This window comes from Oncorhynchus masou, chromosome 15 (assembly GCF_036934945.1).
Source record: "Oncorhynchus masou masou isolate Uvic2021 chromosome 15, UVic_Omas_1.1, whole genome shotgun sequence".
Classification (NCBI taxonomy): Eukaryota; Metazoa; Chordata; class Actinopteri; order Salmoniformes; family Salmonidae; genus Oncorhynchus; species Oncorhynchus masou.
The window spans coordinates 24,281,195-24,425,373 of NC_088226.1; the positions used below are offsets into that span (position 1 = coordinate 24,281,195).

Consider the following 144,179-nt stretch of genomic DNA (forward strand, 5'->3'; position numbering starts at 1 on the left):
GGAGTGGCTTTGCGACACCTCTGAATGTCCTTGAATGGCCCAGCCAGAACCCGGACTTGAACCCAATCGAACATCTCTGGAAAGACCTGAAAATAACTGTGCAGTGACGTTCCCCTTCCAACCTGACAGAGCTTGAGAGGATCTACAGAGAATGGGAGAAACTCCCCAAATAAAGGTGTGCCAAGCTTGTAGAATCATACTCAAGAAGACTCAATGCTGTCATCGCTGCCAAAGGTGCTTCAACAAAGTACTAAGTAAAGGGTCTGAATAATTATGTAAAGGTGACATTTTTATTTTATTTTATTAGCAACAAAAAAAACATTATGGGGTATTGTGTGTATATTGATGAGAGATAGATTAAAAAACATTTAATCTATTTTAGAATAAGGCTCTAACCTAACAAAATATGGAAAAAGTGAAGGGGTCTGAATCCCTTCCGACATTACATTAAAATGTGTTGAAAGTGTTTATTTTTAAGGAAATAGTATTTCACAGTTCGCTAGCTTCATGCTAACTGAATTTAGCTTCGCCAATCTCTAGCTAGCTTTAGGGTATTAAGTTTCAGCTATTGTTAGCTCACATGTTGACGGTTTAGAATGTAATGGTTCTAGCATTGTTTATCTCATGCCGTCAGTCATTTGTAGCTTCATGGGAATTGACACTGCTGAGTTCTTTTTAATGTTACCCACAACACTATTGCTAATCATTCGTTTTTATTAGTAATGACTCATTTGCTTTCGGATCATGAAATATGTTTGTGAAACTATATGGACACATTTACACACTTTGCATTCAGTATTTTCACAACACATCTTGTGTTTGGGACTTATTGTTCATATGTTTATGCCCAAAACAATCTCAGCCTTTTTCATTTACATTTCTTGATTATTATTTTTTAATACAATCTAAGAGGTGAACCTGCAAGAAGGCATTTAATTGTACACCATGTGTATCCTGTGCATATGACAAATACATGTTGATTTGATTTACATAACTTTTCTCGATATCTATCTTTACCAACATCTCTGTGTTCTTAAACATTCAATCAACTGAACGTGCCCCTAAGCTAAGTTCAGAACAACTAAATAATAGTTGAACCAATCATGGCATTACACAGGATAGGATAGAATAGTACAATTTAATATCCCATATGGAAATTGTCTTTGCAACAAAGGACAGGCATACTTGGTGTACAGATAACATACATCATATCAGGTGACATACAGTACATCACAAGACCTAATGACCAGATGGACATACTTAAATACACTGTAAATGTCTTATAGTCCTCTGAGCACTGAAATCATCACAACTCCTGAACCCTGCTTGCTGTCTGTCATTTTATCTATTTAATTTTCACCAAATCATTGTAATCATTGTAGTTGACAGAGAAAAAAAACATTGAAAACAGTGAATACTAACATACAGAAACAGAAAAGAACAACAAAACAGAAACAGACACTATGATTAGCCAATAAGATGCTTGTATTGTTACAGTTCTGCTCCGGTCACAGTCTCTGCCTGTAGGGTGAGGCATCTTGGGTAAGTGGGTGGGAGTTGGTCCACCAACCTTACATTTCATCCAATCCACTGCTGTGGATTTTGGATTGATACTTCCCTGGTCCAACCCCCCTCTCTTTAGCACCCAGTAGGAGGTGTCCTTGAAGAAATAAGCATCTCCTGAGGGGCAGAGGGAAGAGAGCGACCCCAATTGAGTCAAAAAGACATGGTTTGTGTACTTCAAAGAGAAATGTGGTCAACATGTCTGTTCAAGTAACAGACAAATCTCAACATCAATTGTTCAGAGGAGACTGTGTGGATCAGGCCTTCATGGTCGAATTGCTGCAAATAAACCACTACTAAAGGACATCAATAAGAAGAAGAGACTTGTTTGGGCCAAGAAACACGAGCAATGTTCATTACACTGGTGGAAATCTGTCCTTTGGTCTGATGAGTCCAAATTTTAGATTTATGGTCCCAAACACCATGTCTTTTTGAGATGCAGAGTAAGTGAACGGATAATCTCTGCATGTGTGGTTTCCACCTTGAAGCATGAAGGAGGAGGTGTGATGGGGTGCTTTGCTGGTGACACTGTCTGTGATTTATTTAGAATTCAAGGCACACTTAACCAGCATGGCCACCGCAGCATTCTGCGGTGGGACTATCATTTGTTTTTCAACAGGACAATGACAATGACCCAAAACACAAGGACTATTTGACCAAGAAGGGGAGGGATGGTGCTGCATCCTGGCCTCTACAATCACCAGACCTCAACCGAATTGAGATGGTTTGGTATGAATTGGAACGCAGAGTGAAGGAAAAGCAGCCAACAAGTGCTCAGCATATGTGGGAACTCCTTCAAGACTGTTGGAAAAGCATTCCTCATAAAGCTGGTTGACAAATTGCCAAGAGTGTGCAAAGCTGTCATCAAGGCAAAAATATATTTAGTTTTGTTTAACACTTTTTTGGTTACAACATGATTCCATGTGTTATTTCATAGTGTTGATATCTTCACTATTATTCTACAATGTAGAACATATTTCAAAAATAAAGAAAAACCCTTGAATGAGTAGGTGTGTCCAAAGATTTGACTGGTACTAAAAGTGCCCCAGAACTACCCTTTACTAAGCCTTAAGGACCCACAAAGCTTCTCTCGGAGTACTGTAGTGTGATCCTGTATTGGTCAGTTGGTAGAGCATGGTGCATTTTGCTATGGGGCATGAAGAAGATTTTGCAATTTCATAACTCATTTAATGCAATTCTACTCATTTTGCCAAGGGGCGGGGAAAAGAATTTGCAGTTTTACAGCTAATTTCCTGCAATTCTACACATTTTGCCATAGGTTGGTAATTCGACCATGCTTACTACAAGTTTAGATAGCTGGCCACTAGACTAATTTACCAATCTAAAAAATGTTAGCTGACATGGGCTACTGTAATTGAGTGACTGTCAGTGACTGACATAATAGAAATTATGCAACATTTTGAAATAGCACCTTTTGTATTCCATGTTCCAGCTCTCAACAGTAAGTTGCGACCCCAATTGAGTTCCTAAAAAAAATGGATCCGCAGGCCTACAAAAGTGGGGGTAGCCAGTTGCCCATTTCTGGGTAAAATGGTTGGATTGGGTAAAGGCCAATCTGATCATGGATCTGTGATTAGGTGCAAACACTAACTTAGTGTATTTCTTACCATCTCCCCAGCTGATGATGTCATCAGGGTCAGAGGGCACCCCTGTCCAGAGGGAGGCCATTTTGGGGTACCCCCTCCAGTTTCCTGTCCTGCCCCCCTTCGTCAAATCTCCAGAACTCCCCTCCGCTGAACACGTACGTTTTCCCATTGTGTGCCCACACAAACACCGCCTCCACCCTCTCCAGTGGCCGACCCGCCATGGTATGCATGCCCCATTCCTCTAGGGAGCGTGGGTACCCAGGCAAAGAGGCCCTGTCTTTGAACATCCAGTACTGTGCTCCTGCACAGAGAGTAGAGAGGACATAGGACAACCAGAGAGAGATTAATCACATTGAAATATATAATTTATCAGACATAAACAGATAGAAGATGCTCATTTGGGCATTCATATACTACTCACACAAGCACATAACAGTAAGCAATATACAATTGAAAATACTATATATTTACGGTATAACATATCATATTATGCATTATTATATATTTTTGAATATATTCTCACCAATGAAAAAGATGATGTGTCCGTCGCTCCTTTCATAGACTGTGTCGATCCGGTCCAGCCTTAGGGGGAGCCCAACCCAGAAGTTGTGGATCAATGCTGGGATGAAAGACACCAGAGAACCCCACTGCTGAGCACGCCAGAAAAAAGCACCTGAGAAAGGGAGGGAGAGAGAGAGAAAATAAAGGTTCCACAGACATGTGACTAACAGAAATGGAATAATGTGTCCCTGAACAAAGGGGGGGTCAAAATCCAAAGTAACATTCAGTATCTGGTGTAGCCACCAGCTGCATTAACTGCGGTACATCTCATCCTCATGGACTGTACCAGATTTGCCAGTTCTTGCTGTAAGATGTTACCCCACTCTCCCACCAAGGCACCTGCAAGTTCCCAGACATTTCTGGGGGGAATTGCCCTATCCTTCACCCTCTGATCCAACAGGTCCCAGACGTGCTCAATGGGATTGAGATCCGGGCTCTTCGCTGGTCATGGCAGAACACTGACATTCCTGTCTTGCAGGAAGTCACACACAGAATGAGCTGGTGGCATTGTCATGCTGGAGGGTCATGTCAGGATTAGCCTGCAGGAAGGGTACCAAATGAGGGAGGAGGAAGTCTTCCCTGTAACGCACAGCATTGAGATTGCCTGCAATGACAACAAGCTCAGTCCGATGATGCTGTGACACACCGCCCCAGACCATGATGGACCCTCTACCTCCAAATCGATCCCGCTCCAGAGTAGAGGCCTCGGTATAACGCTCATTCCTATGACGATAAACGCGAAACCGTCCATCACCCCTGGTGAGACAAAACCGCGACTCGTCAGTGAAGAGCACTTTTTGCCAGTCCTGTCTGGTCCAGCAACGGTGGGTTTGTGCCCATAGGCAATGTTTTTGCAGCTGATGTCTGGTGAGGACCTCTACTCAACAGGCCTACAAGCACTCAGTCCAGCCTCTCTCAGCCTATTGCGGACAGTCTGAGCACTGATGGAGGGATTGTGCGTTCCTGGTGTAACTCTGGCAGCTGTTGTTGCCATCCTGTACCTGTCCCACAGGTATGATGTTCGGATGTATCGATCCTGTGCAGGTGTTGTTACACGTGGTCTGTCACTGCCAATGTCAGCTGTCCGTCCCGTCTCCCTGTAGCGCTGTCTTAGGAGTCTCACAGTACGGACATTGCAATTTATTGCCCTGGCAGTCCTCATGCCCAAGGCACGTTCACGCAGATGAGCAGGGACCCTGGGCATCTTTCTTTTGGTATTTTTCAGAGTCAATAGAAAGGCCTCTTTAGTGTCCTAACTTTTCATAACTGTGACCTTAATTGCCTACCGTCTGTAAGCTGTTAGTGTCTTAACAACCGTTCCACAGGTGCATGTTCATTAATTGCTTATGGTTCATTGAACAAGCATGAGAAACAGCATTTAAACCCTTTACAATGAAGATCTGTGAAGTTATTTGGATTTTTATAAATTATCTTTGAAAGACAGGGTCCTGAAAAAGGGACGTTTCTTTTATTGCTGAGTCTACCTGGATTTACTGTTACTGCTGCTAGTAACATTAGCACTCCATTTAGTATGTGGTTAGCTATAGCTACCATCGGCAAATAACAGTTTTAGCCAGTTTGGTTATGGACGTTCAATGTCTACTATGTTGATAAAGGTTTATTTTGATTTTGTATGAGAAACGCTGATGTGCTAAACTTCTAATAAGTGATGTGTTTCAAGGCTGCTAGTGGTTAGCTTGTAGGAGTAAGCCAGCAGGGGTGTAAAAGGGGCTATGCTAAAAGCCTGCACACTGTACAAGTGCCACGATGTACTCTCTGTTTAGGGCCAAATAGCATTCTAGTTTGCTCAGTTTTTTGTTAATTCTTTCCAATGAATCAAGTAATTATCTTTTTGTTTTCTTATGATTTGGTTGGGTCTAATTGTGTTGCTGTCCTGTGTCTCTGTGGAGTCTGTTTGTGTTTGTAAACAGAGCCCCAAGACCAGCTTGCTTAGGGGACTCTTCTCCAGGGTCATTTCTCTGTCGGTGATGGCTTTTATATGGAAGGTTTGGGAATCTCTTCCCTTTAGGTGATTGTAGAATTTAACGTCTGTTTTCTGGATTTTGATCATTAGCGGATATTGGCCTAATTCTGCTCTGCATGCATTATTTGGTGTGTTACGTTGTACGTGGAGGAAATTTTTGCATAATTCTGCATGCAGAGTCTCAATTTGGTGTTTGTCCCATTTTGTGAATTCTTGGATGATGAGCGGGACCTCAGACCTCACAACCATAAAAGGCAATGGGTTCTATAGAAGGCCCTTTTTGCCTTGTCTCTCAGCTTGTTCACTGTGTTGTGAATGTTACCTGTGGCGCTGATGTTTAATCAGAGGTATGTATAGTTTTTTGTGTGCTCTACGGCAACGGTGTCTAGATGGAATTTGTATTTGTGGTCGTGGCAACTGGACCTTTTCTGGAACACCATTATTTTTGTCTTACTGAGATTAACCGACAGGGCCCAGGTCTGACAGAATCTGTGCAGAAGATCTAGGTGCTGCTGTAGGCTCTCCTTGGTTTGGGACAGAAGCACCAGATAATCAGCAAACACATATTATATTACATAATAGACATTTGATTTCAGATTCTAGTAGGGTGAGGCTGGGAACTACAGACTGTTCTAGTGCCAATTCGTTGAGATATATGTTGAAGAGGGTGGGGCTTAAGCTGCATCCCTGTCTCACCCCACGGCCCTGTGGAAAGAAATACTTTTTTTGTTAATTTTAACCGCACACTTGTTTTTTCCCCAACACAAATATAGCAGACCCTCATGAAATCAGCAAAGCATGAGAAGACTTTGCCTTTGTTTTGGTTTGTTTCTTTGTCAGTTAGGGTGCTGTCTAGTGTACAGTAATTTGGCAAAAAGCCAATTTGACATTTGCTCAGTACATTGTTTTGCCCGAGGAAATGTACGAGTCTGCTGTTAATGATAATGCATTTTTTCCCAAGGTTGCATATCCCACGGTAGTGATTGGGGTAACATTTCTCTCCACCTTTGTGGATTGGGGTGATCAGTCCTTGGTTCCAAATATTGGGGAAGATGCCAGAGCCAATGATGATGTTAAAGAAGTATAGCCAATTGGAATTTGTGGTCTGTATATTTTATCATTTCATTGAGGATACCATATTTTGTCCTGTAGTTCATTCAATGTAACTGGAGAACCCAGTGGGTTCTGGTAGTCTTTAATAGGTGATTTCTAAGATTTGTATTTGATCATGTATATGTTTTTGCTGTTTGTTCTACGACCAAAAAGAAAGGAGTTTATCAGTTTTGGATAGATAACTCTTCATATTGTTGTTTGTTTAGGGTTTTCCAATTTTCCCACACGTGGTTAGACCATGGATTTTTCAATTACATTGAGCTGCTTTCTGACATGCTGTTTCTTCTTTTTCCGTAGTGTATTTCTGTATTGTTTTAGTGATTTACCATAGTGAAAGCGTAGACTCAGGATTTCTGCATCTCTATGTTTTGGTTGGGGATAGGTTTCTCAATTTCTTTCTTAGGTTTTTGCATTCTTCATCAAACCATTTGTCATTGTTGTTCATTTTCTTCGGTTTTCTGTTTGACATTTTTAGATTTGATAGGGAAGCTGAGAGGTCAAATATACTTTACACCTTCACTCTTACAGTGGGACGTTTTGTCCAGGAAGTTGTCTAAAAGGGATTGAATTTGTTGTTGCAAATTTGTTTTTGGTAGCTTTCCACACTACTTTCCTTCCATCTATAGCATTTCTTAATATTATTTAGTTCCTTTGGCTTTGATGCCTCATGATTGAGTATTGCTCTGTTCAGGTAGACTGTGATTTTGCTGTGATCTGATAGGGTTATCAGTGAACGCAGTGACTGTGAACGCTCTGAGAGACTAGGTGTCACGAATATTACCGAAGGTGGCTCCCATTCTTGCTCGGGTGGCGCTCGGCGGTTGTCGTTGCCAGTCTACTAGCTGCCACCGATCCTTTGTTCTGTGTTTGTTTGGTTTTGTCTAATTGGTTTCATTGTTTGGCTGTTAGGGTGGGGTTATTTAAGTTTGTTTAGCCCTTCTGTTTGTGCGGGCTTGTTCTTCTGTATTTGTGAGAATGGTTAGTGTTTTGTTGGGTTTTCTCGCTGTCCTAGTTTTCACAATAGGGGACTATTTTGTTTATTAGTTACACCTGTGTTGGGTATACTATTTTGTTCCTGTGATTTTTTTGGACATTAAAGCGTGTTTTTTCAGCATCCTTTGCTCTCTGTGCCTGACTCCACACCCATTCACTCATTGTGCGTTACAGAAGCCCGCACCCCTTTATTATGGAGTCAGCAGGAGCAGTGACCACCCCTCTCCCCACGATGGAGGAGAGAGTCCTTCATCACAGGTCCATCCTCCATCGCATCGGATCAGCGATGGATCTAATGATGGAGTTGATGGACCATTGGGAGAGGAGTGGTCTCCCTACTACCCCACCTACCCTCCAACCAGCAATTCTACCATCTCCCCCAGCGGAATCCGGTACCAGCGCTTTGCACATTACACCTCCGAGGGAGTACGAAAGAGCGGCGGCGGGGTGCCAGGGATTCCTGCTTCAACTAGATCTCTACCTGGCCACCGTTCGGCCGGCTCCCTCGGACGAGGAGAGCGTGAGTGTCCTCGTCTCTTGCCTTACGGGTAGAGCCCTGGAGTGGGTCAATGCTGTCTGGAACAGGCCCGACTCAGCGAGGGGCGACTACCCGGAGTTCACCCGCCATTTCCGGGCCGTGTTCGATCACCCTCCGGAGGGCCGAGCGGCAGGTGAGAGGTTGTTCCATCTCCGGCAGGGGACAAGGAGCGCGCAGGACTTCGCGCTGGATTTCCGGACCTTGGCCGCTGGAGCAGGGTGGAACGACAGGGCCCTGATAGACCATTACAGTAGCCTGAGAGAGGACGTCCGCAGGCAGGCAGAACACTCCTCGGTTACCCCAGGTGAGTCAGCACCACACTCTCCCAGAGTTTCCTGTTGGTCACATGTTTTTATTAATTTATTTCCTTATATTTTTTCCCTCACTCCAGCATAAGGCGCTAGTCGATTCAGGTGCAGCTGGGAACTTTATAAATCGCGGACTCGCTCAAAGGTTGAGGATTCCGTTAGTTAAGGTAGACCCCCCCTTTTCCCATGCACACTTTAGATAGTTGAACATTAGGGTCAGGGCTGGTCAGGGAGGCCACAATTCCTTTGGAGATGATTACGCAGGGGAATCATAAGGAGCGGATTAGTCTGTTCCTTATCGATTCACCTGTGTTTCCGGTGGTGCTGGGGATTCCCTGGCTGGCTATTCACAATCTGACGATTTCGTGGAAACAGGGAACTCTCCAGGGGTAGTCTGATGAGTGTTCAGGCTGGTGTGTAGGAGTTTCCATCGGTGCGACAACGGTGGAGAGTACAGACCAGGTTTCCACCGTGCGCATTCCCGCTGAGTATGCCGATTTGGCTATCGTTGTCAGTAAAAAGAAAGCGACCCAATTACCACCCCATCGACAGGGGGATTGCGTGATAAACCTCCAGGTAAACGCTGCACTCCCCAGGAGTCATGTGTATCCTTTATCCCAGGAGGAGACGTTGGCTATGGAGACATATGTCACGGAAGCTCTGGGACAGGGGTACATTCGGCCCTCCATGTCACCCGTCTCCTCGAGTTTCTTTTTTGTGAAGAAAAAGGATGGTGGTTTGCGTCCGTGTATTGATTATCGAGGTCTCAATTCCATCACGGTGGGTTTTAGTTACCCACTACCTCTCATCGCTACGGCAGTGGAATCATTTCACGGAGCGCAGTTCTTCACGAAACTGGATCTCAGGAGTGTGTATAATCTGGTGTGTATTCGGGAGGGAGATGAGTGGAAAACCGTGTTTAGTACCACATCTGGCCATTATGAGTACCTCGTCATGCCGTACGGGTTAAAAAATGCTCCAGCTATCTTTCAATCCTTTGTTGACGAGATTCTCAGGGACCTGCACGGACAGGGTGTGGTGGTGTATATTGACGATATTTTGATCTACTCCGCTACACGTACCGCGCATGTGTCTCTGGTGTGCAACATTCTTGGGCGACTGCTGGAGCATGACCTGTACGTGAAGGCGGAGAAATGTGAGTTTTCCAAACGAGCCTTTTCCTTCCTGGGTTATCGCATTTCCAGCTCGGAGGTGGTAATAGTAGAGGTAGACGCATCCGAGGCGGTGGTTGGAGTGGTGCTCTCACAGTGCTCGGGTACCCCAACCGAAGCTCCGCCCCTGTGCTTTTTTTTCTCAGAAGAAGCTCGGGCCAGCGGAGCGGAATTATGATGTGGGGGACAGGGAGTTGTTGGCTATGGTTAAGGCCCTGAAGGTGTGGAGACACTGGCTTGAGGGGGCTAAGCACCCTTTCCTCATGTGGACTGACCACCGTAACCTGGAGTATATCCGATCAGCAAGGAGACTGACTCCTCGTCAGGCAAGGTAGCCCATGTATTTCACCAGATTTAGTTTTACAATCTCGTATCGACCAGGTTCCCTCAACACTGAGGCCGACGCGCTGTCCCGCCTCTATGACACTGAGGACTGGTCCATCGATCCTACTCCCATTATTCCGGCGGCTAAGCTGGTGGCACTAGTAGTATGGGAGGTGGACGCGGACATCGAGCGGGCGCTAAGGGAGGAACCTGCGCCTCCACAGTGTCCGGAGGGTCGTAGGTACGTGCCGCTTGCTGTTCGTGATCAATTGATTCCATGGGCTCATAGTCTACCCTCGTCGGGTCACCTGGGTATTTCAAGGACAGTGCGAGGTCTTAGGGGGAAGTACTGGTGGCCCACCTTGGTGAGGGATGTGCGATTCTATGTCTCCTCCTGTTTGGTGTGCGCCCAGAGTAAGGCTCCTAGGCACCTGCCACGAGGGAAGTTACAACCCCTCCCCGTTCCACAATGGCCGTGGACCCATCTATCGGTGGATTTTCTTACTGACCTTCCCCCCTCTCAGGGGAACACAACGATCCTGGTCGTTGTGGATCGGTTCTCTAAGTCCTGCCGTCTTATCCCGTTGCCCGGTCTCCCTACGGCCCTGCAGACTGCGGAGGCTCTTTTCACCCATCTCTTCCGGCACTACAGGGTGCCCGAGGATATTGTTTCTGATCGGGGTCCCCAGTTTACCTCCCGTGTGTGGAGGGCATTTATGGAACATCTGGGGGTCTCGGTCAGCCTGACCTCAGGGTATCACCTGGAGAGTAATGGGCAAGTGGAGAGAGTGAACCAGGAGGTGGGTAGGTTTCTGCGGTCGTATTGCCAGGACCGGCCAGGGGAGTGGGCAAGATACATCCCATGGGCAGAAATGGCCCAGAACTCACTAAGCCACTCCTCTACCAACATGTCACCATTTGAGTGTGTGTTGGGGTACCAGCCGGTTCTGGCACCATGGCATCAGAGCCAGACTGAGGCTCCTGCGGTGGAGGAGTGGGTGCAGCGCTCTAAGGAGACCTGGAGGGCCGTCCAGGAGTCATTACGCCATGCGAGTGGATGGCAGAAGAAGAGCGCTGACCGTCACCGCAGTGAGGCCCCCGTGTTTGCACCGGGGGACAGGGTCTGGCTCCCGACCCGAAACCTGCCCCTCCTCTTGCCCTGCCGGAAGCTGGGTCCGCAGTGTATAGGGCCATTTAAAGTCCTGAGGAGAATAAACGAGGTTTGTTATCGATTATTACTTCCTTCGTATTATCGCAATAACCCCTCGTTTCATGTGTCTCTCCTCAGGCCGGTGGTAGCTGGTCCCATGCAGGAAGGTGAGGTTCCGGAGGTCCCTCCGCCCCCTCTGGACATCGAGGAATCCCCGGCGTACACGATACGAGCTATTCTGGACTCAAGACGCCGGGTGAGGGGCCTGCAGTACCTCGTTGACTGGGAGGGGTACGGTCCGGAGGAGCTGGGTCCCGGTGGGGGATATTCTGGATCCATGGATCGGTTCTGGATCCATCTATGTTGATAGAGTTCCATCGCCTCCATCCGGATCGCCCTGCGCCTCGGCCCCCGGGTCGTCCCCGAGTCCGGAGTCGGCGCGCTGCGGGAGCTGCGTGTCAGGGGGGGGGGTACTGTCATGAATATTACCGAAGGTGGCTCCCCTTCTTGTTCGGGTGGTGCTCAGCGGTTGTCGTCGCCGGTCTACTAGCTGCCACCGATCCTTTGTTCTGTGTTCGTTTGGTTTTGTCTAATTGGTTTCACCTGTTCATTGTTTGGTTGTTAGGGTGGGGTTATTTAAGTTTGTTTAGCCCGCTTCTGTTTGTGCGGGCTTGTTCTTCTGTATTTGTGAGAGTGGTTAGTGTTTTGTTGGGTTTTCTCGCTGTCCTAGTTTTTCACTATAGGGGACTATTTTTTTTTATTAGTTACTCCTGTGTTGGGTATACTATTTTGTTCCTGTGATTTTTTTGGGACATTAAAGCGTGTTTTTTCCCGCATCCTTTGCTCTCTGCGCCTGACTTCACACCCATTCACTCATTGAGTGTTACACTAGGTTGAGGTCAGTGATAAAGTAGTCTACAGTACTACTGCCAAGAGATGAGCTATCAGTGTACCTACCATAGGAGTCCCCTCGAAGCCTACCATTGACTATGTACATACCCAGAGTGTGACAGAGCTGCAGGATTTGTGACCTGTTTTTGTTGGTTATGTTGTCGTAATTGTGCCTAGGGGGGCATATGGGGGAGAAAATGCTGTCTCCTCCAGATAGGTGTTTGTGTGTGCTGCGGGTGTTAGGTTTCTTTCCAGTTCTGGAATTTAGGACACCAGACTAGTGCATGTCCCTGGGCTTGGAAATTATTGATTTCCCCCTCCAAGATAGAGAAGCTGTCCTCATTAAAGTATGTGGATTCTAGTGGGAGGATATAGGTAGTACACAAGAGGAAATATTCCTGTGTTTTTTTCTCCCTCTGCTGTGTGTGCATCTTGCCAGCTATCATTCAAATGATTTCTCTCTCTCATTTTACTAGCTGTCACTCAAATGGCGAGGGACTGAAGGTCACCGACTGAAACTCAAAATGCTCGGGGGCTGGACCACGTGGGAGAACATTTAGAGAAGATTGCGCCACACAGACACTGACAGTCCCAAGCCCATACATTTTTCTATAGTTAACATGAAAAATGGTTGTTCTTCTTACCCTTGAAGAAGAAGACTTCTCCTCTGATGTTGGCAATGGCATCATATTTCCCCTCACAGCGATCTGGCAGAGCAGGGTCTGGGCTGTGTTTGTAAGGGGCGGTAGAGAGAGGGTACTGTATCTTTATGATATTTTCATGATATTGTCATATAGTATCTTAACCATAACAAGTTGTAGTATTTTCAGTATTTGTCCAGTTATACACTCACTGTGGAGTTAGTCTTGGGGATGGAGGACTGGGCAGGAAAGGTAGGTTGGGAGTGGTTGGGGCCAGAGTGGGATACGTGGCAGACCTTCTTCTCTTTCCTATGAAATACCATGTCAGTATTTTTGAGCATTTGTGTTCCTGTGTCTCTGCATATGGGTCTTTCTAATATTTCCCTTTGTTGAGGACCCAAACAAAGACTTCAAATGTGTGTGTGCACTGTGTGTGATTGTGTGTACCGTATATAGCCTGTATTCCCAGCCTGTCATCTGTAGGTAGTGTGTAGCTCTGGACGTCCCCCACAGTCCCCTGGTAGTATGGTCTCATGATGGAGGGATTGGAAGAGGTATGTGAGAGGCCCAGGGCGTGGCCAAACTCATGCACTGCTACCGTGAAGAGATCAGTGGTGCCAATGTCATCTGAGAGAGAGATGGAGAGGAGAGAAAAAGAGACAATAGATCTCAAATCAAATTGTATTTGTCACATGCTTCGTAAACAACAGGTGTATACTGTGAAATGTTTACTTACGTGCCCTTCCCAACAATGCAAAGAGAAAATAATAACACAAGGAATAAAAATATAAATTGCAACAATAACTTAGCTATACAAGGGGTACCAGTACCGAGATGATACATATACTGTAGGTATAGGCTATTTGGCGATAGAGGGAGAATGACAGAAATGGAGGAAGGAAAAAAGTGAGAGGTTGGGGGAGCTAAAGATGAAGAGAGAAATGGAGGGAGGGGAGAGAAAGGGAGTGAGCGTAAGAGATGTTGGGAGGAAAGGAGGTAGATAGATAGATAGTGAAAGATAAAGCAATTAAAATCTCATTATGTTGTTCACAGAAGTGCACACCGTTTATGTGTGTTTCGCCCTAAGCCTCTACCTCACCTCCATACCCATAACTCCAGCTCTCCCCATTGTCAAAGTGGGTGTCCCCCGCCATGTCCGCCGTCCCGGGGAAGAACGCGTGAGCCAGGGTGCCCCCTCTGCCATCGAAGGGGTACCCGTCCTCGTGGTAGGAGCTGGGAAAGGACACCCTGAAGTCCCCCTCTTGGTTGGGGTGGTCCCGGGAGGGGCGAAGAAGTTGGAAGTTGAGGGGGGTGGGGTTGCTCCACACACGGAGGGCATAGGTGAGGATGAGATCCACAAGTTCGGGGTGGAGGGAGGGGGACCGGGAGGGGGAGGGGTAGCTGAGCACACTGGAGTGGGGGAGGATGAGGGAGGGCATGAGAGGAGATTTGGGTTGCAAAGAGAGGGTATATTACTGGAAACTTTCTAAGTTTACCTGTAAACTACCATAATTATCTTTCAAGGAATCTATGTAATCTATCACAAGACATCTAGTGGCCCATTAGGGCACTTCAGAATATGAATGATCAACTTAGTGAATACCATTGGTGTGTAATATGAGGGATTCAAATCAAATCAAATTGTGTTAGTCACATGCGCTGAATACAACAGGTGTAGACTTTACAGTGAAATGCTCACTTTCGAGCCCCTAACCCTAACCAACAATGCACTTGAAAAAAATATGAGTAAGAACAATAAATAAAAGTAACAAGTAATTAAAGAGCAGCAGTAAAATAACAATAGCAATACTATACACAGGGGGTACCGGTATAGATTCAATGTGCGGGGGAACCAGTTAGTTGAGGTAATATGTACATGTAGGTAGAGTTATTAAAGTGACTTTGCATAGATGAAAATAACAGAGAGTAGGAGCGGTGTAAAGGGGGGTGGGGGGTTAGTGCCTTGCGGTCGGAGGCCGAGCAGTTGCTATACCAGGCAGTGATGCTACCAGTATCTTGTTGATACTGGGTCATTTTTTTCATCCAGGTAGGAAAGAGCAGTGTGGAGTGCAATAGGGATTGCATCATCTGTGGATCTGTTGGGGTGGTATGCAAATTGGAGTGGGTGTAGGGTTTCTAGGATAATGATGTGGATGTGAGCCATGACCAGCCTTTCAAAGCACTTCATGGCTACAGACGTGATTGCTACGGGTCAGTAGTCATTTAGGCAGGCTACCTTAGTGTTCTTGGGCACAGGGACTATGGTGGTCTGCTTAAAACATGTTGGTATTACAGACATCGGACAGAGAGAGGTTGAAAATGTCAGTGAAGACACTTGCCAGTTGGTCAGCGCATGGTTGCAGTACACGTCCTGGTAATCCGTCTGGCCCTGCGGCCTTGTGAATGTTGACCTTTTTAAAGGTCTTACATTGACTCTGGAGAGCGTGACCACACACTCTTCCGGAACAGCTTGTGCTCTCATGCATGTTTCAGTGTTATTTGCCTAGAAGCGAGCATAGAAGTAGTTTAGCTTGTCTGGTTGACTCGTGTGCTTCCCTTTCTAGTCTGTAATGGGTTGCAGGCCCTGTCACATCCAATGAGTGTCGGAGCCGGTGTAGTACGATTCGATCTTAGTTCTGTATTGACGCTTTGCCTGTTTGATGGGTCGTCTGAGGGCATAGTGGGATTTCTTATAAGCTTCCGGGTTAGAGTCCCGCTCCTTGACAGTGCGGATGTTTCCTGTAATCCATGGCTTCTGGTTGAGGTATGTATGTATGGTCATTGTGGGGATGATGTCATCGATGCACTTATTGATGAAGCCAGCGACTGATGTGGTGCACTCCTCAATGCCATCGGAGGAATCCCGGAACATTTTCCAGTATGTGCTTGCAAAACAGTCCTGTAGCTTAGCATCTGCTTCATCTGACCACATTTTTATTGATCGAGTCACTGGTGCTTCCTTCTTAAAATGTTTGCTTGTAAGCAGGTATCAGGAGGATAGAATTATGGTCAGATTTACCAAATGGTGTGCGAGGGAGAGCTTTGTTTATGTCTCCGTGTGTGGAGTGAAGGTGGTCCAAAGTTTTTTCCATCTATTTACACACCCTGCTACTAGGAGCACCGCCTCTGGTTGAGCATTTTTCTGTTTGCTTATGGCGGAGTACAGCTCATTCAGTGCCAGCATCAGTCTGTGGTGGTATGTATGTATGTAGACAGCTACGAAAAATACAGATGAAAACTCTAGGTAGATAGTGTGTTCTACAGCTTATCATGAGATACTCTACCTCAGGCGAGCAAAACCTTAAGACCTCCTTAGATATCGTGCACCAGCTGTTATTTACAAAAATACATAGTCCGATGCCCCTTGTCTAACCAGACGACGTTGTTCTGTCCTGCCGATATAGCGTATAACCAGCCAACTGTATGTCGATAATGTTGTCATTCAGCCATGACTCCGTGAAACATAAGATATTACAGTTTTGAATGTCCCTGTAGTTTAATCTTCCGCATAGGCCATCGATTTTATTTTCCAAAGACTGCAAGTTTGCAAGCAGAATGGAAGGAAGTAGGGGTTTATTTGATCGCCTACGAATTCTCAGAAGGCAGCCTGCCCTCTGGCCCCTTTTTCTCCGCCTTCTCTTCACGCAAATGATGGGGAACTGGGCCTGTTCCTGGTGAAGCAGTATATCATTCACGTCGGGCTCATCGGACTCGTTAAAGGAAAACAAGTAATCATAGTACTGATGTCCAGAAGATCTTTTCGGGTCATAAGAGATGGTAGCGGCAACATTATGTACAAAATAAGTTTTAAAGTAAGTTACAAACAACGCAAAGAAACAAACAAAAAAAACGATTGGTTAGGAATATGTAAAACATCAGCCTTGTTCTCCGGCAATTATCTTGATTCTGAATTAAATAATCATTTTTAAAATAATTTTTTCACACTTTTATTTATTTTACTATGTCAGTATGCATTTTGTCACTGTTTTGGCATCAAGCTGACGGCAGTTGTGAAAGACATTAACAGTTGGAAGAGTTGCAGAGTTAATTGAAAATAATGCCATTGTTGATTAGATGCTTTTTTCATTAGGATATTTGGTCTATCTACTATATATATGGAAACAGTATTGAAACAGATACAACAGAAATTATACTATATATAAATACATTTTTTTTGTTATACAAATATAAATGACCAAAGTTATGATAGATTGCCATAGACTTTCTGTTAATTACTAAAATGACTGAAGATTCCGGTAACTTTGGTAAACTACCTGTGGTATATTAACGAGGCAAGATGCAGCCATGCTGTTTAGCATCAAGTTTAATAACAGAATGAATTGACATGTGCATTCTCATAATGCACTTTGACCTTGACTATGGTACGTACGGTGATCTGCGTGTACCAATATTACTATTAACCCTATATTGTAATACCATAATTGAACCATGTAGTTGTTATAGGCTAATTAATACACTACATCATCTACTACTTTTTTTACATCATCTACTCCTTTGTTCTGCCCCTGAACAAGGCAGTTAACCCACTGTTCCTAAGCCATTGTTGAAAATAAGAATTTGTTCTTACCTGACTTGCCTAGTGAAATAAAGTTTTTTTGAAATGCTTGTACTGTAAACAACTAAAATAGTATGTATCTTTTAAACATTTCAATGAACAGTTTGACATCATGCGTTTCTTTTTCTTACAACCTTTGTCCATACATCTTTTCACATCATAACAACTCTTTCTCTTTTTTTCAGCCTCATCAGTGTGAATGCGTGTGTGTAAAAGTCTTTAAGGGCTGTAAATGCTGGGGTGGTCTGATGACCCTGTGAGAGCAACGCAGGCTTTGTGTGTCTGCGTTCAAATGTCCTTAACTGACACTGTACAGGTGAGACGAGTCAGCCAAAGAGTCAGTTACCACCAGAGATGGTGTTTCAGTAGCAACTCATGCTCTCAACTGATCCCTGTGTCATATGTGGACGGTCAGTGTCTCTGCCTATCACTTTGTAAGATACTGGACCTCTCTGTTGTGTGACAAACTCAGGTATCCATCTCGGTCCTCCTCCCGTTGTATTTCGCAGGTATCCACTCCAAATTACCTTTCCACTGTACGTTGGTCATGGTTAGAGCATTGGGCCAGTAACTGAAAGGTTGCTGGTTTGACTACTCAAGCCGACAAGGTTAAAAATCTGTTGATGTGCCCTTGAGCAAGACACGGAACCCTAATTTGCTCCAGGGGCGTCGTATTACTACGGCTGACCCTATAAAACATCACATTTCACTGCACCTATCCGATGTATGTGGCAATATTTTAATTTAGTTTTACTTTTACTTGTACTGCACAGCATTGCGAACATGTCTGCTCAAGAAGAGGTCAGCAGGCGTTTGTCCTGTTGTGCAGTCCGTTGTGGTGCGGTACTGCAGTCAGAACAAGGATATCTTGTCCTTTATGTCCAGAGTGGTACTGGCAGGCTTTATTAAAACCATTTTTGAATGTCTGAACATACCTCTCTGCCAGCCCTTTTGAAGCTGGGTGTCCATGTGTGCTGGTGGAGTGCAGGATTCCGTTCTACCTCACAAACGTCTGGAATTCGTTTGACATTAAAGTCTTCGCATTGTCGTTACGATTTTCTCAGGTAATCCGAATGATGAGAACAACTTTTCAGTCTGGTCATGGTAGCATGTGAAGTGATTTGTGACATTCTGAACACTTCTAACTGTTTAGAGTGTGCGTCAACCACTATCATAAACATGGCTTGCAAAGTCTGTGTAAACATTTAACACTCGCCATGGAACTCCCATGGATGCAACAAAACCTGTCATGGTATTTCACACTCCTTGCAGACCGGGTCCACTTCCCTATATCGTTCTGGCCACCTGACATAAAGTATTTGCGAACAAGTGGTTTCGTTTTTACAATGTCCTGGTGTCTTGTGTTTATTGCCCCATAAGAAACACCCTCGTTCCTCCGTGTGTAGAATTTCAAATTTACTTCAACCTGTTCAAGCCAACTCTCCATGATATATTTGTAGACTTTTGAGAGCTCACTCTCCATGTGTGTTGCCCTGGCTATTTGTGTAGCATTCAGCAGTGCTTCCTCAAAGTGCTCTGTAAGCAGTGTGTGAATGTGAGCTGACACAGTTCCGGCATTACTGGTCTCAGGTTGTAGTCATACGCTGACAAAATGTTGGCCTACCGCTGGATGCAATCGTAGGGAGGCTCTTGTGCTCCTCAAACAAGGTAAGTAAGGGTAAAAGGCTTCCTTTTCAACCTGTGAGTATTTCTTCTCAGCTGGGACATCTCTATTTGGCATAATGTGCTGGATGATGGCTTCAATACTGTACAATGCGTCACAAGCCGAAGAAAGAGGTACTCACGAGGCACAGATGTCAATTCAATGTCGATTCCATGTTGGCTCAATGTAATTTCATTGAAATGACGTGGAAACAACGTTGATTCAACCAGTGTGTGCCCAGTGGGTAGTTTTGAGTCACAGTGGACTAAGACCTGATCACTCGTTAACATTTATTTTCATTTGTTGAAGGTATCCTGTTCCGGTTGTTTTCAACGCAAGTCACTTGGTCTTTCAGCAACCTGTACAGTGGCGCTAGAACTGTGCTCTGCTGTGGCACAAAATGCCAATAGTAGTTAACAAGACCCAGAAAGGCCCTCAGCTCCTACACGTTTGTAGGCGCAGGTGCCCCCTGGATAGCTTTGATTTTCTCTGTGGACGGGTAGATTCCTCTGTTATCCAACACATGACCTAGATACTTGATCCGTGTTTTCTCAAATTCACATTTGGACTTTTTCACTTGGAGTCCGTTCTCCTGAGGACGTTGCAGGACCTTTTGTAGGTTCCTCGGGTGCTCCTTTTCATTCCATCCAATCAAGATCCTTCATCAGATTTTCCATAATCCTCTGAAAGATAGAAGGGGCGGAGCTTACCCCGAAAGGTAACCTATTGTGCATTCAGAAAGTATTCAGAACCCTTCACTTTTTCCACATTTTGTTACATTACAGCCTTATTCTACAATGGATAAAATAACAACTTTTCCTCATCAATCTACACACAATAGCCCATAATGACAAAGCAAAAACAGGTTTAAGAAATGTTGGCAAATTTATAAAAAGTCAACAAAAAAAATGAAATACCTTATTTACATACGTTTTCAGACCCTTTGCTATGAGACTTGAAATTGAGCTCAGATGCTGTCACGTTCTGACCTTTATTTCCTTTGTTTTGTCATTATTTAGTATGGTCAGGGCATGAGTTGGGTGGGCAGTCTATGTTTGTTTTTCTATGATTTGGGTATTTCTATGTTTCGGCCTAGTATGGTTCTCAATCAGAGGCAGGTGTCATTAGTTGTCTCTGATTGAGAATCATACTTAGGTAGCCTGGGTTTCACTGTGTGTTTGTGGGTGACTGTTCCTGTCTCTGTGTTTGTTGCACCAGATAGGCTCAGTTACTTTGGTTTTTCTTTTTTCCTTGTTTTGGAAGAGAAGAGAACGAGCGCCATTCTCCTTGCGGAGATGGTGCAAAATACATCAACACGGTCGGTCCCTGGGATTGGGCTGGCCAACACGATTCGGTTTGCTTGGAAGGAAAAGGAGTTGGAGCCTTTAGGACGGGAAACTTTTGGAAGGATAATATTGATGGGGATTCTAAAGCTGACGGTGAAGGACGTGTTTTGTTTCCAAGGCAACTCGTTGGAGGGAGCATACGACGTGGCACTAAATACAGAGGAGAAACATGATGATATCCTGAGAAGAGCAAGAGCAATGGGAGGTGAGAGGCCGATGAGCCATTACGAAATAACAAGCCTGGCGAGGAACAACTTTAGGGTTGTAACTGTCAACATGTACAACCCATACGTTAAGGACGAAGAGGTGAGGGCCTTACTGGGGAGATACATGGATAACGTCTCCTCAGCAAGGCACCTCAAAGACTCCCTTGGGTTTTGGAATGGGAGGAGAGGCTTCCAGGCCCTCCTCAGGGAGGACCCAAAGGGACATGGTGGCTACCTCCATCCATGTTCTCCCTAGGGGCTGACAGGAGGACGTTGTTTTATGCACGTCAGCCCCCATTTTGCAGGCGCTGTATGGCCTACGGCCACATCTTAGCCTCGTGCAGCACAAGAAAATGCAGATTTTGTGGATCTGGGTAGCACGAGGCGAAGGATTGTGACGAGCCTAAGACGTGCCACGGGTGTGGCTCGTCAGCACACCTGTGGCGGGGGTGCCCGACTCGTCAGAGGTCATACGTGTCTGCGGCTGGGGGGGAGCTGGAGTGGGGGATGGGGGAAGAAGAAGAGGGGAAGGAAGCATGCCTCATGACCAGAGTACAGGTCCAGGGGGGAAGGCGGCAAGGAAGGAGGAGGAGCAAGAAGCGGAGGATGGAAGAGAGAAGGAAACGGAAGGCACGGGAGTAGGAGAACCAGGAAAAGCGGCGGAAGAAGGCAACCGAGTGGAGGAGCATGAGAGAGAAGAAAGCGAGGGAGGGGTGGTGGAGAAGGAGACGGTGGAAGAGCAAGTGGACTGGGGGGAAAGTGACATGGTGGAAGAGATGAGGGGTATGGTGGAGGAGCTGGCGGGGGGGGGAGGGTGGTATCTCTCCACTGCCGCCATCACCAAAGAAGAGAATGAAGAGGAGGGTGCGATTGGCCGTGGTACAGAGGAAGCTAGCAATGTGGAAGGCTAGGTATTTTTCTTTTATGGGCAAAGTCCTGGTCCTAAAGGTGGATGTGTTGCCATCTCTTTTGTATTTGGCGTACATCTACCCATTGCCAGCTTGTCTGAGGAGGCCTCTAGTGAGGCTTGTGTTTCAGTTCATGTGGAGTGGCAGGTGCGAGTGGGTCGCCAGGGCACGCATGCTCTGTCCCATCGGTGAGGGAGGTAGGGGGGTACCACATTTCCCCCTCAAGCTGGACGCAATTTTTGTTTCTTTCTTGTTAACGGAGCTTGCTCATCCAGTGATACACCCGTCCGGTTACCTCCTGCGGGTGTTCTTCTCGTATCAGGCGAGAAGCGTAATGGTGTGGTCTAACACGGGTCCTCGGGCGGAACAGCTGCTGTGGCACTTTGGTCATGCGGCCAAGTGGCTGCGTGCGCACCCTGAGGTTGAAGTTGCCCGAGTAGGTTTAGATCACAGGCACCTGTACAAGGAGGTCAGAAAGGCAGGGAGTCCGGCGCCTGTAGTGGGCATCTCGGAGGTGGTCTGGGAGGGAGTGCAGGCGCGGGGTCTGGACAACAGGCTCAAGGACCTGAATTGGTTGAGCCTCCATAAGTGCTTGCCGGTACGTTCCATCATGTACCGGTATAGTTTGGTGCAATCCCCCACCTGTCCAAGATCCTCTTGTGGCAGGGAGGAGACTGTGCGCCATGTCTTTTGGGACTGTGTGTTGTCAGGTTTGGTAAGGGGGGATTTTGTATTGACGTGGGCCAGGTTAGAGAGAGGTGTAGGGAGAGCGAGAGGGACGGATAGGGACAGGTTTCTGCTCTGGCTTCTCATGAGTCTCTTTAAAAGGGGGCTGTGGAAAGCCAGGCAGAACATGGTGAAGACAGGGAGAGATTGTGGGGTGGAAGGGATAGTGAGGAGGGTGGAAGGAGATTTGAGGGGCAGGATGAAGAGGGAGGAGAGGAAGTGGGGGCAGCATGCTGCTCGGGAGAGGTGAAAGGGGGTTTAGGGCTGGGTGTCATTTAGATTTGTAAGGGGATAGATTAGGGACGGGGAGATAGGGAAAGGTATTTTGTAGGGTGACGGGGAGGGAAGATGCTCCCCTGAGGTTTTGTTTGGGGTTTTTGTTTTGTTAAAATTAAAATACCATTATTGGAGTATGTATGAAAAGAGTATGTATGCTCCCGATGGTCACTCTGACAGAGCTCCAGCATTCCTCTGTGGAGATGGAAGAACCTTCCAGAAGAACAACCATCTCTGCAGCACTCCACCAATCAAGCCTTTATGGTAGAGTGGCCAGACGGAAGGTAAGTATCTATGTACGAGCTCATCTGGTGCAACTAGGGCTGTTGCGGTGACCATATTACCACCACACCGGCGGTCACAAGTCATGAAGGCAGTCAAATTCCATGTGACTGTTTAGTCACGGTAATTAGGCTTCTCCAAGCTCTGATGCTGCTGATGGTGATTAGTAGCTGATCAAACTTGCTAACTGCTTGGTACTCAGCAATCTATTGTCCCTCTAATCACTCTGACATCAATGCAAATGTCTTCAAAAATCTAATCAAACACTTAATGAGAGCCCATAAGGTCATGTTGTGCAATATTTCTATAGGCTATGCAACTGCGCAAAAAAACAGAGTGATAGCCCCTACTAAAAAAAGGAGGATCCATTCAGCTTTCTAGGCATACTATATTTTTTTCTCAACTTTCCTAATATTAAGCACATTGTTTATCTTGTCATGACTGTCCTGTTCAGTTCCATATAGGTCAGATCAGGTTTGCAATGAATGACTGCAACCACATGCCCTTTCACCCGCAGAAGGGGGAGGAGGAAACTGATGGGGGTTAACTCACACCCTGTTGTAAATCAAGGTAGAAGATTCAGGTCTCACTCTCCAAATTCAAGGAATGTGCCAATGTTTCAACAGACTTTTCCCGCCGAAACTCTCATACGTTCTAAAGCGAATACTGGAACAATATTTTGAACATAGAACGTGGGGAATGGTCGGAGGTGATCTAAAGAACACTAATGTCATTTTGGTTGTTATTTTGTGATGTCATAAAAAATGCCATTTGCTATTTACGTGCATATTTTTCCCGCCGACCCTGTTGAGACAGGTGCATGATAATGGTCCATGCTAAATCAAAACCAATTTCACACATATATTATTTAGTATACAGTGCCTTGCGAAAGTATTTGGCCCCCTTGAACTTTGCGACCTTTTGCCACATTTCAGGCTTCAAACATAAAGATATAAAACTGTATTTTTTTGTGAAGAATCAACAACAAGTGGGATACAATCATGAAGTGGAACGACATTTATTGGATATTTCAAACTTTTTTAACAAATCAAAAACTGAAAAATTGGGCGTGCAAAAGTATTCAGCCCCTTTACTTTCAGTGCAGCAAACTCTCTCCAGAAGTTCAGTGAGGATCTCTGAATGATCCAATGTTGACCTAAATGACTAATGATGACAAATACAATCCACCTGTGTGTAATCAAGTCTCCGTATAAATGCACCTGCACTGTGTACCTTTTGGACTCTGACCTGGTTAATGAATTTCTGCCTGTCCTCGACCTGCCTGCCCCTTGTATTCTAATAAATATCAGAGACTCTGACCATCTGCCTCCTGTGTCTGCATCTGGGTCTCGCCCTGTGTTATATGAATTATATATTATCGCTTGAATGATGCCCAGCATAAGACTGCTTTTTTCCCCTAAACTTTTTAAATTCATATTCGCACACCTCATGTAGCCGAGCCCATGGGCCTATATGTGGCCAAATAACTTCTTAAAATTAATCACATTAATCCGCTTTACAAGGGGTTTAAAGCCTAACTGACTTACATAAGCAGGGCATGAGTTTCAAGTTAGGGAAAGATCATTTTCACCATAAAAATGCAACTTTATAATGAGAGCATTATGCGCATAATCTCATTTGTGGTCACTTTTGATAATGGTGTTTTCTCGCTAATGGAACATTCACGCTTATAGCCTACTGCCATGTGTGCATTGCTGCGCTTATAATGTGAAGAAATAGCCTCATAGTTTATCAACATTTTAAGCTAAACGTTCTGATCTATTGCGTCAGCCACAAAACAAAATGCTTGTGGCTATATTAATTTGGGATCTATTGAACCCCACAACTGTCCCAGACTATGTTTGGAATATTTATTTATCGCACAATAGGGTCAACTTTTGTACTATGGGGGACAGTAGGCTAGTGCTTTTGCTGTACGTTAGACCTACTCATCTTGTTGGCTGACGATAAGTAAATGATAGACAGTTCTTCCAGTATCTTCAATATACACCTCGGAATTGGATAAGGACGTCCCCGGTGTGTATGTCTTCACTTGTAGCCTGTGAGAAAGACCTGATCACGTGTCGGAGAGCCATTTGAGTGAGAGGCACTTCGGATTGCGCAGGACACAATGCACAATGCAAGGGCACAATGCATCACTCCAGGCCGCAAAAAACATGTATTTTTCATAGGGTGCATTACGACAACAAAGGCGATGCCGCCGTGAAATTTGAGGCATTATCAAGTGCTTGTCAAATTGTGAATGAGAGACTATTGGAGTGTTTACAGCCTGCGCAAAAAAAAACAAAGCAGAGCTCATGCCTTTCAAGTGACTTTTTTCAAGTCTTAAAAATCAAAACAAAGCCCAATGTTTGTAGAACAACTAAAGTTATATTAATAACTCTAAATTAAGCATATTAGGAGTTCCTATGTCACGTCTGCTCCCATTCTTCCCACCCCTGGTGCTTGAGGGCACCAGGTTGTCCTGCATCACGCACTCCTGCCATCCATCACGCACACCTGCCTTCCCTCGTCATGTGCATCAGCGTTATTGGACTCACCTGGACTCACTTGTCACCTGTTAATTTCCTCCCTCTGTTCCCCGCGGCTGCACTGTATTGTTTTTTTTCTTTCGTATTAGTTTGCTGACGCTCTTCCTGTCTCGTTCCATGTCCATTTTACTCCCCGTACCTGCTTCGTCTCTCCAGCGTCATCTCATGTGACAGAATGCAGTAGCCTACATACAAAGCAAGAGTACTGGCGTTCCGGTTGCTATGGTGGCATCGGTGGCATCTGGGTCACCACCGATGGAACCGGGGGTGCCTAGCCAGCTCGTCGGGCTTCCGTGTCCTAGCTGGCTCGAGAGTTCCTTGCCCTGGTTGGCTCGGATGGCGCCCATCCCACGTTGGGCCTCAGCCAGATCGTCAGTTCTTGTTCGCCCAGCCGGTCCAGGAGTTTTTTGGTGACGTCGGGGTGGATTCCGCTGCCGATGGAACCGGGGTTGCCTAAGCCAGCCTGTCGGGCTTCCACGCCCTGGGTGGCTCGAGAGGTTTCCTTGCCTCAGTTGGCTCGGCAGCTTCCCATCCCATGTCACTCTCCACCGGATCATCGGGCTCTCTCTCTCTCTGCAGCGGGATCGACAGGCATCTTGCCTCAGCCGGATCGTCAGGCTCCCATGCCTGTCACATTACATTTAAGTCATTTAGCAGACGCTCTTATCCAGAGCGACTTACAAATTGGTGAATTCACCTTCTGACATCCAGTGGGACAGCCACTTTACAATAGTGCATCTAAATCATTAAGGGGGGTGGTGAGACGGATTACTTATCCTATCCTAGGTATTCCTTGAAGAGGTGGGGTTTCAGGTGTCTCCGGAAGGTGGTGATTGACTCCGCTGTCCTGGCGTCGTGAGGGAGTTTGTTCCACCATTGGGGGGCCAGAGCAGCGAACAGTTTTGACTGGGCTGAGCGGGAACTGTACTTCCTCAATGGTAGGGAGGCGAGCAGGCCAGAGGTGGATGAACGCAGTGCCCTTGCTTGGGTGTAGGGCCTGATCAGAGCCTGGAGGTACTGCGGTGCCGTTCCCCTCACAGCTCCGTAGGCAAGCACCATGGTCTTGTAGCGGATGCGAGCTTCAACTGGAAGCCAGTGGAGAGAGCGGAGGAGCGGGGTGACGTGAGAGAACTTGGGAAGGTTGAACACCAGACGGGCTGCGGCGTTCTGGATGAGTTGTAGGGGTTTAATGGCACAGGCAGGGAGCCCAGCCAACAGCGAGTTGCAGTAATCCAGACGGGAGATGACAAGTGCCTGGATTAGGACCTGCGCCGCTTCCTGTGTGAGGCAGGGTCGTACTCTGCGGATGTTGTAGAGCATGAACCTACAGGAACGGGCCACCGCCATGATGTTGGTTGAGAACGACAGGGTGTTGTCCAGGATCACGCCAAGGTTCTTAGCGCTCTGGGAGGAGGACACAATGGAGTTGTCAACCGTGATGGCGAGATCATGGAACGGGCAGTCCTTCCCCGGGAGGAAGAGCAGCTCCGTCTTGCCGAGGTTCAGCTTGAGGTGGTGATCCGTCATCCACACTGATATGTCTGCCAGACATGCAGAGATGCGATTCGCCACCTGGTCATCAGAAGGGGAAAGGAGAAGATTAATTGTGTGTCGTCTGCATAGCAATGATAGGAGAGACCATGTGAGGTTATGACAGAGCCAAGTGACTTGGTGTATAGCGAGAATAGGAGAGGGCCTAGAACAGAGCCCTGGGGGACACCAGTGGTGAGAGCGCGTGGCGAGGAGACAGATTCTCGCCACGCCACCTGGTAGGAGCGACCTGTCAGGTAGGACGCAATCCAAGCGTGGGCCGCGCCGGAGATGCCCAACTCGGAGAGGGTGGAGAGGAGGATCTGATGGTTCACAGTATCGAAGGCAGCCGATAGGTCTAGAAGGATGAGAGCAGAGGGAGAGAGTTAGCTTTAGCAGTGCGGAGCGCCTCCGTGATGCAGAGAAGAGCAGTCTCAGTTGAATGACTAGTCTTGAAACCTGACTGATTTGGATCAAGAAGGTCATTCTGAGAGAGATAGCGGGAGAGCTGGCCAAGGACGGCACGTTCAAGAGTTTTGGAGAGAAAAGAAAGAAGGGATACTGGTCTGTAGTTGTTGACATCGGAGGGATCGAGTGTAGGTTTTTTCAGAAGGGGTGCAACTCTCGCTCTCTTGAAGACGGAAGGGACGTAGCCAGCGGTCAGGGATGAGTTGATGAGCGAGGTGAGGTAAGGGAGAAGGTCTCCGGAAATGGTCTGGAGAAGAGAGGAGGGGATAGGGTCGAGCGGGCAGGTTGTTGGGCGGCCGGCCGTCACAAGAAGCGAGATTTCATCTGGAGAGAGAGGGGAGAAAGAGGTCAGAGCACAGGGTAGGGCAGTGTGAGCAGAACCAGCGGTGTCGTTTGACTTAGCAAACGAGGATCGGATGTCGTCGACCTTCTTTTCAAAATGGTTGACGAAGTCATCTGCAGAGAGGGAGGAGGGGGGGGGGAGGGGGAGGAGGATTCAGGAGGGAGGAGAAGGTGGCAAAGAGCTTCCTAGGGTTAGAGGCAGATGCTTGGAATTTAGAGTGGTAGAAAGTGGCTTTAGCAGCAGAGACAGAGGAGGAAAATGTAGAGAGGAGGGAGTGAAAGGATGCCAGGTCCGCAGGGAGGCGAGTTTTCCTCCATTTCCGCTCGGCTGCCCGGAGCTCTGTTCTGTGAGCTCGCAATGTCACGTCTCTCACGCTCCTGCCGGTTCATCAGGCTTCCACGCCCCAACCGGCTTGCCCAGCACTCATGTCTCGGCCAGTTCGCCCAGGTGGGACGCCGGGTGGCGCCCCAAGAGGGGGAGGTACTGTCACGTCTGCTCCTGCTCTTCCCTCCCCCTGGAGCTTGAGGGCGCCAGGTTGCCCTGCATCACGCACACTTGCCTTCCCTCGTCACGTGCATCAGCGTTAATTACCTCCCCTATATTTGTCAGTTCCCCAGCTCTGTTACCTGCTACTGCATTGTATTGTTTTTGGTCTTTCTTATTAGTTTGCTGACGCTGTTCCTGTCTCGTTCCATGTCCGTCTTTATTAAATGTTTTACTCCCCGTACCTGCTTCGTCTCTCCAGCATCATCTCATGTGACAACCTAATTCTTTGTTAACCGCTCAACACAGAATAGCCGTATGTGCGCACTCTCTCAAATCCTTTGGAGGAAATATTTGTTCAATTGTTTTCTTCATACTATAAAATAATGCCACATGAATTCTAAGCAAATCTTGTTTGCTAAATTAACTAGTGTAGCCCACAGGTGTTTGGCATAACCACATCAGGACAACTCAATGTATGCTATTCTTTTCTTCTGAAATAATGGTATTTATTGTGAAGGTGTAGGCTATATTACATGGATTAATTAGACTTTTAAAATGTAGATGTTCCAAAGGTCTGCATCAGTGGCTTGCAGGCTATGTGTGACTCACATAGCCTACAGGAGGCAGTGGCCTCCTGTGAGTCAGCTGTGTCTACAATCTCTGTGTGTGTTGTGTGACACACCATCTGCATTACTGTGCAGTCTCTCTGGCCTGTGGACAATATCATTGTCAAACTGATCCAATTTCTCTAACCATCGAGCCAACTGTTCCTCAGGTTGTTTGAAGTTACTCAGCCACTTCAGTGAGCTGTGATCAGTTCTCATTATACATTTCCTCCCCAGCAAAAACTGTCTGAAATGTTTAAGAAACACTACCACAGCAAGAAGCTCCTTCTTGGTAGGTGAATACTTCCTCTCCTGTTTTGACAGTGACCGACTGGCATATGCTACTACTCTCTCTCTCTGCCCTCGTGTTTCTAGGAGAGGACTGCCCCTATGCCTGGGTCACATGCGTCAGTATCCATTATGAAATCTAGATTTGGGCCAGGGAAAGCAAGTATGGGGGATGTGTTAAACTTGGAATTTAATTTGTTAAAGGCAACTTCATACACTGCGTTACACTCAAACATTTCCCCCTTATCTGTCAAACTGTACAAAGGCTCCGCCATAGCTGCAAAATCTGGTATGAACCACCTGTAGTATGACGCCAGGCGTAAAAAGATTTTGTCTCTGTTTTCATGAGGTCAGTCGACATTCTATCAGCCGAGATGATGTATCCCAGGTAGCTCACCTGTGACCTGAACAAATGGCACTTAGATGGCTTCACCTTAAGTCCTGCATGATCCAAACCTTGTCTAAACACTTCACATGCTCTTGGAATGTACGACCAAACACTATGATGTTGTCTAAGTACACCAAACATGTTGTCCACTGTAAATCAGCCAAAAAACCAGGTCCATGAGACCCTGGAAGCTGCTTGGAGCATTTGTCAACCCAAACCCCATTATCTGGAACTCGAAAAGTCCTCTCATTGTCATAAAATCAGTTTTGCAACGATCCTCGGGGTGCATCTCGACTTGCCAGTAACCACTGGCAAAGTCTAAAGTGGAAAACCACTGAGCACCGGAAAGCAAGTCCAAGGTCTCATCGATCATGGGAAATAGATAAGCATCTTTCAGTGTTCTCATTTAACCTTCTGTGATCCGCACAGAACCTGATTGAGCCGTCCTTCTTTCTTACTAACACCACTGGTGCTGCCTATGGACTGCTGGATGGGTTAACTATTCCCCTTTCTAACATATCCTGCAAATGCTTGTAAAACTCTGCTTGCAGATGAACAAGCACCCGCCTCAATGCTCGTTTGATAGGCCTGGTGTCCCCTGTGTCAATCCTATGCTGGACTAGTTTAGTGCAGCCCAAGTCAAAATCACCAGTGTTAAACATTCCCACATACGTCCCCACCATTTCCTTTTACAGCTCTCAGCTGCATCGCAGTTAGCTGGCTGCAATCTATATAAGATAACTAACAAGACTGCCCCAGGAGAGCTCCTGATCGACATGTGTACTTGGTGCATTGAGTTGGTTGGAACATCTCCAGCGCGCTGATAATAAATAATTATTAATTTAAGTGTAGAATTTCCATGACAATACCAACAGGTTACTTGTATCAGTGACTAACGCAGGGATCAAGAAGACCCTCAGTTTTGTCATTGTTTACTGTACCCTCAACTTTACCAGTTATAAACATTCCACTTCTGGAGGGGATATTCGTGCCATTCATCAACACCACTTAACACATTCCCCCTGCCACTCCCCTGAAAATCAAGGGAATCTGCTTCCCCAAAACAACGTGTTTTCTTTTTCACGTCAAGTACAGCCCCATATTTTACCAGAAAGTCTGTCTCTATCAGTACACACTGGTCTGCGTTGCTAGCAACGACAAAATCCCAGGTCAGATTCAATGTTCATGACTGTGGACCAGGTCTCCAAGACTGAGAGAAACTATCCATTTGCTACTTTAAAAAACTTCTCTAGGATAGGGGGCATCATTTGGAATTTTGGATGAAAAGCATGCCCAATTTCAACTGCCTGCTACTTACCCACAGAAGATAAAATATGCATATTATTAGTAGATTTGGATAGAAAACACTCTAGTTTCTAAAACTGTTTGAATCATATCTGTGAGTATAACAGAATTTATGTAGCAGGCGAAACCCAGAGGACAAACCATTCAGATTTTTTGCTTTTTGAGGTCACTCTCTTTTCAATGAGTTTTCATTGGGATTCCAGATTTCTAAGGGACTTGCTTGCAGTTCCTACCGCTTCCACTGGATGTCACCCGTCTTTAGAAATTGGTTGAGGTGATTCCTTTGTGTAATGAAGAAGTACGGCCATCTTGAACAAGTGTCACATCATGTGTACTGTTTGATAGAGGCGCAAGACCAGGAAGCATGCTTGAGTTTGTTGTCTTCCTGTATTGAACACAGATCATCCCATCTTCAATTATATTGATTATTTACTTTAAAAATACCTAAAGTTGTATTACAAAAGTAGTTTGAAATGTTTTGGCAAAGTTTACAGGTAACTTTTGAGATTTGCGCAAGTTGGAACCGGTGTTTTTCTGGATCAAACGCGCCAAATAAATGGACATTGTGGATATATACGGACGGAATTAATCGAACAAAAGGACCATTTGTGATGTTTATGGGACATATTGGAGTGCCAACAGAAGAAGCTCGTCAAAGGTAAGGCATGGATTTATATTTTTATTTCTGCAGTTTGTGTCACGCCTGCAGGGTTGAAATGTTCTCTCTTTTGTTTACTATGGTACTATGCTCAGATAATAGCATCGTTTGCTTTCAGCGAAAAGCCTTTTTGAAATCTGACATCTTGTCTGGATTCACAACACGTGTAGCTTTAATTTGGTATCTTACATGTGTGATTTCATGAAAATTGTATTTTTATATGAATTTATTTGAATTTGGCGCTCTGCATTTTCTCTGGCTTATGACGTCAGCGTCCCACATATCCCAGAGAGGTTTAACCATGCTTTGGTATGGTTGCAATGTACCACTTATCTCCAGTAGCATTTCTCCATGCCTGTTCATGTTCCATGGAAACCTGGACCCTGAGTCCACCATGACCTCATACTGAGTCAGCAAATTTGCACTCCAGGTAAGCCCCACTCTCCACCACACTTGATTCTAATTCTCGCTGTGGACTGGTCAGCTGTGCATGTAGTTGAAGCCGATGCTGTGCTGACATGGAAAAGGAAAGGACAGTTTTTTCATGTGCAATGGCATTTCGAGAAGGCCCTGCTATTGGTCGACGTAGGTCATCCTCTGTCGCTCCCGGGGAAGCTAGATCTCCATCTCCCTGGTCCGGTCTGTATCCTCCCATGGCGTTTGCCGTTGCTACTGTAGAAGACCCTCTGCTGCTTTGGTATGTCCGCCTCTGATGTGGCTGCCAAATACTGCACCTTAGTCCGCAACTGTGCAACGCTCTCACACAATGACTCAAACATCTCTTTTGGAACTCTGACATTCTCTCCAACTGGAGGCAGAGTTACCTTGCTTGTCCCACACATTTTTTTATTGTGCAGTGTCTTCACTTTCCAGCATTTCTAGCTGCTTTATCTGATCAAGCTCTGTAGCAATACTAATGGCCTCTTCCAACGTTTTTGGTACTTCCTTGCGCAGGTGCATACACAGATCACTGCAGCCAATGTGTGTAATAAAACATCTTGTGCCAGCAAATTACGTGCGCTCGTGCTATAATCTGGATAAGCCTTTGAAGCTAGCCTGCTTAAATCATGCCCAAAGTCATGAATGCACTCAACGACTTTACCTTTTCTGTCCTGAAAGAAATGCATGATTCCAGTCAGCATGTGCCGGTGGCTCAAAATGCCTCTGCAAAGTCACTTTCACACTGTTCTAATCATTCTTGGTATCCTGAGGTAAAGTACTACAAAATCTCTGCTCATTTCCCCTCAGCAACAGCATGAGAAAGTTCAAACGATCTACCGCTCACCATCCATTCACTTGCGCTGCTAACTCAAATTGTTCAATCCAAACAGTCCATTCATCTTCTTTCCCCTCAAAAGATTCTGACATGAACACTGGCTGGTCAATCCGACTGTCCATGGCACCCGGCTGATCCACCACCGGCTGTCGGTCGGTCAATGGTTGTTGATTGCGGTTCCCGGGTTGTTCAACTTTTCCCTCCATTTTCCAATGCAGCTATAACCAGCTAAAATTAGCCAAGCTCATAAGTTGTTAGCTAGTTGACGTGCAGATCCCACCATTGCCACCAATTTGGAACGAGCCTGTAAAGCCAACAAAAATCACACGTAGTTTGACTAGCGTAAACAGTCCTCGGACACTGAGTTCCCATAAATAACCAAGTGGTAATTTATTTGGATGAACATAGACAGTGCACCCCAGCACTGACCCGCCGCACAATCGCCTCACCAAAGACTCTCCCTCAGCATGCTCCAGCATCCTCACATACAGCAACTCATTTGCATAACATTGTGTGATAGCCTGAGAGACTTTTGAATGTGTAAAACATTACACTATGAAAGAGCAAGTTGATAAAGATTTTGGATTCCCAGTAGATTACAACGGCATTGGACAAATAGTTGCTTCTAGCTCTGTCAAGTTGGTTGTTGATCATAGCTAGACAGCCATTTTCAAGTCTTGCTGTAGACTTTCAAGTCAATTCAAGTCAAAGCTGTAACTAGGCCACTCAGGAACAATTAATGTCGTCTTGGTAAGCAATTCCAGTGTTTTATGTTATTGTCCTACTGAAAGGTGAATGTCTCCCAGTGTCTATTGGAAAGCAGACAACCAGGTTTTCCTCTAGAATTTTGCCTGTGCTTAGTTCTATTTAATTTATTTTTATCCTATAAAAACTCCCTATTCCTTGCCGATAATAAGCATACCCATGACATGATGCAGCCACCACCATTCTTGAAAATATGAAGAGGGGTACTTAGTGATGTGTTGTGTTGGATTGGATTTGCCTCAAACATAACACTTTTTATTCAGGACATAAAGTACATTTATTTAGTGCCTTATTGCAAACAGGATGTATGTTTTGGAATATTTTTATTCTGTACAGGCTTCCTTCTTTTCACTCTGTAATTTAGGTTAGTATTGTGGAGTAACTAACTCACGGTTTCCTTCCTCTTTGGCACCTGAGTTAGGAAGGACGACTGTATCTTTGTAGTAACTGGGTGTATTGATCCACCATCCAAAGTGTAATTAATAACTTCACCATGCTCAAAGGGATATTCAATGTCTGCTTTTTATTTTATTTTTACCCACCTACCAATTGAGGCCCTTCTTTGCGAGGTATTGGAAAACCTCCCTAGTCTTTGTAGTTGAATCTGTGTTAGAAATTCACTGCTCAACTGAGGAACCTTACAGAATTTTATGCGTGGGGTACAGAAATGAGGTATTCATTCAAAAAACGTGTTAAACACTATTATTGTAAACAGAATGAGTTCATTCAACTTATTATGTGGCTTTGTAAGCACATGTTTACTCCTGAACTTCTTCAGGCTTGCCATAAGAAAGGAGTTGAATATTTATTGACTTTTAGCTTCAAATGTTGTATTAATTTGTAAAAAGTTCTAAAAACATAATTCAACTTTTACATTATGTGGTATTTTGTGTAGACCAGTGACACAATCTCAATTTAATCAATTTTAACCCACAAAATACTTTGAAGGCACTGTAAATGCATTACCTATTTATAAAAAAAAATATATTCATGGTTTTTAAACTCTATAATTTGTTTACAAGCTTGAAAGCTGTACTTTTAGTTTATGATTGACACAGCTTGTTGGCCATTAGTCAATCAAATCACATGAATGCATCCAACTGGTATTTACAAATTCACTACCGGTACATTTCCACCTCGCACATGATTAAAAACACAGCATCAGAGTGAAAGCGTTACTTTTTTTATACCTTATTTAACTAGGCAAATCAGTTAAGAACACATTCTTATTTACAATGACGGCCTACACTGGCCAAACCCGGACGACGCTGGGCCAATTGGGCGCCACCCTATGGGACTCCCAATCACAGCCGGTTGTGATACAGACTGGAATCGAACCAGGTTGTCTGTAGTGACGCCGCTAGCACTGAGATGCAGTGCCTTAGACCGCTGTGCCACTCGAGGGCCCTACATTGCCCAATATAACAATCCGGTCAGAGCAGACAATGCAAGGAACATTGTGAATGCTGAACATTGTTTTCCCGCTGTACCAAAACCGAACTGTGAACGTAAAACCACAATACCTACTGATACGTGGGTTTGGTGAACTGATACACCCCTATTAGGAACTTTAAAAAAAGAATATATGTTTCAATATGAACATCTCCACATAGCCTATATTCCCTATAGGTTTACATTCAAATTAATTGAAAATGCAAAAATACATTCTAAAAATGTATAATACGTATCGATGGATGTTCGTCTTATCTCAATCGCCCACTGGAGTTTATAGTTTACGAATTACCCACTTTGTTTTACCACTACATCGCTGATATTAATACAAAATCTTAATATTCTAATATTTAATGTGAATGTGATAATGCAATGACTGTGTGCTCCATTGATGCCTGTTTGTGCGGAGCTTGATTAGTAATGCCTAGGAATAGAAACGTCAACGCTATGTAATTTGAGAAAATAACTATGTGAAGGGTTGATGATTTTATACAATTCATCTTTACAACTGACTGAACAGTTGCTGATTCTGTGTGTCATTGTGAATAATGAATCATATTTCCACCCTTTTAGGGGTATAACATTACAATTGTATAGCTAATAGGCTATGTGTTCGTAGATTCCTCTCTTTCCGGAACTCACTGAAACTCAAACCCCGGTAAATGGCTCTGCCTGCATTTACAACAGTACAATTCATTAGACAAAATCAATGAAAATATGATACAATGTAAAACAAAATACAGCACAACACAAATATTCTAGAAAAACGTACATTCTTCAGTAAGAATGTCCCCAAGCAATATTAAATTACCGAGCTGTACCAGAACATCCAATTCTAATGTATTTTGTAGTTGGTTCCAGCAATGAGGTGTATTAAAACTAAAAGAGGATTATCCTAGTTTGGTGAGGACCTGAGGAACCTCAAGAGTTAACCAATTCTGTGAACGGGTTTGGTATCTCATGATTTTGTATTTTAACAAGTTAGGTAATTCGGAAGCTTAGTAGTAGAGCTTTGGAAACAAAAAGGAAGTAATGAAGTGATCTATGGGATTTTAATAAACATCTCTTTTGGACCAGCCAACCTTTTGATACAGGATACAGTGATGAGCATTAAATCAGTCACCTGTGATAAAATGAAGGGCACTATGGTAGATGGCTTCCAAAGGTTTATGAGTAATGGCTGCTGCATTCTGGTAAATGGTGTCACAATAGTCAAGAACTGGCAGGAAAGTTGAATGTACTGTACAATTGGCCTCTTGCTATTTAGGGACAGGCAAGACCCATTTCTAAAAAAAGAAGCCCACTTTAAATCTTAGCTTTTTAACTAGCACGTCTGTTTTTTAAATGTTAAATCGAGTGGAGATTATTATGGCCTAGTATGTGCCACGTAAACAGCTGGTAACTGAGTTGTTTCGAAATCTGGTAACTAAGTTCATTCAGAATCTGGTAACTTGTGTTCTAGACATTGTCAAAAAACATGGTGTATAATTGAGCAATAAAACCAGAGGAGGTGTAGTATATTGCCAATATATCACGGCGAGGGGCTGTTAATATGCACGGCGCAACAAAGAGTGCCTGGATGCAGCCATTAGCCTTGGTCTATTGGCCATATACCACAAACCCCCGAGATGCCTTATTGCTATTATAAACCGGTTACCAACGTAATTAGAACAGTAAACAGTAATTTATTGTCATACCTGTGGTATACGGTCTGATATACCATGGCATTCAGAGCTCAAACCAACAAGTTTATAACTAGTATTTTTCAGCGACATCATACCTCCAGGTGATATCATTCTTTTTCCAGCTCAGCCCGGTCAAAGCATATCTCTTTTTCCTCTTCCTCCTTCTCTTCCTCAGGTCTTCCGTTCCGACAATGTCAGGCAGGGAACAGCGAGGGGTCTTCATCAAAGAAAGAGTAGCATGGTCTGAGGGAGGGGGGGGGGGGGTGGCAGAGAGAGGGGGAGAGATAGAGGACATTCATATTTTTATAATTATATTCTATTCTTTCATCAGTGTGTACAATAACAGTTAGGGTTGAGAAACAAAGATGAAGTTATCCAGGCTCACTCTATATATATATATATATGCATATATTATACACACACACTACTGGTCAAAAGTTTTAGAACATCTACTCATTCAAGGGTTTTTCTTTATTTTGACTATTTTCTACATTGTAGAATAATAGTGAAGACATCAACTATGAAAGAACACATATGGAATCATGTAGTAACCAAAGAAGTGTCGAGATGAGTTTCTTCAAATAGCCACCCTTTGCCTTGATGACAGCTTTGCACACTCTAGACATTCTCTCAACCAGCTTCTCCTGGAATGCTTTTCCAACAGTCTTGAAGGAGGTCACACGTATTCTGAGCACTTGTTGGCTACTTTTCCTTCACTGTGCAGTCCGATATATACAGTGCTTTGCGAAAGTATTCGGCCCCCTTGAACTTTGCGACCTTTTGCCACATTTCAGGCTTTAAACATAAAGATATAAAACTGTATTTTTTTGTGAAGAATCAACAACAAATGGGACACAATCATGAAGTGGAACGACATTTATTGGATATTTCAAACTTTTTTAACAAATCAAAAACTGAAAAATTGGGCGTGCAAAATTATTCAGCCCCCTTAAGTTAATACTTTGTAGCGCCACCTTTTGCTGCGATTACAGCTGTAAGTCGCTTGGGGTATGTCTATCAGTTTTGCACATCGAGAGACTGAATTTTTTTCCCATTCCTCCTTGCAAAACAGCTCGAGCTCGGTGAGGTTGGATGGAGAGCATTTGTGAACAGCAGTTTTCAGTTCTTTCCACAGATTCTCGATTGGATTCAGGTCTGGACTTTGACTTGGCCATTCTAACACCTGGATATGTTTATTTTTTAACCATTCCAATGTAGATTTTGCTTTATGTTTTGGATCATTGTCTTGTTGGAAGACAAATCTCCGTCCCAGGCTCAGGTCTTTTGCAGACTCCATCAGGTTTTCTTCCAGAATGGTCCTGTATTTGGCTCCATCCATCTTCCCATCAATTTTAACCATCTTCCCTGTCCCTGCTGAAGAAAAGCAGGCCCAAACCATGATGCTGCCACCACCATGTTTGACAGTGGGTATGGTGTGTTCAGGGTGATGAGCTGTGTTGCTTTTACGCCAAACATAACGTTTTGCATTGTTGCCAAAAAGTTCAATTTTGGTTTCATCTGACCAGAGCACCTTCTTCCACATGTTTGGTGTGTCTCCCAGGTGGCTTGTGGCAAACTTTAAATGACACTTTTATGGATATCTTTAAGAAATGGCTTTCTTCTTGCCACTCTTCCATAAAGGCCAGATTTGTGCAATATACGACTGATTGTTGTCCTATGGACAGAGTCTCCCACCTCAGCTGTAGATCTCTGCAGTTCATCCAGAGTGATCATGGGCCTCTTGGCTGCATCTCTGATCAGTCTTCTCCTTGTATGAGCTGAAAGTTTAGAGGGACGGCCAGGTCATGGTAGATTGGCAGTGGTCTGATACTCCTTCCATTTCAATATTATCGCTTGCACAGTGCTCCTTGGGATGTTTAAAGCTTGGGAAATCTTTTTGTATCCAAATCCGGCTTTAAACTTCTTCACAACAGTATCTCGGACCTGCCTGGTGTGTTCCTTGTTCTTCATGATGCTCTCTGCACTTTTAACGGACCTCTGAGACTATCACAGTGCAGGTGCATTTATACGGAGACTTGATTACACACAGGTGGATTGTATTTATCATCATTAGTCATTTAGGTCAACATTGGATCATTCAGAGATCCTCACTGAACTTCTGGAGAGAGTTTGCTGCACTGAAAGTAAAGGGGCTGAATAATTTTGCACGCCCAATTTTTCAGTTTTTGAAAAATTCACAAAGTCACAAAGTTCAAGGGGGCCGAATACTTTCGCAAGGCACTGTATATTTGAATAAAACATTTTTTTTAAACTATTTTGTTTAATAACATTTAGGTATTTTGTCCATTTAGCAATAAAACACGTTTTTTTCTCTCCAATTAAACATAGACTCAGGGTTGCAAAAGTATGCTAAAGAGTTTACCCAGTGTTCCTGTCTCCTCTAGCCCAGCAAACCTCTGCATCTGGCGGAGAGCTTTCTGGATGCCCTCCCTGGTCTGGAGCCTCTCTGTGAGGGGGTCCGGAGGGGGAAGGTACCCATACCGACTCAGCCAGTCCTCCATAGAGAGAGAGACACACATACATGCACAGAGTGATTCCTAATTCCTTGATATATTACAGAATAAGTAGTGATTAAGTGTGTTTGCACATATGGAAGAAACACAAATGTTTGTGGAAAAAGACAGCTCAAGAACGATACCATACACGCACTTTGTACACACACACACACACACACACACACACACACACACACACACACACACACACACACTGTGAAACTATCTCCAGTATGCATATACACTGGCCTCAGTTCCAAGGAATATTGTAAACATGCACCACTATATGCAATTTATTGTTAAACATTAGCCTGACCACATTTGAGTCCAATGAGCTTTTCTTTTGTTTAAAACACACAACTACCATGAGCTTTTCTTTACGTTTAAAACACATAACTGAAACATAACATTTATGGGCAACACCACAGTCAAATAATTCAATGCAAATGGCAGTATGGATCTAGTGTAGATCATTAGTAGAGTCCCAATACTAGCATTGAACATAGTATGCCAATCTGGATATTCGAACAATGCCTATTGTATGAAAACGTATTTAATATCTAATGTGTACATCTCACATGTCATATGAATCTGAGGGAATGTCATAAATGCGAATAATGAAGGTTATTAAATTGGCTGTCATTACCGGACTGGAAGAAGCGTGTAGGGTTTCCTACTTACCACTCCACGAGAGTACTGGTCAGCCGTTGGGGCACACAGCCCGATGGAGATTGTTAGAAGGAGCCCTGCTCCGCTCACCAAGAGCAGACGATGATAACACATAACTAACCTGAAAATGCTTTTGCTCACCACGACCTCTCGTAAAGATGGGCTACACAGGATGTCCGTTTCATTCCACAGAGTGTGTGACCACTTGAGCAGTCAAATGCTTGACTCAACCTGAAACCTTTGCAGCTCTCTGGATAACTCTGATGAATCAAATAAATAAATAAATAGATATAAACAACCTTTTTCCTGAGTAAGCAGAGATGGGGAGAACAGTTCCTCAGAATAGTTGAAGATGCTTATTTAGCAGAGCTCTGTCTCGGTCTGTTTTTCACTTGGAACATCCCCTGAGACTAGGCTGGGCCTGCGCATGGATGGACACACTGTATAGATCAATAGGATGCACTTATAGTCAGCAGCCCCACCCCACTCTTTTTCTCTGGGTTCATTTTCTCATCCACTCCATTCTGGTAAACACACACACACATACACTTTTTTTTGTTTCCCTCTCACTCTGCAGAGCACTTGTTTAGAAGGTGGACATGTAAACAGCTTGTCCTGTATATTGCTCTATATACCCCATCCTGAAAAGGAGCTGTCCCACACTGCATCAAACCCATACTCCGACTCTGATCCGGGGATGATAAGTTCAAGAGTACAAACGTCTTCATAGAGTATGTCCAAATTGATGCCAAACGATGATGTCATCGGCGTACAGAGGCGACGGCAAACCGGCAAGAGAACTGACCCTGTGTCATACACATACCCGCATGAGTTCAGCAGAACCCACAACACAGACGGTAACAGTATTCACCACATATTTTTCATTCAAAGCAGAGAGATGTGTATCTTTTTGTGTCACCACTGTAAAGGGCCAGACGAGATGAAGGAGAGAGGAGGGATGGAATGTAAGAAATAATCAATAGAGGGTCTGAGAGAGGATATGAATGGGGGCGAAGTATGGAAAGTGGGGGGGGGGGGTTGAGGTCCTGAAACAGTGGGTTCCACTCCTTCCTGTTTGCTGGGGCTGATGTTTGACACCCCCCGGGGAGAATTCCAACCTGTTGAGTATTGTGTTTATAAAAATAGATTAGTTAGAGGATGTTTATGAGGAAGATTAAAACAGAGGAAGACAGCTGGGGATTTACGGAAAGAAAGAATGCAATACATACACTACATGACCGAAAGTATGTGGACACCTGCTTGTCAAACATCTAATTCGAAAATCATGGGTTATTATGGAATTGGCCCCCCCTTTCCTGCTATTACAGCCTCCACTCTTCTGCGAAGGCTTTCCACTAGATGTTGGAACATTGCTGCAGGGACTTGCTTCCATTCAACCACAAGTGCATTAGTGAGGTCGGGCACTGATGTTGGGTGATTAGGACTGGCTCACAGTTGGCATTCCAATTCATCCCAAAAGTGTTTGATGGGGTTGAAGTCGGGGCTCTCTGCAGGCCAGTCAAGTTCTTCCACACTGATCTCATCAAACCATTTCTGTGTAGACTTTGCCTTGTGCACGGGGGCATTGTCATTCTGAAACAGGAAATGGCATTCCCCAAACTGTTACCATAAAGCTGGAAGTACAGAATCGCCTAGAATGTCATTGTACGCTGTAGCGTTAAGATTTCCCTTCACTGGAACCCATGAAAACAGCCCAAAACCACTATTCCTCCACCAAACTTTACAGTTGCAACTATGCATTTGGGCAGGTAGCGTTCTCCTAGCATCTCATATTGCTCAAATAAACAGCAAATTTGGTTGGAAAAAAAAACAGATAAAGCAAAACCTTATGGCAAAACGCCTCTCCCCTATTTGACCTAAATAGTTTCTGTGTATGCATTGATATGTAGGCTATGTGTGCCTTTAAAAAAATATGTAGTTCTGTCCTTGAGCTGTTCTTGTCTATTAATGTTTTGTATTATGTCATTCTGTATTATGTTTTATGTGAACCCCAAGAAGAGTAGCTGCTGCTTTTGCAACAGCTAATTGGGATCCTAATAAAATACCAAACCCAGATTTGTCTGTCGGACTGCCAGATGGTGAAGCGTGATTCATCACGCCAGAGAATGTGTTTCCATTGCTCCATAGTCCAATGGCAGTGAGTTTACACCACTTCACCGAAGCTTGGCATTGCGCATGGTGATATTAGGCTTGTGTGCGGCAAATCGGCCATGGAAACCTATTTCATGAAGCTCCAGATGAACAGTTGTTGTGCTGATGTTGCTTCCAGAGGCAGTTTGGAACTCGGTAGTGAGTGTTGCACCCGAGGACAGATGATATTTACGCGCTACCCATTTCAGCACTCGGTGGTCCCATTCCGGGAGCTTGTGTGGCCTATCACTTTGTGGCTGAGCCGTTGTTGCTCCTAGACATTTCCACTTCACAATAACAGCACTTACACTTGACTGGAGCAGCTCTAGCGGGGCAGAAATTTGGCAACAGCACACCAGACAACCAAATGAAAAATCTAAGTTAATTAGGCCAGTCTGCATGTGTGTTTGTATTTAATATCTTATTCTAGAACACAAATGGAACATTTTAATTGGAACCAGAATCAACCACCTTTATGCACATAATTGAATTTCCATGTACTGTACCTTACTGAACTCTCGAGCAGGTGACCTGATGGTTTGGTGTGCTGTGTTTAGGGATAAAAAAACAACCTCCTATACGACTGACTCTAGAACACAGCAGTGTGTATGTGTGTGTATTAGGGATGCAACAGTACAGTGGGCCCACGGATCGGTATGTATCACGGTTTGTGGCCCACGGTAACGGTACGGTATCTTTATATTTAATTGAAAAAAATTAAAAAACACATCCCCCTTTAAACAATGAACTCTTTATTTTTCCTATAGACACATAAAACTTTCCATTCAGAAAATGGCAGCATGACTGGCTAGGGGAGTCAAGGGGAGAAAAACGTTCAAATTAAAAGTGCTTCTTAGCTTTGACAACCTGTAGGTGCTTTCCCTTCTCTATTTTAAATTAACAGGGTACATACTTGTATAGGCAATACAATGTTTGGCTATGAATACTCCCACTGCTTTTGTTATTTCTTTATGTTTTGTTGTTGGAAGGCAGCAGCGAGAGATTGTTGTGTTTTCGCTAACGAGTAGACTCTCCTTGCTCCAACTCCACCTGCAAGGGATACGACCGGGTGATGGCGACGTAACATAAACTCCTACATCGCCTTGGTCCGTTCAATTGCCCTTATTTTAGCGCCCCAAAAACGTAATACTTCCAGATCAACTGTAATGTCAATACCATTGTAAAGCACAATTTCTCCCCTTTCCAACAGAATCAATTACATGACCTAAACGCTGCCCATTTCTGCATAATTCAAGCAGGCAATGAGCCCCGTCGGTATTTTTAAAGATGGCGGGTGGGGAAGCGAAACTAATGCGTGATAGTGAGAAGGAGAGATGTTGTGTGGGGAAATTGCTTTTTTTCACTCGATCTGTCCAACTTATCGCCTCTACAATGTAAATAAAACACTATAAAGAGTTTATATAATGTGTCATTACATACATATTTGAAGGTTTGTGTTGAATTTTAATCAGGGTTTTAGGGCGGTGTTGAAGTGATCTTAGAAGTAAACAGCGGCTTTAAGAATGATGATCGCATGCAATGATGAAGAACAAAATGACTAGGTATCCCCCCTTACCCCCGTCAATGTCCATTTCTTGTTTTTAAATGATGAGAGAAGTGCTACATACACCTGGTGGAGAGAGATTGTAAGACAGAAAATGTTGCTTTATGCGTGCTGTACGTTATGGCATGGTCACGATGTAACGGAGGGTCCGTTTTTTCAACTTTTCTCCAATAGTATAGAGCCATTACTATCTCGATCAATGCTTGAATAGAAACCTAGTTCACACCCCCGATTCTGACGTCAACACAGTCCCATTAGTTTTCTTTGTAGCCTCGTTTGAATGTTGCGGTTGCGCACATTTGTAGGAATGGGGTGAGTTTACGTTAAACGACATCATGTTAGAAGTGTTTCCACTCAAGTAGCCGACAGTGTCAAAGCAATGCTTGCAGACTGTACTTTGTTTGTTTATGGTCTTCTTACCCTCGTCATCGTATTGAACGCTGAATCCAAAATGTTCCCACACAGCGGATTTGAAAGACGGCGGTGCCTCTTCAAATGAATAATGAAAAACTATTTCAGTAATACTTCCAAGAATTGGAAATTGTTTTCATTGTTCAAATTCCCAACTTTCCCTTCAATACCATCCTTTTATTTTACCTTTATTTTACTAGTCAGTTAAGAACAAAACATTAGTCAGTTAAGAACAAATTCTTATTTTCAATGACAGCCTAGGAACAGTGGGTTAACTGCCTGTTCAGGGGCAGAACAACAGATTTGTACCTTGGGGATTTGAACTTGCAATCTTTTGGTTACTAGTCCAACACTCTAACCACTAGGCTACCCTGCCGCCCCGTGTGCATCTATTGGATGGAAAACATAGCTTAATATACAGAAGAAAGAAGCTGAGGTACAGGGTTATAGGAAGAAGATAGGCTTATAGTGGTTCGTCCTGCTGATAAGGGTGGGTCGGTTGTGCTCATGGATAGGACAGTTTATGTACATGAGTGACAGACAGCTGCTTGACAACACCTTTTACAAGAAACTCAGAAGTTACCCTACTTCCCAATTTCAGAATACTATCTTTACTGTCCTAGATGGGTATTTAAGTTCTGATCAGATAACCAAAAAAGAACATGACTTTTTGGCTATACAACAACCCTAAAATTGCCACTTTCTACACTTTGCCGAAATTACACAAGAATGTTACAAAACCTCCAGGGCGCCCTATTGTAGCGGGCATTGATGCAGTAACGGCCCCTCTATCTACTTTTGTTGACTTTTTTTATTCGACCACTCGCAGAACAGCTCCCCTCCGTTGTAAAGGACACCAGCAATATGATCTCTATCATTGAATCTCTTGATCCTCTCCCTGAGAATACATTGTTAGTTACTTTTGATGTTGAGTCGTTATACACAAATATTCCACACGATGGCGCCAATGAAGCTATGGAACATTTTCTTCTGCAACGTGACCCTAATGAACTACCTTCCATTATAACATTGGCTGAAATAGTACTCATACATGAATATTTCATGTTTCTAAATGATTTCGTAATTCAGACGAAGAGTACTGCTATGGGATCCCCCATGGCTCCTAACTATGCTAATTTGTATGTGGGTTACATGGAGAAACAATATTTTCAATCCTCTGAAAAATGTTTTCATGCCTAACATCATTATTTGGCAACGGTATATTGATTATATTTTTGTTCTATGGAGGGGTGATGCAAAACAGCTCCAGGCATTCCATGCTTTTCTTAACTCCTGTTCTGATCATTTGAGGTTTACTTAACTCCTGTTCTGATCATTTGAGGTTTACTATGCAATCTGATACACGTCAAATCAGTTTTCTTGATCTTCTGATCTTGTGTGAAGATAATGTTCTATTCACTGATCTTTACAGAAAGCAAAACGCAGCATCATATGATGCAAAATGCATCATACTGGATCATTTCTGTATTTTGAAAGTTACAAATCTTGACAACTTGATTGCTGATAAGCAACACACAAAAATGGGACTAAGTCAACAATGGACTAATGAAACAAATACCAAAAGATTTGAGGTGGAATTTTCCTTTAATATTAATTTTTGCAGAGTTAAGCATTTCTTGCAGTAAAAGGATACACCAAATGTAGGCAACATTTTTACTCAGGAACAGGAATGGAGAAATATGATTTCATTCTTTCAGTTTTCATCTTGAGAGAATGCGAATGTGCGAGAATGTGAATGTAGATACAATCTTTAGAGATGTTATCTTTATCAGCATGATAAAAGCGGATAGTTTTTCAACCAAATAAAATATGTATCCAAGCAGTTTTCTATTTCCTTTACAACCGGTAATTTTGACATTTTGCACTGAAAAAAATATAAAATATTATTCCGTTTTTTTTGTTGTTGAGTTATTTTCTCTCTGGTAAATAAACTTATTTGCTCTGCAAAAAGAAGCATAGAAACTTTTTACCGATTTCAACTAGATTGAAGCATTCATTCGATTCATTAATGACATTCTGGTGAGAAAGGGATTATTTACTCTTCTGGCGCAACATATAACAGAAGAGAAGCTGCATGTATCTAATTATAGACAAGTTGACTAACAAATAGCCAAACAAAATCTCAGAAATTATAAGCAGAAACAAATCTAAATCAGGCAAAATAAATCCTACACGCCCTGTCCAAAAATCATTCCACCATCTTTGACTAGCCTACAGTGCATTTTCTATATTAGTGGGGGAGGGGCTGTTGCGTAACTCAGAATGTTACTTTATCACAAATAGGCTAGTCGTGTTGCGGATGGGTTATAAGCAATTGAAAAAAACCCAGCTAACTCGCGCATCACTAATGTCGTGCCTCTACAGCCACCTACTGGTATTCACAGAACATTACAGTTGCTTCCCTCATTTTGGACATCAAGAAACACTGTTCCACAGATTGGGGTGCAGTGTTTGTAAATTGCTGTAAATAATACACTCAGGGAGTTATTTTTCCAATTATTAAAAAGGGCTCCACTTTCTAAATCTCAGATTTTGAAGCAGCACAGGGTGATATTGTAAATGTTGTCTTCTGGAGAACACAGGCATTCTGACAAATGGTACAATTACATCAAAACAATGAAATCACACATCAACCAATGTGTCAAGTTAAGCTGGTGAATGTGTGTGTGAAATCAAATCGGATTTGTAAACAACAAGTGTAAGACTAACAATGCTTACTTACAGTGCGTGTGTGTATTGCAGCACAGTACAGACTTACGAAAATCACATTTCACAAGTGAAATTCCCATGTTTTGCACATGTGAAAACATGTGGTTTTGGAATAGCTGATAATATTTTCACATGTATTCACATTTTTACATGAGGCACTGCCAACAAAAAGTTGTTAGGATGTCTCCAGAACATCAGAAAATAGCCACAGTGTTCTCCACTCAAATATTTGACACAGTTTGGCACTGTGTATGTTTATTTATACAGTAAATACTATTCAACATGTTATTACCTGAGATTTGAACTCACAACCTCTTGGTTCACAGCATGCCACCCTGTCTGTGTCAATTTTTTAATATCACCTGTATTCCTGCACTAAACTTAAAAGTAAATCTCAGCTTTTGTATAATACACTCAATATATATATACTTTTTTATTTATATTTATCATAGTGATTCTGGAGTAACATTTAAACAGAAAACCCTCAAATTGCTGAGAAAATACTGATTAATTTATAACTAAAATAGCAGATGTATTATAGGTAATGAATGTGTAGGGGATATTGTGGAAATTCTACACAGGGACACTAAGTCAATCTTAAATTAATAATTTCTAACACAGGGACACAGTCAATTTTAAATGAACATTTTTTTGATCAGCACGCTGGGGAGGTTCCAACCAATTCAATGCACCAAGTACACATGCTGATCAGAAGCTCTACCCGGGGAAGTCCCGTTAGTTCTCTTCTATACAGACAAGTTATATTTGCATGATTTAGCTTATTCATCATTCATAATAAATGTTTGCTTCCTTCATGTGACTGACCAATACTGGGTCAGGCATGTGACAGACAAATACCTCGAGAGGCTTCTTCTCTCTAAGCTGAGGCCCTGTGATATCCCTTTCTCAAAGCAAGGTTCTTGGCGTAACCGCCAAATTGCAGATACTGATAGTGAGGATTTGTTCAATAAGTCACTTGCATGAACACATACATTGGTTATTATAAAAGCACAAACTTAAAAAGTTCCATCGCAGGGTCTTCTGAGAAGGCTACAGACTGTGGCTCAGCATGAAGATCAGCGTAATGCAAAACGTGAGTTCAAATTCCCGGTTCGTTTGTACTGAAAAGTCAGTACTAAGTGATCAGGTGAAATGTAATCATACTGACTAAAGATTAGTAAAACACGTTTTTACACATTTTAGGTGAACAGCACACCACTTATCTTAAAAACCCCATACCATTTAATGAATTCACTTACAAAAAGCCATATTTGAAATAGCTATTTTCACATGTTGAGCTGAAATGTTCACTTCAAAACAAATGAGACATGAGGTCAGTTGTTCACATGTTTTCACATACCTTCAGAAAGTATTCACACCCCTTGACTTTTTCCACATTTTGTTGTGTTACATTGGGATATATACATTTAATTGTCTTTTTTTGTTAATGATCTACACAAAATACTCTGTACTGTCAAAGAGAAAACAAACAAAAAAACAACACTAATATATATTGATTAGATAAGTATTTAACCAACTGAGTCAGTCAATACATGTTAGATACATGTTAGATACAGTCAATACATGTTAGAATCACTCACAGCGATTACAGCTGTGAGTCTTTTTGGGTAAGTCTCTAAGAGCTTTTCACACCTTGATTGTGCCAACATTTACCCATTATTCTTTTCAAAATTCTTCACGCTCTTTCAAATTGGTTGTTTCCAGGTCTTGCCATAGATTTTCAAGCAAATTTAAGTCAAAACTGTAACTAGGCCACTCAGGAACATTCACTGTCTTCTTGGTAAGCAACTCCAGCCTTGTGTTTTAGGTTATTGTCCGAATGAAAGGTGAATTAATCTTCCAGTATCTGGTGCAGAGCAGACTGAACCAGGTTATCCTCTAGGATTTTGCATGTCCTTAGGGAAGTGTACGTTATGTATAATAAGGGTTAACTGGAAAGAATCAGATCTCTGAAATGAAAACGGTTGGCACTCCCTTCAAGCAAAATATATTTTAACTAAACCCTCCCTGAACACTTCACATATACCCCAAATAATTAAAACATACAGCGCATTCAGGAAAGTATTCGGACCCCTTCACTTTTTGTTACGTTACAACCTTAGTCTAAACCTTAGTCTAACATTTTTATTTTTATTTAACCAGGTAGGCCAGTTGAGAACATGTTCTCATTTACAACTGCGATCTGGCCAAGATAAAGCAAAGCAGTGCGACAAAAACAACAACACAGAGTAACACATAAACAAACATACAGTCAATAACAAAAGAAAAATAGAAAAAAATAGAAAAATATATGTCGTGTGTAATTCTCAAAGGTTTTGAGAATTACACAAATATTATTTTTCAAGTTTACTGCTTCAGTGTCTTTAGATATTTTTGTCAGATGTTACTATGGAATACTGAAGTATAATTACAAGCATTTCATAAGTGTCACAGGTTTTTATTGACAATTACATGAAGTTGATACAAAGAGTCAAAATTTGCAGTGTTGACCCTTCTTTTTCATGACCTCTGCAATCCGCCCTGGCATGTTGTCAATTAACTTCTGGGCCACATCCTGACTGATGGCAGCCCATTCTTGCATAATCAATGCTTGGAGTTTGTCACAATTTGTGCTATTTGCTGCTATGAGTGCGGTGAGCTGGGGCACCTCGCGTGGTGCTGTCCTGGCCGGGAGGAGGCCATGCCATCCGCATCCACCAGCTCTGGGATGGCGAGATACGGCACCTCCTGTTGGGCGCACACCGAGACAGCCCCTCCGATGGTTCCTGTACGATTCGATGGCATCGACACCAGCGCTCTGCTGGACTCTGGCAGCATGGTGACCCTGGCCCACCCGCAGTGGCTCACACGAGAGGGGAAGGAGGAACCGGGGGACGAGGAACCGGGGGACGAGGAGGTGACAGTGTCCTGTGTACACAGGGACACAGAGGTACCCAACGGTGCCAATGAGGATAACAACCCCAAGAGGGAGTGCCAGATGCGCATGGGAGGTGTTCCTAACCTACCCGTGTTCATTCTCCTCGGTCGAGACTGCCCTCTCTTCCAGGCCCTGTGGAGGAGGGACCTGGGGAGGCGAGCACAGGAGGTAGGAAGAAAAGGAAAAAGGACGGTGGCCTGTGCAACCCAACCGAAACTGACTGGAGGAGTCACACAGTGAGTGGTTTATCCCCATAGTGCTGGTTCCAAAACCAGACGGAACTGTTCGCTTCTGTAATGACTTCCGGGGCCTGAACGAGGTCAGTCAGTTCGATGCCTTCCCCATGCCCCGGTGGACGGCGAGAGACGTCAGCACCTTGGACCTGACGAAGGGGTACTGGCGGGTGCCACTGGCAGCGGCCTCCTGGGAGAAGACTGCCTTCTCCACCCCAGGGAGGGGGGGCTATACCACTACCGGCTTCTGCCTTTCGGGCTCCACGGGGCACCAGCGACCTTTCAGTGACTCATGGACCGCGTCCTGCGGCCGCACAGTGAGTACGCCGCTGCTTATCTGGATGACATAGTTGTGCACAGTGACAGTTGGGAGTCACATGTTTGCAGGTTACAGGCCGTGGTGGATGCGCTAAGGGATGCAGGTCTGACCGCGAACCTCCACAAATGCAAGCTGGGCTACGCCGAGTACTTTTTTTATCAAGCAGGCATGATGAATAATCAGTATGTTTAAATCACTTTGCATTATGAGTAAAGTGTTAGACATCACTGTTGACCTCAATGGCAAAAAATGTCAATTACAGACTTGAATGCTGTCTGTCACTTTTCTCGCCAAACGTTCACTTGTCACTTTGAATCTGTAACATGTGAGATGAATTGAGTCAACAGGAAGTGGGGTGTAACTCATGTTTTTATTCCAAACTGCTGTCTAAGGGGACTGAGCAATGGAGGATGGAGGAGGGCCATGTCATACCACATCATCATACCACAACTTGCACCTTATAGCTCTGTTGCCACGGTAATCAAAACAGACCATTTCCTCGTGTGAGGCTTGTGGTTAGAGCAGGGTGCGATGATGAGTGGCGCCGCTGAAGAGGAAATCACAGATAAAGGGGAAGAGGCAGTGAGATGAGAAAGCTGGACAATTAGGTATGTGTACTTTTCTGTTTATTTGCATAGATATTTTATTATCCATGTTGAACAGAGTTATTGTTCTCTAATTGTATGAAATCGCTAGAAATCGCTGGACTTTTTCATCGAGAACTGACATTTTACTGGATATGAGACTGAATGGCAATGGGAAGCAATGGGAGAGTTTAGTGTGCTACAGTACTACAAGCAAAACAAAGTAATCTGATGAGCTGGATGCCTCTGTCTCTCTCTCGTTTTCGCTCTCTCTTTATTTCTCATTTTCTTTCTCTCTACTACTCTCTCTTTCCCACTATTTATATATTTCTCTGTCCCCCTCTTTCTCGCACACAGACATGATGAGAGGGGATCTGATGTCCCTTGCCCTGTGCCTTCCTCACCTCTTCACCACTCTTGTCCTCCATTCCACCATTGCGGCTTCACCATGCGCCACAGAAACCACAACAACAGTTCTAGACCTTAGTATCAGCACTCCAACATCAGACCCCCTGATGCTTCCACTCTCCACAACTGAAAACCACTCTAGTAGGACTCGTGGCACGGCTAAAACACCATTGAAGAAAAGCACTAGCTTAGCAGCTGTCAACAACTCAGGCAGAACGACACAAAGAAGAGGCATTCTCAGAACAGGAACTGCCACGTACGCCACCACAGCTGTACAGAAGAGCAACAGGCACACAACTGCAGGAGACATGAGGAAGGAAACAGAGAGCCACAATCACCATGAGACTCTTCCCTTCAGCAGACACACAGCCTCACCCACAACTGACCACCCCAGCACCACCACTCTCCCCGGGGAGAAAGGGACTGAGTATCATGACAGCAGCAACATTGAAATAGCCAGAGAACTGAACACACCAAATTCCATAGAGACTTGGGCTGCTGACACCATTAAGGACTCCAGGCTAGCGAAGGCACACTTAGACAGATCACAAGCAGCAGACCAGCACACTGCTACACAAGGACTAGAGACTGCTTCAGGAGATTACCACACAACACAGAGAGACTTCTTCACAATCACCCCAACTAGTAGAGCGACAGGTTTGAACAGAGGTAAACAAAGTAAGGCCAACAGCGTCACAACAACAACGACGGTTTCACCTACGTACACAGTCACACGTCCTAGTTTGTATGAGCACATGACCGTGACTTACAGGGCTACCGGCTACAAAACACAACCTGACGACACAAGCCAGTTTAAGGACTACACCACTGCCACAGTTTCAATCCCCCATGCTGACAATAGCACAACTCCATATATCAATGCAAACACATTTACAGATAATAACACAGACAACTACACAGACACACTTTCATACAGTAATACCACAACCTCTAATAATCGTAACACAACAGTTCATTTGAATAAGAAAACTCATACTCATTCCCTCGGACACAACCACACAATCTCAGGTTATGACAACAGGCTGAACAACACAACTGAAAACAGTGTGCATCATCGTCCTGAGTGCGGAGAGGCAGATGAAAGGTCCCCATCATTGCCTCCTGGCTCTACTAGACTGGTCTGTTTCATTGTTCTGTGGGCTCTGGGATTGACTGCTTCGGTCTTCCTTGGTCTCACCATCTTCCTATCGGTGCGTTTGTCAGTCCAGAGAGAGAGGGAAAGGAGAGTGAGGAGAGGAGGAGAGAAGGTGTCAGGGGTGGATCTGGAAAACCTGTGGGTTGACCAGATATCATCGGTGGAGGAGAGGGTGGAATTCTGGTACGCCAACGGCTCCACCATGGGACCCGGCCATAAACGGAGGGAGAGAGGGAGGGAGAGGGGGAGGAGGGAGCAGGGGAGGCAGAAAGGGGTAGAGTGTGACAACCTGTGGACTCAACCCAAAGTGACACTGGAGGACATCACTGATTTCTGGTATGCAAATGGAAGCGCGATACCAGAAGAAACTACAGACCAAACATTGTTGGAGACCTGCGTATGATTCAGTTTTTTGTACTACAGTGCTACAATTTACCTGGAATTACTTTGGAGAGAAATGTTCATGCTTAGTTCACCAATTCCATGGCAGATTTGAAAACTATAATTCTGACAGAGTTGAAACATTTCCAATATGAATTGATAATCTGTATGTTTATTGGCTGTAACAAAAGTATAAGATCTACAGAAGTCTACTGAAAGACAGTTTAAGCCTGGGTCTGATCAGAGAGAGAGGAATAGAGAGAGAGATTAGAACAACATGTCTAACTGGAAATAACACTTGATAAGAGAGTTCCCATTTTAAGACAATTCAGACCTTGTTAGTGACACATCATCGTCATGTGTCAAACAGCAACGAAGAGAAAGGTGCCATTTCTACAAACACACCGAGACAAATACTGTTGACTCCTAATACTGTACATGCACTGTTATCAGGAGCTAGTCAAATAAAAAGGATTGGTGAACTGCACTGGGCATAAACAATTTAGCTTAATTTATCTGACTGACACGTTTTCATGCGTACTGTATTCCAGATAATAGCTTAGTTAAGGTCTTATTATAGATAAGCTGTTTAAATACAATTTGATTTGATTTGAAAGGTGTTTGTCACATTCATGTGTTTAGCAGATGTTATTGTAGGTGTAGCGAAATGCTTGTGTTTCTAGTTCCAATAGTGCAGTAATATCTAACAAGTAATATCCACAATCTAAAGTAAAGGAATGGAATTAAGAATATATAAATATTTGGACGAGCAATGTCAGAGCGGCATAGACTAAGATACAGTAGAATATGATAGAATATAGTATTTACATATGAGATGAGTAATACAAAATATGTAAAAGTGGCCAGTGCGGGGGGGTGGGGGGATGCTCCCGTGCTCCCTCTGCTGTTTCCTGAAGTCTGCGATCAGCTCATTGGTTCTGCTGACGTTATGTGAGCGGATATTTTCCTGGCACCACACTCCCAGGGCCTTCACTTCCTCCCTGTAGGTTGTCTCGTAATTGTTGGTAATCAGGCCTACTACTGTTAGGTGATCTGCAAACTTGATGATTGAGTTGGAGGAGTGCAAGGTCACGCAATCATGGGTGAACAGGGAGTACAGGAGGGGGCTGAGCACGCATCCTTGTGGAAACCCAGTGTTGAGGATCAGCAAAGTGGAGGTGTAGCTTCCCACTTTCACCACCTGGGGGCAGTCCGTCAGGAAGTCCAGGACCCATTTGCACAGGGCGGAGTTCAGACCCAGGGCCTCGAGCTTAATGATGAGCTTGGAGGGTACTATGATGTTGAATGCTGAGCTATGTCAATGAACAGCATTCTTACATAGGTTTTCCTCTTGTCCAGATGGGATAGGGCAGTGTGCAGTGCGATGGTGATTGTACAGTCTGTGGACCTATTGGGGCGGTAAGCAAATTGAAGTGGGTCTAGGGTGTCAGGTAAGGGAGAGGTGATATGATCCTTGACTAGTCTCTCAAATCAACTCATGATAACAGAAGTGGGAGGGGGAGGGGGCGATAGTCATGTAGTTCAGTTACCTTTGCTTTCTTGGGTAGACGAACAATAGTGGACATCTTGAAGTATGTGGGGACAACCGCCTGGAATAGGGAGAGATTGACTATGTCCTTAAACCCTCCAGCCAGCTGGTCTGCGTATGCTCTGAGGCTAGGGATGCAGTCTGGGCTGGCAGCCTTGTGAGGGTTAACACGCTGAAATGACTTACTCACGTCGGCCACGGAGAAGGAGAGTCCACAGTCCTTGGTAGCGGGCCACGTCGGTGGCACTGTGTTATCCTCAAAGCGGGCGAAGAAGGGGTTTAGCTTGTCTGGAAGCAAGACGTCCGCGACATGGCTAGTTTCCCCTTTATAGTTCGTGATTGTCTGTAGACCCTGCCACATACGTCCCGTGTCGAAGACGTTGAATCGTGAAGCCGTTGACTCCACTTTGTCTCTATACTGAGGTTTTGCCTGTATGATTGCCTTACGGAAGGAACTGAATGCCTTCAACTGGAATATGTGTATTCCACATTTAACACAACCCCTCTGAATCAGAGATGTGCGGGGGCTGCCTTAATCGACATCCACGTCTTCGGCACCCGGTGAAGGAATAACTACACTGTTTGTATTCAGCCATATTCCCAAACACCTTGCATGGTTATATGCGATGGTTCGCGCTTTTAGTTTTGGGGTAATGCGGTTTATGGTTATGGTAGGTTTTAATAGTTAGTGTGTACAACATCTCCTATACACTTCCAGATAATCCCAGTATCAGTGTATTTATTTGTCTATGTTGTTCTCGGAGGCTATCTAGAACATATCCCAGATTCTGATTGGTCAGACCAGCGTTGAATAGTCCTTAGCACTGGTACTTCCTCTTTGAGTTTCTGCCTATAGGAAGGGAGGAGCAAAATGGAGTCATGATCAGATTTGCCAAAGGGAGAACAGGGGAGGGCCTTGTAGGCATCCCAGAAGTTGGAGTTGAGTGTTGAAGGTCGAGTACTACAGGCAATGTTTTGATAGAACTTCGGTAATGTTTTCCTCAAATTTGCTTTGCTAAAATCCCCAGCTACAATAAATGTGGCCCTAGCATATGTGGTTTCCAGTTTGCATAAAGTCCAGTGAAGTTCTTTGAGGGCTGTCGTGGTGTCGGCTTGAGGGGGAATATACAGGGCTGTGACTATAACCAAAGAGAATTCTGTTGGGAGGTAATACAGTTGGCATTTGATTGTGAGGTATTCTAAGTTGGGTAAAAAAAAAGGACTTGTGTATGTTATCACAATCACACCATGAGTAATTAATCATGAAACATACAACCCCGCCCTTCTTCTTCCCGGAGAGATATTTATTATTGTCTGCGCAATGAACTGAGAACCCAACTGACTGAACGCACTCAGAGAGTATATTCCGAGAGAGCCATGAGTATGTTACAATCCCTGATGTCTCTCTGGAAGGAAATCCTTGCCCTGAGCTCATCAACTTTATAATCCAGAGACTGAACATTAGCGAGTAATATACTCAGAATCGGTGGGTGGTGTGTGCGCCTCCCGAGTCAAACTAAAAGTCAGCTCCGAGTATCTCTTTTCCGCCGGCAGAGTTTTGGAACAGCCTCTTGGATCAGAGGAGGATCCGATTCGGGAAGGTCTTATTCCTGGTCATAATGCTGATAATGCTGGGGAGTTACCACCACTCTAATATCCAAAAGTTCTTCCCAGCTGTATGTGATAACACAAAACATTTCTTGGGCTAATAATTTAAGAAATAACACAATATAATATATATATATATATATATATATATATATATAATACTGCAAAGTTTCCTAAGAACTTAAAGCACGACAGCCCTATACGTCTATCACTGCATAAACAGAATATTCCTAAATGTACCCATGATACTATGCGGAACTGAGCCTGTACAAATCATGTAAAACAACAGTGAACGGAATAAGATGTTTACATGCCACATTATCCAGTCTACGATCAGCATATCCCAGGCAACTTAACTGGGTTTCTCATAACTGGGATACAAGTTTTTTCGGGTTGTTGTAAACAGGAATACTTGAGTATCCCAAATAATAACAGAATATTGGTGTGCATGTGAACATGGTAACTGGAATCGACTATAGGCCTACCTCAAAATTGATAATGGATCGGGCTATTTGATCAATAATGTATAGCTGTAAATACAGTAGAAAATCTACCCCTCTAGAATGTAATACCCGACCAGCTGAAGTTTGACATATAATGTCCCAAGATGTGAAAATAACATGGACTGACATAATAAAATGGCATTTTCATCATAATTCTCACGTTTTGACAACTTACGCCCTTTGACTGCCAGGCGTGCAAACACACCCTGGCTCAAACATTTCGACACACACACAGATTCTTCGTAGGACCAACTTCTCCTTTTTCCTCAAGAAAATAAGCACATGACACAGTAAACCAAATGAAGCTGCTCCTAAGTTACTTGGCATCTCCCCACCTATCTCTCTTTAGTAGTTAACAAAACTGTTTTACGGAGAATTTGATACTCTGATGGGAAGAGATAGAGAACCAACTAGAGAGCATAAGGGAGGGGTGAGAGAAAGGAGGGAGTGAACAGGAGGGAGGGACGGAGGAAGAGAGCGAGAGAAAGGTGCTTCATACAAGTACTAGTGCAGGGGACGTCATCCACACAGTACACGAGTTAAAGCCTAATGCCTTTATGGTGGATTGATCATTTCAAACCCAACCGTTCTCTCCAAGCAACGTGTAGGTAAGTAAGATTGAAAGTCTCGTGGCACACATTGATATATGTCTGATCTAAACAGACACTGATCTGGAAAATAATAGACAGAATATGACTTTGTGACTGTGTGAGGAGGCAAGAAAAAGGAGGGAAAGAGATGTTTCAAAAACGCAATCGGAGGAACTTTCATAGGCTTGTGTTGCATTTACTGACATGCTGTTGTAGTAAGAGGGTCCTCCTAATGTATCTCTTCATAATTCCTTTTAAATACATTTTTCAATTTCTTTAAATATGTTTTTTTTTTTTTAAATATAAATTGGTCTCTATGTCTTCATTTTATCATAGTAGACAGGCCTACTTGCTTTTAGTCACTAATTTATAAACAAAATTAAAATGGATGGTGACATCACGGACAAGAATAAACAACAAGAAGTGGTGTTGGTAACTTCCTTAATTTTGTACTAAGCAAGCATTTTAAATCTACAGCGGTCCAGACAGTGGATGCTGTGACGAGGTAAATGTATTATACAGTACATGTGGGAATGTACACATAACCTCTCCTTTCCTTCTTCCATTTCTTCCTTTACCCTTCAATCTGTCCTTTTCTCTATAGGTCTCGTGACTTTTTTGGTTCACCGTTGCTGCAATCTCTCACGCTGCACCTGAAATAGACAGCTGATATACAGAAAAGTAAAGTGAAGTGCAGGGGGAGGAGAAAACGGAAGAGCGAGAGAGGAAGAGAAGGGTTGTGTCTTTCCGGTCTATTTGCACACAAGTACACCCTAGTTAACCACAAGCCCAGCAACCAGGAGAGACAGCAAGAGAACAAAAGTTTGACTACGTAAATGCACTTCAAATGCTTAACACTCAGTCAAACCTTAGATTATTAACAAGAGCAAGGCCTGAAAGAAAGGGAAAATTTGAGAGCAGTGAAGATCAAAGCCTGACACAATCCTAGTCAAAACAAGATCCTCGGTAGCTGATGACGGATACTGCTTTTCTTTTCTAGAATGTGATTTTTTCTCCTCTAGACTTGTAAAACAAACCTGCAATACCTTTCAAGCCACAAGGCTGTCACTGACGCACCACAGAGAGAAGAAGACAAACGTAATCTGAGAGAGGTCAGCAAAACCCTTTAGTGACTGTTGACCTCCGTGACCCCTCTCAGTTCTTGCCCAGTATGGAGTGGGTACGACTGATGCTCGGGGCTATGCTCCTCTCCCTCTCTCTGCCCAGTCTCCCTGCCCAAGATAATGTCCCCATCACCGTACCTGAATATGGCATGGCAACACCTACTACTGAGGACGGCACGATGGCAGCCTCTTCACCTGAGGCCACCACCAAGACAACGACTGCTCCTGTGGTCGTCACTACAGCACAGTCTGTCACTGAAATCACCCTGGTAACTTCTGTTCCAGTACTTCTCATAGATAACATCACAATAGTACTAACAGACCCTGAGATCACAACCGTTCAGGAGCCCACCTCGGATGCACCAACTACTACTTCAGAGGCTGAGACGATGACACCATCCCCTGTGATCACTGAAGGGCCTGTAGATACGACCACTCCACCTGGCCCTAAATCCACCCTCTCCAAAGACACCCTGACTACCACCTCTTATCTCCTAACCACATCCCAGGACCACCTGACTTCTGTTATCCCAGTCGGGCCCTTCCGCACCACTCCTCATCTGACGAAGGACTCCTTTACTACACCTGAACCTATCCACACTGCCTCAGAGAGTACTGCCAGCCACACAGAGGGACTTACCCAAGCACCCGCCTCCCCATCGGTCAACAGCGCTCCCAGCCATTTCACAACCCCCGCTACGACCTCCACCTCCACAGATCGTGACTCTACCACCGTAGAGTCACGATCTGTGGAGGTGGAGGTCGTAGCGGGGGTTGTGAAATGGCTGGGAGCGCTGTTGACCGATGGGGAGGCGGGTGCTTGGGTAAGTCCCTCTGTGTGGCTGGCAGTACTCTCTGAGGCAGTGTGGATAGGTTCAGGTGTAGTAAAGGAGTAGGGTCAAGCGAAGTCCGCTCAACTTGTTGTTCTGGATCATCATCGCCAGTCTCCGGGGCCAGTGAAGCTAGGGGGTGGGGACAGGGAGGAGGGTGAGGGCATGGAGGTGGGAGGGAGCCCAGAGGACAACAAGAGAGAGGGGGCTGGAACAGACGTTGTGCTGAGCACATTCATAGCCAACGAGACCGAGGGAGAGAGGGGTGGGCCTGATGGGGCAGTTGGAGTGGCTGGGAGCAAGGAGGTGGAGAAATGGGAGGAGAAGGAGCCTCTGTTGTACATTGATGAGGGAGTGGAGGAGGTGCTGGAGAAAATGGCTCCTCCTTCACTTTCAAAATCTGACTCTGAGAAAAAGACAGGAGGGGGCAACAGAGAGGGGGAAAGTGAAAAGGAGATGGAGAGGGGAGAAGGGAATGGAAAGAAAGAAAATGAGAGAGAAAGAGGTGAGCAGAATGGAGGAGCGGCATTCTGTCTAACGACTGCAGTTTAAAACAACAGTTTTCCATTAAAAAAAGTTTTTCTAGATGATAATTGTAAAGGTTTCTAATATTTTTGTACTACTGAAAAGGCCTTTAACATTGTATTGATCTGTGATTGTGTGCTCTATCAACAAAACAAATGGTTGTGTGTATAGCCATACGTTTTACCAGTTGTATTTTGTATGGTGTTATTTCTTAACCGTTTTCAGTTTAATAAAGTTTTAGAATGTGAAGAGAATGTGCTAGAATGAAGTTGTTGAACTTGACAGAATATGAATACTTTTTGCTTAATCATTTGCTGTCCGCAAATGCACTTTATTTCTGGAACTGCTTGACTCAATAGCACTCAATTCATAGGGAGGAATCTTGACTTCCACTGAAGTTGAATATTCACTTAATCATGCATTTGATGTCAATGGGAGACTAAGTGAATATTTGACTTCAGTAGAAGTTAGGATTTGTCTCATCGTTAGGCTTTGATTTTATGTGTTGCCGATTATGGCCACAAGGTGGTGTCTTTCCCTATCTTTATGATCAGAGATCAGTTCAATTATGTAACCTGTAGTAAAGAGCTGGTGTGGTGGTGACGCACAGGCCTTCCGTTCTATTGGTCTGTTGCAAACATCTAGCAGAAAAACAACAAGTACCTCAAGCAGAGATCAAACACAGTTTTTCAGGCAAACAACTAAATCAAGGGAAAACCCTCTACTGTGATCACACACGAAACCTAGATATAACAACAACCACTTTTACTAAGATTGATCACTGTAAAGGCAATGTCCTTGGTAGGACATGTTACGTATGTAAGCCAAAATGTTTATTTTATCCTGGTCAAAACTCCACTACACCCCTCAACCTCCCTCAACCATTTGTTCAGGAAGGGGAGGAAGTGTGTGTGTGTGTGTGTGTGTGTGTGTTGGGGGGAGGGGGGTGCATACAACAGAATCAGAGGAAAAGGAAGAGAAAAAAAATCTGCTACTATGGCAAATGAATGCCTTAAATGTCTCTCTGCTGAATAGGATAATCTGACAGAGAATGTTTGTTTGGAGAGGGAGAATGAGTGTGAGAGAGGAAGGGAGGGCGAGAGAGAGATGTTGTGAGTAAGGGGATGGGGGTGAGGAGGAAGAGGCGATGGAGGAGGGATGGCAAAAATAATGAAGGGAGGAGGGGAGTGAGAGAGAGAAAGAAAGAGAGAGAAGAGAGAGCGGCAACAACACAGTCACATCTGGAAGTTATTGAGAAGAGAAAGAGAGAGAACTGCATTGTAATAGAAAATAGGGAGAAAGGATAATCAAACTCTAGATGTAGGGATAGACTTATTAAATGTATCAACTGAGTTACAGATTTAAGGGAGGACAGTTTATCTAAAGGTTGACAAGAATTCTACAGTGGACAGAGAGAAAGGAATTAAGGAAAAGAAAGAGCGAGCGCAAGAAACTGGAATTCTATCCTAAGAACAATCCATACCGAGAGAAACTCAAATGTAGCTTTTTAATCTGGAGGACCGTTTAAAACAGAACAAAGGGGACTGAATCCAAACATATGTTATTGAGTTGAAATAAAATCAACTCAACAAAGAAGAAGAGCCAAGAGAACAAAAGAGGATTCCCTGGCCTGGAATTCTTCTACTCATTTGTTTGTATATCAAGCCTGTGGAGCCAACCGTCAGACAGGTAGAGTAGGCTTAATTAAAACACACACGTTAAAGGTCTCCGCCATGGCAGGTATGCCTTGTGTATGCATGAAACCTAGTAATGGCATATATTGATTTATGACAATTTGGTTGTCTAAGACTGTGAATAATTTATATTTCATATAATTTACAGCAGAACTTAAGCCAAAGTAGTTTTCTTCTGTAAGTCTGCCTCCATTTATGTCCATTCTAAGTGGTGAACAAGTAAAAACACATAAAATACTTTGGCATTGTTCACACTACCAACATCAATGTCATTTTTGCTTGACCAAGAATTCTTCCCCATTTTCAAAGGCCGCCTCTTATTGTACATCTATAAACAAACGAAGCACTCCTCTATTTCATTCTGTTCTAAGTATTTTTTAAGTCTATTCTACCACACTATTCTGCACTCTAGCATCAGCATGCCTTTAAAATGAGCTTCACTTCCAGTCATGTTTATCCTGTCTGTGGCTGGTCATGGTAACCTTCCACGACCACCCTACATGAGTTCAATTAGCAAGCACGCACACAATTAGCAGTACAGGAGAAGGGAGGTTCTTTCCTGTGCTCTGACAAACTGACTTCCTGTGTGTGGAACAGGTCACTAGATTCCGCCACAGTGACTGTGTGACTTATCAGACCCACAGGCTCGGGAGCAAGTCCACCATACATATTGAACTGGTTGGCTAAGAACACTACAACACAGGCACAGACCCCCCCCCCCCCCCCCCCACACACAACTAACCACAGACACACCATATAAATACCTTAACAACAAAACTAACCACAATACACAAAACCATCTGCCGCCACAATCACACCTCGAATGTGCTGTATGCCCAAGGTATACTTGAGTAGAGTAGTTTTCTCAAGTCTTTACTTGAACTTGTTATAACCCAATTAGCTTGAACTTGATATTAGTATATAGAATACTTTGTTCTCTCTCTGTTAGGATGTCAGCCTCTCGGAGGTGCCTGTGCTGCGTGAAATACCTCATGTTCGTCTTCAACCTCATCTTCTGGGTCAGTACCTTCACATCTCTGTTCTTTGGTATGCCTCGGTTTTTAAAAGGCACAATCTGTTCGATTTTCTGCTGTCCAATAGTCATTTAAATAAATTATATACAGTACGCTATACACATTGTTTGAATCTTGAAGAATATAGATGACCAAACAAAGCGGGAGGGTCCAGGCTATTTGATGTCACAGACGGAGCTTTTAAGCTCCGGTTCCTAGTTCTGATCTGTTTCTGGTTTTTGTCTAGTCCTGTTTGTGTGGTTCTATTAGGTGTTCTTCTAGCTCTCCTTTTGTCCTGTTCTGATCTGTTTCTGGTCTTTGTCTAGTCCTGTTTGTGTGGTTCTGTTAGGTGTTCTTCTAGCTCTCCTTTTGTCCTGTTCTGATCTGTTTCTGGTCTTTGTCTAGTCCTGTTTGTGTGGTTCTATTACGGTGTTCTTCTAGCTCTCCTTTTGTCCTGTTCTGGCTCAGTTCTGATCTGTTTCTGGTCTTTGTCTAGTCCTGTTTGTGTGGTTCTATTACGGTGTTCTTCTAGCTCTCTTCTTGTCCTATTCTGGCTCAGTTCTGGCCTGTTCCATTCTACATACTTACATACCATAAGAGATTGTAAATTCTGGTCTTAAACTAGTCTGATTCCAATCTGGCCTTGTTCTAGTTTTGTTGTGGTCCTGTTTCTATTATGTTCAAGTTTGGTCTATTTATTTGTCTCCCAAATTAATATATTTGTGATCCCAGATTAATGTGAACATGACCTTAGGCTGGGGAACAAGTTCACCATGCACCATGTGTAATGTACAGTATTGGCTAGCAACATTAGGATGTGAATACAAACTCTGAACTAGATATCATAAAGTACGGGCTATGGAGTTTTTTTGTTTTTTTTTAAAGAGAAAAATTGTCATGATAAAGCCTCTGGTTGGCGGCACCAAGACATAAAATGACACTCCAATAACTCTGGACATATGTTAGTTGGTAGGAACATATGGAAACACGCTCAACAGTAAGACTCCTGACAGATCTCTACTTATGTAGGTCAAGCAGACAGCATTGATAATTTTGCCCTGTTTTAGCTATTAAAATGCACAACTTATAACACAGGGTAGCCTTGTCCCATCTGTAAGTGCTTTTACACATGTAAACACATACAGATCTGGGATCAGTCACAAAAGGCAGGGTGAGTCCCAATGCAAAAACTTGCTTCCTTTCCCATGTCCTATCTTCTAACTATGGAGGCAACTACTTCTGACAGTTCACCTAGGAATAAACTACCACTTTACGTATTGAGATTCACCTTAAGTCACCTTTTGTGTCTCCTGTCTCCTCTGTAGCTGGGAGGGTGTGGTCTGTTTGGAGTGGGAGTGTGGCTATCATTCACCCAGTCCGAGTTCTCCTCCCTCCCGCTGTCTTTTCCCTCACTCTCCGCAGCAAACCTACTTCTGGTCGCTGGAGGCGTCACCATGGTGACAGGCTTCCTGGGTTGCCTTGGTGCCCTGAAGGAGCAGCGCTGCCTGCTGATGACGGTGAGTCCCCATGACATCACAAAACATGGGTCCACCTCAACCATGTTAAATACCTTTACAAGTCAACTTACCACAACACACAAAACCACACAGGTCCAAAGGATTTAATATCTAACCCATCTCTCTCTCTCTCTCCCTCCCCACAGTTCTTTGTAATCCTTTTGCTCCTGGTCTTGACAGAGGTGACTCTAACCCTGGTCCTCCATATCTTTCACAAAGAGGTGAGTCCAGTCTACCATCCATCTACAATCCTCCTGGCCACTCATAAAGATCCAGTTTCACCCACTAATGTTTAACAACCCCAAATGAGGGTCCTTAGTAAAGTTTTACTACTATATTACCACTAAATTAACAACCAGTGTTTAAAAAAATGATATACCGATACAGAAGACAAAGAGGTGGTACAGACTACATTATAGAAGCCTTCTGTACATCTACATCATTCTCTATATCTGTCTCATATTCTGCAAGTATATCAAAGCCCACACTTCATCTTCATCTCTCTCTCTCGCTCTCTCTCTCCCTCTCTCTCTCACAGCTGGACACGAAAGCTCAGAATGAGTTAAAGGAGGGGATGAAGGGTTACTTGACAGACGAAGGACTGAAGAAGTCATGGGACAATGTGCAGAAAATGGTAGAGGGGGCTGGGGGTTAGGGGTAACCCACCAATCTCTAGTCTGTTACCTTATATGGTGCTTGTGTCTGTTCAGTGTGGATTTAGTGATAAATCACTTAAACTGACTGACGATTATAGTAAGGACTTTCTGATCATACAAAACATTAATAACACCTGCTCGTTTCATGACATAAACTAACCAGGGGAATCAAAGGGAGGAGACAGGTTAAAGGAAGCTTTTTAAGCCTTTGTATGTGTGCCATTCAGAGGATGAATGAGGCAAGAAAATATTTAAGTGCCTTTGAACGGGGTATGGTAGTAGTTGCCAGGCACACCGGTTTGTGTCAAGAACTGCAATGCTGCTGGGGTTTTCCACACTCAAATGTTTCCCATATGTATCAAGATTGGTCTTCCAGCCAATTTGACACAACTGTGGGAAGTATTGGAGTCAACATGGGCCAGCATCCCGGTGAAATGCTTTCAAGACCTGGGAGATGCAACTCAAAATTTGGAAGGTGTTCAATTGATTTGGGGATGTAGGAGGTGGAACTGCATTTACAGCTGTCAAATCCACAAGCAGCCTGTGCGGTAGGCTATTGCGTATACTGCCATGGGATGCACTGAGTCGCTTTAGACTGATATAAATCCTTATTTCGTTAAATGATTTTCAATTTGTGTCATTATTTCTCGTTTTGAACTTCTAATATGAGTGGGACGGGTGTGGCTTTGTGACAACAACACGAGCAGACGCTCACTGATTTGACAGCACTAATTCAGTTACACACCCGACATCGCCAAAACACCAGGGGTGTGTTCAGTTCACTTGAATGTTTGCTACCTTGTGGAACAGCTCGTACTGAATGTTTCCCCAAAATGTTCTTGAACAGACATTGAGGTACGTTTGCGTTGTTCGGTGGGTGTGCCGGTGTGTGGCTTGAAGCAATGGCTGACGCATTTAAAAGGCAGAAGTGCATTTTGAAGTCAGAACCCAACCCCTCCCTGTTTTTCAACTGGTCGTTCAGTACAGCACAGTTTACATTAAATTTAACATTCTATTATGTTTCATGTAGTGCATGCAGCCCAGCTATGCGGGTGTAGGCGATGCCGGCCTTAGTGATCATTAATGGGCCAATCCGCAGTTTTTGTTTTTTGGAAATCAGCTAACTTCCTGCATTTCAACACATTTTGGCATGGTGCAGAGAGAAACATTTGCAGTTTTATAATGCTATTCTACACATTTTGTCTTGAGGCTAAGATAAAATGTTGCCGTTTTAAAGCAAACTTCCTGCAATTCTACACATTTGCTGATTTATAGCTCTCCACTGGACACAAACTTCAATTCAACATCTATTCCATGTTGGTTCAACGTAATTTCATTGAAATAATGTGGAAACAAGCTTGATTCAACCAGTGCGTGCCCAGTGGGCAATCTCACGCCTTTGTTCACATTTTACCATGAGACAGAAACAATTGTGCAGTTGTACAGCTTAATTTCCTGCAAATCTACACATTTTGCCATCATATACTATCTGGGGGACCCCAACTTTCAGATGGGCCCCCCCAAAAAAACAAATAAAACTGTTTTTAGGGGGGGTGGGGGCCCGGGGCATGTGCCCTGCATGCCTGTTCTGTAATCCGGCCCTGTCCCCTCTCCCATTTCAGGAAAAAACTGAATGATGGGCAGGAGAAAGTAACCACTCAAATTCATAGAGCCATGGATGCCAGAGGGATATCCTACAAAGCAAGTTAGATCTACTCAGAGTTTTCTAAAGCTAAACAGCTTCAGTTAGCTTCACATTCCAGCTCAGGCTTCATCCATACTACAGCAGTGGATATTGCTTGGCCGGCTGAAGCTAACTCTTGCAAGCTTGTAACTGCGCGTGCATGTCGCACATGGCTAGCCGAACACCAGACTTTTCATTAAGACAATGCTGAAATGTCAATCCATGGGCGAGTCAGTGCCACATTTTCAATTGTGCCGAAACCAAAACGAAAGAAACGTTATCTTGCAAATTCAGCAGTGTGAAATAGGCTTTTAGAAATGCAGTTATTGTGTTACTTATCGTTAATGCAGTCGTTGGTGTGCTTATCAACTCAATTTCCCCCCACTCCTATCAATAGTTAAGTCATACAAAAGTGTTACATTGCGTGAAGTTGAATTCTGTCAATGCATTGCCTTCTGTCAGTACTAAATGTGCAATTTGATATTTTAACGAAAACATTTCACACACAAAAAAACTTTTGATTAATAAAGTATTTAACCAGTCGACTTCTTCAAATGAAGGGGACGATGCAATCTTTGCCATAGGGAGGGATCTGGTCCTCAACTTGCGGCTCAGTCATTTCATTCAGGGTAAATGGAGTTAGCCGGGAGTTCTGAAGAACTCGTTGCCATAGAAATGTGCCTGGCTAAAAGATGAGCCACGTTCGTATGACCGGTAATACCTAGTTGAACTCAGTTGACCTAAGCTGCCCCCTAACTACTTCAACCTGCTTCGTAGTATACCCCTCGGAACTCACCATCCATGGTTTTGCTTTGTTTATAAACATTGAAGTAAAACAAGCTTATATTGTGGGTGGTTCAAAACAGATTGTGGTAAGACAGTTGCACTAAGCTCATGAAGGCATTGATAAGTCATATTCTTCAAGAATCAATGGCTATATATATATATATATATATATATATATATATATATAATATATATATATGTAGCAATTGCAGATTAACCCTTTAAAGGACCCTTACTTAACCAGAGTCAGCATGCTATTTGTAGCTGTTTCAGTAGACTTCGAGCCATTGCGCAAACATTAGTTAGCATTGGCTCGCGAAGCTACCTTCCTTCATACTGGACAGAGACATAAAAATAGCATCCATGAGTTCATCTGACTCTGCGTAAGTAGAAAAAGGGCCAACATCTGGCATTGTCGCTTTAAATCTCCTTGATTGGCTAGAAATGTACATCCATGTACATATAGCATCAGTGAGTCTGAAGGGCTGTGCAGTTGCTGATCAAGGGACACATTTTTAGAGGCACATTTTCAGACAAACTAACTAAGGATCTGACAGAGTCAGAGACCAACAGAGATAATAACAAATATGCAATATTTGTTTCTTAGTTCAAGTGCTGCGGCGTCACCAACAAAACAGATTGGTACCTCGTGGTCAATGGAACGCTCCCCTTTTCCTGCTGCTCCGGTGGGATGGACCAATGTGTTGAAGAATGGATCGAGGTCAGACCACTTCTTAAATGTAGGGGGGCTGGGGTCAAGGTTCAACAGGTTGCGCACAAGACATTTCCCAGCTGCCTACATGTCTTGCTAACAGAGTCCAGATCTGCACGTGTGCTCACACTTACAAGACTGTAAAGAATGACATGACTGTGACAATACAATTTATTTTCCCGACTGCATTCTTTCAACACCCAATTCTCATCAACATATTGCTCTGCTTCTCTCCAACATCTGTCCTCCACTCTTCTTCCACCCCTACCCAACCCCCATCTCCCTCTCTGTCCCCCACCCTCCCCTACTGCTCCTTTGCCCTTTTCTTTTTCCCTCTCCTCCTTTCCCTTTGTCCTTCTCTCTTCCTACATTTTCCTCTTCCCTCTCTCAGCCATGTTATCAGAAGGCCAGACAGTGGCTCCTGGACAACATCCCTTCTGTCCTGGTGTTTGGAGTCTGCATTGGTATTGTCCAGGTAATTACAACATATTAATAGATCAATCAATTAATCACAATCAATAAGCCAGGGTTGTATTCCACCAAGCAGGATCATTGTTAGTCAACTAAATTTGATAAACAGCCAGATAAAACTGCACTTGCACGTTTATAAAGAAAGCTTGAATCTTGCAGTGGTGGAAAACATACTGAAGTGTCATACTTAAGTAAAAGTAAAGATACCTTAACAGAAAATAACTCAAGTAAAAGTTACCCAGTAAAATACTACTTGAGTAAAAGTATCTGGTTTTAATTCTACTTAAGTGCAGTGGGAGAAAAGGTATTAAATTGTCACACTTGAGTAAAAGTACAAAGTAAAAGCTATACATTAAATTCCTTATTAAGCAAACTAGACAGCACTATTCTCGTATTATTTTTAATTACGGACAGAGAGGCACACTCCAACATAATTTACACTGTAGTTGTGTTTTTTGTTAGTCCACCAGATTCATTCATAGATGCCATCATTCTATCCTGCATGAGCATTCTAAATGTAACAAGTATTTTTATGTCAGGGAAAATGTATGAGTAAAAAAATGTATTTAGGAATGTGGTGGAGTGAAAGTAAAAGTGGTCAAAAATGTATAGTAAAGTAGATATCCCAAAAAACAACAAAAGTATTTTTTACTTAAAAGTACTTTACACCACAGGAATCTGGGTTATTGAGAATATTGAGTGTTGTAACATATCTAAAATTGATTAACTAAGAAATGAGCTACAAATATTAAATAAAAAAATCAAATAATTTAGGAAACTTATCTGGCAAACAATTCAATTAATCCAGTTTTGTGAAATATAGGTCACCATTTGTATAACTCAAATACATTCTCTTGTCGTTTCAGATCCTGGCCCTGATTTTCTCCCTGCTGATGTACTGCCAGATCCTCCGTGCTGAGAAGTACCTGGACTGATCTGGGACTGGTCCTTCACAGACAAGAGGCTGAATGAGAGACTCCTTAGCTGGCACAGAGTGTTCATGTAAAGTTCCCTTAAGGTTTTCCTTCGGTTATTTGAAAAATAACTTCCGCACAACGATGTGGGAACTAAAAAGTGTTAGCTTGGGTCCTGAATGTGAGATAACAGCTGCTTGGAATGGTTTTTCAGAAGATTAAATCCAGATCATCCTTGTGTTCAATTCTGTTAAGTTTGAAGTAAATCTATTTTAATGAGCACACACATTTGAAGGGTTGTTTTCATCTGGATTGATTGTTCTTAGAACACTGCATTAAAAACCATGGGGCACATTCCAGGTCATCTTCATTGCAGTCATGTTGCTCAGATCTCAACGCCTGGAGAAGTGTAATGAAATTGTCTTTTGAGATCTGATCAACATGACTGCAATACAGCCATGTAGTTATCCTGTATAAGGAATGACATTATTTAACTATTGGGGACTACACGCTGTTTGTTACTTTTACTATTAGGCGATACAAATTATATTGTTTAGTTGTGGAAATGTAAAGTGCTTTCTCTGATGCCCATGGACAAGCAGTGGGATTTGCCCCAAAGAAACAGTTACAGTATTCTGTTCAACTGCAGCATCTTTTAACCAGAAGTCAAAACTATATATGTTTAAAAGTGAGCCTTATCAAAAGCAAATAAAATGTAAATCCATTGTAATTTGTATATGCTTGTGAAGTGGTATTTGTTTTGTGAACTTGCCACATTTTGTAAAATACACTTAACCAAATGGATGAATCTCTGATTATGAATGTGGTAATAGTTCAAACAACTTGTTTTCCATATTGTGCGTATGAGGTGTTGTCGGTATGAATTCACTTCTCTTATAGTTCTGAGATGAGCCTATGCTTTCAAATACTTATTTCTGTTCAATAGACAACTGAAGAGGTCAGGGTTCATCATTCTAATGAAATATATATCTCATATCCTTATAAATGGACTATCAAAGTACACTATTTAATTATGATCTCCAGTCGTAACACCAAGTAATGAAACCCAAACCAAAGACCACACTGTACACATTGGTTGTTGTAAAACACGTTTATAGAAAAACCTTGATAAAAAAAAAGAATTGTACAAGTACACATGATTCTCAGACAAATACAAGTGACATAATTCACGTGTCGTAGAGTTATAAAAAGCTAACTCCTTCTCTGTCTCTGACCACAGGAGAAACTGAGGTCAGGAAGGGCCTTGAGTTGTACCTGACCTGATAGGAAACAACTCCAGGCCTTAGTCATAGATTAGAGTTCACCGTTAAAAGGAAGTAGTGAGGATTTCCGAGCTGCCTTGATGGTGGAGGGTTGTCAGTCGCACTCCAAAATCTCTTCCAACTGGACAATACTTTCCTGCATATGGAAAATGGGAGATTAGAAATTGCGGTAAAATCAGCACCAGATGCCTACTGTGGTCAGTGATGACTTCTGCCTCCTGGTGGTTGTGTTTGGAAACAACCTTTAAACTTTAGAACAGAGGGCACCAATGTCCACATTAACATTTTTTAAAAGATGGGTTAGCTTACAATGTCACAAACGTTGCGCACTCTTCAATGGGGCAGAAGTCCATGTGTGATTGTGATTCTGGATGGCCAGAAGGCTAGCAACCATGACAAGATGCCGCCAGGTGGGGAATCTTACGTGGCTCGTTTCAGCTAGTTTTATCTTGTTCTTGATACCATGTCTTGCTTTGAGGTGTTTTAAGTGATGTCCCTTCTATGCTAAATATGTCCAGAATTTACTAGCTAGCTAACCAACAACACAAAAAGTGCTCATCTTGCAACTTTATATATATGTTTTCAATAAACATTGGAGATGAAATATAATTTATATGTTGTCAACAAACTAAGTGAACCCCGTCTGATTTGCCCCATAGATGCGCACGTGTCGGTTTTGTTGCTCAACAACCAACCAGTCTATACAACCAAACAAGTTACTCTTATCAAATACATGCATATATTCTTCATATATTTAGCTGTTTAGCAGAAATGGAAAACAAAAGCTAAGCTAAATCTGCATTAAAATTTAAGGCTAACTTGCATTTTGCAAAAATAATTTAGAGATAGAGTTCTGATAGGGACAGGGCAATTGGAGCAAACACTCACCCATCCTCCATGGCTCTTCACCCAGGGGGCAAAGTTCTCCATATAGCGTTCTGCGTAGCCCTGCATGCGCTGCATCCCTGTCGCTGTGACGACACGCCGCGACACCTCCATGGTGACGGCCACTCGTCTCAGCGTGGGGCTGCTGGCAGGAGGCGGCAGAGGTGAAGGCGTGGCCTGTTCCTGGCTGGCGAAGGTGTCCAGGAGCTTAGCGAAGGACGGGTATGAGAGACGGTTCAGCGTGGAGCGCAGGAAGGGGTCCGACTGGATCTGGGGGATGGGCACACACAATACAAGGGTAGGTAGGTAGTAAAGGTGTACGTAGATAGTAAAGGTGTACGTAGGTTGTTAGAAACTGCAGTGTCAGGTGATCTAGATCTAGTCCTACCTTGTAGTTGATGGCATCCCCTTCCATAGACAGTACCTGGACCAGCTGGCGCACCATTTCTTCTTTGTCAAGTTCTGAGGACAGGAGAAATGGATAAAAATAAAGAATAGCCATACAGCAGCATAGCGTATGTGTTTCCACTCACCAGGGGGAGGTTTGACCGGAGTGGTAGCAGGGCTGGGTCGTGGGCTGGGCCTTTGGGGTCTCTTCATACTGTGGGACCGCTGAGCAATCCTGTCCAGAGTCTCTGCCACCTCCTCATAGAACTCAGGAGGGTGTGCTACAGAGAGGGATGGGAGGAGAGAATAGTAGGAGTGTAATAGAATGGGCCTCCAACTCTGGTGCTGGAGAGCTACTGGATGTTGCAGGCTTTAATTCCAGCTTTTGTTCCAACACTCCTGTTTGAAATAATCAACATGCATGGTCTTCAGTCTGGACATTCAATTTAGAATCAGGTGTGTTGCAGTGTTAATTTCGTCAAATATAACTATGACGAAAAATAGTCGTCAACAGCCTATTGCCCCAGACAAAAACTAAATTACGATAACGAGACGTGCTACAAAAAAAAATTGTTTTATTACCAATTGCTTTTCATTTTAGTTGACGAAAATATAACAAGACGAGAATGTCTCTTAGTCTCACGTGGACTTTCACTTTGACATGAAGCTCATTTTCATCTGTTTTGTCCAATCATAAGCATGCATAGCTGTGTAGAATACATAATGCAATCCTCTCATTGATCGATAACATGTTTCTGTTGCGCGAGCTGATTGAGTTGATCTGGCTCTCCCACACACAGCTCCCAGCAGTGGTGGAAAAAGTACCCAATTGTCATACTGGAGTAAAAGTATAGATTCCTTAATAGAAAGTTACTCAAGTAAAAGTGGAAGTCACCCAGTAAAATACTACTTGAGTAAAAGTCTAAAAGTATTTGGTTCTAAATATACTTATGTATCAAAAGTATAAATAATTTCAAATTAAGCAAAGCAGACGGCACCTTTTTCTTGTTTTTAAAATGTATGGATAGCCAGAGGCATACTCCAGCACTCAGACATAATTTACAAAAGATGCATGTGTGTTTATTAAGTCCACCAGATGAGAGGCAGTAGGAATGGACAGGGATGTTCTCATGATAAGTACATGAATTGGACAATTTTCCTGTCCTGTTAAGCATTCAAAATGTAACAAGTATTTTAGCGTGTCATGGAACATGTAGGGTGTAAAAAGTGTTATTTTCTTTAGGAATGTAGTGAAGTAGCCATACAGCAGCATAGTGTGTGTGTAAAGTAAAGTACAGATACCCCCAAAAACATAGGTAGTACTTTAAAGTATTTTACACCACTGGTTCCCGGTCACTTCAATCACTCGTCTGCCTTTCTTTTGAGCTGATACACAGCCAGGAGACTTCAATTGTAACAAACTAACCATTTTGCTCAGTTCACATCCAGTTCTATTTTGCCATAAGCGTTATTTTCATCTATGGCAATAGCGATTTGAGATGGGAGAACCATCTCTGCAGCACTCCACCTATCAGGCCTTTATGGTAGAGTAGACAGACAGAAGCTACTCCTCAGTTTAAGCAGTAGCGTGCCGTGGTTCTGGGGCCTGGGCCTTCAGTGAAGTCCTACACAGTCCCACCCGAATGAATCCACCTCTTATTACCATCATTATGATGCCATGGCTCTAGACACTATACATTTAGACAGAAACGCAGTATAACCAGGCGTTGTGTCACCTTGAAATGTACATTTTTATTCAGAGAATTGCAGGGGAAGAGTACAATGCCTTTTCATTGTGCAGCTTCGTTGCCCTGCGCGCTTGTTCGTTGAGCTGTAGATCCACTCGGGAGTCCAAAAGTTTTCAAAAGCACCATTGTTTGTAAGTGCCCAGCCGTACTTTTGTGTCTCGTTGCTGCCTTGGTTAGACAACTCAGGTTTGCAAAGCCAGTGTGGCTCCAAACACCAAATCAATCACTTGCAAATAATAGGCATTCACAGCAGTACAGTTTGCAGTGCTTCTCGGAGCCTGTGAGTCATTGATAGCGCCCATAATTGAAAGTGGCGAACAAACCCCTTTCCCGCCTGTGACAGGCTTTGTAGCGTCGGCGTCTACCTCTCCTGACAATGTCCAACTTTTCTTGAAAAGTTTGTCTTGAGAATGGCGTTATAATTATATCCTCGACCAAATCGATATCTTCTCCTTCCGCCATTGTGGGTTGAAAAAAAAACAGCTTAGTAGTACGCAAATTAATTTGTTGATCAATTTCAGTTTCCTAGTTCTGAGACCTGCCCATATAGGACCTGCCTCTCAATATTGGTAATCCAATCAAAAGACGTGCACGCACTACGCCTGCTAGCTGGCTCCTGTGTAACACTGGAGCCAGCCAGCAGGCGTACAATAGCCAACTCTAAAGCTGATTGGTTGACACTAAATTTTAATTTCCATTCACTTTAAGCTACAAGCGCCCGCACTGTTGATTCTGAAGGCCCGATGGCAGATTTTAGACCCCTGGCAACACATGATGGCTGAATATGATTGGATAAAATATCTAACATAAAGACCAGCCCTGCGAAGCAGTGCAACTAAGAGGAACGCTATGCAATGAAGAGTGTAACTCTTACTCTGGGGAATAATTTAATACATATTTGTGGGAAAATATATATTTTAAAAAATTATATTTTGATAATGTTTAGGACAGCAGAGAAGGCCTTGCTGGCCCTGACGGCCCACCACCGAGTTTAAGGCACATGACAGCCCGCTTTGAGTTTGCCAAAAGACACCTGAATGCAAAGCGTCACATCTGGAGGAAACCTGGAACCATCCCTACGGTGAAACATGGTGGTGGCAGCATCATGCTGTTGGGATGTTTTTCAGTGGCAGGGACAGGAAGACCAGTCAGGATCGAGGGAAAGATGAACGGAGTAAAGTACAAAGAGATCCTTGATGAAAACTTGCTCAAGACCTCAGACTAGTTCGAAGGTTCACCTTCCAACAGGACAACGAACCTAAGCACACAGCCAAGACAACGCAGGAGTGACTTCAGGACAAGATTTCAGAATCTTGAAAGGACATTCAGATGTCCTTGAGTGTCCCAGCCAGAGCCCGGACTTGAACCCGATCAAACATCTCTGGAAAGACCTGAAAATAGCTGTGCAGTGATGCTCACCATCCAACCTGACAGAGCTTGAGAGGATCTGCAGAGGAATTGGAGAAACTCCCCAAATACAGGTTTGCCAAGCTTGTAATCGCTGCCAAAAGGTGCTTCAACAAAGTACTGAGTAAAGGGCCTGAATACTTATGTTATATTTAATACATTAAGGGGGAAAAAATTGCTTTGTTATTATAGTGTGTAGATTGATGAGGGAAAAAAATATTTAATTCATTTTAGAATAAGGCTGTAATGTAAGAAAATGTGGAAGCGCCCTGAATACTTTCCAAATGCACTGTATGGATACATATCTCATATTTTCCAAGACGAGCTGAAACAATATATCCTTTATGAGCCAATGAGCTTGCATTAATGTTTTTTGTGGCCAAACGCAACCATACTTTAAAAAAGGTTAGCTCGTCTCATATACTTTTGCATGTATGCTAATTTCATTACTGAGTCAAACAGATCAAGAGATATAGAAATGTGCCTGTTATAGCACCACCGTGTGGTTGATATGAAGGTGCTTGGATATGTTGAGCCTTGACAGAGTTTGCAAAATATGTACCAAGTTGTGTTACAATATGAATGGAATATCTGTGACTGATTTATAGACCTTTATGTGTGAGACCATGCCCACATGTTTATTGGTCAATAGGTACTAGTTGTTTTAGGTTGTAGTCTGAACTATTTTTTACGTTGAGAGACATTAGCCCATATATGCCACATGTCAAACTTCATGCAGATCGGTCATTCGGGGCCAGAGAAGTAGCGTTTTAAGTGTTAACAAAATTCAAAATGGATCATGGCGGACCTCATGTGTACCGAATTTCAGGACTCAAACAGGGTGAGGGGCATGAGCTTTCAAATGTAGCATTTTCAATTGTTTGGTATAGTGCCACTATTCGGCCAATTGGCATTGCATGAGAGGGTGTGGCCAATGGCCTTTAGCATCATGCAATTTTTCATCCTACCTAGGCCTTATTATCTTAAAGGAATGTGCATGTTGATTTTCCTTGACAGAAGATGTATAATAATAACAATAATAATGAATGCCAGCAAAAACAATAAGGTTTCACCCAGCGTTGCGGCTTGAACCCCTAATATGAATAATAATAAAAAGTATAGCTGCAAATAGCAAGGGGTTCAAGTTGTGGGCCCACTGTGACCCTTGGATGAGCTACCGCTGTACTAATTTTCAAGCTTGTCCAATATTAAAACTCACCATCGAACAGATCATGCAATGTGCTTTGATGTATTTTGGATTATTTTTAATTATGTACTTTAAAACGTCTACTTCACCAGAACCGCTAGACCGATTGGTACCAAATTTGGTATATAGCATCTATGTACTCATTTCTTCAACCAGGACTCCAGCTCAAACAATATGGCCACTATGAGCCAATGGTGTTCGCTGCTGAACCCCTAATAAATATGATATTTTGAGGCAAACATTAATTGCTGCCGACTGTTCTGTTCCAAAATACTTACTGGGAGAGATGACTGGCGCCACGGGTACTGGCCCTACGCTGATGGTCAGTGTGGATGGCCTCTGAAGACGCGTCTCATCCTTGTCTTTATCTTTTTCTGGCTTCTTTTTCATGCTGAAGAAAGAGGAGATCTGGCTCTTCAACTTCTTTGCCTTTTTCTGCTGTTTCGGATCGTTCCCTTCTTCATCTGACATGGAGGAGGGGAACCTAACATCTTCCTGAGGTAATAGTAACAATGATGGATGTCATATACTGCATAAGATCAGATAATCACAGCTTTGTACATATCATAACCACATTCCACAACTTATTACATTCCATAGTTTCAGAGCAGCAGTTTTGCTCTATGACCGATGTGGTCTTGTATAGAATTTAAAACAGCAGCTAAAATCGGTCACAGGTCTTCTGTCTGACCGAAAACCAAACAAAACTCTTAAAATGGGGGAGTGGGATACCAGCTAATTACAGTACCAGTCAAAAGTTTGGACATCTACTCATTCAAGGGTTTCTAGGGTTCTACATTGTAGAATAATAGTGAAGACATCAAAACTAAGAAATAACACATGGAAACATGCAGTAACCAAAAATAGTGTTAAACAAATCAAAATATATATTTAGACTCTTCAAAGGAGCCACCCTTTGCCTCAATGACAGCTTTGCACACTCTTGGCATTCTCTCAACCAGCTTCACCTGGAATGCTTTTCCAATAGTCTTGAAGGAGTTCCCACATACGCTGAGCACTTGTTGGCTGCTTTTCCTTCACTCTGCGGTCCAACTCATCCCAAACCATCTCAAATTGGGTTGAGGTCGGGTAATTGTGGAGGCTAGGTCATCTGATGCAGCACTCCATCATGGATGGCGTAACGCTGAAGGATGCTGTGGTAGCCATGCTGGTTAAGTGTGCCTTGAAATCTAAATAAATCACTGACAGTGTCACCCCACACCATCATACCTCCTTCTCCATGCTTCACGGTGGGAACCACACACGCAGAGATCATCTGTTTGCCTACTCTGCGTCTCACAAAGAGACAGCGGATGGAACCAAAAATCGCAAAATCAGACCTACGGACAGATTTCCACTGGTCTGATGTCCATTGGCCCAATCAATTCTCTTATTCTAAGTGTAGTCGTTTCTTTGCAGCAATTCGACCATGAATGCCTGATTCACTCAGTCTCTTCTGAACAGTTGATGTTGAGATATGTCTGTTACTTGAACTCTGAGAAGCATTAATTTTTCGATGCAATTTCTGAGGCTGGTAACTCTAATGTACTTATCAGCAGCAGAGGTAACTCTGGGTTTTCCTTTCCCGTGGCGGTCCACATGAGAGCCAGTTTCACATAGTGCTTGATGGTTTTTGCGACTGCACTTGAAGTATAATGTTTTTGAAATTTTCCTTATTGACTGACCTGTCGTTTCTCTTTGCTTATTTGAGCTGTTCTTGCCATAATATGGATTTGGTGTTTTACCAAATAAGGGCTATCTTCTGTATCACACCCCTACCTTGTCACAACACCACTGATTGGCTCAAACGTATTAAGGAAAGAAATTCCAAAAATTTACTTTTAACAAGGCACACCTGTTAATTGAAATGCATTCCAGGTGACTACCTCATGAAGCTGGTTGAGAGAATGCCAAGAGTGTGCAAAGCTGTCATCAAGGCAAAGGGTGGCTACTAGAATCTCAAATATAAAATTAAACTATAAAATTATAAACTTTTTTGGTTACTGCATGATTTCATGTGTGTTATTTCATAGTTTTGATGTCTTCACTATTATTCTACAATGTAGAACCCTGGAAACCATTGAATGAGTAGATGTCCAAACTTTTGACGGGTACTGTATGTGACATGTAATTTCTTAGTACATTTTAAATAATGCGTTGTGATTAACAACGTGGATCCATCTCACCTCGAGTTGGTCTCTGAAGAAGCCTGGCAGGCCTGGGTTGGTTCGGTTTGGTCTTCCGTCCTTCTCCAAGGAGCCACCATTTTGTGTCTGGTCTGCACCGCTGTCTTTAGCTGAGCGACGGAGGGGCAGGGTGGAGGGCCGTGGCTGCAGTCGTCTCTTAATGAGGTCCTTCAAGCCGTGTTTCTTCTCCTCCACTGAGCTGATTGCTTCATCCAGAGAGTCCCAGCCATTGTCCGGCCGCTTCCTAGACTCCTTTGCACTGGAAAGAAGAGACAGGGGAGATGGATAAAGAGGTAGGATGATTGGATTGATTGCAAAAATTAAATACAATTTAAAAATAAAAAAAGGTTAAAGAATATTGGGTGGCATTTTTAAACATACAACTGGGATGGGGGTGAATGGCAGAGATGTGAGGTGATGGGATGACAGGTAATAGCCTAGATGAGGGGGGGGGGCTACCTGAGAGAGTTGTTACCTGTACTTGTTGTGGTCTTTGTAGCTTCCCCCCACCGTCCCAAGCCGCTCGGTCGAAGGATTAGAGAGTGCGCTGCGGAGGAAAGCTTTCAGCACCAGACGAGTGTCTGCCTTGATCTCAACCAGAGAGATGGATGAGACAGAGGGGTTGGGAGAGGTAGGGTTGAGCGCATCAGTTGACATCACTGAGGGGTTGGGAGAGGTCGGGTTGAGCGCATCAGCTGACATCACTGAGGGGTTGGGAGAGGTAGGGTTGAGCGCATCAGCTGACATCACTGAGAGAGAGAGAGAAATGTTATTGGCCGACACCTGACCTTTTTTGTGTCTTAGTATGCAGTATAGAAACTCCTACAAGTGCATGTTTAAAGTCAACTCCAAAGGCAGCCCCAACCTAAAGACACCAATACTTTCATTAGTCAAGGGATTTGATTTGAACTTCCATCACTTTTATTGACTGACAGGCAGACTGACTATGTATGTAGCCTAGATGCTTCCACAGATGGGTTAGCTGTCAATGTCATAAGAATTATGTGCATGCTTCATTGGGGCCGAAGTCAGTGAGTTGTGATTCTGGATGGCCAAAAACTGCTTTGTGGGGAATCGAAAGTGACAAATTTCAGCTAGTTTCATCTTGTTCTTGATACCATGTCTTGTTTTGAATGATTTCATGACAATGCTAATATGGCAAAACATTTGCTAGCTAACTAACCAACATCTGCAACAATGTATTTGAGACAAAAAGTGCTCATAGTGCAAATGTATTTATGTTTTCAATAAACGTTGGAGAAGAAATATAGTTTACAGTCTGTTTTTCCCCATAGTTGTGCAAGTGTCGGTTGTGTTGCTAATGGAACAGTCTTTGTTTCTACCTGAATACGTCAGTGACAAAGACCATGTCTGATGCCATGGCACTCATAGGGAAGTGAAAGCAATGCCGTACACAAACACACGGCTGGAGAATCCAGTCTATCCACATTTCAATCATTCTACACACAAGAGTTCGAACACCAGTGTCGGTAACATTTACACATACATGCATACATACACGTTTTAGTAATTAAATCTATGCAACCTACTCAATCAGGGAAGTCAGAGTTCCTGAATTCCTAATCAGACCATGTAGTCATGGCAGATAATATTCACATTTTTGGTGACTTTAATATTCACATGGAAAAGTCCACAGACCAACTCCAAAAGGCTGTCGGAGCCATCGGCTCAGTGGGTTTTGTCCAACATGTCTTCCAGACTTACTCATTGCCACAGTCATACCCTGGATCTAGTTTTGTCCCATGGATAAATATTGTGGATCTAAAATGTTTTTCCTCAAAATCCTGGACTAAATCGGACCACCATTTAATTATGTTTGTAATCGCAACAAATAAACTCCTCAGTCCCCAACCAGGACCATCAAAAGACATGCTATAAATTCTCAGACAAACCAAAGATTGTTAGATGATCTTCCAGACTCCCTCTACCTACCCAAGGACGTCGGAGTAAACATTTTTTTTAAATTGGTTAACCACCTAACTGTGAATCTAAATTGAACCTTTAATATCAGAGCCCTGAAGCAAGCTTCCAGAAAATAGGAACGGAAATGGCGCTCCGTCAATCGTCCGACTAGCTTGGAAAGAGTACCATGCAATATCGAAGAGCCCTCACTGCTGCTCGATCATCCTATTTTTTCAACTTAATTGAGGAGAATCCAAAATTTATTTTTGATACGGTCACAAAGCTAACTAAAGAGCAGCATTCCCCAAGAGAAGATGGCTATCACGTCATCAGTGATGAATTCATTAACTTCAATGAAAAGATCATGATCATTAGAAAGCAAATTACAGACTACTCTTTGAATTTATATTTTTCCATAATTCAGTTGTCCTGAGTGCACAGAACTGCCAGGACCTAGAATAAAAATGGAGACACTCCAGTTTTTTAATCCTGTATGTCTTGACACATTCATGGCAATAATCATGGCCTCTGAACCTTCCAGCTGCATAGTGGACACTATTCCAACTAAACTACTGAAAGAGCTACTTCCTGTGCTTGGCCCAACTATGTTGAACATGATAAATGGCTCCCTACCCACAGGATGTGTATCACATCACTAAAAGTGCTAGTAATAAAGCATGTCTTGAAAAAGCCAAACCTTGACCCAGAAAATATTAAGTAAAATATATTTAAAAATATTTTATATTTATATATATATATATATTTATATATATATATATATATTTTTTTTAAATCTGCCTTTTTTGAAAAAGCTGTTGCCCAGCAACTCACTGCCATCCTGAAGGCAAATTATATAAATGAAAATGCTTCAGTCTGGTTTTACAGCCCATCATAGCACCGAGACTGCACTCGTGAAGGTGGTAAATTACTTTTAATGGCGCCAGACCAAGGCTCTGCATCTGTCCTCGTGCTCCTAGACCTTAGCTCTGCTTTAGACACCATCGATCACCACATTCTTTTGGAGAGATTGGAAACCCTAATTGGTCTACACGAACAAGTTCTTGCCTGGTTTAGATCTTATCTGTCAGAAAGATATCAGTTTGTCTCTGTGTATGGTTTATCTTCTGACAAATCAATTATAAGTTTCAGTGTTCCTCAAGGTTCAATTTTAGGACCACTATTGTTTACACTATATATTCTACTTCTTGGTGATGTCATTCAGAAACACAATGTCAACTTTCACTGCTATGTGGACGACACACAGTTGTACATTTCGATGAAACATGGTGAAGCCCCAACATTGCCCTCCCTGGAAGCCTGTGTTTCAGACATAAGGAAGTGGATGGAAGCACATGTTTTACTTTTAAACTTTGATAAAACAAAGATGATAGTTCTAGGTCCCAATAAATAAAGTGAATTGCTGTTGGATCTGACAATTAATACTGATGGGTGTACAGTTGTCTCAAATAAAACTGAAGGACCTCTGCGTTATTCTAGACCCTGAGTTCTCTTTTGATGAACATAAAGAATATATCAAGGACAGCTTTTTTCCATCTCGTAATATTGGAGAAAAAGGGGAGGGGGGGGGGGGTCTAAAAATTATGCAGAAAAGCTCATCCATGATTTTGTCACTTCTAGATTAGACTACTGTAATGCTATACTCTCCGGCTACATGGGAAAGGGCACTAAACAAACTTCAGTTAGTGCTAAACGCTGCTGGTCAAGTAGGTGGTTTCACCCGGCTGGATTTAGGACCACGCAGACACCACAGAGCTTGCGGACAGGCTGTGTGAAGGCAAAGCTTCTGACCAGCACGGTGCTGCTGTCTCTAGCTGCTGTCTCTGTGTGTTGCGGTTTTTCTCAGAGTTGTAAAAGCAGAGCAGAAACAGGCTACTGATGTAGTTGGCAAGGCAACTGCTGTTTGACTTAACAGAAAAAAAGGTATTTATTCTCAGTGCTGATCTAAAAGTGTAACTGACATGTAATGTTAGCTAATGTTTCATCCCCTCTCGATTGAAGGTCTGTCTGAAGAGAATGAACTAGCTAGTAGCTACCACAGCTAGTTCAGCTCTGTGGTGTCTGCGTGGTGCAGTATCTAATAGCTGTTGTGTGTATGTAAATGTTTTGATGGCTTTTTGTCCCGTTTCAACAGAAGTAAATCAACTTGAATAGTTTGCGCCAGTTGAAGTACCATTAGAGCTAGCCAAAAGTTGGCTAAAATGAATCACACTAGACCTGAAATCAGACAATGAAACCTGCGGGCAAATGATTGAAAACCGATTTACTAACATTTGACAGCGCAATATGAGCAATATTTTATTTGAGTCAGTATAGCAATGTAACATTATTGATCTGTCAGTTTCCCTAGGCAATTCCCTACTTTTCACACTGACACGGTATAAACAGCTCTCCAGACTACACTGTCATGGTGCATAGTCATTGCACAACAATGACTATGGGGTGGCAGGGTAGCCTAGTGGTTAGAGTGCTGGACTAGTAACCGGAAGGTTGCAAGTTCAAGCCCCCATGCTGACAAGGTGAACAGCCTTGAACAGGCAGTTAACCCACTGTTCCTAGGCAGTCATTGAAAATAAGAAATTGTTCTTAACTGACTTGCCAAGTTAAATAAAGGTAAAATTAAAATAAATTAAATAAATAAAAATAATGAATGGATTAGAGGTCGACTGATTATGATTTTTCGATACCGATTATTGGAGGACCATTTTTTTAGTTTTTTGTAATAATGACAATTACAACAATACTGAATGAACAATTGTTTTAACTTAATATAATACAGCAATAAAATCAATTTAGCCAAGTAAATAATGAAACATGTTCAATTTGGTTTAAGTAATGCAAAAACAAAGTGTTGGAGAAGAAATTAAAAGTGCAATATGTGCTATGTAAGAAAGCTAACGTTTCAGTTCCTTGCTCAGAACATGAGAACATATGAAAGCTGGTGGTTCCTTTTAACTTGGCTAGCTACTTCCAGGCACAAATGAGAGAACAGCTCATTGACCATTTTACTCGCCCCATCAGAGCTGGTTAGGCTGTTATGTTATCCAGAGCGTTGCTGCACAGTTGCAGTCACCATTTACTGACACCGGCCATATTCAACGGTTGTTATGCATTCATAAATCCGTCAGTTATTCTACTCTGTAAATCGGAGTAGATAAATTTACCATCTATGTCTATCAACAGTCGCAGTGGCATTCTATTGAAATGGTTACTTGCAAAGTGTAGCCTCATTAGGTTTCTGTCTTTTTCTGTGTTTGAAACAACTAGGCTCGTAATTTAACAATGTTATTTGTAATTACAGATGGCATGCAAGTATGTTATTAAAACATGTTATGGCTGCAATCCCTGTACAGGGATCAACATCAGAGGAAATTTCAGAGTGACAACTAAAAATACAACGTCGTAACATTAAACATTCTTGAAAATGCAATGTGTCTTACACCCTTCAAAAGATTAGAATCTTGGTAATCAAACTACGTTTTCCAATTTAAAATAGCTATTACAGAGAACAAATACCATGCTTTTGTTTGAGAAGAACAATCAACAAACACTTTCTGCCATGACAGTTTTTACACATTCACATCTGAAGGTAAAATTATGACTTACATTCTGATATCTTGCTCTTATTTCTCTTCCTGAGGGTCCCAGTGATCAAATGAAGTGCCGTTTTCTAAGATAAAATCCATTTTTATAGCTTAAAATGAAACATTTTGTAACCTGTTTGTGCCGTGAATTCCATCTCCATCAATTTTTTACGGAGCATTTGACGTAATTACACACGGTAAAACATTGTTTATCTAGTCATGGTTGGTTTCAGTGCATTCCTCTGGATGTTTGCAACACAGCCAAACATCTTTGTTTTTTTTGCGGGGAGTATTGACCGAAATGAACTGATTTGAAGACAACGAGCAATGACTACCTGGCGCACCAATCATTTTAGCGAAGCTTCTTTGATGGACTGTATTTCTGCCCAATGACCACTGATCTTCTTGAAATCTAGCTGGGTATATAGCCAAGCTGAGGTAAACACCAGTATGTAATGGTTTTGGGTTGGAGCACCATTCCTTGTTTGATATCGCATGCGTAACGAACTCCATTCTCGCCTTGACGATCAGAGGAGTTGCTGTGAGGCTTGTTACGCGCAGCTGTATTTCGGAAAGTTGTATTTTCAACGATTTCATTGAAGATATCATGGCGAATAAATCAGGAAAAGCGAAGTCAAAGTCTAAAGTGAAAGTGAAAAAGTAAAAGTGAGAGATTATTTGTTTGAATCATAACACTCAGATTCCTCAAACAGGAACTGAGTTTCTGCAAGGACAGGACGTACTTCTGGACGGGTAAGTGCTAATGCCGTTTTACGAAAAATATTATATATATACAGTGCCTTGCGAAAGTATTCGGCCCCCTTGAACTTTGCGACCTTTTGCCACATTTCAGGCTTCAAACAAAGATATAAAACTGTATTTTTCTGTGAAGAATCAACAACAAGTGGGACACAATCATGAAGTGGAACGACATTTATTGGATATTTCAAACTTTTTTAACAAATCAAAAACTGAAAAATAAAGGGAACACTGAAACAACACAATTGAGAACAAAGGAATGCAACCATAACAGGTTAAGGCACATGAAAGTTCACATGTTCCAGAAGGCATTTCTGCCAAAAAAAATGCAGTTTTATTTTTATTTCATTTTAAAGTTTACGTTCAAATGCCTCTCCTGTGAAGTAGTGACCCGCGACAAATGCCTAGTTTCCTGAAACAAGTCAAATGCACAAAAGTATTCAGACCATTTACTCAGTATGTTGTTGAAGCACATTGGGCAGCGATTACAGCCTTTTAGTCTTCTTGGGTATGACGCTACAAGCTTGGCACACCTGTATTTGGGGAGTTTCTCAGATTCTTCTCTGCAGATCCTCTCAAGCTGTCAGGTTGGATGGGGAGCATTGCTGCACAGCTATTTTCAGGTCTCTTCAGAGATGTTCAAATCCGGGCTCTGGCTGGGCCACTTAAGGATATTCAGAGACTTGTCCCGAAGCCACTCCTGCGTTGTCTGGGCTGTGTGCTTAAGGTCATAACATTCGCCCCATTCTGAGGTCCTGGGCCCTCTGGAGTAGGTTTCAACAAGGATCTCTGTACTTTGCTCTGTTCACCTTTCCCTCGATCCTGATTAATCTCCCAGTCCCTGTCGCTGAAAAACATCTCCACAGCATGATGCTGCCACCACCATGCTTCACTGTAGGGATGGGATGGTGCCAGGTTTCCTCCAGATGTGACACTTGGCATTCAGGCCAAAGAGTTCAATCTTGGTTTCATCAGACCAGGGAAACTTGTTTCTCATGGTCTGATAGTCCTTTAGGTGCCCTTTGGCAAACTCCAAGCAGGCTGTCATGAGCCTTTTACTGAGGAGTGGCCACTCTACCATAAAGGCCTGATGGAGTGCTGCAGAGATGGTTCTTATGGAAGATTCTCCCATCTCCACAGAGGAACTCTGCCAGAGTGACCATCAGGTTCTTGGTCACCTCCCTGACTAAGGCCATTCTCCCCCGATTCCTCAGCTTGGCCGGGCTGCGGGCTCTTGGAAGAGTCTGGGTGGTTCCAAACTTCTTCCATATTAAAATGGAGGCCACTGTGTTCTTGGGAACCTTGAATGCTGCAGAAATGTGTTGGAACCCTTCCCCAGATCTGTGCTTCGACACAATCCTGTCTCGAAGATATGGACAAGTCCTTCAACCTCATGGCTTGGTTTTTGCTCTGACATGCACTGTCAACTGTGGGACCTTAAATAGACAGGTGTGTGCCTTCCCAAATCATGTCCAATCAACAGAATTTACCACAGGTGGACTCCAATCAAGTTGTAGATCTCAAGGATGATCAATGGAAAAAGGATGTACCTGAGCTTTGAGTCTCATAGAAAAGGCTCTGAATACTTATGTAAATAAGGTATTTCTGTTTTTTTATTCTGAAAGCCTGTTTTTGCTTTGTCATTATTGCGTGTAGATTGGTAAGAAATGTTTAATTTAATCCATTTTTGAACAGGGCTGTAACGTAACAAAATGTGGAAAGGGGGAAGGGGTCTGAATTCTTTCCGAATGCACTGTATTTGCATATGTTATGATCTTGAGCTGGCTGGCTGAATTCTGGCAAAGAGTATGTTATTTTAGCTCAGCATGTCTAAAGATTCTCTATTTTTCCTGTTTTTGTTTGCTTGGAAATGTTGATACTGGAGACTTATCAGAAGAAACTGCCAGCATTTAATGCATGGCAGAAATGTCACATGTATTACTAGATTTGATTTATTACAAGATTAAGGGTATACTGTGCAACTTTCATAAGGTCTAGGTGCCTTATATGGACTAGCCTACTGTATGACAAAGGGGTCTGTATTGAAAATGAGTTTTATTTATTTATTTATTTGAGCAGTCAAATATATATTTTATTTTTTCATTGCGCACAAGACACCCGTTTTATTTGCGCCTGTCTCAGTGGATTAATCCATTGAGGAGGCTGGGGAGATGCCACGGTCCAAGAATATGAGGACTGTGGCTCAGAGGCAGGTCTCTCCAGAATGCGCTCTCTCACGCAATTTTGTGGGTATTCATTGTTTCATAGCAAACAGTGCACACAATGAAGTTATGTCAATCAATTACATGCTGTACATCACCAATAGTAACTTACATTTACAGTGAATTCCCATTATTTCTAATCTGCAATGTGCATTTGGTTATGGTTATTTCTGTTAATGCATTAAATATATTATTATTAGTAATTTACTGTTCGTTTTCATTATCGGAGTGGACATGTTTTTGTTTATTTCATTACATTTACGTGCTGTCAAATTATGAATTGTCTTTTGTTTGAAACCCTCCTGTCAATGTTGAGTAAGGAAGTGCATCTGATTATGCATATAGATGTAGGACATGGCTACATGGCTTGCATGCAAATGTAGACCTATACATGTGCGCATTTGGGGATGTCTGATAGTATTTTGGATTGTCTTAACTCACCACCACTAATTAGCTGTGGAGCTTCTCAAAGTAATATCTATTCACCTCAAACAGCAAGTAAACAAAGTATGTTTTTAGAATCAACTTAGAAAGACAATAGTTCCTCAAAGTATTTGAACAACATTTCCAGCTCTCTCCCTTTCGATAACCACTCGGCATGAAAGGGAAAAATGTAATGCTCTGATCCAGTGGCAAAGTCATAAAATACCTGATTACTTCTTATCCTTTGCACAAATAGTATACAGGCGTGTCAGTCCTGAGCACACTGGCATGGGAAACTGAGGGCCCATAATATTTTATACAATGTTTTAAAACTCATTTTCAATACAGACCCCATGTCACACGAATTTTGGGGCGACCCAGTTGATACAACGTTTCAAGATAATTGCAGACAGACCATGCGTAGCCAATGTGATTTATAGGATATTTATTTTTATCAGGATATTTTCTACCTGCAGGCTGCAATGTTTTTGTATGTTGGCTTTATGTAGGTTATTATTACATATTTGGCAATGTAGATTAACCACAGCCAATGATTTTGAGATACAAAGACTATTATAAATTAAATGAAACTGTTCCACAAATTGTGCATATGAAAATCATAATTGTCAAGCAGATTGGTATAAACGGCAAGATAAATTGGCACTTCAAATGGAAAAGGTTTCCGACCACTGATATAGCCTATTACCGGCAAATTCAGGAGCGAAGGCCGGCAGCAGCGGGTGAAGGACAGTCGGGAACATTTTTTTCCCCCCTTCTGGTTAGGCTCTCTCTGGCTCCCTCAAGTCATGTGTGGGTCTTCATTATTTAATCAGACAAGTTCAGTACGTACAGTTGATTTTGTTAAAACACCTAGGGTGTGTCTATAAATGAAAAAATACACGTTTTAAAATGAAAGACCACTACTCTTGGTGGACCAATTTTTTTGTTTTGTTTTCGGGACAGCCTTCGTAGAAACGCAGGAAATGAGCTTTAGATGCACAAACAAGACCCCATGCCCCCCACTTCTAAAAACCAAAGTTGCGCCCCTGCTAATGGCTGTAGTAAATAAGGATATTACTTCGTCCAAGAACTTCGTGCCAGCATCTTATCAGACTGTCGAAACTGACACCACGCCCTCTCCTTTCTTTAGTCATGGCATGCTAGTATCAGTTCAGGTATGTGGCATGAATGTTCACAAGGCTACACTTGACTTACTTTATCTTTTCAAAAATGGAAATGTGCTACTCTACATTGGTCATCGGCACGCCACTAACACCCACTGATGTTTGTATGGCTGAAAACCGGACCGAAAGTCGATTTTTCCCTCAAAATATGCGGCCACTTAAATATTAACACGTTACCTGTGGTGGTTCGGTCCTCACTGCTCCACGCGACGCCGAATCGGAGTCCTCATAAGCAAAACTTTCCAGTGGAGTAATATTAACTTTTCTCAAATATAACTTAAAAAAAAAAAAGATATATATATATATATAGTGCTAAGCGTTCGTCTCCTCTCCACTTCTTAAACTTCAAGCTAGCAACAGCAGGCTAACGTTACCTAGCTATCGCTGTAAGTTGTATTAATTCGATAGAAGACATTAAGACATATATAGCTAGCTAACGTTAGATGTTTTCATTCGCTTCCACTATTGTCAGTCCTCACAGACCGCTCTTCATATTTGTCTACTACTTATCGAATCTTGCAAGCTACTTTTGTGGGTAAATTTCAAGTCAACCGCTCTTGACCAAATGAAACTCGAAGTTCCAACTTTCCGCATATCCAAACTGATACAAATTACGTCAAAGACAGTACAGTATGAAGATAGGCAGAGATTGCTTCTCCAATAGAAATCCCCGAACCCCACTTGAGCCGCGTTCAACTACAAGTCGGAACTAGAAAACTCGGAAATGTCAAAAAATGCTTACGACCACAGATAGAACAATGAGACAGATATTTCACCTGACGTATAAATGTGAAGCACCCGCTTGGCGTTTCCACTCACTACCAAATATAGTAGTAATAGGAAGCCCATTGGCCGGTAGTATGAGAATATAGAACTATGTGGATTTTGGCCGAGATTCGGCAAATTTTCTCATCAATGAAACATTTGATCTCAATGCAGTTTTCTGTCACCAAAACTAGAAAACTAGAACTCTGTGCTGAACAGTTTGGACAACGTTTTGTAAACTTTTACTCAAAACAATTACAGCTGTTTAGGAGTGCCAAAGCGAATTTTGTTATTGCACACGCAAAGAGGCGTTCCCTACTAGAACGCGCCAATAGGATCTCGCACCTCCTTGCTTGTTCTGCTCACTATGACGAATTTGTTTCCGTTAGAAATAACAGGCTGTGGTCTATCTTAGTTGTAAAAATCTTTGATGAAACTGGTTGTAGTTATACATGTGCAGCGTTCAATGAATAAGCAAGTTGGAAATTAGATTCCTAGTTCCGACTAGCATTGAACGCGGCATTATAGGAAGTCGGGCTGTATCGCCGCCTGGTACGGCATCTGCTCCGCCCACAACCGTAAGGCTCTCCAGAGGGTAGTGAGGTCTGCACAACGCATCACCGGGGGCAAACTACCTGCCCTCCAGGACACCAACACCACCCGAGCCACTGCCTGTTCACCCCGCTATCATCCAGAAGGCGAGGTCAGTACAGGTGCATCAAAGCTGGGACCGAGAGACTGAAAAACAGCTTCTATCTCAAGGCCATCAGACTGTTAAACAGCAACCACTAACATTGAGTGACTGCTGCCAACACACTGACTCAACTCCAGCCACTTTAATAATGGGAATTGATGGAAATGATGTAAAATATATCACTAGCCACTTTAAACAATGCTACTTAATATAATGTTTACATACCCTACATTATTCATCTCATATGTATACATATATACTGTACTCTATCATCTACTGCATCTTTATGTAATACATGTATCACTAGCCACTTTAAGTACGCCACTTTGTTTACATACTCATCTCATATGTATATACTGTACTCGATACCATCTACTGTATCTTGCCTATGCTGCTCTGTACCATCACTCATTCATATATCTTTATGTACATATTCTTTATCCCCTTACACTTGTGTATAAGACAGTAGTTTTGGAATTGTTAGTTAGATTACTTGTTGGTTATTACTGCATTGTCGGAACTAGAAGCACAAGCATTTCGCTACACTCGCATTAACATCTGCTAACCATGTGTATGTGACAAATAACATTTGATTTGATTTGATTTCAGTCATTGTGAAGTTGGCTAGCGAATGGTGCTTTCAAGACAACTGTGAACTCGGAAAAAAAATAAATTCAGAAAGTCAGAAATCTAGAAAAGCTCAGAGTTCCCAAGTTGGGATTCCGAGTTGGATAAGTATTCAAAACGAATTTTCTCAGTCGGAGGTTGTTTTTTTCAGAGTTCAAAGTGGTCTTGGATGCACTGAAGATGGAAGTCGGAGATTTCTCAGTTCCAAGTTCCCAGTTGTTCGAGTTCCCAGTTGTTGTGAACGCGGCATAAACTCATGCATAGACCATAGGCGGAAATCCCAAGGGGGACAGGACACCCCATCATGGGAAAAATATGATTTGTCCCCCAAATATATCACTGTAAACATAACTAATTCAAATAATATTAATAGTACGCAATGAAAGCACTTGTCCTGATTATAGACACTTAAGAACGCGTTTTTGCTTCAAAAGATTGCGACCCCCTGCCCTTCACAATAGTTTGATCCACTGCCGCTCACCCCCCCCCCCAGCCCTCAGCAGTGGCACATGATGCAGGTACTGTGCATGTGTGGGAATCTGACTTTGGGTCTGTCGTTGGTGGCTAACATCCAGTAAGTAGTTCAAACAAAGTATATGTTCTTTACTTCTACCACTCAACACGAGAAAACACAATTTTTACTTCTTGGTGACAGGGGGCTGTATATTCACGTCCGAATTGCATGCCCAAATTCAACTGCCTGCTACTCATCCCCAGAAGATAAGATGTGCATATTGTAGATTTGGATAGAAAACACTCTGAAGTTTATAAAACTGTTTGAATCATGTCTGTGAGTATAACAGAACATATTTAGCAGGCGAAACCCCGAGGACAAACCATTCAGATTTTTTTTTTTTTTTAGGTCACTCTCCTTTCAATGGTTTTCATTGGGAATCTTGCAGTTCCTATCGCTTCCACTGGATGTCAACAGTCTTTAGAAATTGGTTGAGGTTATTCCTTTGTGTAATGAAGAAGTACAGCCATCTTGAACGAGGGTCACTTGAAGTGTACTGTTAGATAGCTAGCTTTCTGCGTGACCAGAAAGCTAGCTTCAGTTTGTTTTCTTCCTGTATTGAACATAGATCATCCCGTCTTCAATTTTATTGATTATTTACGTTAAGAAAAATACCTAAAGTTGTATTACAAAAACAGTTTGAAATGTTTTGGCAAAGTTTACAGGTAAACTTTTGAGATATTTTGTAGTCACATTGCTCAAGTTGGAACCGGTGTTTTTCTGGATCAAACGCGCCAAATAAATGGACATTTTGGATATATATTGACTGAATTACTCAAACAAAAAGGACCATTTGTGATGTTTATGGGACATATTGGAATGCCAACAAAAGAAATTTGTCAAAGGTAAGGCATGAATTATATTTTTATTTCTGCGTTTTGTGTCACGCCTGCAGGGTTGAAATATGCTTTCTCTCTTTTGTTTACGGAGGTGCTATCCTCAGATAATAGCATCATTTGCTTTCGCCTGAAAAGCCTTTGAAATCTGACACGTTGGCTGGATTCACAACAAGTGTAGCTTTAATTTGCTATATTGCATGTGTAATTTAATGAAAGTTAGATTTTTATAGTAATTTATTTGAATTTGGCGCTCTGCATTTCTCCTGGATTTTGGCCAGGTGGGGCGGTACCACTTATCCCAGAGAGGTTTAACAGTCACGTCCTTATTTTCGCTGCATTAAATTACAGGTCACAAGTTATGTTAGCTAGTGGGTTAGGTGACGTTTGCTAGCTAGCCAGACTGTTATACAGCCATCACTAACAGAGAGGCTGCTGCCAACATACAGACTCATCTCTGGCCACTTTAATAAGTTGACTTAATAAAGGTATCACTAGTCACCTTAAATAACGCTACGTTAATAATGTCTACATATCCTACATTACTAATCTCATTTATATACTGTTCTATACCATCTACTGCATCTTGCCTATGCCACACTGCCATCACTCATCCATATATTTATATGTACATATTCTTATTCATCCCTTACATTTGTGTGTATAAGGTAGTTGTTGTGAATTTGTTAGATATTACTGCATTGTCGGAACTAGAAGAGAAGTGTGCTCTTCACGGATGAATTCTGGTTTCAACTGTACCTTAATTGCATCTCAAATCCACGATGGCAGCATGTCAAGTCGTTTGTCTGTGACTAGTACATTTGAACCTACTAATAACCTATTTATCTATGGTTGGCCTGAGTTCCTCCTTCGTCTGCGGAGTGTCTTGTCCAAGCTGCTTCTTTTTGCTCTTCGCCTGGCTGTCAGTGGCAGCTCAACAATCAACACCCAATCTACTCACATTCAGACTCATACATACACGCTGTCTCTCTCTCCCCTTACCTTCGTTGGCCACTAATTTTTTTTTTGTCAGAGAAAATGACAGTATTCGTGGTATTGCTTTGTGCACTGACTTTACTGAACTCTGGAGAAAACGAACATTGTCGCTGGGTGAGTACATTTGACAATGTGCTCTCCCGTCCATTGGACATTTTGTCTGCAGGAACTCGCTCTTTTTCACTCGTCCAAGTGCCGATGTATTTGTGGCATGATGTGAATAGTACGAATTTGTGTCACTACCAAAGTCTAATGGTTTTAAATGACTTTTGTATTGTCTGTCAACTCACTTGTAGAATTCGCTTGCAGTATGTTTCTTAAAACAGAGAAGCCGTGCAAGGTTATTAAACAGAGGTGCCTAGTTATTCTTCTTTTGTTGATATCAGGTAATGTGCAACCTAACCCTGGCCCTGATATGCAATGTCTCCAACCCCCCTCTGATTTTAAATCTAGATCTGGTTTTGGTATTTTTCATTTAAATGTACGCAGTCTGTTGTCAAAAATTGATGGGGTTAGGATTTGGGCTAAATCAACTGATGCTGATGTAATTGTGTTTTCTGAAACCTGGCTCAACAAGTCTGTTTTTGATAAGGATATTTGTATAAGTGGTTACAATGTTTATCGCACTGATCGGGTTAAGAAAGGTGGGGGTGTGGCTATATATGTAAAATCTAAATTCCATGTAAGTGTGGCAAAGTCTGAAACTATTTGTAAACAGTTGGAATTTCTTGCTTTGAATATTGAGTTTTCAAAGGGCCTCTCTATAACTGTGATTGGCTGTTATAGACCCCCCTCTGCTCTCGGTGATGCATTTTCTTCTTTGCGCACCGCACCTTATGTCTAAACTTCTTTACAGTGAAATGATCTTGATTGTTGATCTCAACTGCTGTTGGTTAAAGCCGGTGTCTGATGATTTAAAAATGTTTTGTAATTCTATGAATCTTACCCAGTTGATTAACTTACCCACTCGCCCAAATCTTAAATGCCCAGATAAATCTACCCTGATTGATTTGATATTGACAAATGTTCCACATAAATATTCTACGGTTGGTGTTTTTTGTAATGATTTAAGTGACCATTGTGCTGTTGTTGCTGTTAGAAATACGAAGGTTCCAAAGGCAAACCCACGTTTTCTCCGTAAGAGAAATTTGAAGTGTTTTAATGAGCAGGCTTTCTTTCATGATTTGTTTTATTTTGACTGGAGGAAGATTGAGCTTATCCCTGATGTGGAAACTGCCTGAATTCTTTCATGATGGTTTTTCCCAAATAGTAAACAAACATGCCCCATTCTGCAGGTTCAGGGTTAAAGAGCGGGATAATCCATGGTTTTCTTCTGAGCTGTCTTGTATTATTCACGACCGTAATCTAGCCTGGGCTAAAGCAAGGATGTCATGTTCTGATGCTGATTGGCTTATGTTTAGGCATTTACGAAACAAGTGTTCTTTTCTTCTCAGGAAGGCCAAGTCTGAATATTTTATGTCTTAACACTGATAACCTGAATGACCCTAGAAACTTTTGGAAGGCTATTAAGTCTATTTCTGGTAACAGTAATGTTAATGAATTACCGTCATGTGTTTTTGAAGGACTCTGCTATATATGACAACTGAAATGCTGAATTGTGTCAATGAGCACTGTGTATCATCTGGTAGGCTGTTTGATTCAGTGTCCTCTGTCTCTGTACATCCCTGTGTGGATGAACCAGTGAGAGCTGGTCAAACATTTAGCTTTTTGCCATTCTCAGTGCAGGTGTTTACATAAAGCCTTGAAATCCTTAGATCAGAGAAAGCCTGCAGGTCCTGATCTTTTGGATCCCTGCTTTTTAAATCTGGCAGCTGATTTCATTGCTGAACTACTTACATCTCTGTTCAATCTAACCCTGGAATGTAATGAAATTCCAAAGATCTGGAAATCAGCATTTGTCCTACCACTTTTAAAAGGGGGAGATCCAACTCTTAAATATTATAGGCCAATCTCAAAGCTGTCACCCTTGGAAAATATTTAATAAAAAATGAATTAACTTTTTTTAAATAAAATAGTTAATTTACTAACTCTATTTTATCAATGTAGCAATCGGGCTCAGGAAGAAGCATGGCACAATTACAGCAGCCATGAAGGTTTTAAATTATATCACTGAAGCCATTGACAAAAAACAGCACTGTCTTTCACTTTTTATTGATCTCTCTAAGGCTTTTGATACAGTTGATCATGCTATACTAAGGCAGAGATTGTCGAGTGTAGGTCTTTCGGAGCATGCAGTTGCATGGTTTGCTAACTATCTGTCTGATAGAACTCAGTGCACTCAATTTGATGGGCTTATGTCTGTTAAATTGTCTGTCTTGAATGGTGTGCCCCAAATGCTCTGTACTTGGTCCTCTCTTATTCACTATTAATATAAATGATTTAGACAAAATGTCCAAAATGCACAACTTCATTTTTATGCTGATGATACTGTTATTTACTGTTGTGCCTCGTCTCTTACAAAAGCTTTCCAGAACATGCAAACTGCTTTTTATAGTGTTCAAAATACCTTGTGTCAATTGAAGCTTATTCTCAATACTGAGAGAACTAAACTAATGGTGTTTTCTAATGCAAGAAATAGACCTCTGAACCTTTCCCCTATTACTACCTGTCAGGGCAAGGAGATTGAGGTTGTAACATCTCATAAATATCTTGGAATTGTAATTGATGACGGCCTCTCTTTTAAATTGCATATTCAACAATTTACAAAAAAAATCGAAGCTGAAATTGGGATTTTATTTCAGGAATAAGGCCTGTTTTTCTTTTGAAGCCAGAAGGAGGCTAGTATCAGCTACATTTATGCCTTTACTAGACCATGGGGATATTTTTTATATATGAATGCTTCCGCTCAGTGTTTGAGATCAATTGACTCTCTTTATCATGGCACTTTGAGATTTATTTTAAACTGCAAAACCCTTATGCACCACTGCACTTTGTATACCAGGGTTGGCTGGCCTTCTCTAGTCACTCGTAGGCTCAGTCACTGGTATACTTTTATTTACAAAGCTATTTTGGGTTTATAACCGTTTTTAGTAGTGCATTTTTATTGTTCAGAAATGTGGTGGGTACTCTTCGTTCGCTGGACTTTATCCTGCTAACTGTTCCAAATGTCCGAACTGAATTTGGTATAAGGGCTTTTATGTACTCTGCGCCATCGTCTTGGAACACCTTACAAAATACTTTTTAAACTTGAAGTATCTGTCCCGATTGGTGTTTTTAAATCACTGATGAAGGATTTTGAGGCTGATTCCCTGACCTGTCAATGTTTTTAATTTGCTGTTTTATACTCTTGTGAATTCAATGGTTTTTACTGGATTACTTGTAGTTTTTCATGTTGTCTGTCTGTAATTTTTTTTGTAATGACTTGGTGCTGCCTATCTTGGCCAGGGCGCTCTTGAAAAATAGATTTCAATCTCAATGCGCCCTTCCTGGCTAAATAAAGGTTAAATAAAAAAATAAGCACAAGCATTTCGCTACACTCAAATTAACATCTGCTAACCATGTGTATGTGACTGATTTGAACATCAACCCATGTTTGCTGCTGTTTGATATGGAACGCCGTTTGGGTCTTAAAGCACGTGGTCAACGCAATCTTTTTAATGCTACGTATGTAAAGTAAACAGATGCAGGCGCTAAATTAACGTCTTCATGCGCTAAATTAGCGCCTACACGCGTCAAATAAGCACTTGCAAATGTGCTTGCAAGCGGTTCAACATGTGCTAAATAAAAGACTGCAAGCGGTCCTGCACACGTCAACGCCTACAGCTGTTAAATATACACCTACGCACGTTAACGTAACGCGTTCCTTAATATGCAAATTTTACTAGCCAATTTCCCTAGCTCCTCTTTTCAACCAGGTTTCAATAATCAGTGTACAGTCAATTTGATGCAACAATTGAAGATGGCGAGAAGAAACTTCCTTATCCGCTGCAAACAGACCCTAAATGACTGCACTCGATAATCCTTGACTTGATGTCATTGAGTCCACGTTAACAAGGTTGATTACTTTTAAATACTATTATTAATCATAAAGTTGATCCGCACACCCCGGCCTTTGCTGCAGTGAACGGTGCAGTCTTGTAACATTTTTACAGCCCTGCTAGCTACATAAAGGTGATTTATTGTCGAGGAGTACTGACGTGAAATATGTTTTTGCATTTTCAGATATTTTTAGGCTGGCTAACTATAATTGCAATGCCACCTAGCCTTAGCCATGCTAGCTTGCGATTAGCATGAACATTTTTACAAAACTCCCATAAAGCTCATTTGACATAAGACAACCCTGTAAAAACTTTGCTAATATCCACAACATACCAGCTTTACAACAGCACAGATATGACTTTTGAATACCCTTTGAAATGTCAATATGTCATCTAAGCCTATGATGCAGAAATGAACAACTTCAGAAACAGGAACGTTAACGTTAGTACTATGGCACTGTTTTAACAGGAATCGCAGTCCTATGGTCTCTATTTTCACAAAACTGTCGTCTTGCAGAATGGAAACCATGCAGAGGTGCCTTGACTGGGATAGGGGGAGGCTGATAAATGTTGCTTCAGCAGATTATCTCAGTTCATTCAGGAGATTCATTCCTCTGGCTGGCATGCACAACAAGGTAAGCAGCATTGTAGTGGGTTTGGTTGGGTTTGCTGTTGTTTTTTTCACTCTTCCTTCTCCTGCTGCCAATTGTATTTGTTCTCGGTCAACATTTTGATTTATGTCTTGGTTAAAAATCCAATATTATAAAAACATTACTTGGCCACAATTTGTGACAGTTACTATAATTTCAAAGTGTTTTTGGAATGAGGGGTCTGGCGGTGTGACAATACATTAAGTAGCCTAAACGCAGTGTTTTATTGTTACAGCCAGTTCCGGTTACCGTGCTCCTCGGACTTGGAGAGGAGCACCTTGTTTATGCCATCACTCAAGAGCAACTGAGGTTTCTGATGTCCTATGCTTTCAGTGCGTCTCTGATGGCAGATATTCTACATGTGTCCCGATCAAAACTCAAACATCGTCTAAGGTCAGTTGTTCTTGGGCGTAATGCTTAAACTACAGACTTTAGATGCATGGTTTCCAGTTTCTTACCAATCAAACAATTTTAGAATGACTACAATCAAGGCAGGACTTTAAAATTACAATGATGATATACATTACCTCATCCCTTTCCATTGTTACACTTTTTTTCCCCAATCTGTCAAATGCACCATTTTATATTCTGACATGTCAGACTTGGCTCTGGATGAAAAGATTAAGGACTTGGTGGCTGGGAACGACAAACTTGGACCGGAAGCTGTTCGAGCACAATTAAGGGCATTGGGAATCCGGGTGCAGAGACGCAGAGTGAGGGACAGCATGATTTGTGTTAACCCGAGGGTGGCTGCCCTCAGAGCCATGTCGCAGAGGCTACATAGAAGGTCATAAAGTGTTGCTGGACAAAACTCGTTATGGCACCTTGATGGAAACTTCAAACTGATAAGGTAGGTGTATCTTTGTGATCTACACAATTATCTATATCACTGGTGAGAAGTTGAACAATTTGAGATGTTACAATGTACATCAACTTGTTCATCAACAACTAACAGTTCAGTTAAGCAAGCAATGGCCCAATACAGTGCCTTGCGAAAGTATTCGGCCCCCTTGAACTTTGCGACCTTTTGCCACATTTCAGGCTTCAAACAAAGATATTTACATTTAACATTTAAGTGATTTAGCAGACGCTCTTATCCAGAGCGACTTACAAATTGGTGAATTCACCTTCTGACATCCAGTGGAACAGCCACTTTACAATAGTGCATCTAAATCATTTAAGGGGGGGTGAGAAGGATTACTTATCCTATCCTAGGTATTCCTTGAAGAGGTGGGGTTTCAGGTGTCTCCGGAAGGTGGTGATTGACTCTGCTGTCCTGGCGTCGTGAGGGAGTTTGTTCCACCATTGGGGGGCCAGAGCAGCGAACAGTTTTGACTGGGCTGAGCGGGAACTGTACTTCCTCAGTGGTAGGGAGGCGAGCAGGCCAGAGGTGGATGAACGCAGTGCCCTTGTTTGGGTGTAGGGCCTGATCAGAGCCTGGAGGTACTGCGGTGCCGTTCCCCTCACAGCTCCGTAGGCAAGCACCATGGTCTTGTAGCGGATGCGAGCTTCAACTGGAAGCCAGTGGAGAGAGCGGAGGAGCGGGGTGACGTGAGAGAACTTGGGAAGGTTGAACACCAGACGGGCTGCGGCGTTCTGGATGAGTTGTAGGGGTTTAATGGCACAGGCAGGGAGCCCAGCCAACAGCGAGTTGCAGTAATCCAGACGGGAGATGACAAGTGCCTGGATTAGGACCTGCGCCGCTTCCTGTGTGAGGCAGGGTCGTACTCTGCGGATGTTGTAGAGCATGAACCTACAGGAACGGGCCACCGCCATGATGTTGGTTGAGAACGACAGGGTGTTGTCCAGGATCACGCCAAGGTTCTTAGCGCTCTGGGAGGAGGACACAATGGAGTTGTCAACCGTGATGGCGAGATCATGGAACGGGCAGTCCTTCCCCGGGAGGAAGAGCAGCTCCGTCTTGCCGAGGTTCAGCTTGAGGTGGTGATCCGTCATCCACACTGATATGTCTGCCAGACATGCAGAGATGCGATTCGCCACCTGGTCATCAGAAGGGGGAAAGGAGAAGATTAATTGTGTGTCGTCTGCATAGCAATGATAGGAGAGACCATGTGAGGTTATGACAGAGCCAAGTGACTTGGTGTATAGCGAGAATAGGAGAGGAGAGAGGAGAGATATAAAACTATTTTTTTGTGAAGAATCAACAACAAGTGGGACACAATCATTAAGTGGAACGACATTTATTGGATATTTCAAACTTTTTTAACAAATCAAAAACTGAAAAATTGGGCGTGCAAAATTATTCAGCCCCCTTAAGTTAATACTTTGTAGCGCCACCTTTTGCTGCGATTACAACTGTAAGTCGCTTGGGGTATGTCTCTATCAGTTTTGCACATCGAGAGACTGACATTTTTTTCCCATTCCTCCTTGCAAAACAGCTCGAGCTCAGTGAGGTTGGATGGAGAGCATTTGTGAACAGCAGTTTTCAGTTCTTTCCACAGATTCTCGATTGGATTCAGGTCTGGACTTTGACTTGGCCATTCTAACACCTGGATATGTTTATTTTTTAACCATTCCATTTTAGATTTTGCTTTATGTTTTGGATCATTGTCTTGTTGGAAGACAAATCTCCGTCCCAGTCTCAGGTCTTTTGCAGACTCCATCAGGTTTTCTTCCAGAATGGTCCTGTATTTGGCTCCATCCATCTTCCCATCAATTTTAACCATCTTCCCTGTCCCTGCTGAAGAAAAGCAGGCCCAAACCATGATGCTGCCACCACCATGTTTGACAGTGGGTATGGTGTGTTCAGGGTGATGAGCTGTGTTGCTTTTACGCCAAACATAACGTTTTGCATTGTTGCCAAAAAGTTAAATTTTGGTTTCATCTGACCAGAGCATCTTCTTCCACATGTTTTATGTGTTTCCCAGGTGGCTTGTGGCAAACTTTAAACAACACTTTTTATGGATATCTTTAAGAAATGGCTTTCTTCTTGCCACTCTTCCATAAAGGCCAGATTTGTGCAATATACGACAGATTGTTGTCCTATGGACAGAGTCTCCCACCTCAGCTGTAGATCTCTGCAGTTCACCCAGTGTGATCATGGGCCTCTTGGCTGCATCTCTGATCAGTCTTCTCCTTGTATGAGCTGAAAGTTTAGAGGGACGGCCAGGTCTTGGTAGATTTGCAGTGGTCTGATACTCCTTCCATTTCAATATTATCGCTTGCACAGTGCTCCTTGGGATGTTTAAAGCTTGGGAAATCTTTTTGTATCCAAATCCGGCTTTAAACTTCTTCACAACAGTATCTCGGACCTGCCTGGTGTATTCCTTGTTCTTCATGATGCTCTCTGCGCTTTTAACGGACCTCTGAGACTATCACAGTGCAGGCGCATTTATACGGAGACTTGATTACACACAGGTGGATTGTATTTATCATCACTAGTCATTTAGGTCAACATTGGATCATTCAGAGATCCTCACTGAACTTCTGGAGAGAGTTTGCTGCACTGAAAGTAAAGGGGCTGAATAATTTTGCACGCCCAATTTTTCAGTTTTTGATTTGTTAAAAAAAGTTTGAAATATCCAATAAATGTCGTTCCACTTCATGATTGTGTCCCACTTGTTGTTGATTCTTCACAAAAAAATACAGTTTTATATCTTTATGTTTGAAGCCTGAAATGTGGCAAAAGGTCGCAAAGTTCAAGGGGGCCGAATACTTTCGCAAGGCACTGTATATCAATCATGTGGATATTCATTGTTTTATTGTGTTTCTGCTACTTCTGTGATCGATAGAATATCAGCATCATGAAATTAACAAACATGCTTATATTGAGGACATACTGAGGCAAAAACGGTTGGAACAAAGTATTTGTGCCTAAGTGTGAACAACAGGAGAGTCTGTCCTCTTCACTTATTAACTTGATTCATTAACATTGTTCCACATTTTGGATGTTAATTTAATATCGAGTCTGCTGCTTTGTTATATACTGCAGGAACCTGATGCAGCATCTAAGTGGTAAAGGACGATGGTAATGTTTGTATATTTCATGTGTTCAGCTTTTGTATCAACCAGTGCTGTGTTTTCTGATTTAGGTGGAGGATAGTTATACATGGTGGCATTGATGGGTACAGCTACCTTGTGTTTCTCCGTGCTTCCAGCAACAATCGCAGCAGTACTGTAATGCATTGCTTCATGAATGCTGTCTCCAGATATGGCATTCCCTCCAGAGTTAGGATGGACCATGGAGGAGAAAACAACACTGTCTGCTTGTTGAATGTAATACATATTCAAAATATTATTTAAAAAATAGAGCTACATTCATCCTTAAAATGTCATCTTGACCTATACATTGATTACATTCTATAGTGAGTGATGCATGCGGCTAAATTTCTTTTCTGTAAATCATTTTCAGAATGCAATCACAGTATGTTTGACAGCTTTATTGCTTTCTCCATATTTTTGAAATGTATAAGCCTTTAAATAACCTTTTACTGACTATTTCTACAAATGAGGCTATACTTGTGGCAGCACCTATTCCTGTGACACTGCTTCTTATGGCCCCCCTCCACCTATACCACTTCCTGTGGCCTCCCCTCCACCATTTCCTGAGGCTTATCGTCCACCACACTCTGATGTTGGTGATGACAATGAGTAAGTCATAATTAAATGTCTTGTTATTACAGATGAATTGTGGGAAGTATCTGAGCTTTGTTATTCTGAATGTCTCTTTTAGTGTTGACCTCCAAACACTGAAGTTAATGAGATGCCAACCAAATTAACATGATGAGGGACAAAGTTTATGATTGTGCAATGAGAGGCTTTAAGAGAGCCCATTTTAATCCGGGGGTAAAAATAGACATGGTTTAGGGATGCTGACGGAAAAGGGGCATCTGATGAGGGTGGTTCCTCAAGAGAAAATCTCTGGCTGCTAATGAGTGCCATCCATTTCTCTGCAATATTTGAGGGACCTGATTGACACAAAAACCTTTCTTGCAACTCTCAAGGTGAGTTACACCAACAAAGACATTTGTTTATGGCAATATATGACTTGAGTAAAACATTTGATTTGTATGTGATGTGTCCCTTATTTACTGTTTGTCTTCTGTGTGACAGCAAAATGGGGGTGTAGAGCCACATTTTTTCAGAGGCTATACAAGCAAGTGTGTGACCTACAACCTCCTGTGCCAGAACTGAAAGAAATTGCAGAATATGACTTCAGAGAGAAGTTGGAGAAGGTAAGTACTTTATACTGTGATGGATGTTATGTTACTATTAATTTGCACGTACGTTTGAACATTTTTTGTGTTGAAGTTCATGACAACTTTTCCATGTGGATTTGGTTTATTTTTGTTGGCAGTCAATCATTAACGTGTTCACGCTACACGTTCCCCAAGGGCACCCCCCCCCCACGCTCAACTCAAAAGATGGCACACACAATGCAAAAATATTCTTAGAAATATTTAATCTCCACACATTATCAAGTCCAATAGCTCAAATGAAAGATAAACACCTTGTTCATCTACCCAGCAAGTCAGATTTCTAAAATGTTTTACGGCGAAAACATAGCACATATGTATGTCAAACCACCACAAAGACACAGACGATATGTCGCCATTTTGTCGAACAAAAGATGTAATCACAAACGCAGTATTAAAAGAAAAATAATTCACTAACCTTTTGAAAATCTTTATCAGATGACAGTAATAGGACATGTTACACAGTACATTCGTTTTTTTCAATAATATGCAATTTATATCCATAAATCTCCATTTACATTGACTCCATGTTCAGAAAATGCTAAAAAATGTCAGGAGAAATTATAGATAGCTCCGCCAGATAACAGCAATACACATCATAAACTTTGACTAAATATACATGTTCTACATATAGTTAGAAATATACACTGCTTCTTAATGCAATCACTTTGTCACATTTCTTTTTAACGTTACAGAAATCGTTCACTATTCAATAATCTGAGACGGCGCTCAGACATAAGCAATATTTCTCCGCTATGTTGGAGTCAACAGAAACACAAAATTACAACATAAAAATTACATATTATATGTCGACTAAACTGGTCAAACTAAGTGTAGAATCAAGCTTTAGGATGTTATTAACGTACAAAACAATTGGCGATTCAACCGGACAAAAGCAATTATTCTCAGACAATCTGGAACGGAGGAATGACTGTGTACAATTCGCGCCCGAACGCGCATCTATTTTCTCGCGACACTCACAATTTTGCCCACCAAAGGGTCAAAGCTCGCGGGATTTGCACAATTAAATGCTCTACTGATAGAGGACATCTCGCGAAAGACATAGAAACTGTTCCCAGATCCATAGCTGGTTGGGAAGGGTGGGGGCGATGACGTCAAAGTTGGACCAACTTTCTGGATGAGAAAACTAGTTTGGGAGATCTGTGAGTTCTGCTATACATAGACATAATTCAAACAGTTTTAGAAGCTTTCGAGTGTTTTCTATTCAATAATAATTATTATATGCATGTATTAGCAATTTTGGACAGATTTGTTTTCAGTTTACTATGGGCACGCAATTCATCCAAAGGGGGCAGTATTGTCCCGAGCCTTAACAGGACGGTAAGTACTTTATACTGTGATGGATGTTATGTTACTGTTAATTTGCACGTAAGTTTGAACATTTTTTGGGTTGAAGTTCATGACAACTTTTCCACGTGGATTTGGTTTATTTTTGTTGGTTTATTTTTGTTGGCAGTCAATCATTAAGGGCAGTGATAATCAGTTTATTGTTTTGCTAATTTGTCCCAAAATACAGTTCAATAAACAATCGAAGATCCAGTTTGCACAAACTTTTGACGAGGCACAGGAAGTGGTCATGTTGGGTCCAGTGTGATACATTCGTACATTGGAGGGATGCTCTGGTGGAGTCTAAGGGATCTCAAGTTTAGTTAAATTCTTCAGGGCAAATTCAGACTTATTTTTACTTTATAGATTCAAAGAGTGTCTGGAGTGTTTGTCTCATGCCTTACATGAATAGACACTCAAGCCTCTTCAGAGAGGTTTTCATCTACGCTGAGAAACCTCTTTTGGCCAAAGACATAGCTTCTCTTTTCAAAGCCGAGCGCTCCCCACCTGGTACCAATCAAAGAGCAATAGAGAAGAGTCATATGTTTCTGGAGGGACTGACTTCTGGAGGTGGAAGGTTAGATGCAAAACCATGATCATTGAAGTAACACGACCCACATCAGTAAAACATCACCTAATCACTCTCACAACTGTGGGACAGCATTATTCTTCCAGCCTTATACTTCCATGGGCCCCCTAAGAATGTAATAAATTAAATCCCAAACTACTTTCACTTAAGAGTATTGTGTTCTCCAACAAGTGTTACTCATGGACTTTCCTTTTTTTCAGGGGGGACACATACCCTTTAACCATGGAGAAGGTTTTCATTTTCACTTCGGGGGCTTCAGCATTCCTAGGCTGGGATTGCCAGTAGAGCCACAGCTACAGTTCTCTGCAACCGCACGGCAAGCTGTACCGGAGGGCCAAGTCTAGGTCCAAGAGGCTTCTAAACAGATTCTACCCCAAGCCCTAAGATTACTGAACATCTAATCAAATGGCTACCCAGACTATTTGTTGATACTCTATCTATGCATAGTCACTTCAATATCTCTACTGTCGCGCCCTGACCATAAAGAGACATTGTTCTCTATGGTGAAGTAGGTCAGGGTGTGACTGGGGGTGATCTAGTTTATTTATTTCTGTGGTGTTCTAGTTTATTTTCTATGGTGGTGATTTGTATGATTCCCAATTAGAGGCAGCTGGTAATCGTTGTCTCTAATTGGGGATCATATTTAAGTAGTTGTTTTTCCCACCTGTGTTTGTGGGATATTATTTTGTGCATTTGCACTACTTAGTCACGTTTCTTTAAATCAAATCAAATTTTATTTGTCACATACACATGGTTAGCAGATGTTAATGCGAGTGTAGCGAAATGCTTGTGCTTCTAGTTCCGACAATGCAGTAATAACCAAGTAATCTAACTTACAATTCCTAATCTACTGTCTTATACACAGTGTAAGGGGATAAAGAATATGTACATAAGGATATATGAATGAGTGATGGTACAGAGCAGCATAGGCAAGATACAGTAGATATCGAGTACAGTATATACATATGAGATGAGTATGTAAACAAAGTGGCATAGTTAAAGTGGCTAGTGATACATGTATTACATAAGGATGCAGTCAATGATATAGAGTACAGTATATACGTATGCATATGAGATGAACAATGTAGGGTAAGTAACATTATATAAGGTAGCATTGTTTAAAGTGGCTAGTGATATATTTACATAATTTCCCATCAATTCCCATTATTAAAGTGGCTGGAGTTGAGTCAGTGTCAGTGTGTAGGCAGCAGCCACTCAATGTTAGTGGTGGCTGTTTAACAGTCTGATGGCCTTGAGATAGAAGCTGTTTTTCAGTCTCTCGGTCCCAGCTTTGATGCACCTGTACTGACCTCGCCTTCTGGATGATAGCGGGGTGAACAGGCAGTGGCTCGGGTGGTAGATGTCCTTGATGATCTTTATGGCCTTCCTGTAACATCGGGTGGTGTAGGTGTCCTGGAGGGCAGGTAGTTTGCCCCCGATGATGCGTTGTGCAGACCTCACTACCCTCTGGAGAGCCTTACGGTTGAGGGCGGAGCAGTTGCCGTACCAGGCGGTGATACAGCCCGCCAGGATGCTCTCGATTGTGCATCTGTAGAAGTTTGTGAGTGCTTTTGGTGACAAGCCGAATTTCTTCAGCCTCCTGAGGTTGAAGAGGCGCTGCTGCGCCTTCTTCACGATGCTGTCTGTGTGAGTGGACCAATTCAGTTTGTCTGTGATGTGTATGCCGAGGAACTTAAAACTTGCTACTCTCTCCACTACTGTTCCATCGATGTGGATAGGGGGGTGTTCCCTCTGCTGTTTCCTGAAGTCCACAATCATCTCCTTAGTTTTGTTGACGTTGAGTGTGAGGATTATTTTCCTGACACCACACTCCGAGGGCCCTCACCTCCTCCCTGTAGGCCGTCTCGTCGTTGTTGGTAATCAAGCCTACCACTGTTGTGTCGTCCGCAAACTTGATGATTGAGTTGGAGGCGTGCGTGGCCACGCAGTCGTGGGTGAACAGGGAGTACAGGAGAGGGCTCAGAACGCACCCTTGTGGGGCCCCAGTGTTGAGGATCAGCGGGGAGGAGATGTTGTTACCTACCCTCACCACCTGGGGGCGGCCCGTCAGGAAGTCCAGTACCCAGTTGCACAGGGCGGGGTCGAGACCCAGGGTCTCGAGCTTGATGACGAGCTTGGAGGGTACCATGGTGTTGAATGCCGAGCTGTAGTCGATGAACAGCATTCTCACATAGGTATTCCTCTTGTCCAGATGGGTTAGGGCAGTGTGCAGTGTGGTTGAGATTGCATCGTCTGTGGACCTATTTGAGCGGTAAGCAAATTGGAGTGGGTCTAGGGTGTCAGGTAGGGTGGAGGTGATATGGTCCTTGACTAGTCTCTCAAAGCACTTCATGATGACGGAAGTGAGTGCTACGGGCGGTAGTCGTTTAGCTCAGTTACCTTAGCTTTCTTGGGAACAGGAACGATGGTGGCCCTCTTGAAGCATGTGGGAACAGCAGACTGGTATAGGGATTGATTGAATATGTCCGTAAACACACCAGCCAGCTGGTCTGCGCATGCTCTGAGGGCGCGGCTGGGGATGCCGTCTGGGCCTGCAGCCTTGCGAGGGTTAACACGTTTAAATGTTTTACTCACCTCGGCTGCAGTGAAGGAGAGACCGCATTTTTCCGTTGCAGGCAGTGTCAGTGGCACTGTATTGTCCTCAAAGCGGGCAAAAAGGTTATTTAGTCTGCCTGGGAGCAAGACATCCTGGTCCGTGACTGGGCTGGATTTCTTCCTGTAGTCCGTGATTGACTGAAACTTTTGCTTAAGTTTCACTTAGAAATAAAGATGTGGAACTCAACCTCCGCTGCACCTTGGTCCGTCTCTAAACACTATCGTGACATCTACCTACATGTATATATGAACTTGACTAACCAGTGCCCCCACACATTCTCTGTACCGGTATCCCCTGTATATAGGCTCGCTATTGTTATTTTACTGATGCTCTTTAATTATTTACTTTTCTTGACACTGCATTGTTGGTTAAGGGCTTGTAAGTAAGCATTTCACTAAGGTCTCGACACCTGTTGTATTTGGCGCATGTGACATACATTTTGATTTAAGGGGAATTATCCAAAACGTTTATTGCATGACCACCTAGTAATTTCAGAATACTGCAGCCAATGTTAATTGATGTGTCCCAAAATAATTGATATGAATGTTTCCGACAGGATTGTCCCATCAGCAAAAAAAAAATTGTGTAGTGAAAGTTTAAGAACATTAACCATAATCAATTGGACACAGTAATACATAATGCAGCTTAATATTTAAATGTATGATTTATTAGTGGGTAAACTGAGGATTTTTCAAAGTAGTTAAGTCATGTCAAGGGACTGTTACAATATGTGCAATGTTACAAATCTTACAGTAAATATGGACATTTCATTTGCATGTTATGGCAATTAGACACTGTAGTTAGTACACAGGTCGTGGTGCAGCAAGTTTGAGGGTAGTGGAGAAGCACAAGTGGGACTTTGTGTCACGCCCTGACCATAGAGCCTTTTTATTCTCTATTTTGGTTAGGGTGGGTAATCTCGGTTGTTTATTTCTGTTGGTCTGATATGGTTCCCAATCAGAGGCAGCTGTTTATCGTTGTCTCTGATTGGGGATCATACACTGCTCAAAAAAATAAAGGGAACACTTAAACACAATTTAACTCCAAGTCAATCACACTGTCCACTTAGGAAGCAACACTGACAATACATTTCACATGCTGTTGTGAAAATGGAATAGACAACAGGTGGAAATTATAGGCAATTAGCAAGACACCCCCAATAAAAGAGTGGTTCTGCTGATGTTTTGGTCACTTTTGAATGCTGGCGGTGCTTTCACTCTAGTGATAGCATGAGACGGAATCTACAACCCACACAAGTGGCTCAGGTAGTGCAGCTCATCCAGGATGGCAGATCAATGTGAGCTGTGTCTATCAGTGTAGTGTCCAGAGAATGGAGGCGCTACCAGGAGACAGGCCAGTACATCAGGAGACGTGGAGGAGGGCAACAACCCAGCAGCAGGACCGCTACCTCCGTTTTTGTGCAAGGAGGAGCACTGCAAAATGACGTCCAGCAGGCCACAAATGTGCATGTGTCTGCTCAAACGGTCAGAAACAGACTCCATGAGGGTAGTATGAGGGCCCGACGTCCACAGGTGGGGGTTGTGCTTACAGCCCAACACCGTGCAGGACGTTTGGCATTTGCCAGAGAACACCAAGATTGGCAAATTCGCCACTGTGCTCTTCACAGATGAAAGCAGGTTCACACTGAGCACGTGACAGAGTCTGGAGACGCCGTGGAGAACGTTCTGCTGCCTGAAACATCCTCCAGCATGACCTGTTTGGTGGTGGGTCAGTCATGGTGTGGGGTGGCATTTCTTTGGGGGGGCCGCACAGCCCTCCATGTGCTCGCCAGAGGTAGCCTGACTGCCATTAGGTACAGAGATGAGATCCTCAGACCCCTTGTGAGACCATATGCTGGTGCGGTTGGCCCTGGGTTCCTCCTAATGCAAGACAATGCTAGACCTCATGTGGCTGGAGTGTGTCAGCAGTTCCTGCAAGAGGAAGGCATTGATGCTATAGCCTGGCCTGCCTGTTCCCCAGACCTGAATCCAATTGAGCACATCTGGGACATCATGTCTTGCTCCATCCACCAACGCCACGTTGCACCACACTGTCCAGGAGTTGGCGGATGCTTTAGTCCAGGTCTGGGAGATCCCTCAGGAGACCATCCGCCACCTCATCAGGAGCATGCCCAGGCATTGTAGGGAGGTCATTCAGGCATGTGGAGGCCACACACACTACTGAGCCTCATTTTGACTTGTTTTAAGGACATTACATCAAAGTTGGATCAGCCTGTAGTGTGGTTTTCCACTTCAATTTTGAGTGTGACTCCAAATCCAGACCTCCATGGGTTGATAAATTTGATTTCCATTGATCATTTGTGTGATTTTGTCAGCACATTCAACTATGTAAAGAAAAAAGTATTTAATAATAATATTTCATTCAGATCTAGGATGTTATTTTAGTTTTCCCTTTATTTTCTTGAGCAGTGTATTTAGGCAGCCATTTTCCCACTGTGTTTTGTGGGATCTTGTTCATGTGTAGTTGCCTGTGAGCACTTCATTTACTTCACATTTTGTTCATTCTTTATTGTTTTTTGTGCGTTTCATTCAATAAACATGTGGAACCCATATCACGCTGCGCTTTGGTCCGAATATTATTACGACGATCGTGACACTGAGTGAAGTAACTGACGGCAGAAAATGATATCAGGAACTTGAAACTGCTGATCATCTTCATGTACAGTAGATGGGAGAATGGTCAAGTATCACCATCTACTTTGTTTTGCTTATGTTGAGACTTGTCCTATCACCATTGTCATTTGTTGGGACAATAGGCAAACTGGAGTTGTAGATTGTGCTACACTATGTATTGTTCCAGTTTTTTTATTGACTGGGCTGCAGTGGAGACGGTAAGAAGCGGCTCTTCTTCCTATGGTGGCTGAAGACATTTTGCCTGATGCCAAACATTAAGAGTGTCAGGTTGAAATGTCTGGAAAAAATGTAAACGGAACCATAAGCGCAGATTACTTTCATCTTTACTGGCACAGTTTAAAAATGTGTAATTGTAGTCACTTTCAATTGATTCATTGACTCCAAGAACCATTGATTGTTGTTCATAACATTAACACAACTGACAAACGTTGCTTGACTGTAAATTGGGATACATGTTTTAATAACATTGTATATTTGATTGGGCTTAATGTTGTATGTCTTGTGCTTTATCAGCCTCCCCCTTGCCCACTCCAAGCTCCTCTTCATGGTTCCCTTCTGCAAGACAATTGTGAAAATAAAGCAGTACTGGGTATATGCCTGAAGTTATTTGACCCTAATAAGCTTAGATGGAATATATTTCAAAGGTGAACGTGCACATTAAAGTCTACTTTGTTCGAAAGCTGACATGTAACGTTCGATGTTAGCAAAGGTTTAAGGTTGTCACTAGCCAAATGTGCTTAGTGTGAGCTTTTCTGTGTCTTCATGCTAATCGCAAGCTAGCGCAGCGAACGCTAGCATTTAAATGAAAGCCAGTCAGGCTGAAGAAGTTGCCTACCTTAAGTTGTTTTGCTTAAATACAAGGCGTTGGGCTAAAAACGTAACTCAAAAACAAGCAAAATAAAGACAATAGTCCAAAAATCGAGAACTACCAGGATTTTGAACATGTCCGTTGTCTAGTCTATGTATGCCTGTCCCTGCATGCAAGCAACAAGCTTGCTTGTATGTAAATTAATTTACCTTGATAGTATTAACACAGTCCAATGTTTTTCCGTGGCTGTTATAGTTTACATGTTTTTTTCAGCAGGGCTTTTAATAAAACACATGACGGTGCCATTCACTGCTGCTTGTAGTATGACCGTTCGAAGCTACGGTTAGCTAAATTAGCTAGCAAAATATGACTTAGTTTATGCTAAACACTGCTAATCCCGGTGCTAGATTAATGTTAGCTGAATTGTATTGCCAGTGATGAGAAACAGATCATTCCATTGTAAACTAGCTGATAAACTTTACGATTCAGTAACAACACATTTCAAAGACAAAACCGTTTCCTTGTAAAGGTTCAAACTGTGAAATCTGGTTGAAATGAGGAGCTAGTAAAATTAGCATATTAAAGGAACTCGTTAAATTAGCGTGTGCAGGTGTATATTTAGCAGCTGTTGGCGTTAACTTGGCGTGTGCAGGACCGCTTGTAGACGTTTATTTTGCACATGTTGAAAAGCCTGAAAGCACATTTGGACGCGCTTATTAGATGTCTGTGGGCGTTAATTTAACGCCTGCCGCCTGTTTACTTTACACACGTAGCATTAAAAAGATCGCGTTTTGACCACGTGCCTTAAGACCCAAACGGCGCTCCATAGTTTCAATTCGAGTCAATGAGAGAAGCTAGCGATGCAATGTTGCATTCCTTAACTGGCAGGGTGTTCGTGTCTACGGTCTGAAAGGCACTTGAAGCACGTAGCTAACATGAGGTTAATCCAGTCAATTGCACTATAGCGATTACGTTTTAGGTTGGCAGGGTTCACACACACAATAGCTGAATATGCAGAGCGAGCGAGCAAGCAAACATTAGTTAGCAAGCTAGCTAGTACCTATTTAATTTATGTGACGTCGTCAAAGATGTAATCTTTGCTATCGTCAGTTTATTCCAAGATCAGCATGCAGCTGTATTGCTTTTAAGTCCCTATGATGCACTGAATTCCAAACTGAACAGAACTACACTCTCTTCTACCATTGTCTTAAATATCTTTAATGGTCACGTTGCAAAAGCTAAATTGTCTCTAGGGGACTTTGAAGCACCTGTGCGCCGATCTTGGAGGAAACTGACGATAGCAAAGATTTATAACAAACTATCGTCAGTTTATTCCAAGATCAGCATGCAGCTGTATTGCTTTTAAGTCCCTATGATGCACTGAATTCCAAACTGAACAGAACTACACACTCTTCTACCATTGTCTTAAATATCTTTAATGGTCACGTTGCAAAAGCTAAATTGTCTCTAGGGGACTTTGAAGCACCTGTGCGCCGATCTTGGAGGAAACTGACGATAGCAAAGATTTATAACAAACACCTCAGAAACGGAATTGGTGCTCACTAGCTCTACAAATTCAGCTATTGTGGGAAGCCAGGCAATATAAATTGAAAACATAAACTTTATTAAAATTAAAAGGTTGCAGTTTGGTGAACTCATACAGCTGTCAACCCTTGTCACTGCAATCCGTTTCACATTTGCTAGCTGACAAGCTTGCAGATTGAAGCCCATTATGGAATGATAATAGATGATAGAAACCCATATCCTACTGTAAATAACCTGCACACCGTATGTGTGTGTGTCACCAGCCAGGTAGAAAAAAATTGAAGAAGACGGTCATCAGAGAATCTTTCAATACACCAAAACGCAAAGTAAGAACCATAGTAGTAGCCTAATATCGCAAAGACTAGTTGATCAACGGTTAATAAGAAGAAGTGAAATGCTAATGGAAATGTTGCATAATGATGTCATTTGGCAGATCAGACAGCAGAGCTGGGGACAGACTGGCAGAGACAGGGAGTCTCAGGTAAGTTTGTTGAGTCTTTGTTTGGCAACATTATTTAAGGTTCTCTTTTTTTAGACTTGTAAAATGGGGACATAATTGGAAAATGCCATGGAGACCCTCACTCTCAACTTAAACTGGTGACTGAACTAAGATTGGTTTAAGGTAATGGTATTGCTGTTGTGATTGTCTAGTTTTGGGTACCGGTAGTTAGGAGTATGGCAAACACCTTATTTATTTTCTAGGACACCTGGTGTTGTAGGTGTCCAGGAGGACAGGCAGTGTGCACCTAATTATGCATTCGGTTGAGCATACTGCCCTCTGTAAAACCTTGCGGTCATTGGTGGTGGTGTTGCTGTACCAGGCTGTGATGCAGCCCAACAGTATGCTTTCAATGGTGCTCCTGTAGAACACCGAGGACCCTCGGGGATAGACCAAATTTCTTCAGCCTCCTGAGGTTGTGTCACTGTCATGCCGCCTTCACCTCGGATCTGTGTTTCAGCTCTTCAGAGATGTGTATGCTGAGGAACTTGATGTTTTTGACCGTCTCCACGGCGGTTCTGTTGATGAAGATGGGGGCGTGCCCAGCCTGGTTCCTGCTGAAGTCCACAATCATCTCCTTTTTTTTGCTGATGTTGAGAGTGAGGCTGTTTACTGGGCACCACACCATCAGAGTGCCTTCCTCCTCTCTGTATGCCATCTCATTGTTGTTGGTAATTAGGCCTACTGCTGTCATGTCTATAGCGAACTTGGCCACGCAGTTGTGGGTATACAGTAATTACAGGAGGGGACTGAGGATGCACCCTTGTGAGGCCGCTGTGTTGAAGAGGTAATATTGCCTACCTTCACCAACTGGGGACAACACACCGGGAAGTCCAGGACCCAGTTGCATAGGGAGCTAGTGATACTCAGGCTGCAGGGTAGGCCTACGGGTTTTCACTACCACCGGACCTTCAAAGATACTCAATCTTTCTACCCTTCTGACAGCCTCCACATAGGAGTGACTCTCCTGCCTTGATTTTGGCAACCTCTCACCCTTATAGGATTGCACTTTGTGCTCTCCAACACAGTTACAATATTTTGCTCCATGGCTATTCTCTTCTATTAAAAATGCGAAATCTCCTTCATAGTGATCTTTTCCACATTTCAGCTTCTCTCGTCTGCAGACACTTCTTACATGTACAAATATTTTACAGCAAGAACATTGTAAAGTCGGTTTACAAAAGCTCTGACAGAATAGTACACATATCACAGCTGCACTAGAGTAGGACAAGACTCCACATAACAAAAAAACACTAGAACAGACAACACTTCTCCTTCCTGCTATTAACCATACGATTCATCCTACGCGCATCAACCACTCCTGGAATGTTCATTAATAGAGTAATGTCAGCATTATCCGAGACTCCATACATTTCTCCATTGAGAGGTGCCCTGCGCCATAGGGCAAAGCATGATACATAATATCCATCAGCTCAATTGATATCCAACATTCATTTTTTCTGATCCGCAGAAACCAGAACAAGCCTACTTCTCGTGATATTCACTGATTCTACTTTACCCAATGCTAATTTTGGATGTTTTGAACGAGTTCCACAAGTCGGCATGTCACAGTTTAGTGTGAACCCCTTATAACTCCATCCAACACAGGATTTAATGTTCTCAGGCACACAACCCCAAAGCAGAAGACCAGGACAGGTAAGTTTTATTTTCAATTCATAGGTTAATATGGATTGTACCCCACCTCCCACAGCAGACTGTACAATTTCCAGGACTGTGTCGACACAATAGACCCTCCCCTTTACTCCCTCAGGTAAATATCGGGCATGTAAAAGTGATACACTGCATTATTCTGATGTGGCACCGCAACAAGATAGTTATTCTAAGGGAAGGCACTGAAAACAATATGGTGAAAGGCACTACAATCTCACTCTGGTGCTGCACACAATATGGAACCCTCCCCTGGCCCTGCTCTACTCTGCCAACCTCTCTAAAGGACAAAATAGGGAGGGGGAAAGACAGACAAGACAACATATACAGGGTGGAGATAGGTTCTGGATTTATCGGGCCCAATGAGAACCATATCCCCACAACAATAAAATAGTAAACATCTCCATCTAGCGATGTCCTGGAATGCGCCCAGGCTGACACTGCTTGGCGACTTCTCCGATGGCCCCGCCTCCGGTGCTGAATGAGAGGGAGACAGACGGCAGAGAAACCTGCCAACGATAATGGTTTTCAGTGGCGTGGCGAAACATCCCAGAGAGAGAAAGTAGTGTAAGAGGATCACAGGAAGAAACACGTCCCTCACTTAGCAGAGCTAAATCTCCTAGATTTGCGTTTTACCAATGCCTCTCTCGGTCCTCTGTTCTCGGATCAGCTCCAGTCTCAGTTCGTGGTCAGCACAGCCTCCCACGTCCTCACTCGAATTAGCTGGTAAGACTTCTTGTCCCACAGACACTGGTCCAGTGCAAACACCCATTCTTTACCTCCTTTTTATCCCCAATTTCGTGATTTTCAATTGTGATCCAAATACGATCTCATCTCATCGCTGCAACTCCCCAACAGGCACGGAAGAGGCGAAGGTCGAGTCACAGCCTCTTAACATGCGCCTGCTTAACCCGGAAGCCAGCTACACGAATGTGCCAGAGGAAACACTGTTCAACTGACGACCAAATTCAGCCTGCAGGTGCCCGGCCCGCCACAAGGAGTCACTAGAGCGTGATGAGCCTAGTATAGCCAATCCCCAGCTACCTGTCTGAGTAGCTAACTCGCTGCAGGCGCATATGATCGATCAATCAATCAATCAAATGTATTTATAAGCCCTTTTTACATCAGCCGATGTCACAAAGTGCTATACAGAAACACAGCCTAAAACCTCAAACAGCAAGCAATGAAGCACGGTGGCTAGGAAAAACTCCCTAGAAAGGCAGGAACCTAGGAAGAAACCTAGAGGAACCAGGCTCTGAGGGGTGGCCAGTCCTCTTCTGGCTGTGCCGGGGTTGAGGTTATAGCAGTACGTGGCCAAGATGTTAAAACGCTCATAGATGACCAACAGGGTCAAATAATAATAAGTGGATGTAGAGGGTGCAACAGGTCAGCGCTTCAGGAGTAAACGTCAGTTGACTTTTCATAGTCGATCAACCAGAGTTAGAGACAGCAGGTGCGGGACATGGCAGCACGTCCGATGAACAGGTCAGGGTTCCATAGATGCAGGCAGAACAGTTGAAACTGGAGCAGCAGCATGACCAAGTGGACTGGGGACAGCAAGTCATCAGGCCAGGTAGTCCTGAGGCATGGTCCCAGGGCTCAGGTCCTCCGGGAAGGGAGGGAGAGGGAGAGAAACAGAATTAGATGGAGCATGCTTAAATTCACACAGGACACCGGATAAGACAGGAGAATTACTCCAGACATAAGACTGACCCTAGCGCCCGACACAAACTATTGCAGCATAATACTGGAGGCTGAGACAGGAAGGGTCAGGAGACACTGTGGCCCCGTCTGACGACAGGGCCAACCAAGCAGGATATAACCCCACCCACACAGCCCCCACACCACTAAAGGGATATCTACAAATCACCAACTTACTACCCTGAGACAAGGCTGAGTATAACCCACGAAGTCCCCCCCCCACGGCACGAACCTGGACAGGAAGATCACGTCAGTGACGCAACCCACTCAAGTGACGCACCCCTCCTAGGGGCGGGATGGAAGAGCACCAGTAAGCCAGTGACTCAGAACCCGTAATAGGGTTAGAGGCAGAGAATCCCGGTGGAGAGAGGGGAACCGGCCAGGCAGAGACAGCAAGGGCGGTTCGTTGCTCCAGTGTTTTTCCGTTCACCTTCACACTCCTGGGCCAGACTACACTCAGTCATAGGACCAACTGAAGAGATGACTCTTCAATAAAGACTTAAAGGTCGAGACAGAGTCTGTGTCTCTCACATAGATAGGCAGACCATTACATAAAAATGTAGCTGTATATGATAATGATAACATGATAACACCAGCCCCACCACCCACTTATCTACCAATCCATCTCGTGACGGGTATATCATTTTCCTTCCACAAAAAATTACTCCTACAAGATACAATGGTGTATTATCAGAACTACACATTATTTCCCAATTTTTTTCCCAACAATTTTGCTACTTTTCCATTCTTCTGGACCAACGTCCATTCATTCTTATTTCCACCGCCGTGATGTTCAAGCATCGTTACCGCTTCTACCAAACGTAACATCTGCGCATGTCCGCTCTCTTCTTTTTCTTCTTCTTCAAAGTTTTATGGCAGACTACACCTATTGGTGGATTGCTGCCACCTATTGTACGGGGTCTTCTTTGACATTACTGCGGTTCGCAAACAAACAAGTGCATTCCACCACCTGCTGTTTTGGCTGTATATCAGCCCAAATCATGAACAAAATAAAACTGAACTAAATTAACTAAACAAAACTCAATGTACTCCTTTATTCAGATTCAACTGCCAACACCAATCACTACTGGCTCTGGGGCCTGAGAAGGAAGAGCATCTTCGGACAGTATTCTTTGCAATGTTTCGACAGATGCTATTATGTCCAGTTTCTTTGACTTTTTGTTAGTTTGTGCAGTACAATTAATCACATGTGCAATAAACACCATGAAATCCACCTTCTTCACAATCAGCATATCAGCTGTTGAACAACATTCTGAATCTCCACATTCTGCGGAGCATCCATCACCATTTCTTCAGCTCCCTTTGCTCAACAACGGCTTGGACATAAAACAACGGCTTGGACATAAAACAACGGCTTGGACATAAAAGATGTCTGCTCTCAGAAAAAAAGAAGAGTGGGAGCTCTTTTCATGTCACTTCGATACAGCTACACCAGCGGTTCCCAAACAAGGGGTCGCGACACTGCGTGGGGTCGCCTGATATAAAAATGGGGTTGCAGGAGAATTTCCAAAATCGTTGTGATGTGTTTAAGCTTAAAAATCTAAATGATAATTATTCAAATCTAAAAGATACAATTCAACCAGAGAGAGCCCTTAGATCGTGGGAAAAGGCCGCACTTACCGTTGCACTTCAGTCATTCCCACGGTGAATGACTAGGCCCGCTACGCTATGAAACCACACACTATTGCAGAGACTCTGATATTACCGGCTGCAATTGATGTGGTGAAAACAATGTGTGGGGAGGCAGAGGCACATAAACTCACATCAATACCTTTGTCTGAGAACACTGTTAAACAAGTAATGTATGCTATTACTAGCAATCAAGAGGAAACTCTGATTGAAGGACTCAAACTCCCCAGTTTATGCCCATGCATTGACTTTTGTTTACTGTACATGTCGGGGGATGTTATTCATGAGGACATATTGTTCTGTCTCGCGATTCCCGAGTATGAAACGGCACAGTTGATGTGTGCTGCATGGCTATATTGACGAAAACCATATTCCACGGGATGGAAATGTGGGCTTTGGCATAGATGTGGCTTCATCTATCAGGGAACAGGGGCAGGCCTCTCTGCGCTCTACTTATGAATGTGGCTCCTTCTGCCATATGGAGGCATTGTATAATACACAGCTGGTGGCAAAAGAGCTGTGCACAGAACTTCGGGGAGATATACTGCAGCAGGCAACTTCGATTGTTAGCTACATCAAACCACATCAACAGCACGCACGCCTGTTTGAAAAACTATTTCACAATGAGGCTTGGAGGTTATCGAGTGTTGGAAAGATTTTTCGCATTGAGAGAGGAACTGTTGCCTTTCACAATGGATGCAAAAAAAACTGGTTGACTTTCTGGGTAATGAAAAGAAAATCTTTCCTATGTAAACGACATACGGTACTTGCAAGCATGCAGCGGAAATACAAAAACCAAGCGACCGATTCAGAGGAAATAATTCTTATTGGTGTGTTTCAAAAGCTAACCATGCCCCTTTCCCTCGGCTGTGCATGTTTCTAACAGAAAACCGCATTATAAGTGTCCCACACGAGTGATCACTCACTGCTCACCTCCAATGCTTGGAAGAGCACTTTGGGACCTACTTCCCAATCCATTTGACTGTGATTCTGGCTCAGTTGACATGCGGGTAAGTGAAGTCATTCAACTGATTGAGCTGTCATGTGACCGAATGCATTCACGGGTCACTATGGAGGAGTTTGTGTTCCTGTCTCAAAGGGAATACCCTGCCGTCTCCCTCTGAGCAATAACGCCGCATACAAAAGAACTGGGAACTCGGAAATCTCCGACTTTAGTGTGTTCAAGACAACTGGGATCTCGAGGAAAAAACTATCTCCGACTGGGAAAAATCATTTTGAACGGTCATTCCAACTCGGGAACTCTGGCCTCTTTCTAGAGCTCCGACTTTCTGACCTGAGGATCACTGGCGTCATGATTTGACCTCAAATTTTTCAGAGTTCCCAGTTGTCTTGATATCACCAATCAGTGCTCTGGGGCCCTGAGAATTTTCATATATCAAAATGGGGTCATGGCACAAAAGAGTTTGGGAACCCCTAAGCTACACACTTTTTTCACAGCACTTCAATAGAGCTAAGGCCAAAAGTGATTTTCGTAGCAGGTTAGGAGAACATTTTCGCTAACCCTAACCCTACTCCTTTTCCTAACCTTAATCTAATTCTCCAAACCTGCTATGTTAATTATCCTAATCTGATGCATAAATTCTCCTAATCTGCTAGGAAAAGGTCACTTCTGGTCATAGCTGTATCTAAGTGGCGTGAAAAGAGTGTTTCTCAGCTCTTTACATTGCATTCAAAGATCAATCAACATTTTAAAACTATTTTTTGGATTTAGTTCAATCTTAGGTTATAAAGTATGAAAAGGTAATTTAAAAAACATCTACAAACAGCACAGAATTTTCATTATGTATCATACTATTTATTAGTAACCTGTACAGGCTGTTTACTGCATCAATAAATACATGACTTGTATCTAACAACAATGGCATGGAATCATTGTGAGGTCAGATGAATATTTAACCATTTCTAAAGGTAAGCACAAAAAGCAATTTATTGCGTCTCCCGAGTGGCACAGTGGTCTAATGCACAAAAGACCCCTCAACACCCAAACACACAACTTGTTGCAGAATCCTCAGCACGGCCCCCCCCAAACCATGCCCAGCGTCAGCTTAAAATCAGACACTGGTACAAGGATTGGGAGAGACTGTACTGAGAGAGTGAGAGGGAGAGAGAAAGAAAAGGAGGAAAGGCAAGAGAATGGTTGAACACAGACAATGTACAGAGAGAGAGAAGGAAAGGAGAGAGTGAAAGAGAGAGAGAGAAAGAGAAAGAGAAAAAAGTGTACTGCATGACAGACATGTTTAAAGAAAGAGTGAAAACTGCTGATAAGTCCATGCTCCATCTGAAATTATAGAAAAACATCTGACCACCTGCGGGTTATATGAGTTACAAACAAAAGTACATAAACAAAGTACATTCAAAAGAATACTGAGCAGAACATAAAAACAACTGCCACTGCATTGATAAGGTAATACATTATAATGAACAAAAACATTATGGAGGTCTCTCTCCTGCCAGCACATCTCTTTTTCACTAACTCTCTCTCTCTCCCTCTCTTTCTGTTTTCTAAAGTCTCTGCATGGACAGTTTCCTGACTTGCTTCTTGTCGTGCACTTCTTACCGCTTACGCCTTCAAAGCCATTTCCTTGCCGTGATGTTGAACACATTAAGCAAGTCCTCTCTCTCATTCGCTCCTTTAATTTATTCTGGTGCTCATCTTCCTGCCTGCCCAATGCCCTGTCTCGTACCCTTCTCCCTCTCTACGTCTCCCGCTCCCTCTATCTATCCCCCTGTCCTTCCCTCCCTATCTCCCCCCAAATCACTGTTCATCTGAGAACCAATGGGGAGTCAGCCAGCAGGGTGAGGCACTTCCTCTGTGACAGGAAGCTGGGGGGGATAATGAGAGAGTGAGAGCGAGAGCGATAATGAGTGAGAGGAGGAAGGAGGGGGTGAAAAGAGAGATAAGATGTCAATGTTGAAAATTCACCCTAGAAATAAAACTCTTGGTGGATTGTGTTTGTTACCATCATACAGTATAAGGGTAGATGATGTATGCTTCTTTGATTACTTTGACTGAACTCGCTCTAAAACCTGGTAAGCAGCAGTGCTCTTTTACACCAAGGAAACGCTTCCTGTCCACTGGAAATGTCACAAGAGAGTGAATACGAACACATACTGTGACCCTTGTGAAGTCCAAGAGTGTATGTTCAAAGTTGAAAGTGGTTTGAAGTGAGGTCAAGTTTAGCTGGAGAGAAAGAGAGAGGGGTGTTGAGTGGGCAAGACCATGAAGAAGGGAGTAGAAAGCAGGATGGGAAAGATGAAGTGATCGAGGGAGGGGGCAAGAGAGTGATAGACACAGGGCCATGTTCAAAGACAGACAGTAGATAAGTGCTCTCTTATAGAAGTTGATGGGTTGGGTGGGTTAGGAGGTAGAGACAGTCCATAGGGGATAGTGGGGATAGTGGTGATGTGATTGTTTGAGCAGGGGTTAAGAGTGTCTTGCGTGCAACATCCTCTCGGAATCTCCACACCTCGTTAACTCTGCTCCTAATTACACTCATTTAAACATTGCCACGGAAACACACAAATAATTGTGTTAGCATATTGGACCTTATATGGGCAGGCTGTAACTGAGTGTTTGTGTTGATTGTGATTATCAAGATTATAAGAACTGTATACGGCATACGTGTGTGTGTGTGTGTGTGTGTGTGTGTGTGTGTGTGTGTGTGTGTGTGTGTGTGTGTGTGTGCGTGCGCATTTGCAAGTTTGTACGAGTGCGTTTCATGTCCCTGTGAGAATTGGTTTGTCAGTCAGTCAGGGCATTATTTACAGTGGGTGTGGTGATGTGAGTAACAAAAACAGGAAATCCACAGTCACATAGGCAGGAAATGCTCCTGCTCAGTGACAGAGTGAGAAATAAACAAAAGCTAAAGGCCATATAATAGACAAGCGCCACCAGACGATTCTGAGGGGTGGTTCACTTACATAGATCAATATGTTACTGACGATTTGGTAAATATTCTCACATTTTAAATTAGCCGAAGTCTTTTTGTGTTCAGAAAGAAAGCCACCTCAGGATTCCCCCCTTTCCCGACATTATTTCCCTGTTTGTACAGTATATGTGGTGTAAATGAACTTGTTTCCAAATATAAGCAATGCACATTCCAACTCTTACATGAATCAAGCTAGCCCTCTTATTAATGATAAATGACGGTTAAATAACAGGCATTGTTTAGTTTCACATTTAGAATTTTATTCTTGGTTCAAACAGTTTCACAAAAAGGGAGTACACTAAAATGATTAACAGTTTAAAGACACACACATACACAAAATGCACCTACACACATAAACACTCACTCATGTCTGCACGTACATACACGCACACACACACACACGCACGCACGCACGCACACACACAGTGCTAAATGTACAGATGAGGGAAGGGATTTTAAAAGGGGTAAGATTGCAAAAGTCAGATTGAAAGAAAGGAATGGAGAGAGGACAAAAATATGGCATCACAGTAACGTCCTTATTCACTAGTATTGGTTTTTGATTGTCTTATACTCTCCTAGGTCATTGGTTGCATTAATCCCTGCTCGATTGTCATTGGTTAAATGAAATCCATGCTTGACTATGATTGGTGATTTCATTTCAATGCTTGATTGTCTTGTTTGATCTGAACAAACATCAAAAGGAATGAGTGAGTGAGTGAAGGAGTGAGTGAATCTGCTGGGATCCAGTTTCAGTTCATCATTTGATTGCCTTGTGCGCTGAGATCAAGCTTAATTGTAATTAATAGTCCAGTAGCAATACTTGATTGTCAGTGGCTGCTTCAGGCCCATACTAGATTGTCATTGGTGGTTCCAAGGCCATCCATGATTGTTATTGGCTGTGGTAGGTCATTGATACTTTTTTTGGTCGTTTTGTCATTATTAAAACGACTGATTGTAATCGCTTTGGATTGTAACGGATTGGGTGTTTGGGTATCTTAGTCTGTCACAGAGAATAGGTGGATCTTCAGATACTGGCAGGTCTGGTGATGGTCTAGTGTCATGCCGTAACTGTGTTATTCTCACTGGAGTCTGGTCCAGTACTGACCTAAGTCCTGCTCACTACCCGACACACCAGGAGAGAGATATCCTGGGAGAGAGACAAAGACAGACAGAGAGACAAAGAGAGAAAGACAAAGCGAAGAAGGATGAGTTAGCAAAGTGGTACCTAAACTAAATACTAGATCTTCACAGACACACATGCACACATGCTGCAGAGACTCACCTGTGTTGGAGCTGGCAGAGTGAGGGGGAGGTAGGTGAGGAGAGGGGTAAGAGAGGGAGTCAAACTTCCGGGGCAGGGGGGAGGAGAGGGGGAGGGAGGGAGCATGCAGGGGTAAGAGGGAGTGGACTGGGGGGGCAACGACTGGAGAGAGAGCGAAGAGGAGAGAGGGACAGTAACAGGACAGGCAGGAAGAGAAAAGAGAGAAGATTGTTAACCAGTGATAAGATTGATGAGACAGAACAAAGATTCAGTGAAAGTTTTGGTTCAAAATGAAGGACTAATAGTCAATGGACGCCACGGGGTTCATAGCACAATAAAAAATAAACATTTGTTGAATTTACCTGCATATTGGAGAAGACTGAGAGAGAGCCGTAGCTTGAGAGAGAGTTGTCACTGCGACTGTGCATCGAGGCTTCATCAAGAAACACAGAAATGTTTTAAAATAATATTTATACAATAATACACACACACACTTGTACACCTACAAACATATTGAAAAAAAATATGGTTTCTTACCTGAGCTGTTACCATGGTGAGAGTGATAGACACCTGTGTTGAAGGAGGTGCTGAGGGGGGCATGTGCCTGAGAACAGGAAGTTCCGCCCCCTGACCTCTTCTGATTGCGCAACTTCTCCTCCCTCCTCCATTTAGCTCGCCGATTGGAAAACCACACCTGTCAATCAATCAACCCAACCTGTAACCATTCAGGTGTGTTTGTGTTGGAATATAACAAATATGTGAAAACTGGTGGTCCCAGAGGACTGGTTTGAGAACAGCTCAGGTACTACTTTGGTAGCTGCCATACTCTAATCTGACCACTAAGGGGAGTAAAGGATAAGAATAAAGAGAAGAGGTTTAAACAGACAGACAGAGTGAACGGTTGGTTACCTGAATGCGAGCCTCTGGAAGGTCGATTTTAGCTGCCAATCTCTCTCTGGCAAAGACATCTGGGTAATGTGTCCGTTCAAACTCTGTGAGGTGGAGAAAAATTTGTCAAGAAGCCCACAATGGTTCACATTAACACACACACATGCCCATGGCATTAAACTAAGCTTTTCCTTCATGTTTATTACTGTAATTTAATTGAATCTCCACAGGCCTCAACTGAAGCCTGGGGCTGGGGTTAGACCTTTCTCCAGCGCATCAATTTGCTCCTGGGTGAAACTGGTGCGATTCCTCTGGAGCTTTCTCTTCAGCTGGAGGTGATGCTGGGCGTCCTCTACCTCATCCCTCTCTCTTTGCACTCCTTCTCCTCCTCCCACCATCCGCACGCTCACATCATCCACCACACAGCCATCTAATGGAAAGGGGGAGAGAGATTGTTATAGAACAGAAGGATAATTGAAGCTCTTTTTTTGGTGAAATGTGTGTGTTTGTGTGTCCACCAGTTGCTGTCTGCCTGAGTGTAACAAGCGTTTATGCATCCTCCATATCTCCACATGTACGTATGCATTTCACTGTTTTGTGTTTGTGCACTCTGTCACTGAGTGTGTGTGTGTGTGTGTGTGTGTGTGTGTGTGTGTGTGTGTGTGTGTGTGTGTGTGTGTGTGTGTTTTGTAGCTGTTGGCACACTGTTTCTGCTCAGTCATGTGGAAGATTCTCCGGCTCACCCTAAGCTGACTCCACGGGTCACACACACACACACACACACACACACACACACACACACACACACACCACCTCTGTTTCCTATCTGTACCGTGCTGTGTTGGTTGATGGTACCAGTTGTTTGGCCCAGTCCAGCTCGAGGTGTTCTGTAGATTCAGCATGCTGAGTTTCTCACACATAACACTTCCCCTTCACCTCTGACCTCTTACTTCTCTCCTCCAATAAGAACACAGATCAGAACTACTGGAAGACAGAGGGGGGAGGAAGAGGAGAGAAAGGTAAAGGAAATAAGTGATCGGGTTTGGAGAGAGACAGACAGACAGACAGACAGACGCTTGTGCATTATCCTCCCACGGCGACACACAGGGAGTTCATTACAAACACACTCAGTAATTAGGAGCTACATCTCCTCCACTCTGACACTGACTATACACACACGCATGAGAGGAGAGAGTAACACTGTCAGCTACCATTAACCACACAGGCAGAACACAACCCCAGATACAAACTACAATAATGATACACAGTCACAATGTAGAAGTAACATTACACACATTATTATACACACACAGACACAAGGGGAGCGGAAATACGTATGCACCACACTAAAGCTGTACTCGTCATACAGGGGAGCAGAATTACACACAACACTGGCTACACCTGTAATACACAGAGAAGGGGGGAGCACACTCACAGCACCACATTACTCTAACCTGAAAGCTAACTTCACATTAATATGGTGCACTGAAAGGGGGGGACAAAAGTGCATACAAAAACACACACTGACTACGTATGACAGTGATACCGGCATACAGAGAATTGGGGCAGAAATACTCACAACACTGTCGTTAACACTGTAACTACACTCGAATGACACATAATGGTAGAGAAATAGAGCAACTAAACAGTCAATGGACTTCGGAAAAACACGCAACAATAGGCCCTAATACAGTAACGATGGAAGAGACGAACAACTCACAACACTGGACACACATTATCTTGTTTGTGGGGCAAGATATATGCTCTAACACTATACACTTCACTCCACAGTTTACAGTTGATTCATTGATCCGTTAATCAGTGATCATGATTGAGACTGGAATAGCATAAATAAATCCTGCCTTGTCCTTTTATTCAAAAGCTGTGAGTGTGCTACGCATTGACGGACTCCCAACTATGACTACAACCAGGTATCATAACCAGCATAGAGTCATACCGGTTATAAGCGTAAGACACCGGACAGGCAGATTTCATAAATCGTTATTAGCAGACCTTTAGCTTAAAAACATAACAAGTAAAGTGGGGAAAGGTTATACATTACAGAAGAAGTGGAGAAACCCTGAGGCATCAGTGAGTGAGAGCTAGTTCTCTGACCATATATTCATGGACATTGCTAGCGGGGTGTATCTCTACCTGTTTGCCTCACAGTGCCTTTCTGTATCTCTACCTCGAGTCAAAGGTCAAGTTGTCTTGGTTCTGTGCGGTTCCGTGTGGATCCACCCTCTTTAGTCCAGTTGGTAATTTTGCCATACCTCTCACTGTCTGCCATAAATAGTTCCTATTTGTTTCGTTCAAATTTGCCTTGTTCTCTTATTTGCTCTCTGTCTGTGTCTGTCTCTCTTTCCCCCAAAATTGATGTTGGTTGACAAGTTTAGTGAAAGGACACTCACCTCCTCAAGAGAGAGGATGCCAATGGTTTTCCAAACTTGATGTTTCTCTAGTCTTTCCACTGCTTCCAAGGTTTCGCTCTTCCTCCTCTTCCTCTCTTTCGTTATACCCACATCCCTCTCCTCTGACCTCGCTTTTGTTGACTGTGTGTGCAAAGAGAAAGAGAGAGCAGGGAGGCGAGCCAGAGTAGAGATGGAGAGAGTTAGACAGAGCGAAAGAGAGGAGGCGAGGGAGGGGGGAGTGGGCCAGGGAGAGAGAAACAAGTCTGCAGGCACTCTGGTCCTCGGAGCGATGGATAGAGAGGGAGAGAGGAGGAGGAGGGAGGGAGGAAGAGAAGGATGACACACAGACTCAGTGTCAGTGTCAGGTCTGGACTTAATGCCAGGAAAAGGGGTGATGGAGAGAGAGAGAGAGAGACGAGCAGAAGATGGAGGGAGGGCTGGTAAAGGTATGGAGAGAATGGAAGAAATGTGAAGGATGAAGGGAGGATGACGATCACCTATATCAATTTCAAAACAAGGCCTATTAACACTTTATTTGAAGGGCGGCTTCCAAACATTAATCCATAGTGTACCCATTTTATGTAAAAGCCATATTACTCATGATCTATGATGTTACATGTCCTTGTACTGAATGTTTTTAGACATGCACAGCTATGTACTTGTTAATAAATGTATAACAAATTATAAATAAATGGTCTATGAATAACAACCTATTTAATACAGGCGTATAAGCCATTCATAAGAACACCGTAGGTAAAGCTTTAAAACTGAAATGTGTTTGGCCTTATAGTGTTCCAAAGGGTTTGGACTGTAGAGAGAAACTCTGACCTTTCGGATACAGAGGACAGGGGGAGAGAGACCACTGGCCCAGTTCTGGCTGGAGAAACTGCATACATTTACATTTGCAAATATGAAACAAAGGCTTGCATTCTAGGAACACACAGTTATTGCCATAGTACAAACACTTTGAGGTATACACTTTCATACACAGTACTTGTTTTTTACACACACACACACCAGTGACACCGTCACGCACCAACTTGGTCAGTCGCTATCCTTACAGACTACGACGTGAGGCCCCTCCCCACATACACACACTCTACACAGTACAAGCTGCCAAATACGCGTGCTATGGAATGTTTGGCTTGGTTTCTCTCTGACTGCACTTTGTCACTCGTGACACCACATTTGCATATTTCATTGGATTAGCCCAGAGAACTAGAGTCCTTGACACTACAAAAATGAGAAGAGAGAATGCATCTACAGTTTGAGCAAACTAATGTTGAGTCCTGTGGGGTAATATATCTGTAATACAATATAATATAGTGGCAATGCATTGAGGAGAACTCTATTACTCAAATCCCAGTTATCTATCTTTAGTCTTATTTGGTGTCTGCTGATTTTTTTGGGCTCCTGAGTTGCACAGCGGTCTAAGGCACTGCATCTCAGTGCTAGAGGCATCACTACAGACCCTGGTTCGATTCCAGCCTGTATCACAACCGTCCGCGGCATACAATTGGTCCAGCATCGTCCGGGTTAGGGTTTGGCTGTCATTTGTAAATAAGAATTTGTTCTTAACTGACTTGCCTAGTTAAATAAAGGTTAATTGAATACAATTAGAGAGCTCACTATGTTTTACAGTCATAATACAACACCTTTTGCCTGATATTCTAAAAAATACACTACAAACAGATACTTCTTGGGAGGTAGACTGGATTGGATGATTTTCGTAACACACAAGGTTAATGTCAATTACATTTTAATTCAGGAAGTGCCTAAATTTACTTTCAATGAGGATGAGTTTTCACGTCTTGAATTAAAATGTTCTAATCACTCGAATTGATGGAATTGAAATACAACTGACTCAAACCTTAACAGAAGTGCACCACTACTTCAAGAACACAGAGAGAGAATGGAACGAAGAAGCTCATGTTGTTATTATTATAAAGACTAGAGAATAAACAAGAAGACTTAAGTATGACTATAAGATAAGAAGAAGAAGAAAGGGGGACAGGGAGGGCATGAGGAAGAGAGAGCGAGAGAGAGATGGGAGGAGGGGGAGGTGGAGGAGAAGGAGGGTGCCAACATGTTTTATTTCCGGTTGACAAAACTCTGCGCTCTCTCTCGCTCCCTCCCTTCTTTCCTTCCCTCCCTCCCGTCTAAACTTCCTCTCTCTCTGTCATTCTCTCTCTGTCGCTGGCTACAGAGAATCATCTGAGGTAAGAGATAGATGACATAAAAAAGAAGGGATTTTTTCCCCCAGAAACAATGAAGCAAGAATATAAGATATCTCTATAAATGTGTTTTAGATGTTTCTATGCATCCTGTCTTTGTATGAGTGGGTTTGTGGGCATATATGTACACTGTATCTTGTGTGTATGCCTGTATGCACAAGTGTGTGCAGGGCAGGCTCCAGGCATAAACTGCATAAGCAATCACTTAGGGCCCCAAGCCAATAGGGGGCCCCCAACTCCCCTAAATATATATATAAAAAACGTTTGGGGTCACTTAGAAATGTCCTTGTTTTTGAAAGTAGCGTATATTTTTTTTGTCCATTTAAAATAACAACAAATTGATACAGTGTATACATTGTTAATGTTGTAAATGACTACTGTAGTTGGAAATGGCAGATTTTTTAAAGAATATCTACATAGGCGGACAGAGGCCCATTATCAGCAACCATCACTCCTGTGTTCCAATGGCATGTTGTGTTAGCTAATCCAAGTTTGTTGTTTTAAAAGGCTAATTGATCATTAGAAAACCCTTTTGAAATTATGGTAGCACAACTGAAAACTGTTGTTCTGAAACTGGCCTTCTTTTGACGAGTTGAGTATCTGGAGAATTAGCATTTGTGGGTCCGATTACAGGCTCAAAATGTCAAGAAACAAATGAATTTCTTCTGAAACTCGTTAGTCTATTCTTGTTCTGAGAAATGAAGGCCATTCCATGTGAGAAATTGGCAAGAAACTGAAGATCTCATAGAACGCTGTGTACTACTCCCTTCACAGAACAGCACAAACTGGCTTTAACCAGAATAGAAAGAGGAGTGGGAGGCCCCGATGCACAACTGAGCAAAAGGACAAGTACATTAGAGTGTCTACGTAGTTTGAGAAACAGACGCCTCACAAGTCCTCAACTGGCAGCTTCATTAAATAGTACCCACAAAACACCAGTCTCAAAGTTAACAGTGAAGAGGTGACTCCGGGATGCTGGCCACCTCCAACATCGTTTTAGAGAATTTGGCCGTACTCACAACGACGTGTAACCATGCCAGCCTAGGACCTCCACATACGGCTTCTTCACCAGCGGGATCAATTGACTGATTTACTTATATGAACTGTAACTCAGTAAAATCTTTGAAATTGTTGCATGTTATGTTTATATTTTTGTTCAGTATATACACTACATGACCCAATGTATGTGGACACCTGCTCGTTGAACATCTAATTTCAAAATCATGGGCATTAATATGGAGTTGGTCCCTCCTTTGCTGCTATAACAGCCTACGTTACTCTGGGAAGACTTTCCACTAGATGTTGGAGCATTCCTCAAGGACTTGATTCCATTCAGCCACAAGAGCATTGGTGAGGTTGGGCACTGATTTTGGGCGATTAGGCCTGCCTCAGTCATTCCAATTCTTCCAAAAGATGTTTGATGGGGTTAAGGTCAGGGCTTTGCAGGCCAGTCAAGTTCTTCCATATCGATCTGACAAACCATTTCTGTATGGACCTTGCTTTGTGCATGGGGAATTTTCATGCTGAAACAGGAAAGGGCCTTCCTCAAACTATTGCAACAAAGCTGGAAGCACAATCTGTCTACCACTTCGCAGCTGAGTTTTTGTTGCGCCTAGACGGTTCCACAATAACAACACTTACAGTTAACTGGGGCAGCTCTAGCAGGGCAGAAATTTGACGAACTGACTTGTTGGTTAGGTGTCATCCTAAGAGGGTGTCATGTTGAAAGTCACTGAGCTCTTCAGTAAGGCCATTCTACTGCCAATGTGTGTCTATGGAGATTGCATGGCGGTGTGCTCGATTTTATACACCTGTCAGCCACAGGTGTAGCTGAAATAGCCAAATCCACTCATTTGAATGGGTGTCCACATACTTTTGTCTTGCCAGCTATCTAACTTGTAGTAATCATGGCCAAATACCGACTAGTCACACAGGGCACTTGCCCAGGGGCCCTGACCTCCAGGGGGCCACTGTTGATTTTGTTAATCACGTTTGCCCGTGAGGTGGGGGGCCCAAAAGGCTAGAGCCGGCCCTGAGTGTGTGTACTGTATATGTGTATGCGTGTGTGTTTGTGTGTTACTTGAATATGCGTGCAGCTTTAGGGCACATTTTTTCAGTCTCTTGTTAGTTCATCCCTGTCACCCTCTCTCGCTCTCTCTCCCTCTCTCTCTTTTTCACTGCTGGGGGGAGGGGGATGGAGGTCACCATAGCAACCATGCCGGGACAAATTAATATCAAGTCTTTAAAACAAAACACACAAGCTTACGTGTGCGTGCGGTTGTGTGTCTGTGTGTGTGTCCTTTTCCCTTTCGTGACTCTATTAACTCTGTGGATTTCCATAAAAGGGGAGGGGCTACATTGATTATGAAATATTCATTTCTATATCCATCTCTCTCACTTTATGTCAATTTCCCCCACTCAATTCACTCTTCCCCTCCTCTTCCTTGCTTTTGTCTTTCCTTCTTTCCTCTCTCTCTCCTCCTCTCTCCATCTCTTTGCTGTTGTGTGCCCCCAGGCACTGTGGCACGTCCTCCCTCCATCCCTCCCTCTCCCCTCCTCTCTCACTGCCCCTGTCACCTTCAATTGCTCCATGGAACTAGACACACTGCCTTAGGCGAGGGAAGAGAGGAGCGAGAGAGGAGACCAAAAGAGAAAGAGAGGGAGAGAGAGACGGAAAGGGAAAGACAGAAGAGAGAATGAAACCGAGCGGAGGGAAAAAGAGGCAGACAGGGTATGTGTGAGATAGGGAGATAGCAAGAGAAAGGAGAAAGAAACAGAGAGAACGAGTTTGAATTAGAGGGAAAGAGAGAGAAAGGGAGAGAGAGAGGACATAATAAAAAGGTATGGTTAGAGGAGGGGATGAGAAAGTCTCAACTGTGTCGTTCAGCAACATCCTATGTAAAACTATCCAATAACAGCAACACCTGCTGTCAACCATTGTCCTGACTGAGGAGTCCAACACTGAGAACTAATGGTTTCCTGTTAACTAAGATAGCAAATCGGTTCCATTCCCAGAATGTTGTGAGAAGGTCTTTCTATTTCTATGGGTTTATGAGAAAATCTCAAGTAAGGACAAATGAAGTAAATTACACAATTGCGTGAATAATAAAATGAGGCCTAAATAACACAATTAAGTAGGATCAATTCAGAATAAGTGCGACACTTTTTGCATTTCCGTCTGCTATAACCTCTTTTGACATCTATCCAAAATATTAGCCCAACACGATACATTTCTGAAATCCTCAAGAAGTTTCCTAATCACAAACAAAACTGTGTTGATATCATATTGACAGGAGGGATGACACACCCATTTGTGTACAGTGAGTCAAAAGCATATTTTCAGTTTGCATTTGGTAGACTGGGACAGCAGACTAAAATAACTGGGACACCATTATTATAGTCCCAATTGTACCCCAATGACAATTCAATTCAATTGTGTGTGATTAGGAAACATCTGAGGATTTCAGAAATGTATCATGTATTGGGCTAATATGTTAGCTAGATCTCTGAAGAGGTTACAGGAGAGTGCAAAAAGAGTCCCACTTTTACAGAATTCACTCAAATAACAGTACTAATCAAATCAAAATCAAATTTTATTAGTCACATGCGCTGAATACAACAGGTGTAGACATTACAGTGAAATACTTACTTACGAGCCCCTAACCAACAATGCAGTTTTTTTTAAATGAATAAGAATGAGAAATAAAAGTAACAAGTGATTAAAGAGCAGCAGTAAAATAACAATAGTGAGACTATACACGGCGGTACCGGTACAGAGTCAATGTACGGGGGCACCGGTTAGTTGAGGTAATATGTACATGTAGGTAGAGTTATTAAAGTGACACTGCATAGACGAAAACAACAGAGTAGCAGCGGTGTAAAGGGGGGGGGGGCAATGCAAATAGTCTGGGTGGCCATTTGATTAGATGTTCAGGAGTCTTACGGCTTGGGGGTAGAAGCTGTTAAGAAGCCTCTATGACCTAGACTTGGTGCTCCGGTATTGCTTGTTGTGCGGTAGCAGAGTGAACAGTCTATGACTAGGGTGGCTGGAGTCTTTGACAATTTTTAGGGCCTTCCTCTGACACCGCCTGGTATAGTGGTCCTGGCGGTGTCAGAAGAATAGTTTAATCTTCCGCATAGGTCGTCAATTTTATTTTCCAAAGACTGCATGTTTGCGAGCAGAATGAAAGGAAGTGGGGATTTATTTGATTGCCTACAAATTCTAAGGCCCCTTTTTCTGTGCCATCTCTTCGTGCAAATGACGGGATCTGGGCCTGTTCCCGGGAGAGCAGTATATCATTCATGTCGGGCTTTTCGGACTCATTAAAGGAAAAAAAGGATTCTGCCAGTCCGTGGTGAGTAATCACACTTCTGATGCCCAGAAGTTATTTTCGGTCATAAGAGACCGTATTAGCAACATTATGTACAAAATAAGTTTCAAACAACGCAAAGAAACAAACTACTTTAACTATGCCACTTTGTTTACATACTCATCTCATATGTATATACTGTACTCGATACCATCTACTGTATCTTGCCTATGCTGCTCTGTACCATCACTCATTCATATATCTGTATGTACATATTCTTTATCCCCTTACACTGTGTATAAGACAGTAGTTTTGGAATTGTTAGTTAGATTACTTGTTGGTTATTACTGCATTGTCAGAACTAGAAGCACAAGCATTTCGCTACACTCGCATTAACATCTGCTAACCATGTGTATGTGACAAATAAAATTTGATTTGATTTAAAAAACACGATTCGTTAGGAATAATTAAAATGTCAGCCTTGTTCTCCCGCTCCATCTTAACAGTACTAATAACAGTACTACAAGAAAATATTTACAGGGCATAGTACTACAGGTAACAGAGCCCTGCCTAACCTACAGGGGGTCCCAAATGTAAACTGGAGTTGCGATCCAAAGACTTCAAAAACACACCCTCGTCCACTTATCCTTGCCTTATGCCCTTGGGGGGAATCCCCATCGCCATCTTGGAGGGCGGTCCAAATGATTAGCCAAGCAAGGGAAGTTTGCAACGTAAGCCCCTCAGCCCTAGTTTTTAGAAACTCCCCATAATTAAATTTGCGACGATTGCACATTCGCTAAGAAAAGTCAGCGAAAACTTAAAAACAACATCAATGGAGAAGTCAAGATACAAGTGTAAGTAAAAAGGAATGCAAATAAGTGTGAAATTTTGCTGCTACGTAAAGGTAAATATGTTTTTGTTTGGAAATTGTAGAAATAAAACATTTTCCTTCTTCAGAAGTTCCAGCTAGGCAGGCTAATGTTAGTTAGCTAATTCATTTGCTAGCTATCATATAATTGGCATATATTATTAATTATATATTTAATATAGACATGCACTCATAATTGACTGTAGCCATATAAAACACCCACAAACTACCAGTGGCTGAAAACACAATCATCTCGGGATAAACGAGTGACGAATTTCCGGCCAAGGGGAGTCTGTTTAAAAATCATTCCTTCCTTCCTCCCTTGCCCATTGCCCTGCAAGTGTATACTCGTCAGACGTGATTAAATGTCATCAGAAGTGTCCACTTAATTTGAGGGCTGAGGGGATAAGGTGTCGTTAAGTGTTTGGCCAGTAACCTGGATCTCTTTCTTCCATTGGAAAATCCTATAAAAGTGTCCCACTGTATTTTGATGCACCAGTAGATAGTACGCACATTTACATCACAATTTGGCACAGTGCATTATTTATGACTGTTTTATAGCCTTAACATCAAAATAGAAAAAAATCTATTCACCTTTAATAACCAAATTAAGTAGGCCTGAATAACACAATTAAGTAAATAACAATTCCAATGACAATATGGAAAAATTGGCTACATAAAATGAATGAATCAATCAATGAATAATAGCCAATTCTAATCATATCAAACTCCGTTCATATGACCAAACATTGAAAATAAATTATGCTAAACCTAAACAAAATACTTCCTTCTCATATAATAAAGTAGGAATGAATTAATGATTTTATCGAGGCATTAAAAGTTAAACTGATGTAACTGCCCTGAAAATTATACTGAGTGGAAATAGGCTAAAGTGGCTCTGGCGGGAGGTATGTGGTCGGAAGGAAGTCGGGAAACGAAAAAAGGGGGATTTTGAAGAAAAAACGATCTGCTGTGGTTTCTAGATTGTTCGTTTCAAAAGGTATCCCACTCTGCCCCCAAGCGTTAGGTTTCCAGAACAACATAAGCATACGTTATTTATTTATGTGAAAATAATTCCCCCCCATGCTGAATAAATTCCTTTATAATAAATATCACGTTAGTCTGTCGTTCCCGATATTAGTATGTATATCATTTTCGAACTTTATAGTGGTAAAGTCTACAGTGGTGTGGTTTTCCATCCTCCCTGGTTTCATATGAGTAGGCAAGATGCATGTGAATTGCATTGGGTTTTACCAAACAATGCTGCCCGCCATTCCTTGCCGTATGTTTATACACCTCAGGTGACCCTTTACATTGCTGAAGAAAACTTTCGTAAAAATCTCTTCATGCGCGCTCCAGTATGGAGGTTTGCGCGTTCGCATGTCAACGTGGCGCTTCAAAGCCAATCGAAATCAGTCTCGGGCTCCGTTAATCCCATTTCCTCGTTTCTATTGGTTTATTTTCTTGTCAGCGTGTCTGCGAATGGTCGACTGAGAAAGCGTGGCACCGCCTCCTTTATTGTAGAATTTAAAGAGGCAGGGAAAGTGCCAACGCGTATCTTTACAAGCCCAGAAAAAACCGTGATTGAGACGTGTTGCTAAAAATTGGTACGTGTTTTATTATTATTAATAATGCATGAACGTATATACTCCAGTAAAGAAATTGAGTGATTTCGGTTGTTTAAAATGTAAAAAAAAAAACGTGTACAGTTTATGCCAAGTTAAAATGTTCTTGAAGTAGCCTAAACTCATTGTCTAAAAATATGTAGGCTACCTAACTGCATCCCGTTTTGCTTTAAAACATTTTTTATAATTCATTCACAGGCATTATTGATGTAATTTATTATTGTATTCATTATTCAGTGTTAAGTGTTAAGACAACAGACATTGACTGATTTATCCTAATTCATGTCAGGACTCAAGACAGTAGCCTATAAATAGGGCACAAAAGTTGAACACACTTTTTTATGACCATATGTATCACTGTTTGCATTAAATAAACAGTTATTGTCTAACCCAATAATGTATTATTTTGAGTGAGGCCCGTGTGTCTGGCAAGTATCATCTCGGTTATTTGCAGGATATGTTCTGTTCAGTCTGCTGTAGTGTCTCTCTCTTTCTCCTTTTTTCTTTCTCAGGACAGAAGATGCTGCTGCAGTCACTACTTTCCCTCATTCTCATCCTCGAGGTGGTGGTAGCTGTGCCCGCTAAAGAGAAGCGTGTCCATCGCCATAGTGACCTGAGTGACCACGCCCATGACGACTCCACTGGTTTCCAGTATGACCACGAAGCCTTCCTGGGCAAAGAGGAAGCCAAGACCTTCGACCAGCTGACCCCTGAGGAAAGCAAAGACAAACTTGGGTACATTATGTTACAGAACTCCCAGGCAGGCAGTGTCCCAAATGGCCAATATGCACTACTTTTGACCAGGGCCCATATTTCCTATGTTATGCATTACTATAGACCAGGGAAAATATTCCCTATGTACAGCAGTACCTTTGACCTGGGCCAATAGGGCTCCGGTCAAAAAGAGTGAACTATGTATGAAATAGGGTTCCATTTGGGATGTAGCCACACTCACTGCAAAGGTGGGCTCCCGAGTGGTGCAGCGGTCTAAGGCACTGCATTTCAGTGCAAAAGGCGTCACTGCAGTCCCTAGTTCGAATCCAGAATGCATCACATCCGGCCGTGATTGAGAGTCCCATAGGGCAGTGCACAATTGGCCCAGGCTGTCCGGGTTGGCCGGGCTAGGCCGTCATTGTAAAAATAATTTGTTCTTAACTGGCCTGCCTAGTTAAAAAAAAAAAAATTTAAAGTATAAATATGCAATATCCTTATTTGGGTATTATTTTAATGAGCTCTGCCCCAAACAAGACCAAATTTGGTTGTAAAATGTTACGTTCCCCAGCAAGAATCAAACATTTTGACCAAACAAAAGGGGATCTAACAAAGACACTGAAAACAACCAAAACTAAACAGTTGGGGTTTTAGGAGGGGTTCTGAAAGACACTCATGTGGGTGTCCACTGAAAATTGCATAGCAATAAAAACTGGGACCTAAAAGACACCCACCATGAGCACCCACTAAATTTGCCAAGTAAGAGGCAAACAAATGAAAAACCCACACCAAACTTAAAGACCGTAGGCAAACCAAAAAGTGAAAACAGGGAAGATCAGACAAAGGAATGTTTTTCTAGAAATCAATTAGGTAGCGCCAACTAAAAGTGTTGACCCTACACATCTCTCAAGACAACTGGAGCACTGGGCTAGCTGCTCTTAAATATCACTTGGGCCAGTACAGGTGAAACACCTTCTGACTAAACAAGGTGACACCAATCGGTGCACCCTACGTGCTAAAAGTCCAAACTCAAAACATAAATGGAAAAAAGAAAACCTGTAACAAATATATATACAGTATGCCTTATCAGAAATATACTCTTAGCATTCATTTGACATCCAATTTGATATGCTCCTATGAACTTCACATTGGTGCTCATGGGTCCTTTTACATGGAAATGATCTTATACAGAAACCCAGCATAAAACCCCAAGGAGCAAGCAATGCAGATGTAGAAGCACAGTGGCTAGGAAAAACTCCCTGGAAAGACTGGAACCAAGAAAGACACCTAGAAAGGAACCAGGCTCTGAATGGTGGCCAAGTTCGCTTCTGTAGGTAGTAGGCTTAGTTGGCTTGTTCTGTCCCTTTGGCAGGAAGATTGTAGATCGCATCGACACAGACAAGGATGGTTTCGTGAGCCATGGTGAACTGCACCAGTGGATCAAACACAGGCAGAGGAGGTACATCGAGGAGAATGTGCTGAAACACTGGAAGGAGTATGACCAGAACAAGGATGGGAAGATCGGCTGGGAGGAATACAAGAACACCACCTACGGCTACTACCTGGGTACGACAAGGGAGGGGGTGTGTGTGGCAGCGTGGGTAGCCTAAATTTGAGGTGAATGAGCGAGGGGGTGGGACTTCAAAAGGGCAGTCCAAATTTACCAGAGGTGTATAGTCCGCATATAATTAGTAGGCTTTATGGGTGTTAAAGATTGTTGGAATGATTGGCAGGTTTTGGCACAACCAAGATACTATTTATGTAGGATCAAATTTGATATAATTACTATGTAATATAAGGAGAGATTGATCATGAGCTACAAATACAATCCAAAAATGAGATGGGAATGAGAGAGGAGAGCTGAACATGACAGTACAGTAGTTGCCATACAGCTATGCGATAGTGGTGTCATCTTAGGCTCGTATTGTTAATACAAAGGCAGGGGAAGGGGTTAGTAATCAGTTTAGCCTATTAGATCATAACAAGTAACATTACATGGACAGGGGAGACCTGATCCTAGATCAGCACTCCTACACTGAGACGCTTGATACATACAACCCCTGATCTTTGCTTTACAAAGCCATGTCTTGACTCTGAGAATGTCCTCTGCTCCGTTGCAGATGAGGAGTTTGACGACGTGGATGACAAGGCTAGCTACAAGGCCATGCTGACTAGAGACGAGAGGCGCTTTAGGACAGCTGACCGCGACGGGGACGGCATCGCCACCAAGGACGAGTTCACTGCCTTCCTTCACCCCGAGGAGTACGACCACATGAAAGCCGTTGTTATACAGGTCAGTCAGAGGACTGGGATCAGTCACTAGAGTCACAAGATCAATCAAATTATGAGGAACATCCAGGTGGTGTACTTTTTTCTCCAGCCCACTTCAAAACTATTTTATTCTGTTTCGCTTCAGGAAACCGTAGAAGACATTGACAAGAACGGTGATGGAAAGATCACCCTTGATGAATACATTGGTTAGTCTCTCCTTCAACTTACTACCCTTTCCAAACAGAGAACATACAATATGGCATCAACCAAATGTAATTGTTTTTTTATACATTTTTATTTAATATGAGAACAAAAATGAAATATTTTTTTACCATCTATGCGTGATATTCTTGGGTCCACAACCAACTATATGTTAAATGAAAAGTGCTGGTATGCGTACACAAACAGAAGATAACCCAGAGATGCACAGCGTATTGACCAGTGGTTTTCAAACCTCTCCTCGGGTACCCCCAGGCATTTCACAATTTTGTTGTAGCCCTGAACTAGCTCATAACCCCTGGAATATACTTTAGAAATACAACACCTACTGTACAAGCTGTAACCTGTTCTCCATCACAGGGGACATGTTCACACCTGAGAATGGAGAGAGTGAACCAGACTGGGTGCTGACAGAGAAAAAGCACTTCACAGAGATCAGAGACACCAACAAGGTACACTAGTCTGCTGCTACTGGATCACCTTAACATTGACAACATCCTCTCCTTGTACATTACTATAACATCACTATTTAAGTCAGTACACTTACAGTACCCTACCCCTCAGACCAGCCATGTCAATACTTACACACACACACACCCCTCTCTCTGTCAACATACTAAGTTAACAGGTTTGTGTCTGTTGTGTTGTCAGGATGGTTTGTAAAATCTCTGCGTGTTGTTGTCAGGATGGTTTCCTGGATAACCATGAGGTAGCTCAATGGATCCTGCCAGGAGAGATTGACCATACTGACAATGAGGCTAAGCACCTCATCCACGAGACAGACACAGACAAGGTACGCATCTCCCCAGTCCTACTGCCTGATCTCACCCTTACCACAAACTAAACTTACCATACCTGTACACCCATTACAACAAATGTTTCTTAATCCACTTCCACACACAATCTTATCCCCTCTGAAGCACCCCTCCCCATCCCTGTACCCCTCTACAACTCACACCTCCTGTGTTCCCCTTTCTACCCCCACCCCACATCTAACCACCGCCATAGCTACAACTATCGTGCAGTGCACACCCCCACCCGTTCACACCCCTTCCAACTCACCCCGTAGCATCTCCCTTTCCTCTCTGACCTCACACCTTCCCCCAACCTCACACCAACTTCTCATACGAAAACCAAATAACATCCTGTTACAACTGACCACTGTATTTGGTGACATGTGCAACGCATAGGCCTATCCTATGTAAATATTAAATGACATCTGTGGTAATAATACAAGAACAGTCTCCTAGCAGTTTAAATTAGGAACTTTGAAAAATGAGCTTTTATGCTAAAACAAATATGTTACATCACAAATGGCAACATATTCCCCGTAGTGCAGTACTTCAGCGCTATTGGCCCTGGTCAACAGTAGTGCACTATAGGGAATAGGGTGCCATTTGCAACACTACAGAGACATGAGCCTGGGAGCAGATTCAGGGCTCTCTCATATCACACACTGTCAGACTGAACACTGCTAATAATCAACATAATGGATTTAATTGGGGGTAATGACCTGTTAATTATAATGAATCTCTTTCTCTCCATCTGTCCTTCATTCACTTTTCTCCCTTTCTCACTGTTATCTATCCATTTTCTCCCTCAATTTCATTCCACACTCCCTCTTTCATCCTTCTCTCAATCATGACGCAATGAATGGTGGTGGGCGGGACCTGAAACTTGCCTCCTCCGCGATTGGACGAAACAGGATGACAAAATAACCAAGAAGGAGATTCTGGCTAATTGGAACATGTTTGTGGGGAGCCAGGCGACCAATTACGGAGAAGATCTCACCAGGAGACATGACGAGCTTTGATGAAGTCATGCGAAGGCTTAGGGGGGGGTTAAGGGCTCCATGCAAACGGAGCTCCGGCTGCGCAGTTCTATGTACTTTTTGTGCAGCCAAATTTTTTGGAACAGACCGTATACGTACTCTGTTTGCATAGAGCCCTCTAGGGAGAGGGATTTCCAAAATACATATTGGGGTTTTGTATTGTGAAAGGCCATACACTTATAATGGAGAATACTGTTACTATTATGGAGTTGGGTAGGGGAAGTTCTGAGGGGAAAAGGTCACAGGTCATATTTATACTGTTGAACACATTTCCATGGGAGGTAACGGGAGCATGGAGATGTTTACACACGCGGATACATAACTACAGCCTCACACACAACACAATCATGCTCAAGTGTGAATAAAGACACTCCACAAGTCAACAAGCTTATTTTTTTAACAGCATCATTTATAGAATATACACTTGGTTCACACAGGGTGGGAGGAAGGGAGGGGGCAAAATTGAATTACTTGTGGTGAAACATTTCTCTGAATTTTAAATAAAGCCATGTTGGTTTTTCTACAAAAAGTTGTTTTTCTTTGACATGACATTTAACTGTCCTAAGCAACTTAATTACTCCAATTTTTGTTTCCTGGTGCTTGAATGGAGTTTACCACACCACTGCCACCTGCTAAATGGTCTGTTAGTTTACCCAGATTCCTTCATTCTCCTCTCTTAGGATGGGCGTCTCTCTCTCTCGGAGGTCATGGACAAGGTCGACTTCCTTAAGTCAAGCACGCTGACTGACTACGGAGGTATGTTGGCGGATGAGGGTCACCAAGAACTCTGACCTCCTTGACCCCAACACAGCCAATTTAACTTGATATACGGTACAGGCATGAATTGGTGTGTAGGCTGTTTGATGCGTGTGTGCCAGAGAAATAAAAATGACATTTCTCAGGGCTCTACAGTACGACCATTTTACTTGCATATGTACCTACATACTTTGGCCAGGATTATTTTTATTTAGGAGCACCAGTGTGCCTAAAATATTTTACCTTCTAAATTTGTGCTTCTCAGAATAGAAGCCTGTATAACAAAGCTTCAAAATAGCAGTTGGAATTCTCAGACTCCATACAAGAACAGACAACCGTATGTTCAAATAATCAATTATAATGCCTTTGTCATGTTGACCGTCGTCTCTGAACCATCACACCATCATTACGGGTCGAGCCTCTTTAGCTTTCAGTCCCACTCCAGAGCCTGCAAACCCAGTTCCACCCTGGGAAGGAATAAAATAGAAAATATTATTAACATCAGACGGTCTTCAATTACCCTTAAACAAAGTACCGTGCTCGGTCTTGTACGTACATACTTTTAAACTCGAACACACGCTCCAACACTCACCCTCTGTAGTGGGATGATGTCCTTCTCTGTGAGTTTGTCTCCGGTAATCGGGTCCGTCATGTCCTTCCTGATCAGCCTCTCCACACACTCCTGAGTCACCACCGCTCCACTGAGAGGAGGGAGAGGGGAAATAGATTTAAGACACTGAAGAAGCAGTGAGGTAGTAGAGGTAGTAGAGGTGGCCCAGTAAATAAAAAGGAACCGAAGAGGGGTATACTTACGAGGGTTTGAGAACGGAGCAGGGGACACTGTTACCCAGAGTGTCTTTAGTCACGGCACACAGGTACCTCTCCTGAGAACAACATTATACAAGCTATTAACCCAATGAGCTCCACTAACTCCAACAGGTTTTGGATTTCTAACCCCTTTTGAGCTATATACTTCTGGGTATTGGATTTGTCCATTTCTTCTGCATCTGTTGATACCAACAGATGTGTGATTAACAGGGGCTGAGCTAGAACAGTGTTTGAGACAAGGATGGATCCCGGTCTTACAAAAATGTCTAGAGTCCAAATGGTTTGAGCTACACACCATTTATGAAAATCATGAACCTGTTACATGCTCTGCTCTAGGACGCTCACAAGCATCATTAGAAGGTAAGGGTTTTTTCTACATAAATCATAGGAGATCCCAGGACAGTGTAATAAGCTTATATAGTTGCTAACTCCAAACAGTAGTCACTGACTAGTTGTACATTTATTTCCCAGTGAGCAAAACATTTCTGTATTTACAGCAATCAAATTCCTTTTGCGCAGGTTTTTACTTTGGCAGACTTTTTTTTTTTTATTGACACTTGTCAAGAAAACTCATGAATGCAACTATTTATGTAAAAGAGTGAGATGCATGGAGTTAGAGATAAATGTGCAGAGGTTGTAGTGTGGTCAGGCACTGACCTGGCGTGCGAGCAGTGCCACTCGGTCCAGACTGGGGTCCAGAGGAGTGAAGTGTACGTTGGTCAGCTCATTCATCTTCAGAGGCCGGCCAGACATGGGACACACCACCGTCTTACTCTGAGGGGGAGAGAGCGAGCGATGATTGAATTTGAACTCCCCTTTAATGGGTCAATAATCTGCTTTGCACAAACCCATTGAAATAGCAAACAGCTAAAATGTATGGTGGAGAGGGAGAAGGAAAGACCAACAGATCAAACACCTGGGGACAAGCTGACCTCAGAGAGATAATGGAGAACGAGAGGGGACAGACACAGGGAGCACAATGACATTGACATTTGGACAAAAAACCTCTTGGCAGTGGAAGAGTCAACAATTGTTTCCCTAGGACAAAGGTCAGATCCTCAGTAAAGAAAAACAAGTGACCAGACTGTGTTGAATGAGAGAAAGAAGTAGAGTGAAAATGTGGGATAAGGGCATGGGGTAAGTCAACACTTTAGGACTTTGGCTTTCACTCACAGGTTTCTTGAGTATGGTGGGCTTGGCCTCTGGGGTGAGACTGGGGATCCAGAAGCTGGGCAGGGCCTGGGAGGAGCTATTGCCGGCGGCAGGAGCAGAGGAGTCAGCTTTTGATGTACTGGCTAATGTACCCGCAACACTCTGGCTGTCTGACTCTTTGGCCTGGCCTGAAGAGATAGATTGAGTTGAGTTAACCTAACCTACTGTTCTCTGTCCTACGTCCCTTCCAAGCTAGTAGACACAAACTTACCAGAGGTAAAGGGGTTGATGGGTTTGGACACGATGCTGTTCTCCCGGGTCTTGAACCTCTCTGCTATCCCCCTCTCCTCAGATTTAGACTCCAGACGACTGTCACTCTTCTGAGTCTGTTTCTGCTTCTCGTACGCCTAAGATGAACAGTGAGAGGGTCAGATGAAGACAGATAGAGCTCGATGCTTATTATCGGATGTATTAGGTTACAAAATGCTACTTTTTCATATCATGTTAATGATATGTTAGAGAGACTACACTGAATGATTCAGAACCTGAATAATCATATTTGTCGGCCTTATGAATTATATCATTGACATTATATTTTTTTCAAGTTGGATTTTGTAACATAATACATCCAATAATAAGCACCGTTGACATAGCGGTACAGGATTCTAATTAACAACTTGAGGACTTCACATGTTGTGGTCGTCATCATCTTCGAAGTTGCTTCCGATGGTCGCAAGAAGCTAAATTAACATGACGAGCCTAATTAAAATGTAAAAGGCTTTGAAAAACAAACAAACTTGGTACACACTCAGTGCTCCATTGACATTTCAGAGAAAAGTGTATACTAAAATTCTAAATGTCATGTCTCAAAATCGATATCCATCTTACCTTTATATTGTTTAATATCCTGCGGATTCGAGAAGAAATATAACAAGTCTAAAGGGAAAGTGAGCCTGTCAGTAGCCTTAAATCTTGCACAGAATCCAGCCTAGCTGAAGCGATTACATTTTCCAGATTTTGTTTCACTTTTTTCTCTGACCTCCATTGATTTAGTCACCTCAATCCTGGCCATCCTACAACAATTGGTTTCGTTATAGGATTATATACACAATTAACATACCCATTGGTCAAAATATGCGATTGGCCACTAATTAATTAAATATCTATCGTTCGAGAGTGAGTGAGAGAAATAAAACGAGTCTCGGTGTTTTCTGTACCATTTCCCAAACGGGACCATGGGAAAGCCAGTTACCTTCATTTTCTTGGCGATCTCGGTCTTCTGGTGGAGTATGTACTCCAGGATGGCCTGTTTTTCATACAAGTATCCATCTGGACTGGAGATACAACATTAACGTTTTTACGACACACAAACGGGTTATAAACGAGTTACACAACAATGATGTGTTTGT

At 42.8% G+C, this 144,179-nt stretch overlaps 7 protein-coding genes and 1 long non-coding RNA gene across 16 annotated transcripts in view; 4 read left to right on the forward strand and 4 right to left on the reverse strand.

The window, feature by feature from the left end:
- Positions 1 to 1,119: 1,119 nt before the first annotated feature.
- On the reverse strand, positions 1,120 to 39,792 carry mmp25a (matrix metallopeptidase 25a). Its single transcript, XM_064988796.1, is given in 10 exon segments — positions 1,120 to 1,680; positions 3,192 to 3,265; positions 3,267 to 3,471; positions 3,694 to 3,843; positions 12,849 to 12,931; positions 13,058 to 13,154; positions 13,293 to 13,472; positions 13,945 to 14,255; positions 36,725 to 36,872; positions 39,013 to 39,792. Coding segments are annotated over 10 exon segments (1,668 nt in total). The 5' UTR covers positions 39,170 to 39,792; the 3' UTR covers positions 1,120 to 1,417.
- A 10,774-nt stretch (positions 39,793 to 50,566) lies between these two features.
- On the forward strand, positions 50,567 to 53,305 carry si:ch73-248e21.5 (uncharacterized). Its single transcript, XM_064988800.1, has 2 exons — positions 50,567 to 50,768; positions 51,102 to 53,305. The coding sequence occupies exon 2, from the start codon at positions 51,104 to 51,106 to the stop codon at positions 52,709 to 52,711; it is 1,608 nt and encodes a 535-aa protein (XP_064844872.1). The 5' UTR covers positions 50,567 to 50,768; positions 51,102 to 51,103; the 3' UTR covers positions 52,712 to 53,305.
- Positions 53,306 to 60,553: 7,248 nt separating this feature from the next.
- tspan4b (tetraspanin 4b) lies at positions 60,554 to 69,601 on the forward strand. The gene is made up of 8 exons (XM_064988851.1): positions 60,554 to 61,107; positions 62,062 to 62,131; positions 63,451 to 63,642; positions 63,789 to 63,863; positions 64,181 to 64,276; positions 67,376 to 67,489; positions 67,872 to 67,955; positions 68,818 to 69,601. Exons 2-8 carry the CDS (start codon positions 62,063 to 62,065, stop codon positions 68,884 to 68,886), a joined length of 699 nt encoding a protein of 232 aa, XP_064844923.1. The 5' UTR covers positions 60,554 to 61,107; position 62,062; the 3' UTR covers positions 68,887 to 69,601.
- Positions 69,602 to 69,961: 360 nt separating this feature from the next.
- bcl2l12 (BCL2 like 12) lies at positions 69,962 to 88,827 on the reverse strand. Its single transcript, XM_064988823.1, has 8 exons — positions 88,259 to 88,827; positions 78,444 to 78,717; positions 77,969 to 78,227; positions 76,061 to 76,277; positions 71,567 to 71,701; positions 71,422 to 71,495; positions 71,037 to 71,303; positions 69,962 to 70,284 (listed from the first exon to the last, which is right to left on the reverse strand). The coding sequence occupies exons 2-8, from the start codon at positions 78,713 to 78,715 to the stop codon at positions 70,243 to 70,245; spliced, it is 1,266 nt and encodes a 421-aa protein (XP_064844895.1). The 5' UTR covers positions 78,716 to 78,717; positions 88,259 to 88,827; the 3' UTR covers positions 69,962 to 70,242.
- Positions 83,960 to 105,707, forward strand: LOC135556011 (uncharacterized). 6 transcript variants are annotated; one of them, XR_010457927.1, is made up of 7 exons: positions 96,391 to 96,528; positions 97,029 to 97,146; positions 97,397 to 97,554; positions 97,762 to 98,011; positions 101,214 to 102,125; positions 102,235 to 102,356; positions 104,514 to 105,707. It is a non-coding gene; the product is annotated as an uncharacterized LOC135556011 (long non-coding RNA). The 6 variants fall into 6 exon arrangements; XR_010457930.1 differs by having other exon boundaries at positions 101,214 to 101,772; positions 101,978 to 102,356; XR_010457931.1 differs by having other exon boundaries at positions 101,214 to 101,397; positions 101,634 to 102,356.
- Positions 105,708 to 121,654: 15,947 nt separating this feature from the next.
- pax10 (paired box 10) lies at positions 121,655 to 125,937 on the reverse strand. The gene is given in 9 exon segments (XM_064988849.1): positions 121,655 to 122,552; positions 122,688 to 122,771; positions 122,774 to 122,828; positions 123,029 to 123,099; positions 123,204 to 123,360; positions 123,576 to 123,658; positions 123,817 to 123,984; positions 124,387 to 124,538; positions 125,709 to 125,937. Coding segments are annotated over 8 exon segments (774 nt in total). The 5' UTR covers positions 124,475 to 124,538; positions 125,709 to 125,937; the 3' UTR covers positions 121,655 to 122,484.
- A 7,283-nt stretch (positions 125,938 to 133,220) lies between these two features.
- Positions 133,221 to 140,943, forward strand: rcn3 (reticulocalbin 3, EF-hand calcium binding domain). 3 transcript variants are annotated; one of them, XM_064988834.1, is made up of 8 exons: positions 133,221 to 133,363; positions 135,515 to 135,737; positions 137,086 to 137,279; positions 137,834 to 138,006; positions 138,130 to 138,190; positions 138,564 to 138,655; positions 138,889 to 138,996; positions 140,715 to 140,943. In XM_064988834.1, the coding sequence occupies exons 2-8, from the start codon at positions 135,523 to 135,525 to the stop codon at positions 140,823 to 140,825; spliced, it is 954 nt and encodes a 317-aa protein (XP_064844906.1). In that variant the 5' UTR covers positions 133,221 to 133,363; positions 135,515 to 135,522; the 3' UTR covers positions 140,826 to 140,943. The 3 variants fall into 3 exon arrangements, with proteins under 3 accessions (XP_064844906.1, XP_064844905.1, XP_064844907.1); XM_064988833.1 differs by lacking the exon at positions 133,221 to 133,363 and adding an exon at positions 134,878 to 134,984; XM_064988835.1 differs by lacking the exons at positions 133,221 to 133,363; positions 140,715 to 140,943 and adding exons at positions 134,878 to 134,984; positions 139,909 to 140,031.
- The window catches only part of nosip (nitric oxide synthase interacting protein), a 4,371-nt gene continuing 614 nt past the window's right edge, over positions 140,423 to 144,179 (reverse strand). For both annotated transcript variants that reach the window (XM_064988843.1, XM_064988844.1), the window contains exons 4-10: positions 144,023 to 144,104; positions 143,042 to 143,177; positions 142,792 to 142,958; positions 142,276 to 142,392; positions 141,604 to 141,674; positions 141,383 to 141,491; positions 140,423 to 141,257 (exon numbers count right to left, since the gene is read on the reverse strand). In XM_064988843.1, the coding sequence (XP_064844915.1) occupies positions 141,186 to 141,257; positions 141,383 to 141,491; positions 141,604 to 141,674; positions 142,276 to 142,392; positions 142,792 to 142,958; positions 143,042 to 143,177; positions 144,023 to 144,104 (754 nt within the window). In that variant the 3' untranslated portion in view covers positions 140,423 to 141,185. The remainder of the gene's footprint in view (positions 141,258 to 141,382; positions 141,492 to 141,603; positions 141,675 to 142,275; positions 142,393 to 142,791; positions 142,959 to 143,041; positions 143,178 to 144,022; positions 144,105 to 144,179) is intronic.

Bases quoted from the DNA above. Each gene is read 5' to 3' on its own strand.
- si:ch73-248e21.5 (XM_064988800.1), top strand. From the start codon at position 51,104: ATGATGAGAGGGGATCTGATGTCCCTTGCCCTGTGCCTTCCTCACCTC.
- tspan4b (XM_064988851.1), top strand. From the start codon at position 62,063: ATGTCAGCCTCTCGGAGGTGCCTGTGCTGCGTGAAATACCTCATGTTC. The intron at 64,277-67,375 runs GTAGAGGGGGCT...TTTGTTTCTTAG, and splicing joins GGGACAATGTGCAGAAAATG to TTCAAGTGCTGCGGCGTCAC. The intron at 67,490-67,871 runs GTCAGACCACTT...TCCCTCTCTCAG, and splicing joins GTGTTGAAGAATGGATCGAG to CCATGTTATCAGAAGGCCAG.
- bcl2l12 (XM_064988823.1), bottom strand. From the start codon at position 78,715: ATGTCAGCTGATGCGCTCAACCCTACCTCTCCCAACCCCTCAGTGATG. The intron at 78,228-78,443 runs GTAACAACTCTC...TCTTCTTTCCAG, and splicing joins AAAGACCACAACAAGTACAG to TGCAAAGGAGTCTAGGAAGC. The intron at 71,702-76,060 runs GTAAGTATTTTG...CCCTCTCTGTAG, and splicing joins GGCGCCAGTCATCTCTCCCA to CACACCCTCCTGAGTTCTAT.
- rcn3 (XM_064988834.1), top strand. From the start codon at position 135,523: ATGCTGCTGCAGTCACTACTTTCCCTCATTCTCATCCTCGAGGTGGTG. The intron at 138,007-138,129 runs GTCAGTCAGAGG...GTTTCGCTTCAG, and splicing joins TGAAAGCCGTTGTTATACAG to GAAACCGTAGAAGACATTGA. The intron at 138,656-138,888 runs GTACACTAGTCT...TGTTGTTGTCAG, and splicing joins AGATCAGAGACACCAACAAG to GATGGTTTCCTGGATAACCA.